The 121,896-nt window shown below is 32.6% G+C and overlaps 2 protein-coding genes across 2 annotated transcripts; one reads left to right on the top strand and one right to left on the bottom strand.

The window, feature by feature from the left end:
- The first annotated feature begins 443 nt into the window (after positions 1–443).
- On the top strand, positions 444–42,948 carry LOC123720265. The gene is made up of 50 exons (XM_045676805.1): positions 444–491; positions 1,173–1,316; positions 1,978–2,112; positions 2,192–2,256; positions 2,817–2,988; positions 5,041–5,229; positions 6,143–6,228; positions 6,961–7,200; positions 7,729–7,834; positions 10,419–10,619; positions 11,590–11,681; positions 12,718–12,799; positions 13,193–13,314; positions 13,818–13,878; positions 14,681–14,810; positions 15,731–15,845; positions 16,520–16,594; positions 17,347–17,519; positions 18,249–18,327; positions 18,472–18,555; positions 19,682–19,808; positions 20,328–20,412; positions 21,706–21,829; positions 22,270–22,326; positions 22,797–22,874; positions 23,545–23,650; positions 27,321–27,456; positions 27,862–27,965; positions 28,466–28,551; positions 28,934–28,988; positions 29,618–29,731; positions 30,059–30,145; positions 30,926–31,027; positions 31,551–31,639; positions 32,025–32,234; positions 32,928–33,027; positions 33,504–33,674; positions 34,178–34,275; positions 34,707–34,794; positions 35,350–35,492; positions 36,376–36,575; positions 36,801–37,002; positions 37,407–37,567; positions 38,387–38,468; positions 38,933–39,028; positions 39,546–39,681; positions 40,297–40,393; positions 40,908–41,019; positions 42,115–42,186; positions 42,512–42,948. Exons 1-50 carry the CDS (start codon positions 488–490, stop codon positions 42,614–42,616), a joined length of 5,778 nt encoding a protein of 1,925 aa, XP_045532761.1. The 5' UTR covers positions 444–487; the 3' UTR covers positions 42,617–42,948.
- Positions 42,949–50,753: 7,805 nt separating this feature from the next.
- LOC123720082 lies at positions 50,754–86,930 on the bottom strand. The gene is made up of 9 exons (XM_045676543.1): positions 86,842–86,930; positions 61,176–61,255; positions 60,509–60,914; positions 59,026–59,134; positions 58,338–58,420; positions 57,620–57,756; positions 53,933–54,113; positions 52,685–52,836; positions 50,754–50,880 (listed from the first exon to the last, which is right to left on the bottom strand). The coding sequence occupies exons 2-9, from the start codon at positions 61,234–61,236 to the stop codon at positions 50,774–50,776; spliced, it is 1,236 nt and encodes a 411-aa protein (XP_045532499.1). The 5' UTR covers positions 61,237–61,255; positions 86,842–86,930; the 3' UTR covers positions 50,754–50,773.
- Positions 86,931–121,896: the final 34,966 nt, after the last annotated feature.

The following is a 121,896-nucleotide window of genomic DNA, read 5'->3' as shown; positions in this document are numbered from 1 at the left end:
GTAAAAATTGAGATAAGTACTAGGTAGGAAGATAGATAAAATGTACACGCATGTAGCACTAAGTTAGACGTTACATATACTAGTTTATCATTTTCTGTCAGCGTTCAAGCTCCTGCGACCCTGGAACACACACTGTGTCTGTATCTATGAAATGTGAAACGAACCTTAAATTTCCTTAAACTGTATATAAAGAAGTTTATTCTCATTAAAAACGTATTCATCACATTAGAAAAAAATATAAAAAGTAAAAATCTTGCCGTACAAGTCCTTACTTACTTATCAAGTCCAACTACCTTCGAAAATCTTTTAGTTTTATTATAATAAAAAAACGATATAAAATTCCTAAATGATGCCATGTCATATTGTACAACAATGTATGAACTAATTATAGAACAATTACTCACGGTCTCAGGAAAACTTGAATATAAATTGATCAGTGTACACTAGTAATTTGGATTAACGTAACATTACATATTATTTTAACAATATGGGTGAGTATATATTAAACACAATTCATCTACTTCCAGAATCAATGTAACACACATTTTTATGGTTATAGCTTTTGTATTTTGTTTTAAATAAACCCTGGTACAAATATTTTTTCTGTTTCTATCATGTTCTTCATACTATTGGGTGCTATATTTTGTAATTAAAGGTCTTTTGTAATTCATTTGTGATCATCTTTATATACTTGTTATATTATAAACATATTTATTGTGCACGCCATTAACAGATACTGTATAACTTTTTTCTTCGTTTTCTTTTTTTTATGTGTGGCCTTGTTAATCTGTGTAAATATAAAAAAAATCTATTAATTGAAATTAGTATTTTTTAAGTGTCTATTCCCAATTTTTTGTGTAATATACCTGAATGTAAAACAGCTAGACTTCACTTTTCTAAAAATTATTCTTTACACGTTGAGACATTTATATTTATAAAATAACGATTATAGGGTTACCATACAAATGGTCCGCCTTATAGAACTAGCATATTAAACAACGATACAATTTTAATACTATTTAATAAATTTGTTAAAGTTCCACACCAAGCTTCTTGTTACCTCTTCACCCAACATTCCGAGCCGCTATATTATTGTCATTAAAAAATTTAAAAAAAAACTAATGAGTTGAGTATCTATGAGGAAGATAATCTTTATGTATTATGATTTTAAGGTTTGTCACTACTTCTGTATTTAATAACGATCAAATATACAAATGCAGCGTACTTTCACGAACAATCAAGGATTTACTTAGAACCTAATGCTAAATCTGCCACGGGATTTGGTTCATCTATAAGTTTTTTTAATGAAACACTTTGTAAGTATTATATTGTGGTACTGCTAGAAGTAGCTAGTAGCCTAGTTTTTGCGCAGGAGTTTAGAGAAACAGTGCTCTTCACTTTAATGTTGTTTAGCTGTCATGGCTATTCTTAATTTTCAATTTGTATCTTTTAAATGTTGAATTAACTCGATAAATGTAGGATTTAAATAGAGAATTTCCACTCACTAATCTAATAAAATGTTTATGTTAGTTGAAGATTTTTTAATCTAATAATGTAACTAGTTACATGGAAACTCTTTCCTGTTTGTAAACTTAAATCTATTTGCATGGAAGCGATTTGTTCTGTCGCTTTTACAAAACAAGTCATGAAATGATAAAATCTACACAATGATTGTCACTTTGAAGAAAACAATGACAGAAATCTTATATGCATATCGATATAGATATAATGTGATTGTCAAACTAATTTGACAAGTCAAATTTGATTAGCGTGTTTTCCTAGAAAGAGAAATATCAATGACAAAATCAATGCAATTGTTTATATACAAAACGTATTAATTGATTAACTAAACATCATTTTCAATTCCCTAAAAATGTTCTTTTTCCGTTTTCATAATTTCAATTTGCAGAACTTAAAGAAGTAATTCTAGAAATTTATATAATTCTTCGTTAATCTTATAGCCTTTCTTTCTTTCAGTGGTCGGCGCACCCTACGCCGATTTAAATGGGGCTGTATTTGTGTGTCCACTAAATATCGTTGCAAGCACGAAGTCTATTGTATGCTCTGATAGTGGTATTAATCTTAACGATTATGCAAACGAATATGACAGGTGTACGTATTTTTCTTCTGTTAATAATATTTAGTATATGAACACGAATGATATGATGATACTTTATTATATAATTTTCAGCCTTATATCCAAACCAACAGTTCTGTCTCGGTAGTTCAATTGCAGCAACAAAATCCTACTTTGTGGTAAGTAAAAAAATGCCATATAAAATATAGTTCCTAGTCCACTACCAACGAAAAACGAGATCCGTCTTATTGTACTGTTTTTTTCTTTACGTCTCTTTCTGTTGATGTGTGTTTATGCTGTGATAAAAAGAGATAGATGAGTACTGAACTATTGGTGAAATTACTAATTTATTGAAATTATACTTAATTTGGCGCGCGCACAAAAAACTGACAGACTGACAAACTGACTGCAGATAGCATAGTCAACATTTTAAAATAAAAAATGTCAATTTCTTTAATTATGTAGAAATATTTTTTTTGTGATATCTAAATAAAATTTATTCAACTAGATAATGCGTTATAATAACACAATAAATATTTAAATAAATAAACAAAAAAGGGGCGGTGGCTTGACAGTTCTTCTTGCCCGCCTTGCCTTCTTGCCTTTGGTTAATTTAATTAAGATTTTAATGTTTTTTTTAGTATTATAGAACGTCAATTACGTTCAAAATAATTGTTACCAATACGAATAAATGAATATTGATTTAACTATATTCCTGATTAATCCTTTCATCTTGCAGACATGTGCTCCACTATGGGCAATGAGTTTGAAATTGCCCAAGAGTAGATATCTAGATGGTGCCTTTGGTACATGCTTTGCTTCAACAGAATACAATTACACAAAAACTAATCGTCTGGTTGAACACTACAAGAAGTCTCTGGAGTCCAATCTTACGGATGCTCCAAACACTCGTTAGTATTGCTTCTAAGTTATTCTGTGCTTTAAAAATTATTGTTATTAGTCACTTATAATAACATTTTACCTCGCTAAAACCATATCTCTCGCATGTTGCATTATAATCAATGTGACAAAATGAATTTTAAATATTATGTATAGTTTATTATTTATTTATTTGCTTATTTGCTGGACAGTATTCCTACAGCTATTTATTATTCAATATCTAAACAATGAAATATACAATGTCGAGGCTATTCAACTCCTTGACACCACGGGCGTAGTCAGAAGACTAAAAGGACAAAACCATTTGGACTTGTGACTTAGTGATAGTGAACGTTATTATTACTAAACAATACTGAAAAAATAGAACATAAGAAACTTCCTTTTTAGCTAATTAGGTTAGACTTAAATTACTTATTAGTCTTAAGTTCGGCTAGAGCGTCATGTTCCATGATGTCTTAGTAAATACACATATAAAAAACACCTTAATTATTTATTAACACTTCGTTGCACATAATATAATGTAGAGCAACTGGCGGCCTTATCACTTGCGAGCGATCTGCCAGGCAACCACTGTGAGAAGAGGAAAAAATCTATTTAATTAGATAAGATAGCAAGAAGTGCAAAAATACATATAACACAAAGTTGTTGAGACAAAACTAAACAGGAAAAAAGAAGAAAAACACTTTTTGAACGGATTAACGTGTGGAATGGAAATTTGTGGTCACGGTCACCACGCACGCGAAACGTCGGAAAAAAATTTAGAATTATGTAAATAACTATAAGTTTTAATAATAATACATAGCTTTAATCCGTTCAGAAAGTGTTTTTCGTAATGTGTAAAAGCTATTTTAACAAAAGACAACACTAGGAAAAAAGAAATAAACAAACTTAAACTAAAACAAGGATACATGAAAAATAAAAAGTAAAAAATGATCATTATACCCAAAAGCATAAAATACTGTTAACAAATATTACCTACTTATACCAAAAAAATACATAGATAATAAAATGTAAGATGCATTGATCATATATTTTATATAAAAGAGGAATAACTTTTAAATTATTTATTAAGATTTTTTATAGATATAGAGTTATATGAATTATATACATCTGCTGGTAATTTGTGTTATAATCTGAACTTATGCGATCAATTACTGAGTTACGTAAATAGTTTGCATTAGAACAAGGAATTTGAAATAGTTGAGTTTGCCTTGTATTGAATGAAGAAGGGGTGTGAAATAGTAAAAGCGACAATAAGTCAGTCAATAAAACCGTTGCAAATAGCGTGTAAAAACATCAGGTCGTACTGTTTTCGTCTACATTCTAGGGATTCAATATCAAAGTATATCTAATATAAAAGTCCAGCCATCTATTAAGAATGAAAATGCTTTAATTAAAAAAGTAATATATTATTATTAAAATTTATACCAACATATTTATTTCAATAAAATCAATGGCGCTACTTGGCAGATTTCTTTATCTGTTCACTTGTTAATCTAATAGGCAAGCAGGTGATCAGCCTTCTCCGTTCGAGCGGATGTTAAATGCGCACATAGAAAGTCCATTAGTGCACAGCCGGAGATCGAACCTACGACCTCACGGATGAGAGTCGAACGCTGAAACCACTCGGCCAATACTGCTTCATATATTTATTAAATTCTCAGCTAAGAAATAAAAAAAACATATATGCAGTACATTGCAATACTTTACATGAATTACAATCTAGCCTATACAATAATTATCGCTCATGAGTAATATTATGGTGAGTTAATTTTCTTCAATACTAGTGAATAGCTGAAACTAAGGTAATGTTCATTAGCAGTCTTAATGTTCTATAATGCTTTGACACTATGTCCGTGTGTCTGAGATACCGCACTTGCACTTATATTCACAACACAAGGTTTAGTTCTCTTTAGGCGTCTTGTTCCTGTGATATCCCGAAGTTGGATTGCCATAGCATTAGACTTTAATGATATGATACGCTTAATAACATACATTTATGTTTTTACAAATAAAACATTTGTCGTGATATAAATAAAAATAATAATAATGTTAAATTGTAGCTGATCTTTATGGGACTTTTGGTTGGTCGACCTTAGTAGACGAAGTTAACAAGATAGTTGTATTTGCGAAACCAGCGAGCAATCAGGGCTTAAGTAGAATAAGTTATCAACCGATTGGAACTTCGAGTGGCTTCCCTAAACTCGTGCAGGATATAGATAAGGGTATATTAATGCTGTACAATTATAAAGGTATTTATTATATTATATTTAAATTATAATTAAATTATAATATATTTTCCGTGATCTTGTTTCTCGTTGAACAAGTAGGTGATTAGCTTTCTAAGCCTGAGACACGTCGTTTGTTGTTATTGTAAGATTTAGAAACCAAAAACGCGAACTATGACTTTCATATGTCAAAACCATTGTCATTTTCGACGTACGGAAGCAAGACATAAGTTACTTATACCGGAAGTATGTCTCGTTTTTGAATTTTAACCTTAGACGTCTTGGGTGTAATTAGTGTACGGCGAGAGACGTAACCCCAAAAATGTATGTAAATACTCACGGATCTAAAAAAAAATGTGTATATGTAGTATCAGTAATAGAATATAAGAAAAAAACTAGAATAGGAGGCAAACGAGCAGTCGGTTTACCTAATGTTAAGTAATACCGTCGCCCATGTACACTAGCATAATAATAATTGCTACGATCTTAAAGGAACCTAAGTCGAATTGGTCCAGAAATAACGATAACGCGTCCTGTTTGTTATTGATCAACTGTATCAAATCAAAATTCGTTTATTTATAAGTATGTATACTCACTCGTATGAACGTGCCATTTATGTGTGTCTTTTGATTTTCATTCTCATTGCCGCGTGATCAAGTCTTAACCAAATCTGGGGGTTAAAGGACTACTTTAAATTCGAGAGTCGCGCAGGCAATGCTAACATCTCTAAAGGTGATTGAGATGACTAACTAGAATCACCTTGTTAGTTGAAAGATTCCTCAGGAAACAAAACAAGTCAAATGTACCTATTATACATTTTTCGTTTAGTTCCAAAATCAATTATTGCAATTCCGAGTTCGGACTTGCGACCTTAGTTTTAACTTCTAGGTTAATATTGCTCCATAAACAGTAAATATACTGGGACTATTTATTCCAGGGCGTGCACTTGCTAATGGTGAATTTTTTAAATATTATAAGTCATTGATTGCATTCAGTATGGAGAATGATAGGCGCATAGGAGCTGTAAGTTTTCTATTAAAACGTATAACTTTTTCTACTTTGGATTTACACGGTATGTATGTGATATTTTTGGAATTAGATACTTGGCTAAAGTTCGTAAGTATATGTTTTGTCCACAAATTTCTCAGGTGTTAACAGCCATTCAAGCTTGAAAAAATTGTGACTAATCTATGTTCCATTGTCACATTTCTTTTGATGTGAAACTTCTTTAGGCGCATGAGGGTAAATTTTATACGGATGAAACGTCCCGAAGATGTGCAGCGCAATCGCTCAGAGAGAGCGATTGAGACCGACTGAGGGAGAGTGAGAAAGGGAGATCGAGAAAAAATACACGCTATTGGATGATGTATTCATTTAGTAGTTACGTATTAGAAACTTGAGATGGCAATTCTGTCACATAACGCCTTGTGCAGTAAACGCAGATTTTTTATTTATTTATATTATCATTAGCATGTATACTGTGTGTAAAGTGTGAATATAGATATACAAATGCATGGTGTGATCATATACTGGTACATGATCATCTATTGGGGTTTTTACCTTAGTAATAATTAATTTACAAAGGTTCTCCTCTCATATGTGTACTTTGTACGCACGCACTTTTTTTTCATTAAATAAATAAACAAATTTAAATCTCATACCAACTCCGAGATTAATAAAAAAAATCAATACATTTCCACGCATTGTAAGTATGTACATTTTGTGAAGTCGTTTCAAGTCTTCTGCTTTTAATAGGTCGGGTTCCTCAGTTACAACACCACAAACGATGTCTTGTCAATAGTGAAAGATCCAAGCACCGAAAAGGCGCTGCATTTCAAAGAAGGTTCAGTGGGTTCGATGTTTGGTGCAGCTTTACACGCTGCAGACATAGATCATGACGCGTTCTCGGATTTGTTCGTTGGAGCGCCTGGATTGGCCTGTTGGGTCGGAAGTTATGAGGTGGGAGCGGTTTACATATATATCGGAGGAGAAAAGGTAACATATATAACTATTTTTTTGCTATTGAGAATGCTATGTTTATAATAAGTCTCTTGCGCGAGTATTGGAGGTACTAAGCAAGTATAAACACGTACTAAAAAAAAAAATTAATACACTCACGAAATATATATAAAAAAACAATTGTGTTTAATGTATATGTAGTACAAGTAAAATAATAAAATGAAGAGGGAAACGGACAGAGGTTCATTTGATATTAAGTGATAGCGCCGCCCATCCTCACAATGCCAGAAGGTTCGCAAGTGCATATCAGGCCTTTTAACAATTGTTAAGGCTCTTATATTAAAGAATCCTTAGTCGAATTGGTTCTGATATCTGTGGGCAACTGGTCCTATTAATGACACACAGTTTAAACATTCGAAAATAATGAATGAAAATAATTTTTATATTATTTTAATAAGTGAGTTGTATGCGCATATTTACATAATTTTAAAATTGCGTTATGTTTTAGTAAAGTTAAAAAAAATTATAAGAGAAAGATTGTTTATTTCGATGTTAATGTTTTAGGCAAGGTCTAGAACCAAAGAAAATCTATATATTTGTGGTAAAGAGGATGGTTCGCGATTCGGTTCAGCTATTGCGTCAGCTGATCTGGATGACGATGACATACCAGGTTAGGATAACTTTATAAAAACTAGTCACTGTTCCATACATGGAACGATAAACACATACCAACAAAATTAGCCGTTTAAGAGTTTAATTACAAATATACGTTCAGAAGATTTATCGACAAACAAAGACAGTATATTTATTGAATAAGTACTTTCTTAATACATAAAATAAAAATAAAACTTTGTTTATTCATTATAACAATGAATTACAATGTCTACGATTTGGAAACTCTTTTAAGTATGAAATACCTGTGTCAGGTTATCTCCTTTCCATAACCAACTTAATTCCATAACGTTAATGTATATTTAAATATGTTTTAATTACAATTTTAAAAAAATGCGTTGTGTAAGAGAATGAGTGGCTGTAATGTGTATGAACGTGTAACTGCATGTTAGGTCTCAGTAGCATCTCTAACTCTGCGTAAGGTGTGTTCATAAGCCAGTCCTTTAGCAGTTGTTTTTAATTGTGGACAGTAAACTAGTAGCTATTAAGCAACCTATTTAAAGTATTGTAGGTGTAATCTGCCTGCATATTGCATCTGGCGAAGGGCCAGTACTCACTGACGACGACAACATCCCCATTTCTTTTTAAAAGCTACTTACCACACACCTTTTGTATTGCAATCAAGGTTTATTATCTACCAAAAACATAAAAAGACCTTCCTACTACTTTTAAAAATCGAATTTATGTACTACTTTTGGAAAAAAGATTGTTCTAGATTACTTGAAAAACTATAATTAATATTAATAATGTATTTAAATACTGTGTTATATAAATATATTGTCAAATAATATAACAATTTATTATAATGATATGACTCAATGTATGTCATTTTTATATAAAATTCCTTTTAAGACAAATTTGCGCGCCATTATGTGTGGCAGAATATGCGAACTTTATGTGTCTGTGAAGTTAGCAGAGCCCTTACCAGCAGAGCACAAAAAAATAGAGTTCTGGCAGCAAACACAATAGTTCTAGAGTTCCTGATAGTTTTTAGAAAGTGTTCTGCACATTTAAGTCCAGATTTTTTTTTAATCGTGAAATGCTCTGCCAGCTTCCCGGGCACAGCAGAGCATTTCTTATCGATTTCGATAAAAAAGGTCTCATTAAAACAACCAATTTAATTGTAATAGTTCCTAATCATTTAAATACAAAAATAAAAAGGTTTGATTTATAAAAAAAATAAAGAAGAGAGAGAAAACGAAATAATTAGCATTTTTCAAACTTTTCACTAAATTAAAAAAAAGCATTTTGTCTAGACATGGGAACTCCGCGGTTTCTATTAAATCCAATAGATTTCTAGGCAAAACATTTAAAGTCTAGGCCAGAACTCTTCGCTTTCTCTCAGCAGAGCATACCTCTATGACGAAAATTGGCAATTTTTTCGATTATTTTAGAAAAATTCATTAAAAAATTAACTTTTGTGTCTAGACTTGGGAACTCCGCGGTTTCTATTAGATCCAATAGATCTCTAGACAAAACAGAGAAAGCGAAGAGTTCTGGCCTAGGCTTTAATTGTGTTGCCTAGACATCTAAAAGGTGTACGGTGAACGAACTTTATATTGTACCACCATAACATTTTTGTACCATAACCTTGGAAATAAATTAGTATTATTATTACTATCAAAGAGGAAAGCTCTTGTCTTCTTAACCGAAAGGAATTTGCTATGGTGGTAGACATTTACAATGGGAATCTGAATGGCCGAAATAGCAGTACCTTTAAAAGAGCCCTATATCCTCGCTCCATTCTTGAATGAATGACCATCAAATCCACATTCAAACATACTTGACTAAACAATAAGGAAAAAAAATAAAAATCATAAATACAAGATATAATTTGAGAAGTGCTAGAATACCTACACAGATTTAATAAAATATATTTCAGAGATTACGTAATAAACGAACACGATGCCATGGTAACACCACGCAATCTTTTTATTTTTATTTTAATTAACGACCCCTACGTACTAGCCTATCGGGCACGCAGTCAGTCAGATATGTGACTGAGTAGCTAGGTAGCAGGGAAGTGTCGAAGTCTCCACTTTTTTAAAAAGGGACATTATTAACTGAGATGGTTGGCATCTCACGCCGGGCCCGGGCGACTACTACTCCGGAAATATCGTCATGATATTTATGGTGAGTCGGAGCCCGCTGACCGGCGCCATTAATTTCAGTGACATGTTTGACAATCTTGCCGCAGAATTTTTCCAGCTGCGATCTGTGCTTAAGCAACATGTCAGATAACATATCCCGGGATATCCTCATGCCAGTCTCGAGCTCCAGATCGCACCTGGCCCTTCCTAATGTTGCACAGTCAACAAGTAAATGAACCACCGTTTGGTCGGTTCTGTCGTCATATTATAAATTGTACAATCGTAGCTACGGAAATACGGTCTTTGAACACCTTTTGAATACTATAAGAAGTTTTATGCGGGTATGAAATAAACAAATCAATATTTGTGCCTTGTAATAGTCAATATAGCCAATATAATAGCTCCATAGAATATGAAAGTTATAGAAAAGATTAGTCTTAATAGAGAGATGGAATGAACTTCTGTAAACAAAACATTTTATTTATTTTTTAGAATTATTTATCAGTGCACCATACGAGGGAACTGGCACGGTCTATGTTATCTCTGGCAGAGAAGTTAAAGAACAAGTGCTACTTAAGAAAGAAAATCTTTTAATTAAAGATTTGAAAAAGCAGGAGATAAAAATTTCAGACTTCCAAACGTTTGGCTTCAGTCTTCATGTTATACCAGCAATTGATCGGACGCAACTAAACGGTGAGTTTATTCAAGAATTACTTGGTACGTGTACCTTCGAAGTTATACATACATTTAAAGGCACACTAACGTTACACTTGTAGAGAACACACGACAAAAATTCAATATATACATGTGTGCAGAACCTTTAAAGGGAAACATTACAATTTAAATTTAAAGAACCGAAAAGAAATAGTACAATAAAACTAAACAGTAATAAACTAGATTAAGAAATTCAATGCGCTATTTAAAAATGTAATGTTATTATTCGTGACGGAGCAGCGGTTTACGCCTGAAGACATAATGAACTGAATTACAATGCAATTAAACTAAGCACACTATGCTGTAAGTACTCCGTACTATTATTCCATTATTCTACTAAAACGCAACATAACTTTTTTTGCAAATTAAAATATTGTATAATCCTTTTAAATATAAATTTACGGCGTTCAAAGCGTAAGCGTAAATAGGCTATAAAATCTCCGACACTTTTAAATCGCCAATAAACTACGAGAACCACGCTTCATCTGACAAGTCACCATAGAGTTGCTATTGACTATGTTCGAAAAACATAATAGTTTCATTATATTGATTAGGATCTAAAATATTTTAACACGGCCGATCGTCACTTTCTTTTTACTTTTCACTCAGATTGTGTTGGACACGTTTTTTTAATAATTTTCTTGCCAATTATATCTATTGTTAGTTACGTCCTCAATTTTATAATTTTGTAGTAAGCGTTTTCTGCGATTTGTGTTAGTGTAACCTCTGTTATTGTTACCAAACTAATATAATTTCTCCATATCCTTCCGACTGACAAGCGTGGGGACTTCTTGTTAAGGATATATCGAAACTAGTATGTACTAGGGACTTATTATTTTAGTACAATCCACCGAACCGTTCTTTGTGGTACACAATTGTTAGAAATAATTTCGACTTTTAGTATTATTTAAATCAGATATGTATATTGAATTGTTTTTGTCGGTTTCAGCTTTAGCGGTTGGCAGTCCAAACAGCCAGCGAGTTACTATATATCGGAGTATACCTACAATTACCGTAACATTAAATGTTGTAGGTGACCAGGTAACATATATGTTTTTTTAACAATTGGTATACCTCTTTGGTTTATGTATGGTTTGTTGAATATGCAAAAAGGCTTTTACTATCAAAAGAAACCGTGACACACGAGTTGCGGTGGCGGTTGTCGATGGAGTATATTAATACTTAGCTTCGAACAAAGTGTTTAATATATTTGATATAAATTAATTATTTATTTAAATAGTTTGTTCTTAGCTACTTACTTTGTTGATATCTGCGATGTGTTAACTGTCTTTAATCATTTAAAATAAGAGCTTATTAAGTTAAGATAATATAAGATATATATTAGTATATAACATTCTCGTGTAACGGTATTTGTAATTAATCTCCTCCGAAATGGCTCCACCTATTTTCATCTCCCTAATGTTAAGGGTGGTCCGGTCACCCCTAATTTTTATTTAAATATTTAAGACAATTTTTTTATTGTACAGCATACAAAAATACATACAACCCTTAATTTTCACGCCTCTACGATCACCACGATTTTTATTTGTTAATGAACCTCAGATAAGGTTTTTATAGACAAAAAATCACAAAAAAACCTAAAAAGTTTTCATTCTGGAAAACTGAATAGTTTCAGGGGTTATTTATTACATACCAAAATTATCCTTGTTGGTATGTACTACAAAGTTAGGCTAAGTAAAATCACTTTAAGAAGTAACAAAGTTTGCGGGGACAGCTCCTAACTAATATAAAATTAGTGGTAAACGTAACGGTAGCGTAACAGTAACTTGACTTATTTATGAATTCTTAAAACTAAGTGACACATCTGTTTCCTAAAAGAATTTTACTGACGTCGACCTTCGATTTATATTATATTATAATTTATCAGTAATTATTGATACATAATAAGGCTTCTTTATTACTATCAAAACTAACCTTTTAAAATGTATTGGTATGCGCTTTCGAATTATAATTTAAATATAATCGTAACTTAACGAGCGTTAGGTTACACAACTCTCGCTTGAAGTTAAGGGTGATTTCTCTGATTTCCTGTTAAAAGTTTATTTCCACTTTACAGGTAGTGCGTGAATCTCACGATAACTTTACGATTCCCATTCAAGTAGGAATAATATATCCCAGAGCTGTCAATGTTACGGCAAGTATGTATAAACTTTATTTTATTTATACTTTCTAACTTTAAATTAGTGTTTATTCGTTGTACGGTCAAAAGTTTCCGATAATGCAGTAATGTATGATAATGTTAGCAAGTTATAGTATCAATTATAATAATCCCAAGTTATCTCCGAGACTGTCCCACTGGAAGACTTCCTATACGTTTAACAGGTACTCCTAGTCTCTCCAAATTGATAAAATCTATATTCTGTTTATGATAATAAGGTAATAATGTAAAAAAAAGAAATCACCAATTACACAAGAAATTGCACAAAATTGTGTGCGGCAGAATGTTCCAGAAAAATCACCTATATATTGTATAGATTCTTTAATAAAGTATTTTTATTATACACGGTTTAGTATATAAGGAACTTTTACAGAACTTACAGTCAAAGTAAGCCTTGCAAGTAACATGTTCGCCGAAATTGACGGAAAGGCCGAATTTGAACAGGATATTACGGAGATGAAACCGTATTACTTAATAAATTTTCTAGTTAAAATGGTGAGTAAGATTCGTGGTTTATGTTGAACGTTTTTTAACGAAGAGTGTCCAAACGAGTTAATATATGAAATGATAATATATGAAGTTTTATTATCGGAAGTCGTGGCAACATACGAAATGCCACCCGTATTACCTCGATGCCCACAGATGTGTTATCGAACCAATTTGACATAGGATCCAAGACTCAAGAAAAGAGCGTACCAATTGTTAAAAGGTCGGCAACGTACTCGCGAGCACTCGGGCAATGTGAGTGTATGTGGGGGACGGTATCACTTAACATGTAAGCCCAGTGTTACATAATAAAAAACATTATGACTCAATGTATGTATTTCGAATCACCAATCACATCTTCCATCAGCTGGAATTGTTTGTGTTCATCTAGTTCATAATTTCTTAATAAAATGTAATTATGAAATTTATCCATTCATATCTATTTATTTTTATTCATATTTTTTTTTTTATACAACTATCATATACGAGCTCGGCAATTTGTGCGTTTTCAGAATGATCACGATCCTCACATTTACAAATTCAAAGCGGAAGTAAAGACGAAAGAAATTAAAGGCAAGTACACATTTGTGAATAAACTTAACGAAACTTAAGAGATCAACTCTTTCTTTTACGACGATGTCTGGCGCCGTGGTAAGATAACATATTAAGTGGACAACCACCTCCATCGCTTTCTGAGAACAATGCATCTTTATGAACGTTTGTGCGATCTTTTACTTTTTGTATTACCAACCAGGATTAGTTTCTCCAAGTTCACATCGGCTCTGCTCTGGCTAAAATATGAGATATTGCTGACATATAACGCTTCATCTCAATATTTTTTAATTTTATTTTATGACGTCCCACAATCATCTCTGGCTTCTGATAGTTGATAGAATCAATAGCTAAGTGAGCCAAGTGCATGGGACAGAGTTCCTTGGTGATTGTTATGTATATCAAACGTCATTAGTGAACACGTTGTATTTTTAGGGTTTACGTAGTATATTATAGAGCCTCCTTTAATAATAAGAGATTCCCCTTATATTTAGTCAATTAAATAAAAGAAATAGTTTGGTTCAAAAAAGGTTTGCAGTCGAAATTCAATAGGCTACTGACATACGACTGACTTTGTACTTTAGATAACGCTGTTCTTTAATATGAGTTAAAGGTGATTTAGTAGTAATTTAAAGGCGAGCTTTCTGGCAATGTGGATGCCCATGGGTGGCGATATCACGTAACATCACGTGAGCCTCCAGCCCGTTTGCATATAAAGAAAAAATGGTATAAATAATTTATCATAATATATATTTATAGTAATTGTATTTTAAGGTAAGTTTTTGATTTTTCTTACAATGATTTATGTTAGTGTTTTTTTTAGATGTTTACGACAGTTCGATTGTAAGACTAAGCTCATACAGCAAAACAGAAATAGTCTACGATGTCACACGCACCTGCGACGACGATGTGTGTAGACCTCGACTATCTGCGACCTTTGATTGGTCAGGAAGGTAGATTATCTGATAACTTCTAATACCTCTGTCACCTACTAAGAATAAACATATATTTCACTTCGCTGGCTTTGTGCCACCTCCCGCCAATTACTGACTTTCAGCGGCAGCAGCCTCCTCCACTCTCTCGGTCCAGTGGTACCTAGGCCGACCTATTGGTCCCCGACCACTAGGCCGGCTCAGGTAAGCTTTGTTGACCGTCCATGCGCCAATACCTTTTTTATATAAGATTTTTTTTGTATAAATATGATCTGCCCGGCCTTTCTGTTTTTCTGTTTTTGTTAAGGCCGTTTTTTTAATTCAAATCTTGGTTTAATAGAGCCCAAATTCTGCCCCACATGGAATACTGTTCTCAATACTGGCGGGAGCTCCCCAGTACCAGCTCCTTCCACTTGACCGTATTCAACGAAGAGCGATTCGAGTCGTCGACGACCAATCACTTTCCGTGCGTCTTGATCCCTTGGCGTTGCGTAGAGATGTTGGGTCTCTCTGCATCTACTACCGCATTTACCATGGGAAGTGTTCAGAACAGTTGTTCGGTCTAATACCCGCAGCTGAGTTTCATTATCGGACGTCAAGGCAAAATACGAAATACCATCCGTATCACCTCGACGTCCATCGTTCCACAACTGAGCGTTTTCTAAGACAGTTTTTGCCAGGCACCACCACTATGTGGAACCAGCTGCCCACTGAAGTATTTCCGAACCAATTGGACTTCAAGAAAAGAGCGCACCAATTCTTGAAAGGCCGGCAACGCCCTTGCTAGCCTTTTGCCAATGTGAGTGTCCATAGGCGGCGGTATCGCTTAAAATCAGGTGAGCCTCTTGCCCATTTGCCTGCTATTACATAAAAAGATAAAAAAATCAGGAATATTTTTTTTCCTATTATTTAATAGTAAAACAATGTTTAAACAATTTAAGGAACGATACATACATATTGGGATCCTCTGAAGAGGAGACGATGATAGTGAACGTGTTAAATGACGGAAATAGCTCGGATGTCTCCTGCGCATATATCAAAGTCACGGGAGCACCTGTAAGTAAACCTTCAGAAAGAGTTGCCTGTCTCATTCATTATCTCGTCTCATTATTTGAGGATAACGGGACAGAAAGTAAATTGTTAGTCCATAAAATCATTTGATGCATGAGTCTCACAAAAATGTTATATGTATAAGGCCTATTTTACAAGACCTTAATACCATTTTAGATTATTTATTTGTGACGATAGAAACTATTTTTTTTCTGTTAAGTTTTGGCTTCAAACACATAGACAAGATGGCGTCGGATCAGTCCCTTCGACTTACCATGCTTGTAAACACGTAAACAAACGTCAAGTTTTTTATGTGTTAATTATCATTATTAATTCACACAAATACACATTATATATCATTCAAAAATAGGCTACGATGAAATTAAACTCCAAGTCTGTAATAGGATAAGCAAAGCGTCGTCATCGATTTGACCAATCTGTGAAGGTTTTTATGTCTAACGTAGATTATGAATATCCCTGAGGTAATGTGTTCAAAAAACGGTAAACACCAAAGGTAATTTTGCGCAATTATTGCCCTTACGGTGCAGGCAAACATAGTAATGACACGTCTTAAACAAAAAATTACGACATGAATTGGCAATAGATGATAATGTTTAGGATAAAAAAAGACTAATCAGAGAAACAGTTACAATCGCAGACTTAATTAATTAATATTGCAGGTCGCCTTACTCGAATGTGATCAACCCGAGGATTCCTGGTACAGGTGTAATTTAAAGATCGAGAGACATGAACTGGTGAGACATTTCTTATATACTAGATCTTCAAATTTCCATGAGTAAACAATAGTAACTGTTATGCAACAGGACATTGAGAACTTTTATTGATTAGAGTTTATATATCAATAACGGCTATATTTATTTTGTTACCGTAGTTATAAATTTTTTTATACTATTAATTTCAATACAACACAAACAGAAAAAAGGCCAGAAAGGGAATCACAATAATTGTTTTAAACCTACCTCAACCTTGAAAAACCTATTATAATTAAATAACTCTATGTTTGTCTATGGGTAACCTAGAGCGTTGTAGAGACACCAATAATCAGCGGGTACAATTACTATAATGTCTTTTTAATTTAATTTCCCTTTTTTTATTGACTGATATCATATTTCGTCTTTTATTATTGTTTAAATTCATGACAGAATGAATATAAACAATAATAAAATACATATTGCTGTGCCAAAATTAATGTAACGCTAGTACCTAGGGAGCCCCTGTAATAATTGTAATCTAGTCACCCACGACATACTAGGGAGCCCCTGTGTTGTACCCCCTGGATTGGCTGTATTGCCGTGGTACATGTTGCATGTTTAAAACAAAAATGGCAAAGAAAAGGTAGTTAAATCTAATCAAACACTAGTCATGTAAGACCTTAAGTATGCACGAGTGTTTAAGTGTGTCAATGTGTGTGTGTGCGTATTATTCACACACATATTTTACACTCTATGATTTAGCAATACGGTAAAAGTGGTGACTATTTTACCAGATACTCATCAAAATAACACTGAATATGAAAAGAACAACGAGTACGGACGAGAAACTGGTGGTGGAGGTCATTTTATACAACGACTCACCAATGTCAAGGGTTAAATCCGAATATGAGCCGAAAACAAAAGTTATACCTTATATATTGAATTCGAACGATATTGTTGTAAGTGGGTAAGTAAATCCAATCATACAAAAAGTCCTTAATGTCGCCCTTAGCAAATTTTTTTAGTTTTTTATTTGTCAATTTTTTTTATTGAAACTACAAAAACCAAGAAACATAAATTATTAGGAATACAATAGGCCGCCTTGTCACTCACAAGCAATAAAAATGTCTGAGTGTACTAGTGTACACACGTAAGAAGTGAAACTTCTTTATGACCTTATTTTTCGAAAAATGATCTACTATATACAACTTTACAGAAATTGGTTAGATCATCATAGACACAGGTAGAGAATACAATTGTTTCATTTTACCTTATTACTACTAAGACTATTACAGAATTTCAGTAATTGTAATAAATTATTACTATCATGGTTATGGTTATTGTATATTTGTGTTATTAATGGCTTCGAATCTCTTTGAATCAGCCGTGGTAGGGACAAGAAAACGATGGCGCGTAACGGAAAAAATGTGAACCGAAAAATCTGACGGTATTTTGTTTTACAACGCCGATACAGAAGTTTCACTTCAAAAATCTAAGCGCCTAAATCTTAATGCTACGATTTAGGGGAATTTTAAAAACAAAACACATTCCAATAATAACCATACATCAAAAATAGTATATATATGGCCTGGAAGGCGAGATACTGGTTGACAAAGAATGTGATCATACATTAACAGTAATGTCATGTGCGAGTCGGTAGATGCAGATTTTTAATTTAAAAATCTATTCGTTCTAGATCGACTCGCGATGAAATTATAACAGAGAGTAAGCTGAACAATGAGAACACGACAATTAATATCCATGCATTGTTTAAGGTAAGTACTACATAGGCTTTAGAGATTTGACTGTGTATACCATTGTCATTTTTAACAGGAGTCACACTTAGCGCTAAGTCACGTCACTTGCCATTAGTCACAACTCTAAATCTATTATGTCAGAAATATTATGATCGTTTATAGGTTACCAATGAGAGATCAGTCTTATGGAAAGGCGTAAAGGCCGAACTTGTAGCTACCGGCCACAGCTTCATAGAACATTTTAAGGTAATGTATGAATTCAATTTACACATAATTTTATCTATAATTCAAAGTCAGCCTTTACTTGCAGCTTCATTTTGCAGGTAAATGTTATCATTAGGTGTCAAGTAGGGCTTTTTAAATAAAAAGGATTTGGAGTTTACTTAAGTTTTTAGAAACACTTTATCGTCCGTCTCATCTCACGCTAACTTTGGGCATACGTTTTACTAGTCACTAGAGCGGCCGGAGTAAGACGCGCGGGTGTAATCATGAATTTTGCTAGCCTAATGTCCGCTCTAAGGCTAAGGACTCACGAAGCGGTTTTCACCCGCAACCGCCGTGGTTGCGGGCCCGCAGTTGTTGTAGAACAGATACATGTAAAGAATTAAAGCACATTTCACGACGCGTTTAACGCCCGCGGCGTGTGCTATTGTTTGCGGGTCCCGCTGCACCTTGTACCGGTCGAGGGTCGCGGTCCCGCAGCTGCGGCGGCATCCGCGTCCTCAACCTTAACAAGCGGTGCCACAACTACTACTAACACTAGTACTTTTGCATCAACATCAGAAGCTTTTTCTACACCTACCACCTCAGATTCTTCTCAAGCAGGTGCTAAAAGAAAAAAAACACGACGCCGATAAAGCAATAAATAGAGATGTTGTCTCAACGTGAAAATAGACATTTGTCAAAAATATATAACGATCTCTTTCCACAATCAGTGGATGCACCCAGAACCTTTTAGGCCTTCTCTTTGTAATTATTCTGTGAAGTAAGTATAACGCAACACCTCGTTTCTGGTGTGTTACCATGGCTGTCTGGAACTTAACGGATCATTTAACCGCCCGTATTGTGATAATCAACCACCAAGTTTGCGATCATCGCAAACGTATCGCATCGTCTACGTAGCCGTACAAATCTCCGGTGTCGTGAGTTTTGAAAGTAGAACTCCATTCCGTCACCGCGGCGGGCACGTGTGGAAACCGCTTCGTGAGTCCTTAGCCTTAATTTATTAACTTAATGTAGATTCGAGAAAAGATCATACAGATTTATGCTACACCATTTAAGGCCAGACAGACAAGGCATAGAAGTTGCAGGTGTCGGCAGTTAATTGTTTGTTACTGAAAAACTGAAAATTCATAAATAATTGTGATTACAGGTGTTTTCATCAGACTTCCAGGAATGTTCTCTATCGGAGAACTTCACATACCACTGCAATTTAGATATAAAACCGAACACAATCGTACAGATAGGGACAACGACTCAGTTATTAAAAAATTACACAGGTACTTACCCCAATATTTGTTAGGTCATGGGTTAATCCAAGGGCCAATCTAGCTATCGTGTCAGAAGATTACACAGTCGTTAGGACTTTTTTTAAACCATTATTAATGATCTTCAAACATATTGTTAAAAACAAAATTGCAAAGGGTATTTAAAAATGAACTTAAAGCTGTCCAGACCCAAGCGCACGACCAGCAAGATCTGCAGGTAGAAATGGCGTTTTTTTTGGGCCTCAGCCGGGGTACAACATCCATACGGGCAAGGCAATTATAAATGTGCTATCTCCTATTCGTTAGTTTAGTTAAACGCGCTAATGTAAGGAATGTATTGTATTTTTATTGAGAATGGCTATTGGCCTCACGCTAGGCTCAAATGTCGGTAAAACGCAGCTAGTAAAATTTATGTTTGACCGATCACTGTCTTTTCACCAAAGTTGAAGTGATTTTTATATTAAAACCATGAAATAAGAAATTTTAGTCTTGGTATCAAAGGACTTTTTCACTTTAATTACACGATTTCAGTGAAACAGTTGAGCATTGACAAACTGAAAACAATGACAACGCTGATACTGACAGTAAGCAATCGATTGGAATCTAAAGAGAAGATGTGAGTAATATAATTTTATTTTTTTTCATCTACAAGTACAGTATATTCTGATAGATATTTTCCGGAAAATTTAGAAAAATTCTGTTACATTAAAAAAATTCATTCTGCGGCTTGCACGTGCAATTACTAAAACAAGATGTATGCTTAAAAGATACAATAAAATATGATGTCACAAATTTTACAAACACATAAATTTTATTAAATCATAAAATGTCAGACTTAAGAAAAAACTAGCATACAATGAAAAACAAAAACTAAATAGAAACTTAAACATAGTTAAGAGCGTAATACTCAAAACTATGGTAAGGAGGAAGATATCAATATTTTCATTAATGTTGATACTTCAGTTATAAGTGAGAGATAGACTGGAACATTAAAAGTAGCAGATAAGTTAGTCGTAGAAGACTTAAATGTAGTATCTCCAGGATTACAAAGAAAGGAATATTTAACAAGGTCAGTATGAGTATTGAAATTGAATATTGTATTGAAACTTATTTATAAGTTCTAAAACAACGTGTGCATAAAGTTATACAACTAAATATAACATTACAAATTTTAAACACATACACATCAATTATATTATAACATAAGCAAGCTAGCAAGGGAAAAAAATAAGCAACCACAAAATAATAACTGAATAAGTAATAATAAATAAAATTAAATGGCAACTTAAACCTCATGATTAACAACATTACGGAAAGTTTGAAGAGTGTTGTAAAATTTATATTTTCATAAATTTTAGTAATACTAAAGTTGTACAAGCGAGAAAGCCTATTCACTAGACCATTAAAAGTAGCAGATAAATAAGACCAATAAAGTCACGTCGGAGTTTTAGAGTATCTAACATGAAATTGTCCAAACGAGCCTCATACGTTTGCAAAGTTTTCTAAGGAAAGGTTTTTGAACTGTTTTAATGCTATTTATGTGAATTTTGTGTTGACCAGATTACATTGTTTAATGCTATAATGGAACACTGCAATAAATCTCTGTGAATGTAAACGAAACGCTTCTGTGATTTGTTTGATTGCATTGGTTAACATCATTTAGTTGAACGGTTGAACACACGACATAACACGTCATAACTTAACGCCCGTTTGCCCAACGAAAACTGAACGCAACGTTTCGTCTAGCTTCTTTTGTTTTATGTTCTTCCCACGAAGATTCTGTTTATAAACCTTTCGTGAATTTTGGTAAGAGCGTAATAATAATAATTAAATCTAAAGAAAACATGTTGTTATTCCTGGGTAAATAATAAAACAGGATATTCTTTATCTGATCTATGTCTTCTTTCAGATTGACAACAACGCTATCATACCGTAAAGATAAAACATTTGCTCAGAATCAAACTTCAATAATAATCGCCGCGTGCGTCGCTGCAGCAATAATTTTAGCACTGTTGATTTATGGATTATACAAGGTCAGTACAAAATTATACCATCAAGTAATCAGAGTAATCTGTTTTGTACTTATAAAACAGATTTCTGTATCTGTTTCATGATCATGTGTCAATTTAATAGGCAAGTAGGAGGTCTCGTGTGCCTGTCACACACTGTCGACTTTTTGGGTCTATGGCATGGCGGTTTCCTCAAGATGTTTTCTTTCACCGTTCGATCGAAAATTAAATTAAATAGAAAAATTCCATAGGTGCACGGCTGGGGTCGAACCTATAACCTTAGGTATGAGAGTCGCACGAAACTGTACAATACTGCTCTATACATACAATAAAATATCATCACATAACTAAAAGAAAGATGATTACGAAAAAACAAAAAAAAAAACAATGAGTCAATAATATGATTTAAATCAATTTGTATTAATAAGTAACATGTTTTTAAGAATATTTTGTACTGATTATAGATGGGTTTCTTCAAGAGAGAGGAAAAGAAGAAACTAGAGCGACTGAGGAGTACAATTGTGAGTCATCTCACTATAATCCTTTTAACTCCAAGAAATACTAAATTTTATTAAAAAAAATTATAATTAACTAGTATTTAGATTAGCTTTGACTTTTGATTTTGCGTGAGACTAAAGTTGACCGTGGTTGCCACCTAGTTATGCACTAGACACTTAAGAGATACAAAGTGTTGATACATAATGCGCCTCAAATGATTTACAATCCTAAATAAATAATGAAGATTGCATTTATTTCTTCGATTATTTTATAGACAAGTATGTGATCAACCATCTGTGTCTTACATACGACAAATTGCGTTAAATTCTGATAATGACTAAAAAATCTATGATGCACATCCAGGATTTGAACACATGATCTTAGGAGTAAAAGCCTTAGCCAATTAAAAATATCTTGGTCAAAAATCAAAAAACATCTTTTAAAATAGGTAACACAATGTATACTTATGAACGTCAAAATACGTTGGTTACAGAGAAGACCTGCTCCCTCAGAACCTGGAATATCAGATCAAAGACGCGAGTCAGCATTTCCGTCAGATAATGAGGATTGTGTGAGTATCACTAAGAGAAAAAGATCATTGATACAATACTGTCTTTAGTTTTTTTATTGAAATAAAACTACATTGACATATAAAGGAATTAAATTTAAGTTTAATTTTAGATTTTTTATTTCAGTTTTGATTGTTTATGCTTATAATATCAGTAGATAATAGAACAATATTATGTTAATTGACGATAATTTTTATATTAAAAAATGTGTGCGTGTACACACGTAAGAAGTGAAACTTCTTTATTACTTTATTTTTCAAAAAACTATCTACTATATGCAACTTTACAGAAATTGATTAAATAAAATAAAATTAGATAAAGTTTAATAAAAAGCTTTTATTATCATAGACATGAATGCAAATAATACAATACAATACAAGGTTATTACAGAATTTCATTAATTGTAATAGAATTTAGAAATTACTATCAATATATCGTTATTATATGTTTTTGTTATTAATGGCTTCGAATCAACCTTGATAGGGACAAGAAAAAGATGGCGCGTAACTGAAAAATGTGACGCGTAACACAAAAATGTGACGGTAATTTTTTTTCCAACGCCGATAAAGTAGTTTCACTTCAAATACTTGAAGGCAAAATTCTCTTAATGATCTGTTGTGTTATTTTTGTATAACTAATTATTTATTAAGAAATTAATGATATAATAATTAGACGGAGCTAGAAGTCATCGACTGTTCGGAGGACGTGGTGCAGAATTTGCAAAGTTCAGAAGCGGAATCACGAGATGAAGTGGTTCTTATTGGAAAAGAAAGAAACAGTAATTAGATTAGATTAGATATTTTTTAGTAGAAATTTTAATTCCAGCATGACACAAAAATTGTATGTAGTAATTTAAACAAATCGCATTACGTTGTAAAATATGAGACAGAATATGATATTACTAACCTCTATCACTTCGATGTCCGCTTTTTTTAAATAGAATCTTGCTGTTGGCCTTAAGGGCCTTTACAGCTCAGCTTGGGCTGTTTTGGCGAGCGTAGCTCGGCCTGAATGGGCATTTCCCGCGACTAACGCAAGGGCGTCCTGTGAGACTCAAACCTCGGCTTGGGCCGTCGCGGCGAGGTCAAACGCCTGAAGGAGGGAATCGATGTCCGTCGTTCAACTAAGCGTTTTTAAGACATTTTAGTGCGCCCACTACTTCTGTGTATAACGAGCGAGGGAGAATCGAGAAAAAAGCGTACAATAATAAGGCAACATACAAGCGCGCGGGCATTGACACTCACATTGCCATATAATAATGAAATCGCGTTTATGATTTTAAATTGAAATTAAATTAATAATAAGTATTATAAAAGTTTGTATTGTTTCGTATAGTTAAGTTTTGTGTTTCTTCTGGCCGTAATTTTAAGTAACAATAACAGTATAAAAAGATATTTTACATTAAATGGAATTGTAAAACAAATGTTTAGTGGTTGTTTTATTACACAAATTTACAATATTCTTAACCTTAATAGTAACATTTAATTTACTACAAATTATTTAATCGCGTACTATAGTTTTTAATATGGGTTGTTTATATATATGAATGATACGCGAATATTGGAAGGAATGTCGCAGCTGTCAAAGTCAAGTAATTTATATAAATTAGGCCTATATAAAAAGCACACATGAAAGTCAAAATTTGGTTGCCCCTTCCAAATGGTAGTTTCATATGGATATACTATACTTACTCTTATAAAAAAGTTTTACAATAATTTGTTTACTGATTTGATAATAAAGTGTGAAGACGAAAGAAATTACTATACTAAAATAAAATAGGCGCATGGTGTTATAAAAAACAATGCAGCAGATAAATAAATGTTTACCTACTTACTTATGTTACCTGTTTTTATATATGTATGTTTTTGTTTTTGTTTGTATAAGGTAACAAAGTGTGAAAAAAATACTATGTATATACATCACATTCACAAATATTGTAACTATATATTTTAAAATATTCTTCATAAAGAAGAAATCATTAACACACAGTCAAACAGCGTGTAATGTGTGTCATCGTCCTATGGAGCAGGACCAGCAACCAAGTACCCTATACGTCAATACAATAGTATGTGGTATGTACTTACAGCTTAAAGTTGTTACGTATACAATTTACTAAATCAATTCTATTTTGACAACTTCTGCATTTAAAATATTCCCAAACACTTGTCAGGAAAAGTCGGGCTATACAGGAACACTACAAAAACAAGAATCTTATCCAATAGTATGTGCCAGCTAATCAGAGTAAACAGTAAATCTATAGAATATGTTGACAACTATGTATATTTAGGAAAACAAGTATCTTTCGACAAAAACAGCAGTAAAGAAATAGATAGAAGAATAAATGCGACTTGGAAGAAGTACTGGACACCAGGAAATTCTGAAAGGAAACTAAAGTCTACAACACAAGAAGATAACAATGGATTCAAATATTCTACATTGTCTGACATGCGGAAGTCAAACGTGGGTTTTCAGTAAGAAATCAACTAGAAAAATCCTGTCTTGCCAGCATGCCACGGAAAGAAGCATCTTAAAGTTGAGAAGAATAAACAAAATAAGAAATGTTGATATTCGTTAAAAAACAAAACTTACAGATGCACTTATACATGCTCTAAGGCTTAAATGGAAATGGGCAGGTCATATTGCCAGAGCGCGAGATAAAAGATGGATACTAGAAATAACATAATGGACTGGACCTACTGGAAAGAGATTTATAGGAAGACAAAAGACAAGAGGCCATACAAAAACTAGACCACTAAAAAAGTAACTTAATTTTTTTAAACGTATACTAACATAACTAATACTAATACTAAGGAATGTAAACTAACCACTTATTATATGAATTTATTAATAAAGCTTTAATAATAATAATAATTAACATCACAAATATGAGGAAGGAAATTTGGCCCCCAAATATTATATCAAAACTCGTGGCTTATCTCATTCTAACTACTTCAGTGAACTTCCACCGTTGCAAGTATTAGGTTAAAAGTATATCTGCTGCAGTCACTCTCCTGTGTATTTCTTACAAATCTTTCATCAATATATCTCACCTCTTAAATATTAAGAAATGAAGTCGCATATGTCAGTATGAACGCGATAAATTCAAAAATTACCTAACTATTATTTATGTAAATTAAATTAAAATAGAAAAATCTATTGTTGCAAACCGAGACGCGCGGTCTCAAGTTCAAGGGTAGCCCACAAAGGCCTACATAGCTAGGCAAGGTCCGTCAAGGACATAATTTCCAATAAGTTGTAGATTCGAAAAAATTAAAACGTGACTATTATACGGCGTTTGATTTAGTATAACAGTGTGAACTAATTATAAACAATGATTCAACCAGGAAAATGATCATAGAAACGAACATTAAATATGTGAAGGACATATTCCGATGTAGTGTTTGTTACATTATTTCTTTAATTTATATCTAACATGTTTTGGGGTAAGTAATTTATTAAAATTATATACTTATATGAACGTATACATTTTGTATAGTTTATTGAAAATAAAATTTATTTCCATCTCAAAGCTTTTAAACAATTATAGGATTGTTTTTGGAAATTGTGTTTCACTCAAAAAGTGATGAGTATGAAAATGATTAAAAGTTATTTTATTTTTCGACGTAGTCTCTCAGGTTTATACACTTTGTATATTTATCTAAGCCTAGGATTCCATTTAAATGCAATCCTGTTCTCGATATCGAATATCGGAACTTTATTTCCTGCGTACAAAGTCATAATAGTAGCTCCATGATTAAGGTATTCGATGATTACCATCCCAAGGGCGTACCGGAAAAAACAGCCTATGTTTTTTTTTGACAATAGATAGCGTTAATAATTATTATTAACGCCTACTTTATGAATCAATAATCTCTCGTCATAACAAATAATAGTTATCTGTGAACTTGATGTGGCAGTCGTGATGGAATCACTAATGCTTGGATCTCGGCCTACACTGGAGTCTGGTCGCAATAACCATTAAAACATTTCATTTCCTGGAAGGAAACTGAATGACCGTGAAACTGAACGTCGGCTAAATTAGCTTTAGAGAGCGTTCATGGGCGGCGGTATCACTTTACAAAAGATTTACCCCTGTTCGAAAAAAACTTAGATTATGGAGGAGCATGAACCCCTAATGTTGGTCTCAAGTTTTGCTATTCCAACACCGTAGTCAAATTTTTCAAGCAGAGATATTTTATGACCGCCCTAACTTAAATTTTATCCATTTTTCAAAACACGTTTCAATGCGACCCAAACAAATGAGTTCTTTTTTTACACATAAAATATTTTTTTAATATAATCATATCTAATATCTGGGCTATGCCTGACGGCTGACATACATATTTATATTTATTTTTGCTTGGAGAATGTAACACATTATCACTATTTTTTTTCCCTCGTCAAAATGAAAATCTTGTTTAGCCGAATTTACTGTTAATTGTTCACAGTTTTATTGCTCATACGAGTTTGGATGGTGGACAGCTTCTTCCATGAAGCATCAATGAAGACTTTTGAAGCACCTATATCTGTATCGAAAAAAGGATTATTTGGTTACAGTATTTCGTACGAGTCATCAAAAAAACGGTAGACAAACAAATGAATGCACATTATATATTTTTTAACTAAGTATGGTAGGAGACTTAACGCGAATTTTGACTCCCGTATATCAAAATTCAATACATTTTTGACGTCCTGTTATAACAGTAGCACCTCTGCTGCAGTGGAAAGTATGTGTGAAGAAAATCCAAAAGGAGATATAAAATAAAAATAAATAACCAACATGCGGCATATTTCGGCATTTGATCACCTAGGATCCTTTTCACTGATGTTTATTTCTGATCGCTTAATCGAAATCGAAATCTTTTCCCTAGACCCTCACTTAGCACATTAAAATTTCAATTTTCAAACTCATTATATCAAATTAAACTTTTACAAAATTTGTTATTTACAAAGCAATGAAAATTATTCATATTTCAAAGTTAATTCTAGACTGATAGCTGGCGCACCAAAGGGAGATATTATAGGACAAGTATTCACAATTGGACTTGGATCGGAAAGGACTGGGTTTCAAAAAATTACCTTTAAAGAATTGAGTAAGTATATTTTTCATGACTAAACCTATCCGTACGTAGATTCATAATCAATTTTCAGATTGAGAACTAATATAAATATCTATTTAGCCTTTTGAATGCTTTTTGAAAGCTTTTCGTTGGATGAATCGTGTGTAAGGTATATTTAAATATAAAATTGAATTTTATAGCATTGACAAACGATGTTCCACAACTGAGCCTTTTAAAAGGCAGTGTCGCTCCACCACTATTTGTTTTTATATAATAGAAATGCAACGAGCCTATGGGAGGCCCATAAAGGGTAGCCATTGCATCCCATGGATACCCATTTTTAGTTGGTATTGCCGGCCTTTGAGGGAGGAGTACACTCTAGCTTTAAACACACACACACTAGATGAGCGTCCTGCCCGTTTGCCACTGTTCTATTAAAAAAGCGAATACTGGCGCCATCTACTAGATATTCGGCCTGATTTTTGTAAATCTCTACACATATATAAACATGTTAGCGTATCTTTATATTTTAGAAACCAAACTCGCTTACACAAATAAAAAAAGAGCGCAAAGCTGGTGGCTCGGCACCTCTGTCGCTGCATCAGATGATTTCTTCGTCGTAAGTATAAGTCTTCTGTCTCATAAGTTATTTTCTTTTTATGAGGTCGCTTAGTAAAGCCGTCAATTACGCAATTTAATTTTTTTAGTGAATTATTATTTTTAATTAGGGATTAATAAGTCTACAACGGGGAACATAGGCTCTGTCTGTTACGTTGCCACACTTGTTATTTTAAAATAATTTCTTGATTTAGATGTAAAATCGTGTCGGATGCGATTTTTAGCTAATATTTTGTAGTAAGGCATCAATTTAATGAGTCAAATTCAAAATCATTTATTCATATAGATAACACAATGTACACGTATGAACGTCAAAAACAGAAATGTATATAAATGTGTATATGGCATGTGCATTTATTCCTTTACTTTTATTTTAATTATAGACTTGTGCTCCACGTTACACTGATGATGAACCTATAAAAAAACGGAACGCATATGGTTAGTGGTTTTTTTTATTAAAAAATTCAAAGACCTACCTTGAAACCCAAGATCTTTGATAGGGTTGCCTGGCTCATCATTTTAAATATTTTTAAAATGTCAACATAACAAAACAGTTACTAGGAGTTATATTAATTAACTAAGATACTTTGATGCCATTAACAAAACGCTAAAACAATTTATTTGATAACGTAACACTTCAAATAAATAAAAAATAAATCAATGGCGCTACAACCTTTTTAGGTTTGGGTCTCATATTTCTGAATCTGTTTCACCGTCATTTGTCAGTCTAAAAGGCAAGTAGGTGATCACCCTCCTGTGTCTAACACACTGTCCACTTTTTTGGTGTAAGGCAAGCCGGGTTCCTCACGATGTATTCCTTCACCGTTCGAGCAAATGCTCGTTGCGCACATAGACAGAAATTTCATTATTGCTCAGCCTATCAACCCTACGACTTCAGGGATGAGAGTCGCACGCTGAAGCCACTAACACTTACCTTAACCAAATTGATAATTTCGAAGCTTATTTACGAAATGATCATGGTAACAATGACGGAAGTATAATTTATATAATCCTTTATTCTATATTTTATATGATAAATAATTTAAGCGATGTCCTGTAATTTTCAGATAAGATGTTTGTTAATTATGGTGTTTGTGGCATAGAAGGTAATAATTCTTCTTTAAGATTCTTAAATCCAATGACGGCTAAAGACAGACAGCGCAATGCAACTGGGATAGTAGGTAGGTGCATACATTTTAATGATAAAGGTAAAAGTTTCAAAATACCTCCAAAATAATAGAACGGCGGAAAATTATGTCTCGAGCCTTATCGTAAGGCCGGCAACACACCCCAAATCCCCTAAGTGACGATACGCGGAGGTAAGCACTCAATTTAAATTTCTCGGTTGTCTACTAACCCATTAAACAAAATAAGAATAATACATTTTGAATTAATCTGTAATTGAAAACTTATGAAATTTGCATTCTGTCCCGACTTTTAGCATGCTCTAGTGCCTGCTCTCGGATTGGTTAAGGGGCACTCTTTTACTGATTTTTTATCAATTACAGAGAATGCTATGGACAACTTTGGGTGGAGTATAAAAATAAAGGAACCTGAAGATATCGTGCTTATAGGAGGACCATCTCAAATTACAGGTAAGACTATAATAATTGTACCGAGGTTACACTGAAAATGTTTAGAAAATGAAAGTGTTTTTTGATGTAATCTCCGTTCCTCTCTACACATCGTCCCATTCGATGGAACCACTGTGAAAAGCAGTGGACCCATTCTTCCTTAGGGGTCCGAATTCATCGAATTTTATCCATAGCACTTGGGAATAAATGAAAGTCGCAGGGTGCCAGGTCAGGACTGTATAGCGGATGACTCATTATCTCGACACCTGCCATAGTCTTTTGGTTTCGGGTTCGTAGTAATATATCCAGCTTACACCACCTGTGTCAATGTCAAATACAGCATTTGAGTCACCACCCTTGAACTTATCTAACATTTGGTGATACCAATCCATGCGAAGGTGTTTCTGGTCGTCGGTTAAAGTATGCACTGATGTTATCTTCAGTAGATGCTGTTAAAGGACGTCCCTCACGCGGATTACAATTGAGGTTGCTACGTCCACGCTTAAACTTATTAAACCAATTGTAAATCATTGACTGAAAATTTTCTCGTGTTAGGTTCATTTTTAAGTGTAACAAGAGTTTTAAATTTTCCGCCAATTCACAAAAACAAATGATAAATGAATGCAATGTACTACATTAGGTTATCAAAGAGTTCTAAAATTGAAATTCAAAAAACGTTTTTATTACCAATGTTTCTAACTGGCCAGTTCTAAATATTTTCAGTGTTACCCACGTATCAACGTCGTGGTTTAAAAATTATAATAAATTCTTATATTATGTACGTTTACAAAACAATTTCAGGACGAGTCATAGTTTATCAACAACCGAAAAAAAACCCGAATAGATATCCTATTTTAATTAACAAGTTTATCCTGCCAAATGACCCTGTTCGTTTTAATTTTGGTAAGTTATTTATTCTAATAGAGATTTTTGTCGAAAGATTGTTGAATATAAACCAATGAGGTATGAAATAATTATTTAATAAGTCTTGTCTACAACACTAGTAAAAATATATTTATTTTAAATATAAGGAACGATTGAGAAAGTGATATGAGAGAGGCTTATGAATTAGCGTTTTGCTAAATATTTTTGTCCCACGAGATTGTATATACATAAAATATATGTGAAGAGACGATATAAATAACCTGGCCGGAAGTTCAGTTCAAAAACATTTAGAAAAATATTCTTAAAATTTGAAAATTCAAATACCTGTGTATTGTAGGATTATTTTTTAAAATCTGTTAGTAGTCTAGGTAACTTCAAATAACTTAAAGCTTTCTTATTTTATTCTTTTATTTATTATTTATTTATTTATTGTTTTATTCTCGGGCTCAATAAAGCCTTGATTATATATTGAAATTAAGTTTTTTAATGTTAAATGCACTTATTATAATCAAATTATAAAAACTTGCCTATATTCTTTTAGGTTACAGCATAACTTATGGAAATTTTTTTGGTGATAAATCGGTGGAATACGCTGTAAGCACTACTTACGGAGACGTGGGATTTCCAAAGGTAAGGTTTAATAACCAAACATTATAACAATCATCGTATCTTACTTTAATATCTTCCAGACTTGAGCAGAGACTTATTTCTTGAACCGTTAAACCGTTTTGTAAATTTTATATAGGAATTCGGTACGGAAGATATAATCCTCCTTTTCTTGGATACCATACATATTACTTATTACAGAAACAGGATTTACGTCTGGTCTTACTAGTCCAGTTTCTCGTCTCAGTATGGTCTTATAAAAATAAATATCAATGAAACAGATGCAGAAGGGCGTCTTATGTCATATTGCGTGGTTATGGGACGCACAAAATTATTTATTAATATATGTTATATTCCAACTGCTATCTATTTAAGACCATTTTATACTAAGCCTTTTTTTTAATTTTAGGTTTATTTTTTTAACTCAAAATTTGCCCACATAAATACCTTAACACACGAAGAAATTGGTACTTTATTTGGAGGTTGCCTATGCACTGTTCGGTTGTCAGCTGATTATGATTCTCTGTTAATTGGTGCTCCGTTGTATGCGAAATCGGCCTATGAAAGTGACACAGGCGCTGTTTATGTATTTCAACCAAATTCTGGCACTTCTCCTACAGTAAGCGATCTTTATTAACCATATCATTATAAAAGAAGTCATAACGGCTATTTTATAAAATTAAATTCGACGATTGATTCAATAATGAACAAAGAGCTAATTTTACGTAGTTTAGTATACAAGAAAAATAGAACGTAACACATATATGCTAAATGATTCCGCGCCCTGGACAATCACACTGCCAAAAGGCTCGCAACTGCGATAGAAGCATCTTAAGAGATGTTACGCTCTGTTCTTAAAGGGCCCTAAGTCGAATCGATTCGGAAATACCTGGACGAACAACTGGTTCAATATAGTACTGGTGCGCGTTACAATGTATCTCAAAAAATCTATATTAATAGGCGTTTTTGGGTTCATACGCGTATGCGCAATAACCACAATTTTTCATTACGTCTTAAATTCATGAACAGTTCATTATTAAAATTGGATTGTTATTACTACATATTTATTTACACTTCATTATACATACATATAAAAAATAGTTTACATAAGTTATAACTTATAAGGCAACGGGCCACAAGCGTTTCTACATATATCATTGTCCTCATACATACATTATATAGTCATCGTTAATGTTAACGCTTCCGTAAGAAAGTTACATTTTTATAAATGCAAAAAATATATATGAAATTTCTATTAATTTTAATTAAAAATTTTGGTTGTTTAAACTTTTAGAAATTTTATAATTTTCAGATGCTTACTCGTAAGAAGATTCTAAAAGGCAAATCTCCGGGTGGGCGTTTTGGTTTAACGATGGTTAATCTTGGTGACATGGACGGTGACGGCAAAGATGGTACCAATTCTTTTATATCAACGATTCATTGAATATATTTTATTGCTTTTTATTAATAACTAGTGCAATCCTGCAAAAGCAGCGACTCTCATCGGTCATAGGTTCGACCACCGGCTGTGCACCTATAGAATATTTAGGCATACATAGATAAAGTATATAGGTGCACAGCAGTGTGTGTATGCATTTAGCATTCGCTCAAACTGTCAAGGAAAACATTGAGAGGAAACTGGTGTGCCTGAGACACAAAAAGTCGACGGCAGGTGTCAGGCACAGGATGATCATGATCACATCATGAATCAGATACAGATATCTTAGGTCCAACCCTAAAAAGGTTGTAGCGCCACTGATTTATTTATTGAATATTTCCGAGATTATTTATTTGGAAATTTTGTCTTAAATTTACATATAAACCTATATTTATTTTATACATATCACATTCTTAGCAAATAATTGATACAAAATATTTGGTCACTTAGAAGTTGCAATAGCAGCACCATATGAAGACAACGGGGCTGTGTACATTTACACCGGCAATGCTTTAGATAGCGAACCGGAAAAATACATGATGAAAATCAAGCCAGAAGGTTTCCAGACTTTTGGGCTAAGTCTAGCCACATTATGGGATTATGATGATAATGGAAGCAATGGTTTGTAGGCTCAGTTGTTTTTCTTATGATTTTTTTATTTCTATGTTTATTTATACTGCACTGGTTTATTTAAAAAATATTTATTACAGGCTCGATAATGTCGATGTATTCATTTTTATGGCTTTTGTTTTTTTCGTATAATTTAATCTCGTATCGTATTTGAATTAGGAACTAAAGGTTTTATAGTGTACTTTACATAGAGAATAACGAAACCATAAACATAACATAGCTGAAACAATGTTCAAATATCAAATTTATTGGTCACGTGAATGTTCGATTTCACGAAGTTATAAGTTGGCGCGAAATCTCTTTAGTCTATGACAAATTAGTATTTGACTTATCTCTGGCCACGTCCGATGTGCGCTGTGCCAAAACCCTTTAAAATAAATTTATATTGTTATGTAATTATTTTTATTATTTCTCGTTATTAGCGATAAAACCTCCTATTAACCTACGTAATTGTTATTTCATATATTTCGTGTTTCATGTATTTCTAATTTCAGGTCTAGCCATTGGTGCACCAGAGAGTGATAAGATAGTCATATTAAGATCCTTTGCATCAGTTACTGTAAATTTAAGAACGGAATTTCCTCTTTTACAGGTAAGTAATTATTTTTCAAGGGACCTTAGTACCCTACGACTTACACGAAAATCAGTATCTGTTGCAACACTTATAGTTTTTGGTTTCTTATTCCACTTGCTATACAGAATAATTAAAACAGAAGTAACTCCGTTCTCCGTCCATAACGGAAACTCATGACATGATTCTTCAGATTTATATAATTTTGATAAAACATCACTACTTAATGCTTAATACTACCTAATTTAAAAACGGCAGTACCTATAGTACTTGACAGATTATCTAAAAAAAATACAATTCCGAACTTCATTTGTTTTGAGATAGAAAAGATGACCTTAACGTCCTTAAAAATGAAGGTTTAAGGTAGTATATTTATCACAACCAAAACTCAACCTAAGCCAGTGGATTATGGGATTTCAATTTGTAACTAAAATGTATACTCGTTATTTTAGTTTGAAAGTAACAAGAGCGATGAGAATATAACCTTTAAAGTGATTTTATCTGTTATTTATCCGAAAAAAGCGAAAAATGTAACAGCTGGTAAGTACGTTTTTAAATGTTCTGTACTATTTATATTCCCATATCTATTTTGTCAGCAATTTAGGTAACTAAAATGACTTTTACCCATGAAATGTATTGTATTGGTATTTTTTATTTATAATGTTCATAAAACACATCTTATTAACATACATTTAACAAAAATAAATATAATTACAATTTTTACTACTCTAAGATCGCTCCCCGTCCGGGAGGCTTCCTTCAACTTTTTCCACCCTAATTTATTTAGTGCATGTGTATTTTGTATTGACTGATAAAAAATTGATCCCTGGATAAGTAAATCAAGCTCGTGTTGGTGGCGATGTTTCACACATTCCATTCTTTCCTCGGATATAGAAAACATCTAAAAAAGAAAATCATGGATTTTTAATATTACTTTTGCTCTCAAATATCACATGGTACAAGGAGGACAATCAGATACTTATGGTAATATGGTATAGAAAGGAATGTCTTAAATAGGAACTTTAAAAGGCGAAGGATAATTCATTAAGCTTAATAATAGCTTAGACGGTGATTAAAAATAAAATAATTTTGTAGATATCAAAGTGACAGCCGAGTTAACGGATGAGCAATCGAAATTTGTAAAAAATCCAGAAAATGGAATATATTCATATACTCAATCGTTAACAGACAAATTGTCGTCATATAATCACACTATTCCCGTGACTGTTGTTATTCCGGTAAAGTATTTTTATTTTCTTTAATCTAACACTACTGCTGCTGCTTTTGCTGCTGTTTTGTTTTTTTATATACCTACATCTGTGCTCTCTAATTATTAATCTTTGTTTCATATATTGTTTCTCAGTAAGCGAATTATGTATGCAATTCTTATGAGAAATAAATTTATTCTTAAACCGTAAATGAATAAGTACCACGAATTAGAAAAGTTAGGATGGAAGGGGAAAGTAGGGAACCAAGATTAACCTGTTGAGTAATTAAATAAAAATACTTAATAAACTGCAAAGGTAGACGAGGACGTCACAAAATCTAGTACATAATTCGATCAGAGGCGTTCCAATATTCAGCTATTGAGGTCTTGATACACAGTCATGTTTGCTTTATTGTATATATAACTATATACTGGTAGACTTTTGGTGTAACAAGTTAATAAATATTATCAATACATATATAAAAAACTATTTTTTACGAGTGGTAAAAGAACTAATTATATAATAAAAAATACCCCGTAAATTGTAAACGCTTAACATACAGCCTCCATTTGGATTGACGCTCAAATGAAAGAAATACACAAAGAACATTTTTCGCGGTAGTAACATAAACAGCCACTGGGGAGTTATGAATTCCAATTCCGCTGATATCAAATCGATTGTGTTCTTTTTTTTAAATATTTTTCATGGTTTAATATCGTATGAAACTACAAATACATAATTGTAACATGCTAGTACATTTTATGTATTGAGTTATATTAAAGCAGATACTGTTACATAGCTAATAAAATGATAACTACTACGTAAGTACATTTATAAATGTACACATAATACATGTTACATGTGCACACTACATGTTATGTATTAAGTTCTTCAATAACTTCCTTGCTTCTAGAGAAAAGATGTTTTTCAAGTGATATCATATAGAATAAAGGTGGAATTAATGGAAGATCCAACGACAATACCTTTTGATCCTAGTCGTGTCCTATTGAGTGAGAGCAGCACGTTATTTGAGCAAGGCACAAAGACGAGTTCCCGTTGTACCGGGGCGAGATGTATGCCTAATCTCGAACCTACATTGACGACATCATTAATGTAAGTAGGGTTTAATTGTCTTAGAGTATGGTAATGCAAGTGATGCATGCAGATGTGCTAGAATTTACAAACATATATGTGCTATAAATACTCTAATAACTTCATCTAACTCTAGTAACTTCGTTGTTAAAAAATCGGAAAAAATTGTTGTTAATTCACTAAATTGTAGGAGCGATGTGAACAAAATCGCAATACTTACGAACTTATAAATATATTATTTCACAGGGACAAATATATAATAGGTTCAACGGATAGAGAATATTTTAATATATCTATATACAACTCTGGTGATCATGCATACGCTCCTTGTATAAAGGTAGAAGTCCGTGGAGTTCGAATTCTGAAGGCATCAAAAGACTGTGTTCTGGGTTTATATGAGGAATTTATTTGCAGTCCTACCATTTCCGTTTTGAAGGAAAATACTTGGGTAAGGTTTTCTGTTCCATTCTATTAACAAAGTACCCGGATAAAATCGCAGCACATTGCGACATCAGTGCCTTGAATGTTGAGGGAAATACTCAGGAAACTTTAATTAATTAATAAGAAATTATAATTATTTCGTCGCGATAATTCTTCAAAGAGCAGTGTTGGCCTACTAATTTCATGGTGTAGATCGCATCCCCGAGGTCGTAGGTTCAATCCTGGGCTATACACCAATGGACTTTCTACGTATATGTAGGTATTTAACACTCGCTCGAACGGTGAAGGAAAACATCGTTCGGCACCGGTCGACGGCGGATGTCAGACTGAATTTAAAATGATCCCGGGTAAAGAAATTTTCTTTCTTTCATTGCTGTATTGTATATTATATAATAACAATTTTTTTTTCAGAATGTTACCTTTATGGAGATGGAAATGAATACTTTAAAAAGTGAGGATGAAAGCATATTAATTAAATACGATATATATTCTCATTGTGATGACACTATAGATAGAAAGACATTTGAAAATCCTATAAAATTGTATCCTGAAACAAAGTTTGAGATAAAAGGGTGTGTATATGTAATATGACAGAAAGCAGTGTTGATCTAGTTATTTGTGCGACTCTCATCCCTGAGGTCATAGGTTCGATGCCCGACTGTGACCTAAGACCAATAAAGACCAATGTACTTTTATTTGTATGTGCGCATTTAACATCCGCTCAAACCGCGAAGAAAAACATCGTGAGGAAACCGTCTTAGACCCAAAAGGTCGATGGCGTGTGTCATGTATTAGACGTGTATTACAGGAAGACTAACAAATCGATGAGCGCTGCCTCTACGCTCGAAAAAGTATGACTCATTGTACCGCAACGCTCATTGTCCCGTTACGCTCATTGTACGGTTGCGTTTCATCTATCTCTATTCCACTCGATTGGCCTATACATCTGAGGATTATCCTTCTTTGTATCAATACAAATATTCAATTTTTTTTATAAACTATCTTCCGATAACCAATTTTACAGGCAACAATTTTTAATGATGTTCTTAACTTGAAAATAATTTTAAATATATAACGAATTAGTTTGACATTGTTGAACAGTATACGTATTTTCGCGATAATTGTCGTCCCAGACCGTTATTACTACGAAACCAACAACAAAGACGAACTCGACATTTTTGTTCGAGCATTGAGTCTGACTTACCAGTAACTTCCATAGCGATTCCGATTTTAATAACTTTCTTGTTTAAATAACTAATTTTAATAACTGTCTTTGTTTAACGCAATTCCCAGATTGTGACTGTCCTAAAGTGTCGAATATAAAACTATTTTATTCTTTAAGTTTATTATTATAGACTTAATATTTTTTCATTTTAATTTAATTTTTACAGACAATCAAATCCCAGTGATATTATAAATACAACGATAAATGAACTCAAAGATTTTCAGAAACAAATTAAACACGTGTATACGGTACGTAAATAAATTTTATTTTATACCTATTCTAAATTTTAATTTCGAACAGTAAGATTATTAAGCTCCGCTTAACTTCTTATACGCGCTTTTAACATACCTACCATTGAAGGAAAACGTGACGTATACCATAGTCCCAATAATCATCGGTACATGTTAAGCTTAGAAGGAGCTATAAAAAACGATCAAGAAAGAATCGAACCAAAGCCAAAGCGTATATTAAAGTTATATTAAAACGCTAGAAATTTCCTTCTAAAACGCCAAACTGTATTTGAATAATACATTTTAATATACTTTTTGATTTTATTAAATTAAATCCAGTTGTCTAAATGGTACTACTTAGTGACGATGAGGCAAATTGCTTTACGCAATTTAAATATCTTTGTATGTTGAGTTTTAATGTCGATTTTCTTGCCTTGCCGTTAGTATAGGCCTGTTACTGATAATTGTTTTTAATTTCATAGATAACCAACGATGGAGTTACCAACTGGGTGGATTTAGAGTTTCAAATCAGTTTCAATAATTCACACCATATCAACGTTTTAAATAGTTCAGCTTTGGTAAGTAACATATCAGATATATATGATAGCTACATGGTTTTGGTTTAATTGATAGTTTTACGGTATATTATTAATACAAACATGAGATTTTATTTTAATGATACGTTTCTGAGTCGATTCTCAAACAATCGTATTTGACATACGGGAGTCACTCTAATCAACTTTGAATGTCAGGGTTAAACTTAAAAAACATAAGGGGACAATCAAATAAAAAGTAGTAAAAATGTGGGAATCTGAAGCCAGTAGCGGGATTGAAATAGAATTTTAGACCCATATATACTATCCTATGTACATATGTATTTAATCAAATAGATTATAAAACCATTGTATGAATTCTGAAATACATTCCTCAAAGATTAGGCGAAAAAAGATTAAAACATAACTATTAAGGTAATAAAATATATTCATTAAACTTATTAAATAAAAAAAGACATTAATACAATTAGAAATAGTACAATTGTAGGCTTCGATGTTCGAAACTCAGTAAACAGTTTGACAAACATTTATTATTTAACAGGTTTATCCGGAGTCAGGTGCAATACAATGTGCAATGAACAATGATTTTCATGTTATTTTTGTCTGCAATTTCCCGTTAAATCGTAAACAAAAAGCACAAATACATGTTTCTATAGAGTTACAAAAGGATTCTTTCGGTAATAATTATACATATAATCATTGTTAAAGATGCAAGGAACGAAGAAGTTACTAGCCACTTCTTCCTTGCATCTTTACTCTTCTGTGTAACATTATTGTTTAGCTTATAAGCTCCAAAATATTAACGCCTCTTAGAATCAATGAAAAAAAATATTATTGTAACTTTCTTTTTCCGTCCGTTAGTTTCATTATTTTTTTATTAAGCAAGACGGTAACACAAAAGTTAACTTTTTAGCTAACTATTTTTAGTGAAATATTACTAATATATTGCGTAGGTTTAATATTTTATTAGTTAAGAGAATTATATGAGTATTAATCATTTGCCTTATATTAACATTTGTAACATTTATAGTAAACTTTGGCTGAACCGATTTTCATGAGTTTTGAGATTTTTTTAAAATGTATTTGGAGCTAAACGGATAGGAGGTTCACCTGATGTTAAGTGATGCCGCCGCCTATGGACACTCACATTGCCAGAAGGCTCGCAAGTGCGTTTCCGGTCTTTTAAAAATTGGTTGATAAAATATAATGAATAAGCAAACTCGTGGGAATCATTTAGCACTTTTGAGCAAAACAGCAAACACACAGTTATTTTCCCGTATTGTTACTTTAAGGCGAGACTGATGAAGACACTACAGCTGTGATTGTATCTGAGTTGTACTTAGTAACGAATCATGTGATGTCCGTACGTTTTTACGATACGTTTTTAAGGTATTATTATTTTTTATTTTTATAATTATAATTTACAGGTGTTTATTTTTAATTAATATACACATCGTAACGCAATATGACCCCAAAAAATAAATTAGATCAAGTTTTCTAACGACATATAAACCTAAGGGCGCTTGCTTATTGCGTGCTTTTTTGTCAGTACGTTACGTTTCTGTATTAAAAATATGAATTGTTAACTAAAAGCCTTAATTCATTAAATAAAGCAGTGTTGACCTAGTGGATTGACATACCTGAAGTCGTAGGTTCGAACCCTCGTTTTTCCCAATGAACTTGTCAATGAACACATTTAAAAATCGCTCGTACAGTGATGGAAAACAAAGCGAGGAAACCGGCATTAGACTCAAAAAGTCAACAAGCATTAAGTATAGAAGACTGATCATCTACTTGCCAATTAAAACAAATACAGAAACCTGAGGCCAAACATCCTACGGATTTTTTATTTTATTATGAGATTGTTGCCATGGCTACCATGCTAGTGTTTTTTTGTTTTCAGTTTAAGTACAAGTCTTCATATAAGTTCAACTCGCGTAGCGCTATGGATAATAATACTATCATCATTACTTGGTCTTCTCCTACTCATAATAATAGCATTTATTATGTATAAGGTAATAACTTAGAATATAGTAAATAGGTTTATCTAAACAAGACTGTTTTGTGCCTTCCATACTGAATAATCCAGGACTGCGTTCGCAATGTTTAACTTCTAATAACGAAGTTTTTGTATGCAAGTTCCTCGTAGTTTCAATATACGAAGATTCTTGTGATCGCGCGGAAAAAACCTCGTTATTGGAATCATGATGATGAGTATTGATGGAAGTTACAGACATAGGTCTTTTGGTCCTATAATTGGACAGACTAACAGCAATTAACAAAGACTATCAATAGACAACAGCAATAGACAAAGATTTTAGGTATCAGTTTTTTAATATATTTCCAGATATCTAATAATTTTAAACCTCAAACAAACAAAGTCACGATTGTTATAGGTTTATTATAAACCCTCTCTAATAACGGCCGCAGGAGCTTTGTTTCTTTAGGATTTTATTTTACCTGGTAAACGACTTATCACCTATATATATTTCTGTAAAAGTTTGACAACGCATCATGTAACACATCTCAGAAAATCTGCTTTCAAAACAGATTAAAGGGATCGAACCTCAAATAATAGTTATGAAATAGACAAATTTCCGAACGAACCTAAATATATTGAATTTTTTTATAAAAAGAAAAATAAAGGATCCCAAATGCTTTGTAGCCAAAACCTAAATTTTCGTATTGGAAAATTAAGTTATTTATGCTTTTGATTTCTTCCACACATATTTCAAAATCAAAATAAATCAGGTCCAACCATCTCAGATTTTAGCGAGACAAACGAATAGTACCTAATTAATTTTTTTTAAATACGTACAGTCCAAAATTCATTTATTTATTTAGTGAAGGAGTTATGCTATTTGTCACTACTAAGTTGACTTCATTTATCTCCGACACAATAGACAACTTTAAACGTTCGTAGAGCGATGTCACATAAGCGATATTGAATCTCCTGTGTATATAAAGTTATATATTTTAACTTAATTTCGACGTTATAGTATTAGCATAGTACGAATAAATAAATACCATTTATAATTTCTTAAACGGAATTAAAATGAGTAATTTTAACTTTTAAATAAATAAATGAAATTTTATATTTCTACTTTCAGTGCGGTTTCTTCCGGAGAAATAATCGAGAAAAGTTAGAAGGCTTGAAGGAAAGCGTTCATCGGCAGAGCGTTGTAAGTAAATTAAATTATTTTACGAAAAAAAAAAAATCTTTTTGTACTTAGGGAGTGTCAAAGATACCGTTATCGTTTTTATATTAATAATTTCTACCAACAATTTTAGTCTAAACGCTTAGAAAAATCCTTAAATTTTTTAGATGAACAAACTAAAATAAATCTTCGATATATCAAAATTGCTACAATAATAAAGTTATATAGTTCATAAATAGTCTTATTCATACATCGCACTCAATATTTTTCTAACAACTCACAAAATGTTTTTTTTAAAACTTTCGCTTTCTGGGAATGTTCAATGTTAAAGAGAATTTCTCTTTTACAGTATCGTAAATCAATGCGCGCAAGTATGCTTGCAGCAGCCAGATCCAACGCGGGACAAGACAATTCCGAACTTCTATTTAATGAAGACGATTTACAAAATGAATAATATTACTGTTTTAATTTATTATTTAATTAAATTAAAATGTAATATTATTAGCTTATCTCATTGTAAAAATCTAGTATTATAATCATCGACGCACATATCTCGCATCGCTTTGTGTATGCCGTGAAAATATAAATACCGCTTTTAATCAAAATTGCTTTTAAAATATACCCAAAACAGAAACGCAATAGATACTTCAATCACACGGACGGACTTAAAACGTAATGAACAAATGTTGTTATATATGAATGTGTATACATAATATTACTACTAAAAAGTGTAAATTTGCAACATTTCTCATCTTAAATGAAAAATCTTAGGAAGTTTTAATAACGCAATAAACTGGATAAATATGTACTATGTAGTTTATTAACTTCAAGAAACCACAAACTACAAAGTTATGAGAAAATAAATTAAAAAGTCAAAGAAAATTAAATTATTTTCTTGGTCGTGAGTACTATTTTCAAAGATTTTGAATTAAACATCGATTTTGATAACAATTTTTTTTTTAATACTCGGGTACCATTGCGCATTCGCCATGACGACTTCCGTCGGGACCTTAATGTAGAGGACGTCACCACAATAATTAAAAAGATTGCTGGAGTCCACGAATTAAGGCTCCACCAACACGTGAATGTCAAGGCTATTTAACTTCTTGACTTCATGGATCTAGTAGGAAGATTGAAAAGGACAAAATCATTCGAATTAGTGAATTGGTGCACGTTAGTCTTAAGTGCTGAACAGCGGTAAGTGAAAAATAATACACAAGAACACGTCTTCCCCTTAATAGAGACTGTGAGTAGTGTTATTGGACATTTTCTTATGGTAAAAATCCTTTAAGGAAATTTGGTTGGGTTTCAATTACTTATTTGTCTTAAGTTAAGCTAGATCGTATCGTTAAATTGTCGTTGTGAAGAAACAAATTATAAAAAAAACAAGAGCGTGCAAGTCTTATCTTATATCTCTCGAAGTTTTTAATTAAGGTAATTAACCAATTATGAAGAAATAGTTTTAAAAATACGTAATTTTCGTGAGTGAATACTTAAGATTTATTTATTTATTTCCTTATTTCCTATTATATACAGTTAGCTCATATAAAAATTAAACTAAAAACAATATAAACAAAACAAATATAAATAAATATTGCGATTTTTGTGAATTCAGCCAGTGTGCTACTATATATATGCGTATCACACACCATAACATTCACGATACTCACGACATGCTTAAATGGCGCTTCTCTGAGTAAATTTGTACGCGGTCGATGCACCGCAAGCGATCGCGACCGCTTACCACGCCGAGTGTGATTCCAACGTAGTCCCAGTCTCTCCATCATTTCCGCTTTATAGATACTACCTTTAGAGGTCCTTAGGGACCTTAAAAATCTTGTTGTATCCTACCATACCCAAGACAAACAACGTTGGATACATAACTGCATACAACCTCATGTAAATGTATCTCGTTAATTTATTTTGAATAAGCTCGATCATTAAAAATATTTTTTCTTGTCCTATATCATAGAGTTACATTCCAAGTGCCATCGTCGATTATAAAATCTACTAATATAATTGTTAGGAGTTTTTGCGCAAAATAAACTTTAACGATAAATTCATATAGTTAATTTAATACGAATATTAGTTTAATAAGTTTAGTTTTTGAGGCACTGTTCTTAATTTATCGTCTTTGTCAAGCTCACCTGATGTCGTCTTGGTCGTTTTTTTAAATAAAATATATTAATTTTCAAAAACTTGTAGAATTATAGCAGTCGCTAAATAATAAACTCGAAAACTTGGATGAAGTTAAAATTAATTTAAGTTGGTCACAAATCATTCGGAGGCCTCCACATGGGGTAAAGAACTGAGCAAACTTATATTTTGATATAAACAATGCAATAACTTTTCTCATAATTATTTTATAAAGGATTTATTACATGAAATACGTTATTTAATGGTTAAAAGAAATTCTAATTATCTATATATTATCTCTTCGGAGTATACACTGGAGCGCCTATGTTCGAGTCCGGGTGGCAATAATTATTTAGGTTTTGTAGACATAAAAGGCCTATGTTACTTATAGGTCGAATGACGATGTTAAAACGATGTTCAATACCTATGTAAACTTGTCTTTATAACAATAGGTGATCATATTAACATATTAGTTAACAAAGTTAAAGGCACGCGGTCGTGCTAATTTTATTGAACCTAGGCGAGTGTTGCGTGGTAGTCTTCTTTCCTAAATAGAGATTTCTCATTCAAAATTGTGCTTATACTGCGCGATCTTAACGTTGCAACTGTGCTATATGTTGAAATAAAACAATTTTTTAATCGGATTAAAGCTATTTGTATTATAAACTTAAATTTTTCCGACATTTCGCGTGCTTTATAGCGTGCGTGGTCACGGTGACTGAAGACAAAAGGTGTTGAATGTCAAAAGTATCACAAAGTTGTGTTATCTGTATTTATTTCCCCGGAGTTGGTATCGACTAAAAGATGCTAGATGAAAATAAAAGATGACGAAAATAGCTTTACTCCGGTTAAAAAATTGTTTTCTTTCAATGTGTAAAAGCTATGTTAACCAATGACAATACTATGTGCTATATGTACTGAAATAACTACAGTCATAACCGTTTACGACGATATCGTTTTGAATAACATACAGGTTATACGTATGTGACCAATATCAAAGATCCCAGCTAGACCGCCTCACAAAAAATACCGCTTTTTACGACATCGCTTATTACAACATATCTCTACCATATTTAACTGATATTTTCGGAGAATTATATCTTTTAGAACGACCAGCCGTATTCTAAACATTTGAATAAGTGGGGGCAGTATCACCTTTCCACATCTGGCACACTAAAGTCATTAAGATCGCAAAAGTAAACAAAAACGACTCGAGTTAAAGTTCTATTGTATTTCTCAGAAACAAAATAGGTACACGTGTATTAAGTATAATCGAAGCCCAAAGTCCGCCTTTTCATTTTTCTTCAATCAGTTTGTTACTTATCTAAACACACGACTCAGCAAAAGATATTGTTGTGTTAATCGTGAAACTTTTAACATGTCGCGAAAAATAAATGAATATATGGAACAGGAAGAGACTGAAGAACAATTTACAGTGCCAACTTTTAATTATGGTCTCAATGCTGTCAAGGTATTACGAAAAATTTTTGTTTTTAATGAACAGTTTCACATGCAGGGAAATTATGACAATACTTTAATTCAAATTCAGCGCGTACTACAGAGTTCGTACGTACTACAGAAGTGTTGCAAACAAACTAAAATTACAGATTTTGTGAAAAATGATAATTATATGTATATAATGTCTTTTTAGTATAATATGCATGTGAAATAAATAAAATGTAGTACGCGATACATGAGTATAATAATCACACGTTCAAACTGTTGAACGTGTAATTATTAAAGTATTCATAAATAAATAAATCTATGGCGCTACAACCGGTTTAGGCCAGGGCCTCAGATTTCTGTGTCGGTTCATGATCATTTGTTACTCTAATACGCACGACGTCAACCTTTTGGGTCTAAGGCAAGCCGGTTTCCTCACGATGTTTTCCTTCACCGTTCGAGCGAATGTTAAATTCGTACATAGAAAGTCCATTGGTGCACAGCCGGGGGATCCTACCTACGACCTCAGGGATGAGATTCGCACGTTGAAGCCACTAGGCCAACACTGCTCTCAATAATTAGTATAAGATAAGGTAATGATAATAACAACAACATTACGACCAAATATATACCTTACCCTTCGATGTCATTATAATAGATTTTGACTGTGTATCAATAATGGCCACTAGCTATTGCTATCACTGGAAGTTATTGGTTGATTGGGTCTTGGATAGCCCGCATACAAAATGCAACCATGCTAGACAGAACGTATTAGAACCAAAAAGCTTTTATGACGGTTAAGAAAAGGAAACTTGAGTATTTTGGACACGTTTTACATAACACCAAAAATACCAGCTCTTTCACCTAATAATACAAGGCAAAAGTAGCAGGTAGAAGGAGACTTTACCACGGACGCACGTCGTGGTTGAAAAACCTAAGACAGTGGTTTGGTCAAAGCATCCAAAATTAAACTAGCCATAATGATCGCCAACCTTCGCAAGGAGATGGCACTATAAGAAGCAGAAAGTTATAACGAACTTTAAGAGATAATTTGTTTATTAATAATGCGAGTAGAATCCGTGGCAAAGTTGTAATAGGGAAGACCAAGGAGAGTCTAACAGAAAAACAACAACTAATTAAAGACTTTATTTATTCGTTAAACATTTAATTGAATTCGCTAGAACGTGGTATCGGCGACCTCAAGTTAAATTAGTTTACATACTACACATACCGCAAGTTGTGGGTCTTTTGACGAATATTTTACTTTAAGTGAAACTTTGAGCACAAGATCGGTTTGCGACCTAATATTTATGTTATATACATTTGGGACAAAACTAGTGATCAACTTTTACGGGGTTATTATTGACATTAAATCGGTTCGTTCATTTCAGTTAATTTTCATATTAATTACTGAACTAAAATTTGGACGCAAAGCATTAAACGGAAACCCATACCAAGCCATCTGTACGCCTAGTAGTAGGGGAGCCCACGATGCTAAATGGGGATTTAATCGAGCGTCATATTGACCTATTGGGTTGCAAAGCTTAGATAATAATAAGAAAAAAATGTTATATAATTTCCTTTTCATCGGTGGATTTTCAAAACGTAGTGGAAGGCTGCCCAATGGTTCGACGACTGGCCTGAAGTCCGAGTGAACTTTTTTTACCCCGTCAGCCATCAGTTCTTCGGTTTGAGTTTCTATACCCACTTGGCATATGCATTTTTGGCTGTATAGCTTTGGTTTTCATACTAAAGCAAGGTTATCTTTTTAGGCTTAGATTTCCTGTGATTTCTGATTACCGCAAATATTTTTTTATTAAGGAAACTATCAGCGTACGCACGAACCTTAAACCAACAATTAGTAGTACCAGTGGTTGAGTAATTAATATCTGAATAATTATTCTTCACGTTAACCAGCTTGCTTAATAATAATTTTTACCAAAATAAGCTAACATTACAGATTACTGCAATGCGGCAACTATTTAAAATGTTATCACATACAAACAATACATACACATAGAAACGACACATTTATTTACAAAAAGAATAACTATTTCTTACAGTATAGGAATTGACATGAAGCAGACTTTTTGTCAGTTCACTCGACTGTCCATTAAAAATGACTTTATTTACGTTAATAATATATGCGTTAATCTGTGAAGTTCATTGTTAATTTCTAAAAATTGTACATTTTTTGAGAGGTTAGTTTTCGCTGAGTCACCTCCTATCGTGTCAGGCAGTCTGCGGCCTAGGCACTGGAGCAATGTCGAATTGTTTTTCTTATCACGTAACAACTTTATAAAATACATACTTCGTTGTAGCCAACAGAACCTATTACGGGTACACACCGTATATTCTACAGTAGTAGAGTACTAGTGTCTAGTAAGTTTGTTACAATAGAATCTGCATAAACTTTCTTTCAAATCGTATATAAAAGAACATTATCAAAACATAAATAAAAATCTGCAACTGAATATACATTTATAGTTTCACACGATTCATAATACATCTGTACATTTTTACCGTCAACATTTGGGCAATGTCTATTTGTATCTCCCATATTTCTCTATGGAATGCGTATCGGATATATTTCGTGAAACGAGTAAAAAATATAGAAGCCTTTTACATTATATTTCTACGGGTAATTCTTTTTGCGATATCAAATATGTGGACGACTTTCTAGAATTTATTAAGGTATCAGTGTTAATTGATTTTGTAGATATTGTTTCCACCAGTACTAACCCAAATCTAGTACATCCATAGATGATCAAGTTGCCACCTGGATACGTGCTCCTTCGGTTGTATCGGACATTCGTTCCTTCACAGCATGACGGTTCCTTGTTACACTTGTGCAGAATAATGTCTGCTGTGATGATTTTAACAATTTCACATTTGGTCGAATGATGGAGGAAGACATCGTGACGAAACCAGCTTATTTTAACCCAAGGCGATGGCGTGTGTCTCGCACAGAAGGTTGATCACCAGGCACAGAAATCTGAGCCCAAATACTAAAAAGGTTGTAGCGTCACTAGTTACAGTAGTAGGTAGTGTAGTTTTACATCATTTTATTAATAAGGGAACTCGTTAAATGCTTTTCCTTAAATTGTAATAAAATCTGTTATAACGTGCAATGTTAAATTTCATACATTTCAGGCTCGTATCGATTTAAGCGTTTTAAAAATTGGCTTCGCTCAACATGAATCGGTATTTCACTAAAATGTTCATACAAAGTTAAACATCGCTTGGGTATTCAAAGGTCGCAGTTTGTTAGAATTGAATGCTCAGATCGTCATCGAGGTGCCTACGTGCTTTGTATATGTCGCTATTTTTACACAATATTCCCAAATTCGCCTTCTTATATTGCAAATGTTTCGCATCAATTTTTAAAGTAAGTATTTGTCTGAGCATGGTCCCTACGCCCTGAGGACGTTCACGAGTTTCACGTGAATTTCGAAGTCTTTGTAATATCGATTAAATAATGAAATTATTTTTTAACATGCAATATTATGTTTCCTTGTCGATGTGTGACATAGTATTTCTTCTCTTTAATTTATATAATCGTTTACTCGTTTACAATTCTTAAGTGCGGGGCCAATTCAAACGATCCTTTCTTCTTATCTTATCACTTATTTTAATTTAATAAGGTTAATAATATTGTTAATATTAGTGCGTTGGAAATAAATATAGATATCAGTTAATTAATTACTATATACCGAATATGGCATTAGAGACCCATTAATGAATAATTAATTTTTTTCATATAACCTTAAGTGTTTAAAAAAACCGGTTTCACTAATATGGATAGTCAAATGGTGTAACGCTGTGATAACAGACCATCTCAAAATATTGATTCAGTATTTTTATTATAATATGTATTTTAAAAAATTAAGGATTTTAAGTGATTCCCTATGTAAACACAACCTCAATAGAACCTTACTCGAAATGTAATTTAATAAACATTGAAGATCCTTGATGAACCTTTAACAATAACGTTTAATACTCCGTTACCTCATAAATATGTAAATGTTCTATTATTCTACCGTCGCTTCAGTAACTTGGGAAAATTTCAACTTTTCGAATGTATTTTTGTTCAGCAAAAAACAGTTGTTACAGAGTTCGAGATTTAATAATGTAGGCATCTTAACAGTTATATTATGAGATATAATATTTTATGGAAATATGAATAGGTCTGTCTAAAGGCAGTTTTATGAGTGCAAGAAAAACAATTCGAGTACAAAATGTTTCGCCAAGCATTCGCGCTTCATCACAAATTCATAATGAATATTACAAAATAACATTAGTAAGCGAAGATTCTTCAGATTAGAAAAATAATTTAAATAAATAAAAGTAGCCTTTATTCGAGTACTACACTACACTAAACTATACTCAGGCCAGGTCATTATATTTCCCACTAGTATTCGACCTCCGACGGAGTAAAGACCTCCTCCAAATTCTTCCACTTATCTCTATTCCTCACAACTCTGACTTCGTGACTAATTCTGCCCCGCAATCCCTTTTATTCCATCTTCCCAAGTTCCGGCTGGGCGTCGACTCTAGCGGCTTCCCACTGGGTCATCCTAAGTAAAGGTTTTCTTGACCCATCTCAAATGTGAGCAATGTGCCCGGCCCATTTCCCTTTAACTCTTCTGTATGTGCTACAACGTCTATTATGTTTGTACGGCCTCGTATCGGTTTTTAACTTTGTATTTAAGTTTCAATCGAAGTAAGAGGGTACTCCAAACCGGTTAAATACAAATGAAAAATATAAATTTGAGCTTTGACTGTGTGTATTGATTTATTTCGTCCAAGTAATATGCAATGTTACAATTTTTGTCCAATTATCATCGATAGTAGGTTCTAAAGGATTTTACAACAGAAACTAGTGACGAAATATTCAAATACGTTTTACAATTAAAGTAACACCATTTGGGATTAGAAAAAAAGTTGTTAACGAATGGATGTGAATTATAAAATCTGCTATAAGTTTAAATGACAATAAATAAAAGTCAGAGTACTTAAGAATATTTTATTTTTAAACGTAGATAGCTTGTAAAATGACGCACAGCGCCAAAGTAACCACCATGATGGAGTTTGAATTGGTTGGATTGACACCTTGATGAAGTTCTGCAAGACTCTCACCTAAAAATTAAAGTATGTTTAAGACTTTTGCGTAAGCTCATAAAATTCTATACATGGACTTTTTCCATAAACATTTTATTAATTGTTTATGTTCAAAGGTCTAGAGAATATTAAAAGTGTGTATATACCGGGGCGGCGGATACAAAGGGCCTCAAGTAAACAATAGAACTGATAACAATCTGGTAGCAATAGCCGAATTAAAAAAAAATATATGAAATTAAAAGAAATCCAAACATAACCAAGATCAATCAAACCATGTGCGATGCGCGTTTTTCGAATAGATCGGGAAATTCCCCGTCCCTTGTTTACGGTTGCTGTATTTTTTCGCGTGTCCGTCTATTACGGGGGAATTCCCGGTAATAGCCGAAATTCCTGATCCACCCATTGAATAAAAAAGAACATCGCTTTAGATAATATTTAATATTGTACCTTTCCCAATATATGTTTTTTTATATTAAAATACATAATAATACCAATAACGTGAATTTAAAACTGTCATCTATTTATCAAAACATATATATAGTATTTCTAGTTTTTCAGAAAGTATGTCGTAACTCGCTATTTTAAACATGCGAAGGAATTATCAATTAACTAATTAATTTAGGATTTTTACTGCTCAGGACCAATTAAAAATAATTAGGTAGATATATAAATACCAGTTTATATTTAATAAACTATCTGGGTGAAGAGTCTTATTTAGACAAGTGTCGATATAATTTGACCTTGTTTTTTAATAACATTAACCAGTAATAAAAATATAAAAATAGATTAAGAGCTTAAACAACAATTTTAGCCCAGAATCAATCGTAAGTCGACCTACACAAGATATTATATTATAAGAATATTATAAGAAAAGTAATCATTCAGTAATCATTGAAGAAGACGTAGAAATGTGTATGTCTCACGTATAGGGTTTTAACCTACTTAATATATCTCAAAAGTTCTTTAAAGGCTCAAATAAAGTATTTGTAACTTCAAAACGTAAGTTAGTTAATATGAAAACTCAGCAGTAAAATCTATAATTAGTAATTGATACACAGCACTAAAATTCTCCACTCGTAAACATATTGTCACACTTGAAAACTTAAGTGGAAAACTAGAGCGTTCAAAGCGAAAACTCGTAACGTAAATTACCGAGTTTCATGAAATAATTGCGTGCTCAAGTACTATCGATTTGTTTTGCCTGCAAACATGGATTTGATTCGTGAAATCAGAGAACATGTATAGGTACTTAATACACTTGCAAAGCGTGTGTACGTTCTCTAATTAACATCCTCTCTTTGGTTTGAATTCAATATCTCTTAATGTTTTTTTACCACAAATAACCATCAAATGTGCTGCAAAGACAGACTCCTGGTATTAACGACTCGTTTTTTGGATAATATTTAAAAGTTTAATCTTATATTGTACTTGTTGTTACATTGTATCTAGTTTTAGATTTTGACTGAATTATTATAGAGAGGGCCGTATTTAGATGAGGGCAACTAGGCCTTCAGCCCCGGCCTTCTCTTGTCTCCACAAAAGAGGGACTCCCACAATAGAGACTTCGGAAAAAAATTGATTTTAATTCCGGCTAGTGAACAACTTTTCTTCTCATATATTTTTATTTGTATTTTGTTAGTTTAATACTAAAAGAATCGACCTGGTTTCACAATAAATAATTGAATGAAAAACTCGAATATAAAAATTGTTCATGTTATTTAGAAAATAATTTAGAGCCAAAGGGCCTCCACTCCTTTGTAGCTCCGAAGCCTCCAGATCTCCAGACCTGCACTATAATTTAAATCCTAAATCAAGAACGTACCCTTTATAACATGTAACATGACATGTGCCGCATCTGGGGCTGGGGGTGGTGCGCGAGCGACACTACAACTGTATCTTCCAGCATCATCGCCACGAACTCTCGCCACGCGGAGTACTGAGTTTGCACCGTTAGCCCCGAATTCCGTGCGTACACTGGAATATATAAAAAACGTAACGGACGCATCGGATAGTATGTTTATTACTACTAAGAAGGAAAGTACTCTAAACAATGGTCATATAAAATTTTACTGTATTTATTTTTAAAAGAAATAACTTTGTTATAAGTTATTTTTTTATATCAAAGTTATCTCTCTACCTGATCTCGAATGAGGTAACGAACTGTGAACGAGAAATGATAATACAGTGTTGAATATTCAGCCGAATTACTAAATATTACAGATACGATAAGATAGATGAGATACATCTACCAATAGTATCGTGGTTACGATTTTCTACGTATACGTAAAATAATATAATTGTTCTATTTTGACTACTAAATCATTTGATCGTGTCTGCCATTATGGCTGATGTTTAGAAACCTTATCAAAATTTAAAAATCAAAAAGGTAGATAAGGTAGAAATCTTGGACTCTGATTTTTCAGTTATGAATTTTTAAAGATTTTTTTATCATCGCATAAATACGATTTGACAGAAACTGACGAAATAGTTCTTTAGTTGCAATTACAGTGATTATATTTTTGTCATAAACAAGCTTAGTCTTAAGTTCCTACACAAAATAAAGTTTTCGTGTTAGTCAAAAAGAAATAAATTTATATTAATACAGAGGAAATATTACAACCTTACATTCAGAGTATAGCCTCATTAGACTAGTGCGTTCATTCAGTTGAGTTGGTAAAAACTATTGGGTTTAAAATACAACTTTTGGTTCTACAAAGCTTGCCCATTTTGTTAAATCATGTTGTAAAAAATTATTATTGATAAAATAAATCAGAGGTGCTACAACCTTTTTAGGTCTGACCTCAGATTTCTGTATGTGTTTCATGGTCGATCTTATAGGCAAGTACATGATCCTGTGCCTGACAGACGGCATCGACTTTTAGGATCTAAGGCTAGCCGGTTTCCTTACAATGTTTTCCTTCACCGTTCGAGCAAATGTTAAAGGCGAACTTAGAAAGAAAATCACAGCCGGGGTTAGAACCTAGGATCCTATTATGATCAACGGGCATCGCATTGTTAATTAACATAGTTGTATGTAGTTAGTTATAAATAAACCATGAAACATACACACCTAATACCACCTCTAGTGGTATCGTCGTTTAATAGGAACTCCCTCCGATGCCAAAGAAGTGAAGGTCCTCCCTCCATCTTAAGGCCTCGAACTTCACACCGGAGAGCCACAGTGCTGCCAACTTCACACACCTGTTCTGATACTACCGCACCAGCGCCATCTACTATACGCACCGATACTTCTGTAAATGTAATCTACACTTATACACTTGTAAATGTATTTTTTGTAGTAATGTCTGGACAAAAATAATAGTTCAGATTTTTTTTATTCTTAATCGTTTTTTTTGTTTTAGTTGTCAGTTACAGTAATTCGTAACATAGTTCTTGTGCAGCCGTATATTGGAGTGATTGAATCTATAGTCCTGTACGCCACGGCTGTGTGGGCGCAAGCAGTAGAAAAAGTGTTTATGAGAAAGGCATTCGCACAAAAAATTGCAAAGACATACAAGACTACAGCACTCATCTTAGCAGCCTTGCTTGCAGGGATACTACCCCTGGACCTTCACCTTAAGGAGGCTGCGGCCGCATACCTTGCGCGGAAGGGGGTGTCACCGCATGTAACATGTGACAAGACAATAGAGACGCGACTGCCATACACTGAGCTCCCACACCCAGCCAAAAGACTTAAAATAACTTACAAAAGACTGGACGAGCCGTCAGAAATCGATAACATTACTATGACAAAATTATATACAGACGGGTGCAAAACATCCGCGGGAGTGGGAGCGGCATGGACTGAGTGGCAAAACGGGACCGAGACTAGAAATAAAACGGTGAGGCTGGCTCCGTACTGTACAGTGTACCAGGTAGAGCTAGCCGCACTGAGGGACGCAGGGACATGTTTGACAAAGGGGAGGCGGAATGCGGCTGTGGTCAGCTCAACCTGGAAAAGTTGAATGGCATTAAAATTGAACTCTTTTGGGTGAAGACGCACGTTGGCACTCCGAGAAACGAGAGGGCAGATGCTCTCCCTGGGCAAGCCGTCGGGGAGACGGGGCTGCGAATAGGATACGATGCGTATCCGCTTTCCTACTTGCGACGACTGACAAGACTCCAGACTTTAGACACCTGGAACGAGCGCTATGGGGGGGGGGGGGGGCGAAACAGCCACAAAAATGTTTTTTAAAGATTCAAAAACAGCATACAAACAAATCAAGACAAAGCGTTTCGCACCTCACATGGCGCAGATCCTGACTGGCCACGGGGCTTTTGGACACTATTTACTACACAGACTCAAACTGAAGACGAGCCCCGTGTGTGTACGATCTGGAGCTCGAGACTGGCATGAGGATTCCCGGGATGGGATATCCGACATGTTGCTTAGGCAGATCGCAGCTGGAAAAATTCTGCGGCAAGATTGTCAAATATGTCACTGACATTAATGGCGCCGGTCAGCGGGCTCCGACTCGACCATAAAAATCATGACGATATTTCCGGAGTAGTTGTCGCCCGGGACCGGCGTGGGATGCCAACCCTATTAGTTAATAATGTCATACCAGCTCGGTCACATATCTGACTGACTGCGTGCCCGATAGGTTAGTACGTAGGGATCCTCAATAATAAAAAATAAAAAAAAATAGTTCTTGAGAACATATAATAAAAACGACTTACTGCTATGAATTTATCACAGAGGCGAAAGCAATAAATATTTTACTTTGAAAGCTATTGATAAAAATTTATACATAAAGATATTTTGATGTAAAATGTCATGATGAAATAACTTAAATTTGATGCTTATTTTTAATTTAAGTTTATTTAAAGCTTTAACATAATTAAAATAACTATTCGTAGTTAGAATTATCTTTAAACTCAAGTTTTTTTACGATTAATTGGTTGATTTAGATTAATATATTTAGCTGATAAATAACTTTATATATGTACACCGTTTCTATATTTACAAGCACTTGTTCCACACTAGTTTTCACAAACTAACTATATCTATTATGTATGTATGTATGGCAAATCAAGTATTGCATGGGATTTTGTTTTGTATGGGACCATTTTAGGTGATAAAATCGTAATTGCTGTATTTTTATCTATAAGTTCTCTATTTCTTGCTGTTGAATTTTTTGTACTATTGTAATACACAATGTAAAACCGTAATATATTATCGCTATATCTGACCTACACCAACTTAGACCCTAGCCCATCATTAGCCTCCTCTTGAAAATCTATTTTTATGTGATATATGTAATTTGATAAGGATTTTGTCATGATGTAATGTTTTTTTATTATTTAGTTTATTAAGTACTAGTTTATGGAAAGCCCTAGTTTGATCCCTTGGAAGATGGGCCGGACTTAGGTATAGGATGCTACTTGTGTGAACAAGTTAGCCTCGACTCACCTCCTTCAGACAAGCACAGAAGCTGGGGCGGAAAGTGTCTTTCCTCCAACTTCGATTTTGTGCCCTTTGGAGTAGTCTTTTGGCCCGTGAGCTTCAAGTCCTCAAGTGCTAATTAAAGATTTAAGTTTACGCCTGGTAGATAGTAGCGGTGACCCCAGACCTGGTGCTTTCCTCGCTCAACGAATAAGTATTGTAATACAGCGAGAAAATGGCTGCCAGATTTAAAGATACACTGCCACAGGAAGTAATCTTATAATTTATTTTAATTTTATTTTTATTAATTCTTATTTATTTTTTGAGGGATATTAACATAATGTTAAAGAAAATTATTTATCGTAACTCATATGTAATAAAACCATTCCTAGCTAATTATTTACAATAATTCTTGTTTATGTAATTTTTTTAATAATTGTGTTTTCTCTTGTATCCTAGTTTAGTAGTCTAGCTGTTGTGTGGCATCTATCACCTACCTACAATAAGAAATATTATTAAATCAGTCGGTCTTCCGAGCCCGCCTATATATCAGTATATTATCCATATCACAGGTTTATACCTAGTTTGGAAACCAGTCTCCCAATACCTTCTAAACTGTAATCTCATTTATTGTTGTAAATGTTTTATGGGAGAAAATAAATAATTATTGTTTCTTATATAAGTGAATGTTGTAATTAATGAGAAATAAATATCTTAGCCTGTAAAGTAAACAAAGATGAAAGAAACTAATTACACGACTGTAAATTACGAGAAAAGTACTTTATTCAACTGCTCTCTATTGAGTAAACTTTGTATGGTAGAAGAAAAAATTTAAATGTCGCGCTTCGGAAAACACTGACGTCTACATTTTAAGACCAGTGTTTTAGTTTTAAAGTGTTTTCGCTTTCACAGTTTCTATGTTAGAAATTCACCAGGTATGAAAAGTTAAAACTTATTTCCAATTTTAAGTTTATTGGCTTACCATTTACTTGGCTGAACATTTTTTTAACAAACACTTAAATATTACACATATAAAATGGCAGCAGTCTAGTCAGGAGCGCGACAAATGCACTAGATTTTTTTTAACTTACACTTTATAACTGTCCATTTATAGTAAATACTTCAACGTTCTCACACCGAAGAAGTTAACGAATTACAGCGACGAACTTGTATTACAGCTCGTGTTGTTCGTCATATTTTACTCATTAATGTCATCCAAAAATGTATCTACTACAATTATCACGAAACTATATACGATAATCGTGAGCGTGAGAGAGCCTCTCGCTCACTGTGGCTGCTCTAAAGCATAAATGCCTTCTAGATTAATTCTATAATTTTGATTTAAGTATTGTATTCGTGTCAAAGAATTACCAGGAACTCTCAATGTGACTCTAGCAGTGCGGGGCGGATGGGCAGACAATTGACAATCGTAAAACGCCGCGTCTGTCGGCCGAACTGATTTCACTTCGAGTCGCCAGATGTCAGGAGGTATGAAGCGTGCGGAATACCTAATACAGAATGATGTTATATGCTTAAGTGAAAAATTTCATCAAAAAAATACAAAAATGCGGTTATTGCGATATGCAGTCTACTTATTAAATAATTAATTATCTGTTTACCTTATATGAATGGGATTATACAGAACAATTAATCAGTGGTGCTACAACCTTTTTAGGTTTGGGTCTCAGATTTATATATCTGTTTCATGATTATTTGTCAACCTAATAGGCAAGTAGGTGATCGGACTCCTGAAACTGGTTTCCTCACGATGTTTTCCTTCACTTTAATGTTAAATTCACACATAGAAAGAAAGATAGTATTATACCATTGGTACATAGCCGGGGATTGATCTACGACCTCAGGGATGAAAGTCGCACGCTGAACCCACTAGGCCAACACTGCCCTTAATTATGGACTAAAGATCTTTTCAAATTCTATTTTAAACAAATAAACTGTTTTTTCGACGAACTCATGAAACTAAGAAACTACACAAAAGTCTTAAACCGAAACTAAACAGTTATATTGAAAGACTTTGTAACCATGAAACGACTTTTAAATAATAATAAAAATAGTTGAAAAGTTAACTGACCTGCTATCCGCTGTATAAAGTTGTGTTCCAGTTGTAAGAAGCTCCATGGGCGCCTCATCGCTTTTCCGACGAACCCACGAAACCTTATGAATCAAATTATCAAGTTATCTTTAGTTGTAGCGGGCAATAAAACTAATTTAACATCTTATTAATTATAAATCACCTATTATAGTTGGATATAGATAATATGTATACGTACAAAAGTAGAATTATATTCGGTTTTCTTTAAAACATACATTAAAATTATGATCAAAATTCATATTTTATTTGAGTTTAAAGGATTATTTAATTATTAATTTATAATCATTGTAATGAAGTAGATCTTACGAGGATAAATTATGGATTTCTATGCCAAGCAACAAGTACATTCATAAAAAAACACATCGGATCTACGAACTGCTGAAATTCATGTGGACAATATAACATACACGTCGAATTTCAAACCTACACCTTTGGGAATTTTGAGGTTAAAAATAGCTAGCGCCAAATTGTGTCAAACCTAGCGAAGTAATGACACTTCAACTTCATACGAGTCACTTGGCATGCGGGACTGTAAACTTAAAATGTAACATTACATTTTCCACCAACCTTTTATTATTACCGGCTATACATTGCAAGGTAATTTTGTATAAAGGTAAAATCATACGATAAATCAGGTACAAATTAAAAGTATAGACATACTTATTACCAGTTTATCATGTAAGGCGTCCACTTTGCAGTCCATGTATGCGGTTGAACCCACAAGGGCTTCGATTTCAGGGGCGGCTGCTACGTAAATACTATTGCCGTGGCCAGTCCTGAATTAAAATGACCTCTTTTATTAAGCACTATGTAAACGGGTGAATATGGCTTGGATTTTCTTATAAATCGGTAAATACATTTAATATTTTTATATATAGTGGTTGACTAAGTCGAAAACCACCTACTTATCGTAAATAATTGAAAACTGATATAAAACAACGTATATAGTAAAAATTAGACGCATTGAATTAACAACTATACTTAATAAATAGTTACATGATTTTAATATATCTTCATTAAACAAAAAATAATAAAAACAGTTACGCTACAACCTTTTAGGTCTGAGCCCCAGATATCTATTTCGTGATTTGTTTTCTCTTATAGTACAGTAGCCTTCTGTGCCTGACACACGCCGTCGAGTTTTTGTTTCTTCACAATGTTTTTCTACACCGTACGAGCTAGGTACCGTGTGTTGTAACTATGTAGTGTACGCGCACATAGAAACCTGGGGATCGAACCTACGACCTCAGGGATGAGAGTCACACACAACTACATTAAACAACTTTTTATCTGCTTTTTAGTAAGCACACGAACATATACAATTTGTTTTGAACCTGTTTACTTAAGTACGTTCATTCTATTAATCAAACGAAAATTCGGTAACTAAGCTACAATTATTCAATTTGAAGGTAAGGCCAGACAATTACAAGTTAAAGTAAATACTGGTTTACCGAAACAATTAACGTCATTAGATTACAGGGAATACTTGTAACTACCAACTACTTCTAGTTTAATTTATTTTATGTTCCGACATACTTTTAACAGAGAAATAATTAGGTCGTTAAGTTAGAACGTTTTACGCCATTTATATTTAGAAATATGTATGTAATTAAAATTAGATTATTTTTTTTAATTATTGAGTCGTCTAATACATTAATGTTTAATATTTTAGTAGCTGTGTAAATGAGCTGTGGTGCTTTGATTGTGCCGACTTATATCTGAGGTTAGGCTGTTGAACAGCCAACAGATTTGATTTCTTAGTACACATTTCTCGATTAATAGAAGTCTTATGTTTGCTTAGTTTTTTTTATAGAAAACAGGAGGCAGGAGGTAGGATCCTCGACTGATACTAAGTGATACCGCAGCCCATTGCCAGAAGGCTCGCAAGTGAGATGCCTTTTAAGATCGACACGCTCTTTTCTTCACTATGTGGCGTTCGCCGAACGACGGACTTCGAGGTGATACAGGTGATTTTTCATATTCTGCCTTGACGTCCGATGAATAACTAGTTCGTTAAACTATTTATTTATATTTATTGAGTTTATTACACTTATTGAGACTAACATAGTATATGGCACCAATTGTGTGCACGAAAATATGAAAACAATTTATGTAATTGTTTTGTGGCGTTATATTAAATATTTACTTACCTATCATTCCTATGCTGATGCGTATTTGTATACGTATCAAAGATATAATTGAGCAATGGGGCGCTGGAGCCAGTTTCCCCTGGCTTTCGTCTCCTTTCCAGCGCAGCAGGGAGTGGCAAAACTATAGTTGTCACTTCAAACGTTGCATTCTCATTATCTACCTTTCTCTTTCTATGTTTTCTACCCTTATCTATAGCACCAATAAAACTTTTTGTTTCATTAAAAACTTCTGAAGTACAGCATTCTTGGAATTTAATAGGAAATAAATTAGCTAGAAAGTTATGCATAGAGTTACTGGAGTTAGATTTTGGTTCCAATGTGCCGTGGAGCATTTGGTAGAATTTATTGACCGTTGGTAATGTTTCGTGTATTTTAGATGGTATCGTTGATAAGTCAGCGTCGGTACCTGAAATATTTTCATAAAAGTCAACTTAATTATTTTAAAATCTCAAAATATCATTACCTTTCCTCTACATCAGAATAAATATTGTTTCCCTGACAATTCAAAGCTGCCGACGTTAGTGTAAACGTCATGACAATGTGTTGATATGAAATAACCAACAATTGACACGACATCAAATAGCAGAATTACTTTTTAAAAACATCTCAAGGAAGAAAACCTCAAAAGATCTTATATGCAGCGATAAAGAACTAAGAATACACTTACCACGGCAAGGTAGAGCAGAAAGCGCGGCTAAGAGGAGTGCCGCAGTGGCTGGCGCACACATCGCTACATCCTCATCACATCTGTGAACAATTTTACTATAAAACATATATGGAATATATTCTATATATTTTCACTTATGATCCAATGCAACAAGTCCATTTGCACACGCACAAATTACAGATTTAAGTTGGCACCTGGTAGATGACCCCAGATCTGGTGTTTTCCTCGCTTAACGGTATGGCAATACAGCGACGAAATTATGCAGCATTACGAACTAGGTTAAAATATTGTTAATACTGTATATTAGTCTATAAACGAAAGTAAATTCCAGATATATTTGATCACAATACGTCACTAATGCTGTATGATGTTCATAATTTTCTTATTCGCTCTGAAAATCTAGAGATAACTTTCATCGCAAAAATTACTTTATATTAAAATAGACTAAAATTATTTTACTAATGGAAGCCACGATAGAAGAACCGTGCTCTTCAATGAGGTCTGGAATTACAACGTTATATAGCACAAGTGATCAATTAACTTAAAAGGTCCAAAAACGCCATTAACCGAATGTTGTGGATATTTCAATTCGATTCAAACGTCTTATATCTCTAATATATAAATATAACCAGCAAAAATTAAAATCGACTTGAAATGAGACACAGCATTTTAATTATGGAAATTGACAGATGGGAGTGTAAGTCAAACGGAAATTAATTCAATCCTCAAAAGTCAATACCCAACAATACCTTGATTTAATTTGCGAATATTAATTAAAAATTATATGAAAAGGGTAAATTCTGACATCTTTATGAGAATTATGGTAATGCTCGGTTATTTCATTACTGTATAATGAGTCGATAATTGTTTTCAATGTTGAAAATTGATTGGGATCTTTTTTCATTGAAATATTTGCGCCAATTTGCTACGGGATTTACGATTAAATTCATGCTTTAAATTTTATACATTATTAATCATAAAGTATTTTTTATCCCGTGTTTAATTGCAAACATAAAAATCATTTTTTTTTAAATAAAGCATATCGAATGTCTTTGTTAAAACTTGGTTAAACATTCCATAAACAATTTAATTTGCTAAACTTTTACTTTCTATGACGCTTAAGGTAAGAACATTTCTGTATCATTTTTAATAGAGACAAGAGTAGGATCTCCATCTATTGGCCTTCTGTATTTTCTGTGAAAGACAGAACCCGAGCCGTCCGTATTACACGCTATGACTACCAACTAACCTACAGAAAAATATCGCATATGAATTATTTCATCTAGAATGTCTAAAGTACCCATTATTCATTAAAATGTCGATGGCAGTTTGACCATTAACTCCGGTATAACGACGTTTTGGGATATTACCATATATCGCCACTCTTAGGTAATATAAAACCAGTGGCGTTGCAAGCGTTGGTGACCTCACGTTGTCCGTTTTATCATCTTTATATGCAACTAGGTGATTATTTTTTGGGTATGCGATGTACAGGTTTACTCACAATGTATTCCTTTAGTATATGGCCATATTTAATTACTCATATATATATATATATATATATATATATATATATATATATAATAGATTCATATACACATGGCTTCAGGTTCCGTGTATTTGTTACCTATTAGCAATAGATCACCAAATACTAGTAAAATGTTTACATCAATTAATTTAATAAATTCGGACAGAATAACGAAACTTTCTAAAGTATTTTTTATACAACTTAATGGCTTTATCCGTCTTTGCTATTTACGATTACGATTGCAAATAAATATCCCGAATTTTTACACCTTAGTGGCTAAATTTTATTCTCAAGATGTATACTTTTAGTAAAGATTAACGGTCTTATTTGGTCAGCCACTAATAGTGATACTAATAGTGTTTAATGTATTTTGTTATATCCCTCTTATTATTCCTAATTACTAATTTATTAAGAAAATACCACAAAATTGATAGTAAGAGGTAGTTTTATGTAACAGCAAGTCCTCGCCGCGTCGCCAAATTTTTAAATCAAAACATTCATTTTCTAAATTGTTGGTATGGAGACATGCGATGTGAATTCATGGCATGCATTACATTAAAACTTTACGTATTGTATTGTAAATGAGCGCATTGTTATTTACACAAGTCTGAACTAAATTGTCAAAATAATAAAGAATTAATTCTTTCATCGTCCTGGTGGACAGAAAAACTGTGTACAGTATGTGTTTCCACCACACCAACTTCCTTTATGTTAAGATCATTTATACAATAAATAAATTAATAATAAAAGAAGATATAATACAAATTGCTTTGAAACATTTAATCTAAGCCTCTAAGATCTAAAGAACTTTTATATGTGTCTTCTAATAATTACAACTTTCAACAATTTATGGCATATAAATCTTTTGATACAAAACGTGAAAGCAGGTGATTCATGCCAAGGATCAAGAAAGGATATATAGATGCTTTTAACAAAGAATGGGTTAAGAGTCATGGATGAAATGTTAAATAAGAACAAAAATCCGAATTTAACCCTCTGCGACGGCTGGTCGCTTTGACCTTAATAGCCATTCAATTTCAGGCCATTTTTCGTTTGATATATGTTCGCTTTTTGCAGACCTTTAGGAAATATAGTTTTAGTACGTACTCTGCATCTCTCAATAACGAAGTTAATAATTGGAAGACTCAAAAACAAATGGCAATTTCCCACACTTGGGTTTTTACAGTGATTGAAAGGTGACGCAGATATGTTTTATATTCTGCTACTTCACTCTCATATACTCTAACCTGCTACTTCACTCACATATACTTTATCTATATGTACTTTCTTTCTATGTGCGAATTTAACATTGGCTCGAAGGGTGACTCTACTATCGTAATGATTGCTTTGTTAAATATTAAGTTAATAAACGTAAGTGACTAGAATAAATTATTCAAAATTTGGTTAAGGTAAGTTTTACATTAAGAGCAGTGTTGGCCTAGTGGCTTCAGCGTGCGACTCTCGTCCCTGAAGTCGTAGGGTTGAGCAATAATGGAATTTCTGTCTATGTACGCATCTAGCATTTGCTCGAACGGTGAAGGAATACATCTTAAGAAAACCGGCTTGCCTTAGACCCAAAAATCCGACGTGTGTGAGGCAAAGAAGGCTGATCACCTACTTGCCTATTAGATTAACAAATGATCATGAAACAGATGCCCAGGCCGAAAAAAGTTGTAGTACCATTGATTTAATTGATTTATGTTAATTTCTAAGACAAACTGGCATCTGTCTATATGTAGTAGTATAACATTTTCGTCAAGTTGATAACTATTTTTAAAACGTGTTCGGTCCCTTTTATTATGTCCCTGGATTCGTTGACTTGTTGGAACAAAAATCGGATAATGTAATATATTTACTTCTTTTTTTTCTCTCTTAATAAAATCAATATAGAGATCAAAGATGCATAAAATTGACAAATAAATGGTAGTTTTTTTTAAAAACCACAGTTTAATTCATGTTTAGCATTACGGCGTTTATGTCGATTAGCAACATGTGTATGGAGAAAAAGTCTGAGATCGAACGCTGTGTGACCCTCGTATTTCTTTACTTAGTAGGGTTTAGCGAATATTTGCGGACAAAAAATAAAAGATACATTTGTTTGAGATAAATATTTTTGTCGGATTTTCGTGTTCGAATATTTTCTTCGTTAGGTGATGTTACAAGAGTTTTTGCGCTAAAGCCGTGTCCTAGATTTTTTCATATATTATATTTTAAAGTAACAGAACACAGCATCGCCAAAAAACTATTCGTATTGGCTAATATTGGTGCCTGAATAATAATTAAACATACAGGTTATTTGAGAAAGACCCAAAACCAGTTTTCCTTCAAATCCATTTTCAATGACTGACAATTATCATTTCACCGTTATCCATTGACATTCCGTGCCCAAAATGTTAACCGATACCACCCGTGAACACTCTCAATATCAGGCTCACTAGTGCATTGCCGGCTTTTTAAGAATTGGTATGCTCTTTTCATCATTTAAGTCGAATTGCCATAAACGCACAGTTGTGTACTATTATCGGAGTTAGTATTGGAATGACGTTATAGGCTTACACTTCATAATACACATAAATATGATTCTCGAATACTTAAGACTTCACTATCGTATTTGCCAATGATAGCTTAGTGGTTTTGCATTTATTAATGTTTGAACTTTGTGCAATAGATTTTTTATCGTACGATGATGTAAACATCATGAGTAATCGATTGTGTGTCCGACTGAAGTCTCAAAATTGGTATAAATACAAATTATCAATTAAATCGAAATGCGTATGTCCGACACATGTATTTACATTGTATTGGATGCTTGGTGGACCCATGCCAGTTTTTCCATACAAAATTCGCCTCGGGAGTTGTTTTCTGCTATATTGCGGGCTTTTCAGGCTTTAAGAAATTAAGTTCTCATGAATTTTCACACTTGTATATAATTTATATAACATATTATCATAAGTGTTTGATTATTCTTAAGTTAATGATGTTTGAGAGCGTAAATAAAATAACATAAATACCCTTACTTGGACTTACATTTTCGTTTTCTTTTGCATGTAGTACATAATTGTCCTTAATTAGAGCTATTATATTGAACCATAAATTGAACCATATCATACATTTTAAAGCTACATAACTCCATTATAAAACAATTAAATAGGAATTGGATTTCAGATTGAACGAACTCTATTTTGCGTTAAAATATTATTCATATTCGCGAACAAAGCAACAATGTAAATCGTAAAATATGGCGAACATTTTTCTATTGATTTTTTACAAAACCATTAATCACTCATATTTTACATCACTGTATATAACGAGTATAGCATAGTTTTAGTTTAGTATATATTTAGTATGTGGTACTTCATGTATACATACATCTGTTTTATGGTTATATTGTAATTATTATGTAATTTAATACCTTTTTTTCTTTACTCACAGTGGTGGTCTGGAAGAGATCGCCCGAAAGCGATAAGGCCTCCTAAGTTGCCCTCCTTTTCGTTTAATTATGTTCAATTGTTATATTGTAATGTAACGAAGTGTTAATAAATAAAATAAATAATAAATGTATTGTGTAACATCGCAATACAGCGCGAAAATGTTGGCAGCGTTAAGGCCCAGGGACCAAACTTTATAAATTAGTTTAAATTTTTTATCATTATTATTGCTGTTGGAAATAAATATATATTTTGTCTTTGTTTTACGCAAGCTAAATGAAACTTCTTAAATGGGTATTTATGCAGTCGTGTTAAACGAGAACTACTTCAAAACTACCCAATGAACTGAAACTTGAATGCTTTTAAGACTTCAAAATAAGTGGTATATAAGGTTTATAATATGTGTATGATGGGCAGTTTTTAGTAGTTTAGTTTGTAGTAATTTATTAGAAACAAAAGCATAACGCTTTGAAGTTAGAATAGCAACTGTTACCATCTAATGTCGCTGTTTTCAATGACGCCTGTGGGAAATAGACATCGACATGACCGGAAGCTTTTGCAGATAGGAATACCTATTTTATGAAAATAGGATAATCGGGTTCTATTTTCGAAATAGCCGTAAGGTCTTAATATATTTGTATATTTCATTTCGCATTGAGCAATAAAATACGCAAAAATGCATAACGAATTATTGAGAGAACTTAGCTACAGAGCAGAGATGCCTCTTAACATATTATAATAAAGTTAATATATAAAAAAATCGCCATATTATTAGGTTGTTGATTTATCGGAGAATATGAATTAAATAATTATAAAAGTTTTTTTTCTCATCACTCTATCCTAAGCGTATCTCAGGGCATTTGTTGAGAGCCATAATTGTCTTAATTTGGTCATACCAACAGGTAGGCGACCCCGACTTTACAATAATAAATTACTAATGTTGTTAAAATTCGTGAGTCGTATATCAGTATACCAAAGTATATAAAATTAAATTCAAAAGTTGGACTTGGAAACTGCATCGATAACACAAGTAACAAGTACGTGGTGAAATATGTGAAAACTTATACGCGAGGACATATGAAAGTATACACAATAATTCCCCGCTTTTAATGCAAATGTGATTTCAGGGTTGCCAATCTTGAATAAATATTTATTTGAGGAACAAGATTCTTATCAAAATTTCCACTTTTACAGAATTAATTTACATTTTTTTAAACTATGTTTACAACACCTAGAGCAGTGATTGTCAAGTGGCTTCAGCGACCAAGCCAAGAATCAAACCTTCGACCTAATCCCTGAGGTCGTAGGTTTGATTCTTGGCTATGCTCCAATGGACTTTCTGTCTATGCGCAATTAACATTCGTTCGAATGAAAACGGTGAAGGAAAACGCGAGGAAACCGGCTTGCCTTAGGCCTAAACAGTCTACGCGAACGTCAGGCACAGGAGGCTGATTACCTACATGGATATTAGATTGAAAGCTCTCCATGAAACAGATATTGATACGTGATATGATAAAAGGATATTTTATTTTTTCAACACCTAACATTTGAAATGTTACAAATATATGTATATAATCCAGGATATAAGTCAAGACTTACCGCAAACTATCACTCCCGTATGTCAAAATTACACTTCGCTAAGTCGGTACCCTGAATTATACATAAAAAAACATTGCCATAAATATAGAAAAAAACGTGTACCAGCAAAGTTCTGTTGGCAACCCTGTCGCAGAACTCTCTTTCCATATTCTAAGGGACATGCTCGTATGGACTGATAAAGCCTAGCTTTATAACTGCATTTGAAAGGACTGAAACTCTGCCAAGAGATTACGATCATTTATCTGTAGCTCAACTGTACTGTAGGTACAAATAAGTGGCAAGCGATTTACTAGCTCGAGTGTACGGCTTTTTAAAATACATTTTGAATAATATTGCACTTTTTTATCATTACTAAAATGTTATCGTGAGCAGTGTTGGCCTAGTGGCTTCAGCGTGCGATGCCAGGTTATAGCGCCATTGGTTTATTTTTTTTAAGTTATCGTACTATGTTGATTCACTACTCATAATCAGTTAAACTTGTTACGTTTAAATATTATTATTATTTATTTCAAATTATATTTCACGAATGCGCTCAAAGATTTAAATATATCACGATAATAATGTTATCTTATATATATATATATATACCTTCATCCAACAAAAAGATTTTAGCTTCATTGGTAGGCACCAAATAATCCGTATGAAAAGGGCACACGTGACACAATGCATGGAAATAATTAACGAACCTCATAGATTAACAGGCTTTTTACTGACGTTGTGTTGGTATTCGTTGAACGAAATGACAACGTCTGAACAGAACGTTTGCTTTAGTTTCAATAATGTTAGAAGTTGTGTTGCATTTTGTAAATATTTTAATAATTAACTGTTAAATGTCGTGTTCTTTTTTTGCATCTAATAAAAATGTAAAAATTAATTTAATCATGCCATATACGTAAAATTTGTATTTACACTTTTTTAACCTGCAAAGTTATAATAAAAATTATTAAAAATTATTGAAAAGAAAGTTAAAACAAATTTACATTTTTGTTCCCTGTCGCAATGTACCTTTAACACTGGCAGCATTTCCTACACCTAGAAAAATATAAATGTAAAGAGTTGCCGCGTTAGGGTTACCCGTAATGGTCCCTTATTTTGTCAAAAATGTGCACTTTTCTTTATTGTTTTATGTAATCTATAACATGCTGTAATCTATAATTTACTGATATTAAGAACTGAAATGTATAACCAATGGCCAAACTCCATCCACCAGTCCTGTCATGGGGAGATAAGCATTTCGAATGCTAACACCTCGTCACTCCTCTATGTTTAAAATTTCAATCAACTCTGTACACTGCAATTTAGTCTTCGAAATAGACGTACTATTGCAAACAATTTGAAAAAAGATCGCGCCTAAGAAAAAGCACCTACTTTAAAAAAAAAATAAGTTTTATTAACAACATATTAAGAAATAAAGGTCATAAAATTCCAAATTTAAAATAGTAGACTATTGCAAGTCAGACTTGCCCATGAAGACTGTTGTAGCAAGTATAGTTTAGATATATGTGTTGCTACATTACCTACTCGTTTATTCGATCAAAAATATCAACTTAAGCAATTTGCTTTTGTACTTGTCTTTATACAATTAAAACAACTATATACAAGTTAGTATCTTCTTAAAATTTTATTTTAAAAGTTTAATACCTTATTAAAATATATAAAATAGACGTGCCCAATTGTATTTATTTAATTGACATATTTTGGTATATTTTGACAAAAACATTATCGTCCGAGCTTTGGAGCCCGCGCCAAACGTTGCGAACAATAAATTCGGACCTAATCCCTGAGGTCGTAGGTTTGATTCTTGGCTATGCTCCAATGGACTTTCTGTCTATGCGCAATTAACATTCGTTCGAATGAAAACGGTGAAGGAAAACGCGAGGAAACCGGCTTGCCTTAGGCCTAAACAGTCTACGCGAACGTCAGGCACAGGAGGCTGATTACCTACATGGATATTAGATTGAAAGCTCTCCATGAAACAGATATTGATACGTGATATGATAAAAGGATATTTTATTTTTTCAACACCTAACATTTGAAATGTTACAAATATATGTATATAATCCAGGATATAAGTCAAGACTTACCGCAAACTATCACTCCCGTATGTCAAAATTACACTTCGCTAAGTCGGTACCCTGAATTATACATAAAAAAACATTGCCATAAATATAGAAAAAAACGTGTACCAGCAAAGTTCTGTTGGCAACCCTGTCGCAGAACTCTCTTTCCATATTCTAAGGGACATGCTCGTATGGACTGATAAAGCCTAGCTTTATAACTGCATTTGAAAGGACTGAAACTCTGCCAAGAGATTACGATCATTTATCTGTAGCTCAACTGTACTGTAGGTACAAATAAGTGGCAAGCGATTTACTAGCTCGAGTGTACGGCTTTTTAAAATACATTTTGAATAATATTGCACTTTTTTATCATTACTAAAATGTTATCGTGAGCAGTGTTGGCCTAGTGGCTTCAGCGTGCGATGCCAGGTTATAGCGCCATTGGTTTATTTTTTTTAAGTTATCGTACTATGTTGATTCACTACTCATAATCAGTTAAACTTGTTACGTTTAAATATTATTATTATTTATTTCAAATTATATTTCACGAATGCGCTCAAAGATTTAAATATATCACGATAATAATGTTATCTTATATATATATATATATACCTTCATCCAACAAAAAGATTTTAGCTTCATTGGTAGGCACCAAATAATCCGTATGAAAAGGGCACACGTGACACAATGCATGGAAATAATTAACGAACCTCATAGATTAACAGGCTTTTTACTGACGTTGTGTTGGTATTCGTTGAACGAAATGACAACGTCTGAACAGAACGTTTGCTTTAGTTTCAATAATGTTAGAAGTTGTGTTGCATTTTGTAAATATTTTAATAATTAACTGTTAAATGTCGTGTTCTTTTTTTGCATCTAATAAAAATGTAAAAATTAATTTAATCATGCCATATACGTAAAATTTGTATTTACACTTTTTTAACCTGCAAAGTTATAATAAAAATTATTAAAAATTATTGAAAAGAAAGTTAAAACAAATTTACATTTTTGTTCCCTGTCGCAATGTACCTTTAACACTGGCAGCATTTCCTACACCTAGAAAAATATAAATGTAAAGAGTTGCCGCGTTAGGGTTACCCGTAATGGTCCCTTATTTTGTCAAAAATGTGCACTTTTCTTTATTGTTTTATGTAATCTATAACATGCTGTAATCTATAATTTACTGATATTAAGAACTGAAATGTATAACCAATGGCCAAACTCCATCCACCAGTCCTGTCATGGGGAGATAAGCATTTCGAATGCTAACACCTCGTCACTCCTCTATGTTTAAAATTTCAATCAACTCTGTACACTGCAATTTAGTCTTCGAAATAGACGTACTATTGCAAACAATTTGAAAAAAGATCGCGCCTAAGAAAAAGCACCTACTTTAAAAAAAAAATAAGTTTTATTAACAACATATTAAGAAATAAAGGTCATAAAATTCCAAATTTAAAATAGTAGACTATTGCAAGTCAGACTTGCCCATGAAGACTGTTGTAGCAAGTATAGTTTAGATATATGTGTTGCTACATTACCTACTCGTTTATTCGATCAAAAATATCAACTTAAGCAATTTGCTTTTGTACTTGTCTTTATACAATTAAAACAACTATATACAAGTTAGTATCTTCTTAAAATTTTATTTTAAAAGTTTAATACCTTATTAAAATATATAAAATAGACGTGCCCAATTGTATTTATTTAATTGACATATTTTGGTATATTTTGACAAAAACATTATCGTCCGAGCTTTGGAGCCCGCGCCAAACGTTGCGAACAATAAATTCGGACGGGTTAGATACCTGTGACTAACGCTGGCCGTGTTCCCGTCAAGAGGCGTCGTTTATAACTTTTCGCCCTATACGGCTTGACATCGATTCAGATCTTTTTTAACTGAAGCAGAAGGAGTGTGGTACTAGTGAAGGAAGCCAGCGCCTTTCAACCCTGAGGTCGTTTGAAAATGTGTGAACAATTGTTATATTTTTGGATTGCATTGGTGAATTTTTCATACGCGCATTAAACACTCTCAAGTTGATATGGCATCGTGATGAAACCAGCATTTGTCTTAATAATCAGGCTCAGAAGGCTGATGGCCTACTTGTCTATTACGAAAAAATGCTCAGGAAAAAGGGACAAAACCGGAAATATAACGAATACGATCTTATTAATTTTCATTTGCATGGCGTTTTTAAATGTATAAACATAGTAAAAATATAAATTTCGACCTATAAATCCGAGACGAAGAGATTTTTACCCTCTGTCTTCTATACCGATGAGTAGGGATGTTTGCGTTACAAATTTAATATCGTGGAATAACTGATACCTGTATCTCATATTCCATAATAAACATATATTTAAACTCTTATATTTACGAAGAAACGTGGAGTGAGTGACCATAGTTAAGACTAAGCTGTAGAAATAAGTAGTGCCACATTTAAAATAATAATCCCTGTTGAAAGCTGTAAGAACTATTTGAATCGTTTCGACCCCAACACAATCACTCACAGGAAAAAAACTAGACCATCGATCTAAAGCCGAGAAACAATAGCAAACCACAATTGCATTTTCCAATATGTACGAACAACCACAATGAAAACGGGAGTTTTTCACATTTACCTTCGCTATTATTCAGAGTTTGAAATAATGAGTTTCACTGTGTCACGCTGGATGTCAAGGAATATAGGTTTACAATTCTAACTACGAAAACTGTAATACGAATTATGTTGATACATGAATCATAATAAAGTTTAGCTTCACCAGAACTCCTGTGAACTTCTGTCATTTTTAATGTAATAGGCCTTAAGTCGAAATGGTTCGGAAATACTTCAGTGGGCTGGTTCCAGGTGGTGGTGGTCCGTGGCAAAAACTGCCTTAAGAAACGCTTAGTTATGGAACGACGGGCGTCGACGTGATACGGATGGTATGGTGATGAAACTCAGTTGCAGGTATTTCTCTGAACACTCTCCATGGTAAATGCGGTAGAAGATGCAAAGAGATCCCACATCTCTACGCAACGCGAAGGCAGTGGCAGTGTACTTTTAACGCCGACAGAAGCAGTGCACGCGCCAAGGCCGAAGAGCCATAATAAAACTTTAATCATGACAGAAAATGGTTGTGATAAAATTGAACCAACGCTAGTCCCCACACTAAGGAGTGTGTTGTGGATGAAAAGATTACAATTATTAAAAATCAAAACAATTTTATTTAACGAAAAAGTTGTTAAATCTAATCAAACAAAAGTTGTATAAGACTTTAAGTATGCGTGAGTGAGTGAGTATGTGATTAGGTATGTGCGTATACACACTGTATACTGTAATTATTTGGAATCTAAGTACTGCCAAGATATGTAGTAAGGCCTCTGCACAATTGAATTCCAAATCGAGCAGCAATTTATGAGTTTATTGTAAATCCTATATTTTTAAGTTACCGTCACATTTTTCCGTTACGCGCCATCTTTTTGTTTTCCCTATCACGGTTGATTCGAATCCATTTATAATGAAAATATATAATAACGATAGCAATGATACTAATAATTCTATAACAATTAATGAAATTCTGTAATAATCTTAGTAGTAATAAGGTAATATGAAATAAACTTTTTTCTAATTTAACTTTATTTAACCAATTTCTGTAAAGTTGCATACAGTTGATCATTTTTCGAAAAATAAGTTCATAAATAAGTTTCACTTCTTACGTGTGTACACTAGTACAGGCACGCATTTTTTATTGTATAGTTTTATAGTATAAATAACAAAATTAATTGCCATTATATTATATAGTAAATCCTACCTTTGATTATGAAGGACAGTGAATTATGCTTGACAATCATAGTATTATTGTTATGAATATGGCTTTATGTAAAACAACCGATGTAAGCAAGTAAGTAGAAAATGTATATTCGTCTAACCTAAAAGAATGAACGAATTCGAGCGTCCTTTTTTCTAACCAATTTCATGTATAACTTATTCACTAACTTTTCTAGATTCCTACCGCAGTATTGCTAAATATTTTATCGTGGGTAAAACTAAAATGCTCTAGTGTCTGTATTTTACGAAAGACACTCTAACATACGGTAATAGCTATTTTATTGAAATGTATAGTGAGTATGGTTTTCTGCCCTAATTATATGATTTCATTAATAAGACTTTGGAGCAGATAAAATCAAAATATTCATATAGGTAAATAACCTCAACACTTATTAACATTAGTAAAATGTGGAATGCTTCTGCATTTACATTTACCACCTCTTAATTAAGAGCGAATGAAGAAAGGAGAAGAACTGGCGATAAACAATCAGGCACTCTTTCAAATCGCTTTTCTATTGTTGAGAGGATGTGAACAGCATACTTCATTAGATTAAGCGTGTGGCTATCGACCGAGGACGTGAATTTAAATCTTGGCTGTGATAAATCGATTCATATTTCTATCTGGTGAATTTACATACTGAAATTATATAATACGAAGTGTGTCGGACACCGAAGGCTGTTCCTATCCTATCAGTAATGTTAATCAATTTAACAAAAAAATATTTTTTACTTTATTGAGGGTTTACCTACATATTATAATTTAATACTATAAATAACAAACTAGATACTCAAAACTCAAATCTTTATTGCATTCCTTATGTCCATATTTTACACGTGACACCTTATAATTTATTATTCTTATACATTTTTATTCTTATATATATTTATATCTTATACATTAGGTATATTTTTGCTTTGGTTTGACGTTGCGAAAAGAGAATGTACTTAACATTATTAATAAACTTAACTTTTATAAAGAAATTAAAGTCTATCAGTCAGATACTTTGTAACAGTGTAATAAAATTTCTTATATATTAAGGAATTATTCCTTTAAATTTGGTAAACTTCAAGTTATTTTATGATAACTCCCAAGCCTAGACAAACAATCCGCGAAAATAGAGGACACCGTGAGTCATTTCTGCAAACCCGTCCGTCATCCGTCATCTTTTAGTCAATATCAACTCCGGGGAAATAAATACAGATAACACAACTTTCTCTACAGCTGTGATACTTTTGACATTCAACACCTTTTGTCTTCAGTCACCGTGACCACGCACGCTGTAAAGCCTGCCAAACGTCGGAAAATTTAAAATTTAAAATTATGTAAATAATTATAAGTTTATAATAATAATACATGGCTTCAATCCGTTTAAAAAGTGTTTTCTTACTATTGATATGCTTAGAAACGTATAATTCTTTGATAATATCATTTTTTTACTACATTATGAAGTGTACAATTAACATATATATCTGTTGTCCTCGACTTCATTGTCTTAGTCATAAAGATAATAAGTACTATAATGTTATATATGTCAATCAAAAGAAAAAAAATCAGGTACAAAGAGCTTTTGATTTCATACCTATGTAAACTTTCGACAGCCATTAGACAGTAGCTTATCACATAACCAACACTATGTGGAACCAGCGGCCCACTAAAGTATTTTCGAAGCAATTCGACTTAGGGTCCTTTGGGAAAAGAGCGTGCTAATTCTTCTACCAATTCTCTAAACAGGCCAGCAACGCACTTGCGAGCTTTCTGGCATTGTGAGTGTTCATAGGCGGCGTTACCACTTAACATCAGGTGAGCCTTCCGCCCGTTTACCTCTTATTACATAAAAAACAAATAAAAAAAACTCTTTCTTAGCTTATGACATTATTCCAGAATGCTCTTTAATATAGCCCTGTTGTCATGATTTAATTTCTTGGTTTGATTTTTAGCGTATCTTAATAAACCCCCTGCCAAATTTTATCTATAATGATAAATAAAACTATTAATGACAAACTATATTCTTACAGTAATTATTACTCCGCTAAAATCATATATTTCAAATAAAAACATCACTTGTTCAATATTATTTCGAAGCGATTCCGTTATCAACTGTAATAACAGAGTTATAGCCTATTTTTATACCTCGTAAAGTGTGCTCATGTAATGTCGTAGGATTCTTAGTTTTATTTCTTAAGATAAAATTACGATAATATATCGATTAGATTCTAAAGCGCAATTCGTAAATGTTTTTTTTTTCTCTTTTTGTAATAAAAATTGAAGTTTTATATTAATTTACGGTGACGACCTGTGCCGTCGGCAGAGGAATTAGTGAAAAAAGAGAAAGCGAAACAGGTTGATAAGTTGGTGCACTTAGGCTGTTTGTTTACTGAGTATGAAAAGTATGATGATGATATAAAATATGAGTGAATGCTGGAATAGAATTAGAAATATATGAATTCCTGAGTGAATATAGGGATTGAGGGATTCTTGTCTCAACGTTAACGTACGGCAGTGAATATGAAACGTGTGGCAGAGAATAATGGCATAGAATAAATGCTGTTGGAATGAGAGCGTAAAGAAGTATGCGTGGAGTAACATTACGTGATAAGATAAGCAATAGTGAGTTGTGAGCAGTGAGTATAAAATAATATATAGTGACAAGAATACGAAAGGCAATCCTTAGGTGGTCGTGTAGAAACGATGAATGAGAAGAGGCTTTCGAGTTGGAGGACAAGACAACCGTGCATGGTGAACTCAAGTCGAAATAGGCCTTGTCGTACATACCGAGACCAAATCTAGGACGTACCACAGAAGGGACAGGGCAAAAGTACCCAAAAATACATAGGAAGTTTTATATATACAATTTGTTAATTGTATAATTTTAGGGTAGCTCTAGCTATATTCATCTCGGAGGTCATTCGTTCTTGCCCCGACTGTGCCCTTAATTTTCTCTATATGTTCCCATTTACCCAATTTGTCGTCAGTAATCGAAATGTCTTATATCTAAAATCAATCACGTGTGTCAGGCATTGACTGATGACTGAAACAGATACAGAAATCTTAAGACAAAGGCTTCTAGCTAATGCTTTATTACCTTATTGTTACAAAACAAGATCTTCCAGTTTGACGCAACGCCAGTCCGAATTATAAGTTACGTTTCAAAAAGTTGCAATACTTTTCTTGGCAACCGTCCATGCCAATTTGCATGGGTTTTGATTAAAATTTCACAAGTTTCGCGAAGAAATGGAAGTTAAATTGTTAAATAATCGTACGAAACAGTATTATTTAAATTTGTAATTTGAATTTTGTTTCAATTGGATCTCTTTAAAGAATCGTGTCCGATGTCATTGTTTGAAATTGTCAATTAAAATGAGAAATCATAAAGTGTCATCATAATTACTATAAAACTTCAAAAATCTTAAGGTTCCATTATGGCGTGTCTATCATGTATATTTCACCATCTATTAGTATAATGAATCCAAAAGAGTGATACATGATTTTTTCGTATATTAATTATTGAAATAATACGATTAATATACGATAAGACGAAATATTTTCTTTTTCTTCGACCCGTAACTTCTTAATGGAGCAAAACGTACAGTGAACTTTTGTTATAAGACAACAAGATGATCAACCCTTTAAGTCTAAAAACCTGAAATCGAACCAAGGACTATATGCTAGCAATAGCAGCTAGCTTTGCAACAACGCGGTATAATACATATATTTTTATATTTATAGTTTATAATAAATCCTGATAGAAAAAGCTTTGCCGCGAATAAAGCTTTGTGTAAAGTGTTTATATGAATTTTAATTATATAGAATAGTTGATGTGGAATTCCTTCGTTAAATATTTGACGGCTTTGAATATTTTTCGTTTTGTGACCCAAAACCGCATCGCTCGGCAAACTTTCATAAAACTTTTGACTGTTAACTGAGCTTCTAGTTTGAATTTAAATTAATCGTATGTTATATTTGGAATTGGAAATTGTGAGGCTCCACTTATGTTACTACAAATTATCGAGCCTTGAATTGTAATTCACGAATTTGATATCATTTAATGTATCGTACTTCCGCTAGATTATAAATATAGATTGTTTGAATAAAGTTCTGTTAGAGGACTTTTTTCTAGAATATATTAAATACGAGTTGACCAAAAAGAAACCTAAGTTCTACCACATCTTTGAACGTTACGAGATAAAATCGTCTACATCGAACATCGACGTCAAAGTCTTTTAAATGGAGTACCGGGAACTCAGTCATTAATTAGTTTCAATGAAATTAACATTTTCTAATGCATTTCTTGGGGTTCTTGCAAGACGTTAGTATACGCCACTGGTTGTGTGGTTTTCAAATGTAACTATTTTTGTTGTACATTATGGGGTATAAGTAATTGTACAAAGATATAGATTGAAGATAGAAAAGCATTTTTCTATAGACTATTGTCTAACAAACACGGTCACATCAGGGTCACCAATGTGGAAAGATCGTTTCCTGGACGATTAATATACGTCATCCTAATTATTACCTGTAGATTTAATTTTTTTTTGTCTTTACGTCAATTTTGTATAGCTCATTCTCTATACGATTTCTTTTGCACACACTTTAAACAATTTCGCTCTTCTTTTTACTTCTAAATAAGCTGACAGATACAGAACTTTGCTGTTGTATGTTATTCCACTACTACTACTACTACTCTTCCTTGACTGATGTATAACCGATATGAAAACCTCTCGAGATTGTTTACCTTGATTGCTTGATTACCTATGTGTTTATTAAACCTAGTTAATGATAAAACAAAACGATCATAAGTGAGACTGAACTGATATTAATACGGGTCATAATGGAGTGGAAAATTAACAAAACACTATGTAAATTCACGGGTCATATTAGCTAAACAATCGCGTATTATAAAATATATACAAAGGTTTTCATAGTCTTCCGTTTCCAAAACTATTAATTAGTCAAATAAAATCGTCTCACGTCATATATTCCTAGTACAAATAATATTATATTAAAATGTGTTACACAGCTAGACGAAACTAAACCTATCAGATCATCAATATTATGATATACGCATATACATTATAAAGAATCTAAAAAATTAACAACGTTACGACTAGTTATTTTCATATATGCTTGTCAAAGCTCAGTACACTAATACATTGGTACAAGAAAAATAAAATATTTTTTTTCATGTGAAAAGCACTTATAGGCAAACAGAATATACACGAAGAGATAAAAATATTAAACCAAAAATTTAATTATAAAAACTAAAGAAAAATCGATTTCGAAGTGTGAGGGGCGTAACTATGGATATCCACACCTAGATCGTTTATCAGAATGCTCAATCTGGATATCAGTGAGCTTCTATGGGACAAATGGGATGTTTGGATCCCTGGAGTATCTAGGATTTTGAATTTAGTTAAAAGGTTAAATATCCCAAACGCAAACGACATATCAATTAATGCGATTCCCCAATGACAACATCCTAAAGTGCTCTAGCCTGGTCTCAAAAGCGCAGATTGGCTGTATTATCTTGGCTTTATACATCTGTTACTATATAAGTCATATAGCTAAATACTCTCAAAATGGACAACACCACAGCCATTGAACGATTCGAATACTTACTTTGTCTATTTATAATCTATGGTCACTACGAAATAGCTGTCAAATATTACATAAAGTTTAAATAAAATCACCATAGTTGTGAGCTTTGTTAGCAAAAGCAAAGGGATAAAGGGAAAGGTTTGGGGACGTCGCGTTCCTATCAAATTAAACTTACTTATAAAACGTGAGAGCAGTGTTAGCCTAGTGGCTTCAGCATACGACTGTCATCCCTCAGATCGAAGGTTCAATTCCCAGCTGGGTACCATATTTTCTATGTGTGCATTTAACATTCGCTCGAACGATGAAGGAAAACATTGTGAGGAAACCGGTCGGCTTTAGACACAAGATACGACGGCGTGTGTCAGACTGGATCATTACTTCATCATTACACTACTTGCCTATTATGATTATGAAACATATACAGACTTCTGAGGTCAAACCTCAAAAGATTATTTTTATAAAACATAAATTTAATATTTATTAGAAACTTTAGTAACTTACACAATTTAATACCTTTAAATATAATGTAAAAACACCTTTGTAGTGTCTCCCTTGCTGGAAGCTTTCACTTGACTTGAGATTAAGTATTGCATATACATACGTAGATCTAGTACAGGTACCCTAGATCACTCTTTGGTTATTTAAGCTTTTGTGTTTCAACGTCAAGTTGCAATATCCACTTCCGATGAGTAGCTTTTGTTGGAAATGTCACGTAGGAAAAAAATCACTTCCGCGGAAAACGGATTTACACGAAAATGCAAAGAACATATAGCCGATAAAAACTATGTTGCCTGTATGTTGTATGTAGTTTTATAACACAAAATGTGACAGAATAGTGTCCTATATATATATATAAAGAGAAGTAAAGAAAGGCAACATTTTAAACATGGCTCCTGTATTTCTAATTCTCATTGATAACTTTACAAGGTACATACGGCTAGCCTGAACATAATTATTATTAAAGAAAATTTTTTTTAACCGGATTAAAGCTATTTGTATTATTATAAACTTATAATTATTTTACATAATTATTATTTCTTATTAATTCACCGGAAATGAATATTGTATCACCTTTAATAACTAAGCCACAACGACAGTTTCTAGTTGAAAATTAGAATATTTTACCTAAATTTCAGACACTTGTGAAAACAGTTGAAATAAGGCATTTAATTTTCTATCTCCAACCTCGACTATTTTCATCAAGAGAACATCTTATAATTGGAGGTTGTAGACTTAAGTTATGATTTCCGAGAACAGTTTTTAATTTATCAACACCTCGTTGTCACCTCAGCCGGGATTCTTAAGAAAACCGATAAAATTTATCAAAGTCCCAACGTAACAAGCTATAAAATTTTTCACCTTCTATTAATTCCTTTGAAATTTTCCACCCATTGAAAATGTTTACCCTCAATTGACATTTTCGTCGTAAATAATTTTCATTTGTGAATTCGTTTTCGTGAGTTTGAAAGAAGAATCGGTTTACAATTCCTCCTGTCTATTCATGTAAATTCTTAAGATGTTTTTCCAAGCATTAAAGTAATATCAAGAGACAAAAGTGCTTGCATAGTACTCAAATATCAATATTGGTCGTCTAATAAACTTAAAGTTTCTTTTGTAATAATATAAATTATAATTTATAGATTATATATTGTATTGTATAAAATATATTTGTTGTATAGAATAAATATTCGTATATAAAATAATAGTCTTGTAAATACAAAGCAAAATATTATTCACTATATTATTACTGGAAAATATTAAGAACGCTACGGTTTATGATTATTACATACAGCGCGTAGCGCGCGCAGGATATTCTCATTTCCAAAATACAAAAGAAAATGTTTACGTTACGCACAAAACTAAATAATAATAACTAGAATGGTTTCAATTTAAAATCCTAAACTTTAGTAACTTAACAAAAAGCCCAATTGCTAGACAATCTTCGAATCAATATTTAAATCGCATATTGGCTTATGATACAAATTAATTCCCCTTCCACATGTCTTACACTAGTTACGCTCGGCTGTTGGAAAAGCGGAAACTCCAATTAACATAAAGTACCATAAGGGCAGGCTGTAATAGCACAGGCTGTTTTGACAGTAACAATTTGTACCAGAAATTACATCACGGGTAAGCTTACCATAGGTGCCTTGACAATAAGTTTGATAAAGTATGTCTATGTCTATGTCTTGTATGACATCGCACAGCGCGTGAGTGTATGTGTATATTAAAAGATGTAGACAAAAACACAGAAAAGTTTTTGTGCCGCGCTGTTTAATATATAATAACTATGCACTGTAAAGTGAATTCCTTATAATGATTATTATGTATTTATTTCAGATTATAAACATATTAGTTTTATTTATTGTTAGTAACAATTCAGTCTTAGGTTCTACCAATCAAAATCATAATACATGTTTTCAGTTGAGACGCGTCTTAGCGCATGCTTATGAATGTTAAAAATGTTAACAAAATTCGTTAGTATTGGTCATGGACAGCATACCAATATGTTTAAAAGTGCGTGGTCCTAAAAAAACTGTAATAAATGAAACATAATTATCTTCTAGCAGGGCAGCAGGAACCATACAAAGATGCGACCTTCTGCAATGAAGAATACGACTAAGAAATTATCTTCATACTACAAGCTCAATTATCAGAGTCAGCGAAAAGCTTTATTAATGTAAAAAAATATTAAAATATAGGTTAAAAACCTCATCGTTACAGCAGGCTTTTCTAGAACTTTCTTTAAATATTAAGGTTCTTTGTAGTGGAAGAGAATAATGACTATACAACTATAGTAAAACTGTTTTGATGAAAAAAATATTCTCACTAGTAAAATCATTTTCAATATCTTCTTTAGATTATAAAGCAACATTCTTCTTAGGAATTCCTCTCGGAATTAAGATTTTCTTTGTGTAATGAATTGAAATAAACAAAATATTAAATTAATATTATGTTATTTACTACGTGAACTTGAAATAGTAAAGATATTATTTTTATAGTTTAAAACTAAATTGGCACTTATGGAGTGTACACAAAAATTATTTCGTATAGAGGTAATCCTATTTTATTTATTGATTGATTTTATTCAAAAATACGTATTCAGCTAAAAGGCATTTATAAGTTTCTAATATATTATTGATATCTGATATATTTTTATATATTTGAATTGCGCTAAAATTCACTACTGAGCCAATACTGTTGAGGCTTTAGAGGATTTAATGTGCAACGCATTGTTGATATCTAATTATAGATTAAAATTTGTCCTAAAACTTTTTTTCTGAGGCCATCTTTCATTCTCTTAATATATCTACGTAAGACTGAACCCGACAAGCGACAAATAATCCTGTCACAGGCACGTCATGTCGCGTAATACTCGAATAGGCGAAATTACAGCCACTTGATAGATTGTGGGCGAAATGGTGCTGATGTGCGAGAATAATAATATTTAGGAGCCGTGTAGGCCAAGTACGTCACTGGGATATTCATTTCTCTTAAAAATAATACTCAATATTAGAAACAGGTATGTTGCTTTAAAAGAATTCCTATTTCATTGTTTTCTTTACTGTAAAAGTATCGTATTATAGCGAGAAAATGCTGTTCTACCACAAGGACCAAACTATTTTTGACTATATCCATGTAGTTTTAAAATGAATAAATATATCGTTATCGCAAATTGTCCCAAATCTACAAACACTTATCTATAAATATTGATTTTATACTTGCGATTAGGTTGGTTGTATTGATATAACTTTATATTATAAAAAAATAATAAATAGATGGCGCTACAACCTGTTTAGGTCTGGGTCTCATATTTCTGTACCTGTTTCATGATCATTTGTTAATCTAATAGGCAAGTAGGTGATCAGACTTTTCCTGGCGCACGCTTTTTACTTAGACCCACTAAGGCAGGCCGGTTTCCTCACGGTGTTTTCCTTCACCGTTCGAGCGAATGATAAGATGTGCACATAGAAAGAAAGTCCATTGATACACAGCCAGGGATCGAACCTACGACGTCAGGGATGAGAGTCGCACGCTGAAGCCACTAGGCCAACACTCAAACTTTATATTATATTACACGAAACATTATAAAACAAGGTTCCATGTATTTGCATAGAATCTTTTTATCGTACGAAAAACTTGGTACGAAATATTTTAAGATGTTTTGTTGCTCTTACGAAAAGTTAGAAGGTCTCCCTTGTGGGTAATAGCCACCATGCTCTGGTTTCACAGAACATTGTATTTTGTATAAATGGGAAAATTTTATTTCAATTCAAACCGGAATATCCTTCACACGTTTCGTTCTTGTATATATTACAATAAGCTTTCCTGATTGGAAAACCCTTTTAAAATTAAACACATTTTCTCTATAGACTAATCTACGGTAATAGTTTTCGAAACTAATTTAGTATGATTTACCAACTAAATGTGTTATAAATTACCTACGACCAAAAAGATATGGTTTAATTAATTATAATGATTGGAATTATCTAGTTAAGCACAAACTAACGTCTCGTTATTGTATGTATCCACAAAACTAAGATTAATACGAAACTAAGATTGAATCGGTACAAGTCCTTATTAGACATGCGATTTCCGAATCAATTTAATAGATGAAAGTAGTTTGTGTTATTTGGCTCCAAAGTTAATATTCAGTCGAAAATTATCGCAAACTATGATGTTGTATGTATGCATGTAGTGTGTTCGTACTTAGACGCCCATTTGATCGGTTGTGCGTAAATTCCTGGCTTTAAGAAGCTCAGAAGTTTTCTATGCACTTCGCAGGCTTTTCGGAGCGACCTCACTACTCCGAGGATTTCGTTGTTGTTGTTCGTTGGGAAGCCACAGCATTCTACGACTATATGGTTAACTGATTCCTCGGCGCTGAAGCATCTGCATCTGCTCAAGGAACTGTCTGTGGCACCAAGAACAAAGAGATGTTTATTTTGAGATCATTTCTATTGAGGCTTAGAAGTCGCTTTGACACTTTGATGCACGTACATGGCGCTAACTCTCGTCTCTGAATGTTACTTTAATGTTATTTTTCAATATAATTCTTCCATGTAGGAAGGTTGTTTTAAGAAAAGTTTTTTTGCTGTCTCGTCCTCAGATTCGCACGTTAACCATACATAAGCTATGCCAAAATAAACCAATTTGATTCAAATTTTGTGAGCAAATATAGAAAATTTACCCTCGGGATCAAAATTAACTTAAACAAGTGTTAACAAAACGGCTATGTGGAAACCCGATATAAAAAATAATAGGCCCGTGAGGGATAATGGGCAGATTTTCACGAGCAAGGCGTAATATTTTGATCCCCATCGGGCTGTTTCATACAAGTTGTTAATATAACCTTTTGTTGTGTTTTGTTTTAAAAGCCATGGCAAATATATACACTGGTTTATTCCCTTGCAAAGGTAAAATATAGACTCTTTCTATGTCTCTTTCTATCCAGTAATGTTTACAATGCAATGAAAAAAGAGGATAAAAGTTTTTAAAATTACCTAATTAGAATGCTTTTAGAACGCATTAGAGAATATCGTACTTTCGTGTGTCACATTGAAACGCACTACATATTGCTAAGTAAGAGAAAGAATCCAAAGCCAAGGAAATATTCGAGAAAAATTGTGACTAGATGTACAATAATGTTGCTATTGAAACCATATGATTTTAGTACAGTATATAAAAAATGAAAAACTTTAAAAAGCAACATAGAAGCTACGACGGTCCTCAGTGCCTAAACCACATTTAAAATAAAAAGTAACGATAAAATTAAATAATTCTGATCCATTAAACCAAGAAACCCCATCACATTAATTCTTCTGAGGCTGAATTCAGTAGTTTATTAACTTAGATGCGTTATCACAGATGAGATTTTGAAATAAACTGTTTTTCATTTACTGTAATATAAATTTGTTTAATGTTTTATAGTGTTAATAAAACATTGTATAAAACTAAATTATCATAGTTTAGCTGGTTCAGTGTGTATACATTGAAGTGTTTGTTTAAATTCATAATATTTCCTACATCTTCAATTTTGTTCCCTTTCGTGTAGAAACTCTTTGGCAGTGTGGTTTAAGTCATGATGCCTGGTCGATAGCACCGGTGACCACAGAGCTGGTGCTTTCCTCGCTCAACGAATAAGTATCATTGCATAACATTGCCACATTGATACATTTTTAAATTTATTTTAGATTCCTATTTATCCATTTTTAAATATTACTATTATTATATATGTTCAGAATAGTGTATTACTCTACATTTTACCAATTATTAATTAACTAATTGTACTTAGAGTCACATAAGCCGATCATAATTAAAAGCACGTAATAATCCTATGAAATTAAAATTGCATTTCAATGACGAGGCATGATATTTCATTCAAGATAATACGCGGTAAATCCAAAGCCGTCATTATGACACCCTCATAGAAGCTTAAGCCATCACATCGTTATTCGTGTATTAAAATCGCGATGAAATCGTAGCTATTTCACCGTTGATTCAAAATTGTAATCTCGTCTCTTTCTTCAATCGGTAGCTCATGTCTAAGCGCCTGTTACCACGGGTTCCTGACCAGTGCCTCTCTTTGTTGAGGTACAATTTTCAGGACCATAATTCTTTCACTTAATCGGTCTATCTGGTTGGTAGACGGACACAAGATCGTATTCCTTCTATGTTACAAACCACGTTCACCACGTGTTAATTCTAACATGTCCATTATTAATTAGTTTGAAGGTTCAGATCTGTTTGTAAGGCACCTTTCGTATCGATTTTCACAAATTCTGAAGTGTCAAGGATAAATCCAAATTAAGGCATAATTTATTAACACCCTTAATCAATATTGATTAATTACTAAGTGTATATTATTTTAATTAAATAAAAAATAGTGTTTTATTTATTTATGATTCATTTTAATTTCCTATATAAGTCATATGTCAATTTCACCGTTGGACGTGAATTTTCCATAATAAATTTAATAAATAAAGTTATTCAAATTGCAAATGTTCAAATCAATAGGATTTTAACTTGCGGCGTAACGAAACAGTTATATTTGCAAAAATCTCAAAAAAATATTTCTTTTTACTAAGTGAAAAATTAATATTAGTTTAAGTATACAGACTTCTTAGTATGAAACGTTTTGAAATAACGTGAATAAGACCTATAAAGCTTAATAATTTATATTGACACAATTTGTGTTCCATTTATTAAAGTCATACTTGCTAAATTAAAAATAGCTGCTGAATCATAAAGATTGAATACAAAAATGAAAAGGAAATAGATTCTATCTAAATTAAATTTGATATTACCCTTGAGTGTATTATACGCTTTTTTATGAAAGGTATTATAAAATATTTTGTATAATTAAATACATATTTTATTTAAAATTATTAATTTTATCATCACTGTGGGGGATGAGCCCCATTTAAAAAGTTTCTTATATTATATATATGCGTTTTAATAACTTAATTAATGTATATTTTTTAATCTCAGCACAACCGAATATATGTAATTAATTATGCTATACATCATTAAAAAGTATTTTTTACGGAATAACCGAGCAAGACCATAATCATATATATTATTATCAATTTTTACTTGAAATTACTGTGTATATCTTGAAATATTAATTATGATAAACTTACCACTTATAAAATAATTACACTTCACTTTAACGTCACTACGTAATCGTCAACTTCGCTTAGAAACAAAGACTGCGTGCACACTGCCCCACGTCTCAAACGATACTGCCGCACAGGACCCAACTTAATTCAGTCTTTTAGTATCATATACCAATAGACAAAATATAGATAACTTTTCTTTGCCCATTTAACGAATATGTTTGGGTCTAGCTTGGGACGGTAAAATGTAAGATACTAATAATATGATATATCGAAAATGGAGCGCTATAGCTACATGCCAGTCGTTTAAAGATTAAATTGGAATTCGATTTTTAAATTCACCTTTTAGTTATTTAACTAACACCCGGGTAGTGTAATGTGGAAAAGTGGAGAAATTGCCTTATCCTATATAAGACATATGTTATTTTACCTATATCTTAAAGATATAATATATTTGTGTATAAATCAAAGATATCCTCTTAATTGTGACTGACGTTTCCTGCTTCAATTAAAATTTGTTATGTTATTCTAACTAGTCCTGTTTAATTAATTTTTACTTTCCATTTTATGTTTTTATTTATAAGTTCTAAAACAACGTGTATGCATAAAATGATACAATAAAATATGACAACAAATTTTACACATATACACATTAATGATATTAGAACATAAGCTAGCAAAGGAAACAATGAAACAAAAAACCACAACATAAAAAGTAATAACTAAAATAAGTAATATATATAATGAAATATATAGTAACAGCATGATGAATAATGTTACGGTAGATTGGAATATTGTTGCAAAATATATCAATATTTTCATCAATGTTAGTAATTAAGTTGTAAGAGCGAGTTAACATAATAACACGACCATTAAAGGTAGCAGATAAGCCGGCCGTAAGTATGTTTTGAGTCCTTAATCTACGACGAATCAATGTTAAGTACGAATGTAAGTTCTATTATTTACACTGTAAATTTTGCTAAGACATGCTCAATTTGAATTGCAAATAACAATATCGATGTACTACATGACAACTACGAGTTCTCGGTAATTAATTCAACCCAAACTTGGATCGTACTAACCTTATGGCATACCCATCGATTTGCTCCCTTAGTTTATTTTCTGTCTGAACTGACTACAAAACATAGTACATGTAAAAGTAATAAAATATCTATGTAATATATATTAATAAAAATGAAATATATTGCGAATCTATCTCGAAGATGGCTGGACCAATTCGAAAAACGAACATCTCTATAAGTAAGCAAATTGTTCCATATATTGAAATGTAGCTACCATAAAGGTAGGCTACGTAATAAGAGAATATTAAACAGCGCAGCTAGTTTTATAATATATTTATTTCAACAACTATCTAAATGGTCAACACACGAAATGATACAGATTGTATCCCCTGGGATAATCCAATCCCCCCTAAACCCTGGAATAGTCCAACTATAGAGATACTCAAGAATTATGCTATAACGATTGAATTTTGATTCTACGGAAGCATTACAACAATGCTTTGTAAAACTCTTTGTGGGACTCTCAGTCATGTACATTTTCTCGCAACACACATTCACAAACTCTCGTCTAAAGGTCTTACTCAATTTGCTTATTATATTAGATTTAACTTTTATACATTTTTTCTTGAAAATTAATTTAAAATTAGTATCCATTTTCTTTTGCGATAAAGATATCTAACATAAACTATACTATACACCAAGGAAGAGCAGTTATACTCTAGATATTCTGGTAGACTAGCGTCTGGTCAATTTATACTAAACAAATATTATTATTAATCTCATAATTTTTTTCCTGATTTCTCGCTTAATGCATTAAAGATACACAGACACGGGGATCAATTTTTTTTTTAAATTTGTTTCATTTTCTATTTCTCAATGTTTAATTATTATTACTGTATATATGTGGACTGTGACAATATATCATTTATAGAAAAAATATACTTTGGAAATACAAAAAAAAATTTTTTTTCCAATATGAGTATAATTTTTATGACGGCGAACAATGGTGAAAAAGTTGGGAAAATTCGTTAAAAAATTCCAACATTAAGGCTCTTACAGTGTGAGAGGCGGCATGATTTATGCATGGGATGTGTTCAACACATTAGCACGTTTTGCTGTCGGTTTTATTTTAAAACTTCACGCGACGATCAATTTTTAGTATAACGAAGAATATTTTAGAAAAAGAAGAAAGAAAACGACTATTCAAAGTCCATCTTACTCATGTTAAAAGAAAAAAATATATAAAAATAAGCGTGATGGCAAAACTAAATAAGTTTTGTCATTTAAATAGAAGAAGTATTGAAATGAATTGAAGCCAATATCGCATTTATTGTATGTTGATTTAATAACTACATCTACCTACGATTTAATAACTACCTAACTACAATTGGCTGTGGCCCGTAAATACTCTAAGATCCCCATTGGCAATGAAATGGAAATGGTAAAACCGAATAAATAATAGTACGAAATTTATAAAGGAAACATAAATCCATATAATTAGCATTAGAAACTTAAGAAATATTTAGTATGAACGCAAAGCTGATTCTAGCGTAACTCAACTAAATGCACTTTCTACCAATCTTCGCACGGGCGCTACGTAAACCTTTTCTCCAAAGACTATTGTCTTTTCGAACCGTTTAATATTTTAAACGGGTTGAAAATATTCAAAAATCATTCACACAACACCCTGCTTAGTACAGGGTTCAGGAAATTTTAAATAATCTCACTGTACGATCATAGATCCCTAACCGGTGCTTTGTTCTTATACAAACTGTTAAATGGTCAAATACATCCAAGGCCAAGGTTCAAAATCAACAATATCTACCAAATTCCTTTTGTTAAAATCAAACTTTAATTCGCCTCTCATTCGAATTCTTCGCGAATACAACGGAACAAACGTTATATATTCAGAGCTTGATTCGGTAGTGAACTGGTAACCTATAATGTATATAATCCGCATAAGTAATTACTAAGTAAAAACTATAATTTGTAGTTACATTTTATAGAACTGCAATTTTTTTTTTAAATTTTATTGTCATGAAAATCGCCATATATTTTAGATATATTTAGCGTGCAATTTATACTGTAGATCATATATATGGTGTGGTTTTTTTAATTATGTGGCAAGTAGAGTAAACTGTAGTAGAAAGATGTAAACTTCTTAATTTCTTACTTACGCTACGAGCGTTGCAGGGCTACGAATTTAGTATTGCATTTTTGGACTTCATATTTAAAGTGGAGCGACACAATATTAATACGATCTTAAAACTAAACCAATTAATTTAGGAATAATATCAATGTCAGATGACATATTGTCAATAGTTTCAGTGTGAATATGGTGGAGTATGTAATGTTTATGCACTGTTGGCCTAGTGGCTTCAGCGTGCGACTCTCATCCCTGAGGTCGTAGGTTTGATCCCCGGCTGTGCACCAATAGATTTTCTTTCTATGTGCGCATTTATCATTAGCTCGAACGGTGAAGGAAAACATCGTGAGGAAACCGGCTTGCCTTAGACCCAAAAAGTCGACGGTGTGTGTCAGGCACAGAAGGCTGATCACCTACTTGCCTATTCAATTCACAAAGGATCATGAAACAGATACAGAAATGGCCCAGACCTAAAAGGTTGTAGCGCCATTGATTTATTTATTTTTATGTGATGTTTATATGACGAGAATATAGCGAATACCATGGACTGCAAAAAGAACCAATAAGTTCATTCTCTAACCAAAAATTACCTCAAGACTATAATTTACAAACGGATGCTCAGCTACTTTGGCCATATTATCAAGAGAGAACCAAATAGTCTCGACGAGTTGGCAATGAAAGGGAGGAGTGATGGCAGGAGAAGTCAGGGTCGATCGCCTACACGTTGGTCTAACCAAATAAACCCGTGGCCTCTGCCCAGGCGGTTGAGGGAAAGGAATTGTATCTAAACTAACCTTCAACTACACCGAAGTGGGTTACTTCCAATGTATATATTCTTTTTTGACCTAATAAAAATAACGACATGCTACTTTATTTTAGCTTAACTTCCTCGACCCCGGGACGTAAGTCGCCGAGGAGGTAGAGACAATAGCAATTAAAAAGAATACCAAATACACCCAATAATGGGGCTCAACGTCCCTAATGCACTAAGAAAGTTGGGGATACAGAGGTATGAAAGCAGCATGTTGACGTATCGCTTAGGTATTTTCAAGACAGTCACGACCTTCAGTAATGAAGATTAGAGAAGAGTCTTTGATTAAATATTTTTACATCGATCGTCTTTTATTCCTCGCATTAGATTATCGTGATTCATGTGCACTTTTTACTTTTTGGATTTCATGTATCCAGTATCAGTTTAGTTTATTTTTTGTTCCTGTTTAGTTTCTTCTTTATAACTATCATTAATTTTATACATTTTTTTCTTTACTCACAGTGGTTGCTTGGAATAGATCGCTCGAAAGCGATAAGCCCGCCAGTTGACGTCCTTTTCATTTAATTATGTTCAATTTTCATATTGTAATGTAACGAAGTGTTAATAAATAAAAATAAAGGCGAAACCATAAATAGTTGACGTACGTACCTAAGCTGTAGGTGATCAGCTGGTACAATGATTAGTGAAACTCCTTCCTATATTTAATAATATAAACTAAAAACTTATATAATACTTGTGTGGATACGTTAACTTCGCCTCACCTCCCTCGGACAAGCACAAGCCGGACAGCAGGCAGAAAATAATAAACTTTTGCGCTTGGGTTCAAGTGCACAGGCGCTAATTAAAGATTTGAGAATTAAAGTTGGCGCCTGGTTGTTAGTACCAGTGACCCCAGAGCTGGTGCTTTCCTCGCTATATTGCGATACTGGCACAGGTAACAAACTTTTAAAATTTATTTTAATTCTATATTTATCCATTATTAATTATTATTACTAGTAGGTTAAGAATTATAAATATTGCATATTTATGTGTTGGAAATAAATATTTGAAGATATTACCTTTAAATATTGTGATGTTCGGTAAATAAATGAAGTTATTTCTCCTTTTAAGTAAACCGTGAACGTATCGAACTTCCCTACATAGATTTAAAATAGTCATTGCCTCTCAAAAACTGTATGACTCGAAGTACAATATTGCACTTAAAATGTTTAATAAGAGGAATATTGGTATTTCGCTATCTCTTTGTGGCTGAACTGAAATATCAGAGTAATATCCCTGTCAGAGTACCCTTTGGATCGTGGCGTAATGGCAAGATACTTCTAACCCATTAACTCGGGAGTGGCCACATTTCGTCGCATTTTTATTTTCTACTTTGTATTTGCTCTTGTAAATATGTTAGACTAACGCCTGACTTCTATATTCATTTATCAACTAAACATTTGTAACAAGGGTCTTGACAACGCAGAGCGTAAATCTAGTTTAAAAAGAAAATATTACAGTTACAAAAATTAACAACAGTCATAAATTAAACAGTTAAAATAAGAGGAACTGTTTACGAAACCCTTTTTTGGTTGGATTGGATGGACATTTTAACGTGTATCTTTTGTGATAGTAAAACAGCTCTGTGTTTCCATTTATCTAATGACTTTACAGTACAACTTAATTAAGTGTTCTATAGGAACTGGGAAGAGATTTTAAAATTAGTCCACTCGTATTGTGTACACAGTATATTTTATTCCGACATTGCTTAATTATGAACAAAGCTTTCTCTTGGCCATTTTGACAAATCTGTTAAAAATGTCCTAGTCAAAAATATGTCTGATTAATAATTTCTCAATCTGTTTCAGCAATATATCTTTCAAACAGGACTAAACTAACCAGGAGTTAAGAAATAAACTGTCAAGACCGATTCGGCCACGATAGCGATCTCTATTCAAGGTCGTATCTCTCACGAGAGAATCCCCGTCCGCCGCCATCTATGTAGAAGACTGTGGAACACTTCCATCCTATGACCTTAGTCATTAAAAATTTGGATTGATATGGCTCGTACGGTGTTGAAACGAGGCAGGAAGCGAGGTGGGAACCCAAACAATAAGGCACAGGTGGAACCATTCCACAGCTTGTGTAGTTTCTGTAAATGTTCTAATCAACTGACATAGCTGTTAAACATGAATGTCAAATCAATTCAAATAGCCAAAAAGTTAGAAGATTAGAAGTTACAAAATTTTTGGTGAGGTTTTAAAAGTTTGATTAACCGTTTGATTTATTCAGAAAATTTAATTTAATAACTCAAAGTAAAATTAGTTCCGAACTGTTAATATTAGTGGTTGATTTAATTCATAAATGTTGCTAAATCTATAAATTAACGACTATTTGTAGTCAATTCTAATGGTAATTTGATAGTCATTATTATTAATGTCGAAGCGATAACGTTAGTATCAACTACCATTTTCATTATAATTTAATAACATCAAAGTCAAATTGGTTTAAAACCGTTCCTACAGTTGTTTATTTGATATGACAATGTTGATAGATCTATATCTAACTAACCAATGATCGATAATTATAGACTCCATTGTATTTATTATCATTAAAAGTAATTTAACATAACTTTAAATCTTATACAATTAAAAGCAATACAAATAAATAGCGGAAAAAATAAGTTTTGACGTCAGTAATGCTGCATTTTCTTCAATAATTTATCTGCAGGTTTGTTTTTGTCAAAATTCCGATCGTACTTGGTCGGCATTGGGACTAGTTCGAATTCATCGTCTACTTTGTGGCCGCTTTGATACAGGTCTACCATTGCATTTGATCGAGCTCATCGAGATCATCAATATAAAGAAAAAATATACTTGCAAAAGCAGAAATTCGATTAGTGTTCACTGTAAACCAGAAATAAAGAATTATGCACTGATGTTTTTTATTCCCTACTGTGCCACGAACTAACTTCGCTGTATTGTGGAAATCTAGTATTTACATTAATTGCCTTTGCTCTGTTAAATATAAGCTTATTTAAGTTGGTTTATATAATACCTATACTTTGCGATAAAAGCTTTTTTCATAGATTTTCAAGTCATGATTTTGTTTCATCGATTAACTTTGATAACAAGTAATTAAAAATTTCTTAGTGACTCCCATCGCATTGTAACTTTTTTAGACTATTGTTTATATTCTAGATATTATTCTTTTTTATTAAGGTTTACAATAATTTTCCAAAATAATTAAAAGTTCTTCCGACTTTCCGTCTTTAAAAATCGACTTTTGGAAAAAATTTATTATTAAATAAATTATTATTTGCGTGAGACACTGTTGTTGATATATATAATATGATATGTACGATAAAAATAATATAAGAATTGACCATTTCATATAATATTAAATATGTTAATAATGTTAAATGTAAAACTCCTTTAAAGACTGAATTGCGCTCGATTGTGTGTGGCAGAATATGCGAACTTACTATTGTAGAACCTTACACATTTTTCTACCATATTCTTGCTATACATTAGTATTATTCATTTTACCTATAAGTGTCTGGTACTTTAGACATGCAAATTAATAAAGCTAAATTTATTGAATTTCAATATTTTTGTCCTTTTAATTATTAATACCTTAAAATAAATACTGTCATATTAATTTAATATCCAAACAATAATAACAACAGCGAGTATAATAATGAATTTTTATTCAAACGTTTGGATGGGTTAAGAATATTTGTGTTAGTGTTAGTTCAATTTTCTTGGCGTGCAAACAAATTGTACTGACTACACTTTCATTGTGTAATGTGTGAGTTCACGACTGTGTCCTTACTTTTCAAGAGAATGAGTTTAGTGGTTTATATAAAGTGTGATTATCCTAACTATTTATATAATTACACTTGTGAAACACCCTTTACTGTTTTAAAAGGGGTTTTTGTTGACTTCGTGGCCTGAGCGTGTGACTATTAAACCGATCCTGCGTTCGAATATCAGATGAGCAACAATAATTTTTAATTATAATTGCCCAAAAAAATATGTTTTAAGGCACAGATATAGGGTAATTTTTATTTGATTAAAGAAACAAATACAGTCTTTATATGTAACATTGTACTGACTCTGCATTATTATTATTTGAGATATGACATATCTATCAAAAAATCATTCTAGAGAGATGGCGCCAGTTGGAGAACACTATAGGTCCTTGAAAAAAAAATGTGTGCGTGTACTAGTGTACACACGTAAGAAGTGAAACTTCTTTATAACCTTATTTTTCGACAAAATATATACTATTTATAATTTTACAGAAATTGGTTTAATAAAGTTCAATTATAAGACAAAAAATATGGCGCGCAACGGAAAAATGTGACGCGTAACCGAAAAATGTGACGGTATATTTTTTTACGATGCCGATAAAGAAGATTCACTTCAAAAAAAATGTTGTACCAAATGTTAGGTGTGTGAAACTTTTGTAAATGTGGATGAATGTTATAAGTAATAAATGAGTCTTAATTCTTATAATAATATATGTTACAAAACACGCAAAACGTTTATAGTTTTTAATACGAAACAAATGTAAAATCTTGATATTCAAACGGGTCTCCGTCAAAGACCTTTACAGAGACTTAAAATTACTTAGTCTCAAACAAGTCATGAAGCTCCACTAATAGATTGACAAGTCTACTGTTTGTAACTATTAGTATGAAAAAGCGAAACTTTTTAACTATAGAACTTACTTAATCTTATCTAATGAATAAAAAACGGATAAAGGTTTCCTTGGGTCAATTATTTATTGACCTGTTAAAAACGTGGGTAACGGTTAATTAACTAGGAAACCGCTAACAGTTTAATAATTATAAGGGCTCACCGAACTAAAAGGGTTATCAAGGCTTGTATTCTTCGATACAAATAGGTTTTGTTGAAGAGTTCTATCTCCACGTAAATGATAAATGCTGATTAACGTAAGCACTTCAAGCGTGCTACAAATAATTATTATATATATAAATAAACACTAAATTCATATATCGTATTTAAATTTCTCATGCACAAGACTTAAAAATCTTTATAGAAGTTCACACTTAATACGGTCTACCCATTACAACAACTTAAATAGATTCTACCCTCATTTAGTTTAATAAACAATTAAACAATTAATTTAACAATTAAATTAATAAACAACTTAACCAATTTCTTATTGACACTGGAAGGAACTAGCGTTTAAGATCCAGGGGCCAATACTAGGCCTAGTTTAGACGCTAGTGCGCATAGAAGTATATTATGTATAAGGTTAACCAAAATGAATATTGTATGTTAAGGTTTCGTTGCCTATTGTATGTTTACAACCTTTAGAATGTAAGTACAAAATGTAATTTTTTTTAAGTAAAATAAAATAAATTTTTATTTATTTTATTTTTTATTTATATAAACAATGTTTTATGTGTAAATAAAATGTAGATGTTACAAAATTGTTCGGACACTACTTTCCCCCTACGAGAACCGTAGTACAGTAAGTATAAATTATTAAATGAGCAGTGTTGGCCTTGTGGCTTCAGCGTGCGACTCTCATCCCTTTAGTCGTAGGTTTGATACCCGGCTGTGGCAATTGATTTTCTTTCTATCTGCGCAATGTTAACATTCGAGAATGGTAAAGAAAACCATCGTGAGGAAATCGATATGCTTTAGACCCAAAAAAATCGACGGCGTGTGTCAGGAGGCTGATCACCTACTTGCCTATTAGATTGACAAATGATCATGAAATAGTTACAGAAATCTGAGGCCAGACCTAAAAGGTTGTAGCGTCATTGTTTGTTTGTTTTTTTTAAATGTTAAAACAAAAGAATATTGAGCAGAAGTGGTTTCCTGGAAGACATCGCTCGAAAGCGATAAGGCCTGTTAACTTGTACTGCATTTCTAAAATAAAGTGTAAATAAATAAAATATTAGATTTATATCAAAACAAATAAAAGTAATACATATAGTATTTTAACTTTATGCGTAATAAAGTATGAATTTAGACTTGAAATGTCTAGGAGGCCGCGTTATCAGTCATATTTTATAGGTTTTCTATGTTTGCAAAATGAACGTGGGAGTCAAAGTAGTAATGCTGGGTCGAGTTCCAATTTTAAAAATCCAATTTCATTCTAATAAACTTTCGGAGTGGGTGGGAAATCTTAAAACTTGCTTTTAAGAGACTTTCTCGGTAAATACTCCTGCTCTGTTGTATGGAACTGCTCGGGTTAGTTTAAAAAATACGAATAAATTAAATAATTCACCTATAAAGATTTAAAAATGAAGGTCGATGATATTGCTGTGAATAATTTAGGATGGCTAGGGCATTGTCATCCTTAACCTTACCTAATACTTAATGTTATAACTGTTTTTTTATGACTAAAAAGTGTATTTTATTTGGGAGCAGTGTTAGCCTAGTGGCTTCAGCATGTGACTCTCATTACTGAGGTCGGAGGTTCGAGCCCCGGCTGTGCACCAACGGACTTACTTTCGATGTGCGATTTTAACATTCGCTCGAACGGTGAAGGAAAACATCGTGAGGAAACCGGCTTGCTTTAGACCCAAAAAGTCGACGGCGTGCATCAGGCATAGAAGGCTGATCACCTACTTGCATTTCAGATTTACAAATGATCATGAAATAGTTACAGAAATCTGAGGCACTAACCTAAAAAGTTTGGTAACAGGTCGCCAGTCCTCCCATTTTACCCACCGAAATTGTAATCCTATGCTGAAACTTTTGTGATAAACTAGGATATTTGTATAAAGCTATGACTATGTTATCGATAAAGCTAAAAGTAAAGGAACTGCGTATGTTAATTAGGCTGTTACGGGAACCTGTCAGCTTGCCAATACTTATTGTGTTTCGAGATTTAGTAGCCATTTATCATTCGTACAAAGGTCCCAACTACAATCGCCTTTACAAGTTCCACACTCAGTTATTTTGAATTTATAGTAACTATTTCGATTCTCAATTAACGTGCCATAGGTCAAGTTAATTCTACTAAAGGCTATGTCACTTTTGTTGAAACACCTTTTGTATTAAAATTCTCAGACTCACACTTTATTTATTTATTTACATTGAGGTTGATGACTTCAAAAGTATGAAATATTTTTCAATTTAAATCTATCATAATTTTTGTTCTTTAAGAAGATTAAAAATATAATATACACCAAGTCGATCCACGCCTTAATATATTTTTTTAATTGGAACACCGACATTACTAATCGCTAGATACGCTGTTATTTAATGCATATTCCTTAATTAAAATCATACTTATTTAGTTTTACAATTTATACTTGTCAGAAAAAGTTCTAGTCGTACGTCGTTTGTAAAGTCTCGAGAACTCCTCAGACTACAGTACAATGCTGTAAAGTTTCTTTTTACGTTCTTATTTATTGTGTTAAATGTATTTTCTTTTATAGCACGTAGAATAATGACCTCTGAGTTCCAAAAATTTATACACAGCCGAAATTGCTTTAAAAATCTTATTCAATGAACAAGCATTAATTTTTATAATGTTTTGTTCTTTAACCAAATGACTTCAGAGTCATTTTTTGTAGAACGTACGGCATCATGGACACTCGAAATGCCAGAGAGCTTGTGAGTACGTTTCCGGCCTAATAAACTCAATAGTGCTCAATATTGGTGTCTTACGTCTTACGTCCATTTTCTATATGTTAAATGTTCTAAATGTTATTATGATTTAAGGGAATTATTTAAAAGAATCAAACTTAAGGTGCCAAGCTATCGTGATGTGCCTAATAACTAAACCATTGTACAGAAAAGACAAAAAGTTGTACAGCTAACATAAAAAAATATAAAAAGTATTTTACGTTTTATTAACGAGATTAATTAAGTATTGAAAGTAAAAATACTTAAGAAGGGACTATGCCTAAGGGACGTCTAATCTAGCTGCCTAAGGCCTGAGCCTTAATCATTGTCCTTAAGTACTAATAAATATAAAACGAGAAAATTTTGCCTTAAGTGAACTTTAAAGAGAATAAACATTTATAGTTAATAAATCCTTAGTAATCTTTTAAGCTAAAGAGTTTGCGTATAACTACTACTCCCAATTGATCAATTATATATCTGTTATAAAGTTAATTTATAGAAGAAATCTATTCTAGATTAGGCTTCGAATTTTGAAACACTTCAAATGTATACCTTCAAAACTAAATACGCGAAAAAGCGCAAAGAAACAAAACAAAACATACAATTCTTTTAATTCTATTCATCACGTGCATAGCCCAAAATCGAATAATTTTGGGTTCAACAAATTGCTGATTATCTAAGGATAATCTAGGATATAATATAAATTAAAAAAGAAATAAATACAGGCGAATTTACAATTTTGTTATATAAAATTTTAGAGACAGCGCCCTGATCGTAATATCAGAGTGATTCATATTCCACGGAGGGCAGTAATTTAAAAACACTTTGGCGCGTCTTTTTATGAATATAGATTGTCTTTTTGTACTCTATTTGAACTACTTTTTCATGAATTTTTGATATTTCAATTCTGATTTATATTAAAATTTTGATAAAAAATTCAAATACGACTAGATTTGATAGGTGCCGATTTCTAACGAAAACAAGACGAGAAGTTAGACAGTATGCTATGCTAGGTTTGATTTCTAGCAAAATTACGGGTCAGATATTGTGACCAAGCTTCTACCAAAACTGTTGTGTGTTGTGGAAGATTTTGTAAGGTTTTTACTTATATAAATACGATATATAAGAAAATACAAATTATGGAAATAATGCGTCTTTACAACTGTATAAAGTACATAAACAGCTCGCAAAAGCTTGACCGAATGTTGCAATATACAAAATTGTATGCCGTGCCGCGCATCTTTCTTGTAATTCTACTTTATAGCGCCTATTTAGAATTCTATTGCGGGTAAAATTGAAGTGAAAAGGCAAGTTTGAAACTCCACAGTACATACATAATTTCATTAATTTTTTTCTATCTACACGAGTTTATAAGCTGTACTCTCATTCATATATTATCTCATCTACGATTGATCGTTATATATATGATAATTTAATACATAATGGCATTTAAATGAAAATATACAGCAATTAAATGCTTGAATCTACGGCATATGAAATACAACTATGTTGCACAGATTGCAAAAGTACAAAATGTGTGAAGGTTAAGAAAATGAATTTTGTTTTACGTAACACTTAAAAATACGCTCCGTCAACTAATCATTCAAGACAAAGTGATGAAGATAGAAGGATACCTGGCGGTAGACGTGGTGGAAGAATCTACATGGTTTGTTCAAAATTTTTCAGAAGCGCGGCAACCAAAATCATCATCAGGGAGGTGGCATTCTAAGAAAAAGTAACGAAATAAGTTTATAGCTTATAAAACTTGCAATTAATTAATTTCACCAGATTAATTTAATGATCTACATTTATAGAGTTAATAATTTCGTCTAAACTTCCGGCACGTTTTGCAGGAGTTGACATGGTTTGCTTGTCGCGTAGATTAGCCAAATTTCAGTAATGATAAAATTTTAACTTTAAAGAATTAGCGGGTAATATATTTATACATACAGTTTTTATTACTGTGACCTTTTCATTGCCTACTAAGCCAAAATCAAAACCTTTTTTTATAAATAAATTTGTATATAAGGTTAACAACAAAATACACAAAGTGTATACCAATTAACACTAAACCATAACAAATATGCTTTAAGCTTCCTCGTAGTAGAAGCAGTAGTTTTTGGGTTTAATAGGAATAGAAAAATAGTAGTAGTGATTCGGCTGAAAGTATCTCACTTTTAAGTAAACGAGGATCTTGTGTGAAAACCCGATAGCATCTTGATACCGATCATCTGGTAGCAAGATGTTTCGGTATTTTTTTATTCTAAATAAATAAAGAAGTATAATGAATATAATTTTTAAATAGTCAATATAAAAAAAACTTGAGAGGTGTCAAGGGACACTCGGATGGAACGAAGTTCCTTTCGATAAAATAACACGGTCAGGATTAATTATTGTTACTATTTTTTATTAGTTATTTTGTGCAAAATACCTGTAATAATCGTTGCTACACCACACTGTTCAATGGGAATGTTCAGAATAGGAAGAGGAAACGGAAATAACTGGCTTGCTATGAGAGAGACAGACACCTATACCAAAAGTGTCGTTACAACTTTTGGTCTTAATTTTTTCCGTCTTTCGCAACGCGTGATAAGGAACTTCGTTCCAATACATGTAAAGTTAGTTTTATTATGACTTATTTTAAGTTTGAATATAATGTGTGGCTGACATACTCCGTCGACCTTTTTCAGTGTAAAGCATGCCGTACGTCTCACGATGTTTTCCCTCACCGTACGAGCGATTTCGCGCATAGACTGTTTCCAACCCAATCCATTTAATGTCGAAAAATCAAACAGTAAGCAAACAATCATAATCTATCTATCATAGTTATATAGTACAATAGTCTTAAAATGTTAAAAGAATATTTAATTGGTAGAATTAAACATTACATTTAGATATTTTATTTATCATAACAATACAACTTATAATTCACATGAAAACCTTGAGTTGAGTTTTACTAACCTGAACTACTTAGTAAAACTTAGTATAAAAACTTATTAATCAAAATATGAAGAAAATCAATAACGCTTCAAATGTCTTAGGACATGTGGGCTGATTAATCCTCGGATCCTTCATCAATCATGAATGCCTGTCTTCTCTGCGGGCTTCAATTGTTCAAAGCGTTTAATAGGAGTAGGGGAACTAATGACTATGCTGTACGTAATTGATACATTTCATATCTATAATTAATATAAGTCAAAAAAATTAAAATTGAGTATGGTTCGGTTAGTTATGTGTTCTCGAGAAAGGCTCTACTGAATGAACTGTACTGTACAGCAACAAAAATCTTCACTTCTTAACTAACTTCGAATTTCGAATATTTGATATTATTCATGATCTATTTCGGTGTTTGAGTACGTGTGCTAAATTTCGTGTTTGTTTCGATTTTATCTACAAATTTCTTGAGAAGTTAAAACGAGATAATCCTTAATGTATTTAAGCCAGGTATATCTAGGTGCCACCCAGTTAGGTCAATTTGATGAAACTGTCACTGGTTTCAATAGTTTTTTAGTCCACGCCTTAGTTGACAGACATATTAAGTCAGATTAATTATTTTAAATTGCTTTTTCTATAAACACAAAATCAATGTATGTTTATCCTAACACAAACTGCGTTTAAATGCAAGTTTAAAATATTATAAACTTATTTAATAACTACGCGTTTCGGTATTTATGACGAGACTATCTCCTCCGATCTCAAGAACACGAGTTTTTTTCTTCATCTATTCTTCACTTTTTTAAGACGTATCAAATTACTCATTAGTCTACGAGGCTAGATTATGATTGTGTGATTTTCTCTTCGAAATTTGAATTTGTTAGTATAACTTCGTAATATTTCATCGTGTAGCGGTAAGCACTTTCTAATTAATACGGTTTACCAAGGATGGCCATACTCTCATTTAATATTCCCGCGATTACGCTATAAATTCTAGAATAGCGCCTTATTTATTCAAATAAACTGATTAACATCTTAATTAGGACCAACCCGTTTCTAATTCAATTGTTTGAAATTAAATATCGTCAGAATAGTTCAATAAAGTTTTAATTAAACAAGGATTTTGTCCCTGTCTCTGAAGATTGTAAACTGATTTTTATTTTAAGCTTTACATTACGGAAGGCTTCGAGTTTTATTACCTTCAAAATAATATTGTTTTTGTATGGCCCAGGCGCAGAAAAGTATGTAACCGTCGACACTTCAATTAGTTTGAGTGCCTGTGTGTACATAACAATGGCAACCTTTGTGGTCTTTGTCATAATTTTTATTGTAAAGTCAAAATAAAGAAACAAATTCTGTGATCAGAGATACAGGAAATGTCACCTAAACATGCATTGAAATACAAATTACAAATTACGAAAGGACCTTTTAAAAGGCAATAACAATTCACTGATTTGACCACTCTAAAGCAAATTGCCCTTCTGTATCCAGATTAAAACACGAAGCTCCCGAATTTCTTACTTACTAATTAATACTGTGCCTTTGCAATTCAATTTAGCGCTTTTGATCGCGTCCTTCAATTACGCCCATACCCCATTCAATTTCAATTCAATTATTTAGAATATTTCGTTTTAATTGAGAGAAACAAAGTGTTTTAATTTTTTTACGATACCTTGAAATTTGCTATTTTAGTAGCGCTGACACCGAGTGATGGTCATGAAATATACTTGTATTAATCTTTTGTTCGCTTTTCAAAATATAAGGTGGATTTTTGATTACTTGTTATATACTCTTCATATTATGTTTTGCTGTAGTTTTAAACGTATAAAACGTAGTAGTAACTAACTATCTACCCTTTCCTATCAAAGGCCTAAGTAAAGTACTAGTCTTTAATAAATCGATCACACATACATTTTAGAAAATAAACTAATATTAGGGCCTTACATATGATATTGGCGTTTTGTATGGGAGGAACAAAAAGTCGAATATTTTTAAATATAATATATTAAATTGATCAAAGTATGAACCATTGTTTTCTATGCACTTTTGCCACCTCATAGGTAGTTCATTGATCCCTTTGCTTAAAAAAATCAGTCGGACGGGAATCAATAAAATCTGTGAGGGCGATTTGGACTGCCCCATCAGAGTTAAATTTTTTCCCTTTCAAGAAGTTGTCCAAATTTCGAAAAAAATGGTAATCTGTTGGAGCAAGGTCCGGGGAGTACGGAGGATGCCTTAGACATTCCAATTGAAGCTCTTCTAATTTGGTAGCCGTCCGTTGTGCAGTGTGTGGTCTAGCATTGTCGTGAAGTAGCAGTGGCGTGGAGCGATTGACCAGCCTAGGTTATTTAGCCGCTAGCTTTTCCATCATGGTTTGCAATTGCTGACACTAGACATCAGCCGTAATAGTCTGGCCAGATTTGAGAAAACTGCAATGAACAATACCGGCACTAGTCCACCAAACGCTTACAAGTAACTTTTTTGGGGTAAGGCAGCAGTCGACGCGCCTTTGCCGGTTTGCTTCAATCAATTCGTGAGGTACCCACCTTTCAAGCTTTTTAATCTTCCCAATTTGCTTCAAGTGAATTAAAACAGTTTTATCACTAACACCGCAGCCTGCAGCTAACTCGGACGTGGTTTGCGATGGATCCGCTTCCACAATAGCCTTCAATACTTCATTATCAACTTGGGTCTCAGGCCGGCCACGGGGCTTGTTCTGCAGCTCGAAATTTCCAGAACGAAAACGTTAGAACCAAAAACGAACTGTGTTCTCTTTTGCAACATGACCGCAATACACATCATTCACCCTTCGAGTCGTTTCCGCAGCACTAGTGCCACGGCGGAACTCGTACTCGTAAATAATGCGATACTTTAAGTTTTCCATTTTGTAAAATGAGTGATGCAAACAGAAAAAAAACAAATGAATGACGGTCATCGAAGCACAAATTTGAATTTGGAATTCCTTACCAAAGAGAAGAACATCGTGATTAAAGTGGCCAGTACGAAATACGCCAATTTCATATGTAAGGACCTAATATAAAAAAGGTTTACTAAATTTATATCAGACTAAATTTATTGAAAATATTAAGCGTAGATGACAAACAATACATTATTTCGTAAATGCAATTCTAATTTTAAATTGACGACGGCTATTTTATTTTTTAAACATCGAAAATTCGAAATAACAATATCACTGGCCATTTTCACTTGACGTAGGCCTGACAAATGGATGCCATTTGATATTGCGCGCCATTGCATTTCCAATGCAGTTTTAGCCGAGATTACAACCGATTTGACTTGAACTGAATAATAAACTTACATTAGATTACTTTTGTTAAGATTACTACTGTTGTATAAAACACTGTATAAAATTATGATTTGAATTCGTACATAAACTCTGAAATTTAATTGATTTTAGTTTGGACAAAACAAAAGCTTGTTATATTTAAATTGTTATAACTTTAATTGTTAGTAACACTTTAATTAAGATATAACTATTTAAAATAATCATGATAAAACAGAATGCCTGACAAACATAGTAAATTAAAAACTATCAGGCTAAACCGTTATTTAACTTACATATAAAATAACATTAGTACGGATTAATAATATACAAATATATTATTCCTAATTAATTAAAAACAGTAATAAAACTTTTTATACAACTTCATCAGTTCTTTGTTTCTTGAACAAAGCTCTATCGGGCTTATCAGGAAACTTTTATCAGCTCCAAGCTAAGCCAGCCATTGTATTACCATATTTTATAGAAAATATTGCTATACGTAAACACATTTCTAATGGACGAAGGCTGTCATCGCAATTTTTACTATCATAACACACTTTATATCAAGAAGCATATTGCCAAGCTTTTATGAATATTGCAACACCGGCGCGGGAAAAATGACATAATTCCACAGAGCACTCTTTTCAATTTACTAAACATGATTGATGTTTTATTTTAAAAGTATTATTAACACTTGAAGGACATATGTACCAAAAATTTAGGGATTAAGACAAAGAAAAAACATCAAAGCTATATATTCGTATAAGCGTATTTATTCGTGTAAGTTTTTCCTTGTAGATCTAAAACACATATGATGTCGTGGAGTTTTCTGTAAATAAGGGCGTAAAAATTTCTTCATGCCTTGTTTCGTTACAAGATTTACCGCATTTATTTATAATAACTGAAACTTAATTTGTCTTAGCGACTGGAACATTTAATTTTGTACTTTATAATTCTTAGGATAACCTTTGTAACTAATCTTAGGGTGGCGTTTCAACGAGTCACCAATTTATTTATAATTATTTATTCCGATATATTGTTTATCTTTCAACATGACAGCGTGTTTTTATACAGTTAGATATAACACTTCTATAAATACTTAGTTCGGCTCAATCCTAATATTTGAAATGTAATTTCTAACTAAATTAATAAAAGTATCAATTCTTCAACGTACTTCAGTGAAATAAAAGTGTCTGAGATCGATTTTTGACATGCAATAATGATGGTTACCCTAAGATGTTTGTCATCGACTTTTCTTAGACAGAAAAATCCACTCGTCCACAGCTGAGGCTGAAACACACGACCTTTGGGTTGAGAAGGTACCCAATGGAATATAACTAGTTACATCTATAGAAATCTAATTCATGTTTTAATTCGTGTATTCAATTAACGTAATTGCCGTTCGTGCCTTTAAATCAAAGGTAGGTCATCCCTTTCTGTCAAATTGTGTTCACGCTATTATGAAAAGAGATAGAGTACTTTAATTAAAATGGTGCAATAAGCCCTATTCAGTAACAGTAAATAATAAATGTATTTTATATGTATTGTTTCCTTAAAATTAATTAATGAAATTAATGTTATATGTTTGACTGTAACTGTTTATTACCTACATATTATAGTAGAATTAAAGTTAAACATAATTCAATTAACGTAATGAGTCTTGAATTTAATGTGCTTACAAAAACAAGGGCTGAAGGACGCTTGACCCCACTGAAGCTCTTCACATGATTACGTTAGCTCAAATGGGTGAAACAAACGATTCCATCTCTGAAGGAAATGTAACAAACTAATTTCCGGCCCAGTTTCGTTTCTTATAAAGGGTTATTTTTGTTACGCTTTAGTGGATAACATACTCAGAGGTTTTTTTTTAAATATATACCATCTCATTCCTTATCTAAAAGTAACGAATAAGAATAGGTATACATAGGTGTAAACTCAGTTAAATTTACTCGCATTTCATAGACGGGAAAGTAACACGTATTTATTAATGACTATTATTATAAAACATAACACAGTCATACACACACATGCAAGCATAGTCAATTCACACAAAAAAGTCTTTATATGGTTATAAGTTACAGAAGAGCAGACCTGGGCAATAATTTGTATTTAATAGCATTCGTCCGAATATAGATTCTTTTGGAAAATGTGGCTTATAAAAAAGTAATAATAGTAAAAGTGTACCAATTCTTAAAAGGCCCGCTACGCATTCGCGAGCCCTCTGGCGTTGAGAGTGTCCATGGGTATCACTTAACATAGGTGAGCCTCCCGCCCGTTTGTTCAGTGTTCTATAAAAAAAACTCAATGTTTTACACCTTCAATTTCACTTAGCTCGCAAAAGTTATTCATCATACCGACGAGCTTAAAAGGGGTTTATAATACTTTCTGCATATTTCAACAAAGACTTTATGACGTGAAAGTATGGTAGTTATGGCAATTTTCTAGACAAACGTGTACCTAGAGGTTTAAATTTGTGACATACAAATGCACTAAAGTTTATGTACTTTTATGCAACTATAAAATGAATGCTAACCGAATTTTACCACGTGACATACGAGATACGAGGCACTTATTGCACCCACATGCACAATTTGAAGTCCTCTCCATTTCGTAATTCGAAATTCAAAATATGGTTTTTAATTTTATGAAAAAGTATTTAAAATTTAAAGAGGTTTTATATTCTGTATTTTTTTATTTACGGCCTATTGTAAATTCTAGTGTACACTGTGACAAAGTGGCTATGGTACGGAATATTAATGGATACTTTATTTCAAGTGAATAATTAATATTGGTATGTTACGAAAAATGTTTATGCTTACTTTTTCTTTAAGGAAAATTCCAGTACTAAAAATTTCAAGCACTTGACTGATATGAATATAAGAAAAAAAATACTTAATTTATATTAAAAAGACTCTTACTCCTGTTATGTCTTAACCAGCTTCGGTATAAACGCACTATTAGCTTCAGATACGTTTAATTAAAACATTTAACAACACTGCTCGGACAATGGTGACACACCAATCCATCTTTACCAATTACAAAAAATTATATATATATATCCTCATTAAAAATCAATAAACAGTAAAGGACGTATTCAAACCTCACTTGGTTTGTTAGTTATTTAATTTATGAATAAATTAAAATTCAACTGAAAAACAAGAAACTTCCTGTCAAACAACCCCGGAGCGTAGTACCAATAAATCCGTTGTCAACTGCACTGCGCAACCTGAAACTTGTTTAGAAAAATCCAAATATCCCAGCTCGCCGTCTGTCCAAGGAATATCCTTTAAATTTAAGACGTCCGGATTATTTGGAAAATGTTTATTCCTTCGGGATTTTAGGCTTTTATTGTTTATCATATTAAAGGAATTTCTATTGATTTACTACGATTCTCTTATAACGAATACAATGCTTACAGAAGAGCACAATCTAGAAATAGCTAGTAAGTGGCTCGAATTGTTTTCCCTATCAAATGAAATGTTAAAATTGATTTACTTTCTAACAACAGGTATGTTTTTAAATCTAACTATAGTGGTGGAACACATATAGGTAATTTTTTTTCCTTTTACCGAAGCCTCGACATTCATAACAATAATTAGTATACAAAGTGAAGGTGATAGGTCCAACATGGGTCAGTAGGAACCTGTTATTGACGCCCGTGATAAGTGTCATTGTACATACTGATGACTACTTTATCGCTTTCATAATGTTTTAATATTGTCTTAATGAAGTTTGAGCTTTTATTTAAATTTAGTCTTAATTCTCCATACTCTCTTCATATTCTACGGTCTTAATGTTTATGGTTATATCAATATTGATATGAACGTGTATAAAATATGATGTGTTATTATTATGAACGGCTGATTTTTTTTTTCGCCTTATATAAATGCAAACATGTGTTAAATGTAAAATTAATTCAATTTATTATTATTTGTTGTTATTTATTTGTATTTATCTTGTTTTCTTTTCTTCGGGTGGTTGTAAAATTGCGTATATTGCATTAGTATTTCTAATGTAAGTGTACCTTGTAATGTACCTATTGGAAAATAAACCGTAATCTTAAATGTAAGAATTGAAATTGGCCCTGTAGTTTTGAGTTTCTTACATACAAATATTTTCTCCTTCTAATAATAGTATAGATTTATTTTAAAGACACGAAAACTGGTTGGACGTACGACTACATATATTAATACTACATAATAATTCTTACCATTATAAAGAGACCTTTATATATATTCATAGGAAACCTTTTCGTTACTCAACCTCAACATTTGCTAAATGAAACAAAACTTTTAACGGTTAGACTTAATAGCAATATATAGAATTTTTTGGAAACAAACTTAAATATGAGCAACGCTTTTTATCCTTCGGAGGCCTTTTCATCCATAACCACGGTCTTAAAAATAAAATTTACTAACATTTCAAAACATACATTTACTAAAAATCTTAAACAACATCTTGTCCACCTGCTCTGATACAGAAAAATATTCTTAGCTGGCAAAAATAGTTTAAATATATACTGTGTTATGTAGGAATTATTGTCAAGCACAGTGAACGCGTCAAATGGAATTGACTAGCTTTCCACGACACAAGGAATCCAAGTGTGGGGGCTCGTGCATATTATTTTACCTAAATATCCTGTTATTGTGTATAATAAATTTTTTCTTTCTTTAGGTTAAGAATCAAGTTTTAGTGTAGCTAACACATATTTTTGCTCATGAAGAGTCGCTTGAACGGTGAAGGAAAAAATCGTGAGGAAACGGGCTTGCCTTAGACCTAAAAGTCGACGGCGTGCGTCAGGCACAGAAGGCTGATCACCTACTTGCCTATTAACAAATGATCACGAGACCTAAAGAGGTTGTAATTGTTTGCGGGAATCGAAGTATCATCACCAGAGCTTAAAGAAAGCGTACATGACAAGTATAAAAGGCTAAAAGTATTAGTAGCAAAAAGTTGAATTACTATTATAAGAAAAAAATTACTACCCAATAAATATACATATTCTCGACAAGCAAAATTCAGACACGTCACTGATATGAGTCATAAATAATGAACATTAAACTTTTATGTGTATCTTAAGGTTGTGTTCTTATTCAATACATGATTTTCATATGAAGTCATCTTAAATCTATAACATTATATTTTAGGGACAGCACCACCTGAAAAAGACATATACTCTCTGCATCTTCTACCGCAATTACCATGCAGTTGATGTTCGTTATAATACAGCTGAGTTTCATCATCGGACGTCGAGGCAGAATACGAAATTCCACCCGTGTCACATCGACGTCCGTCGTTCCACAACTGAGCGTTTTTGCAGCGAACCACCATTATGGTGAACCATCACTAGCTGCCCAAGCAGCGAACCAATTCGACTTAGAATCCTTCAAGAAAAGAGCGTACCAATTCTTAAAAGGCGAGGCAGCAACGCACTCGCGAGCCCTCTGGCATTGAGAATGTCCACGGGCGACGGCATCACATCAGATGAGCCTCCTGTCTGTTTGCTCCCTATTCCTTGAAAAAAGGATGATTTCTCGTCTGCTCCTGTATTTATTCCGGCTGCTAAGGTTACATACAACTTCTCAAACTTAACCACTGGGACCTTCGGGCCGGCCAGTCATCTACTGACTGGTTGAGGATCCTCCCGTCAGGTTGGAGGAACTGATCACCTTCCTTTCTCCACACTCCAATGATCATCACGCCCAATCACTATCTCCCTCCAATCGAATATTGTTTCAACGGAAATCAACGCCCGAGATGATCCAAGTCAGCGCGCCACTACTCCTAGTACGTCATTATCATACCAAATAAATGATTAATACGTTATTTCTATCAATGATTTTGTATAGCTGTTAAAAAGCAAAACTCATAAAAAAGTATTTACTTTTAAAAACATCTTAAATTTATATTAAGTAAATATATCGCCTTAGATGTAAATAAATTGAAATAAAAGGTCTTTGAAAGTAATGTATGACAGTTTACACAAAATATAAGGGTATTATGGTAAAGAATTGGCCTCTTAAGAAATAAAATAAACCAATAAATCAAGCATTCAGACCATAATAGGCTCCAAAATTGAAGCCTTCAATAAAATAAGTTAGAAAATTCATCTCACAATATTTACTATAAAAATAAGATTATATTTCATATAAATAGACTTAGGGTAATGTACGGAAACATATACATTTATAGCTATTTACTTAAGAAATCTACTACGTAGTAGATGCAGACAAGTGATTTGACTGCCCTTTTTTCCTATACTGATGGGGAAGATGGAGAAAGGCGTCCACAATGCTTTGCCAACGCGTTCTTTTTTGAGCCACAGACATCAGACCACTTCAAACCAATGGCTCGTGCTTCAACCACCACTGAGCGTCACCGGGATTATTTAGGGCAGCCACGTTTCCTTTATCCTTGGAGACTCCAGTCTAGTGCTTGTTTGGGGACATGTTTGGAACAGTTTCCGATCTATTTTCACTAGGGGTGACATAGGATCTGCCGATCGGCGTTTCCGAATGAAAGGAAATTTATAGGAACAAAAGTTTGTTTAAAATCTTGTAGTATAAATGTGCCTGCTTTGTTCGCCGATACACTGTTACTCCCAGTAGATTGCGATCCCGACTTTAATGGCATGAAAGTTGTGGTATCAAAGTTACGGATATTGAGGGGAAAAAATTGCATCAAAAAAACCGCTATTGGAAGGTAATTGCGGCATTAAACAGAAATTAACGGATCACTTAGAAGCGAATGAATGTGTTATGACGAATGAAACTCAAATGCGTTGCTGAAATCTATATAAGAAACAACATTAAGAGTGTGTATTTAACTTGAAAACAATCACTTTCAACCTATTTCTTTTATAATTCAACATAATCTAACAAAAAAATTAGTTAAAATTTAAAAGACAGACAAAACAAGTCTATTCCACAGACTAACAAAGAAATTAATAAAACATCAGTTCACACATAATAGATAACTACTAAGAAATACAGCGTCCATACACTGTTCATGATAATCATCCAAATAAATTTTAAAAAATACCTCGTACAATGTATTTAATTCTAAAGAATTTTAATTATTCGTATTTCTCTTGAGCCTATTATTTATAGCCGTAGAATTAATGAACTAAACCTATATATCTTACTAAATCTGATTAGTCCGTACTTAAGCCAAAAGTATTGCTATTCAGAACACGCAATTTGCAAACCACTATTCTTGGTCCGGTAATATAAAATCTTTATAGATTTTTATAATAAGCTGTTTTAATACTAAGAAATTGAAGTTTATAATTTTTGATTTTATTATTTGAAGCAATCTATTGAATTGGCAGTGTTTATGGTTCAAAGGTCTTTACGGTTCTTTAACATCCATAACGTAGTAGTATTATTCGTTTTAAGACAAATTTGCACGCCATTATGTGTAGCAGAATATGCAAAGTTTAGATAATACCACCATAACATTTTTGTACCATATAAAATGTAAATAAATTGTTATTATTATTAAAGATTTCTCACTTTCAAATCCAAACTGAGTACTAATTGATACTTTTAACTGGCTTCAAAGCTACCGAAGGAATCAATCCCATGTGTATTTCATATGTACGTTTTTGACTTCCTCTTAAGGTAAATAAGTGAGGAAACCGACATGTCTTAGAACAAAAATACGGCCGGCAACGCATTTGCGAATTTTCTGGTAGATAGTGTCCATGGTTGGCAGTATCACTTAACATCACGTGAGCCTCCTACCCGATTTCCTCCGCTCTATAAAAAAAAGGACCAAAACATCACCTATATGCCAAAATGAAATCCACGCAATGGATTGGAACAGCATTACTATTATTAACCTTTTATTGTGGCATTCGTTATTTTCTAGATTTTATTATTTATTGCAATAATCAGTTCATATAGTATTGACATAATAAGGATGGTCTTATCGCTTTCAAGCAATCTCTTCCAGTCAACCATTATGCTGTATGTAACTAGAAATAATTAACAATTCTACCCATTTAACGTTGCGTTAAATATGAACAAAACAATATTCTAACCGCTAAAAAGGAATTTTTGAGCGTAATATTCTGACAGTGAAAACCACTAACAACTATTTGTTTGAAACTATTGAAAACCACAGTATTTAAAAACAGTACGTAACCTCAGGGTATATATTCATGTGATTTAACCAGTTGTAATATTCGGAAAATGTTTAAAATGTCAGTAATACCGATGTTTGAATTGTGGTTTTGGTATTGTTTCAAAATATATTTTGGTTTCGCTTTTAAAAGTAAACTTTTGCAGAGTGGAGAGTGTGGCCTTTAGGTATTTTTTTCAATATGCAAGACCAAAAAATATATTAAGATCAATAATATATTGTTTATTAATCATAGCAATCAAATATACAGCAATTTAAAATTCTTAACCTACATAGTAATGATAAGAATAAAATTTAAACAAATTTAAATAGTTTGGTACCTGTGGCAGTGTATCTTTAATGCTTGCATTTCCCCGCTGTATTGCGAAACTTATTCGTTGGGCCAAGAACGCATCAGCTCTCGGGTCACAGATACTATCTACCAGGCGCCAACTCAAATCTTTAATTAACGCCTGTACACTTTAACCCCACAGCCCAAGAGTCTCTACTCCAAAAGGAACAAAATCAAAGTTGGAGGAAAGACTCTTATATTTGAGCCGTTTATTATTTTCCGCCTGCTCTGCGGCTGCCCCAGCATTTTTGGTAGTCCGACCGAAATTTGGTGTAAATTTTGAGACAGGGTTTAATTTACTTATAATAACTTGCCAATGCTCGGCACACTGATAACGCTTGGTACAGTAGAAATAAAATACAATATTCAATGTTGTCACATTGTTTGTTACTGACAGGTACAAACATAACAAACACGAAGAGATAAAGAAAAATGTGTGTGTATTTATTTATGTACACGCGTTAGAAGTTATACTTCTTTGTCGTAACAAGATACAAATCTTTTGAAAGATTTAATATTTTGCCTTATTCTAGTTTTGTAGAAAACACGACACTAACAAAAGAAAAAAAGTATTTAATACATTGAGTGTTTTACTATAACGCATTATCTAGTTAAAAAAAGTTTATTTAAATATCACAAAAAAGTATTTTTGCATAATTAAAGAAATGGACATTTCTTATTTTAAAATATTGGCTATGCTAACTTCAGGGTGTTAGTTTTGCGAGTGAAAATTTTTTGTGACGGTTTGCGCGCGGATCATAAAAATTTACTCTCATCATGTTTCTCTAACGCGCCAAAAGAAGTATAACTTCAAAAATATTAAACCAAAAGTTGAATTATAAAAGCTAAACAATAATCGATTTCAAAGTGTGATGGCTGTCCAGAATGCTTAATCTGGATATCGTTAATTTTTGGCCAAAACGCGTTCTTCCGAAAGGAAGGAAGAATTTGATAAGGTTGTTTTAAGTATGTGTCTTATTTAGGATATAAATTTGTATTTGATTAAAAATCTGAACATCTTGATTACTACATCAACCCAATAGATAGCAAGTCTCAATTTACCTTTATTTACGTAATTTTAACAAACGACCAAACTTTTATTTTATGGAACTTAAACAAAATAAATAATATTTTTGTCTTAGTAAATCCGTGCATTTTAAAACATTATTCTTAAAATCCTTCAAAGACTTGTTTTTCTACGTAGCAATACACTTGAAATTGATTTTTTTCTAGTAAACAAGGTTGTTACTTATCTTAATCTATAGATTATTATCATTAGCACATCGCTGAGTTGACGGTTACAAAATGAAATAAGATTTTGTTTGAAAATAACAAACATTTCTTAATACAAAGCTAAACTTTATGAAATATTTGTTTTCGAATTTTAAACACAAGTAAATTGTTTTCTTTGAACTCTTTTAACCTCGACATTGGACAGGCATATCTTACTATACGTCAATAAAATTGATTATTTCTAGTAATGTCTCGGCAATGAAACCCCGAGCAATACCAACGAATTTTAATAGGCGATAATAAAAATAAAAATAGGTAAATATATTCAATAAATCATTATTTATTACATTATTTATTAATATGGACAAATCTAATAAACAATGTAACTAATTAGACTTTGATGTTATTAAATAATGAAAATGGCAGCCAATACTTGCGCCATTGCTCCGACATATACATTCAACGAAGATATAAGTTATATTTATTTATTCACACTTTTATTGCACAAAAATTAAATTATATTAATAGATTCTTAAATTTAATTATTATTAAACTTTTAAAACGCAACGTAACGTATGCGATCTTTCAGGCAATCCCAATAAAGAAAACTTAAAAAAAATATATTTGTGAAAGGATCATGTGATGTTAAGTTATACCGCCTCCCATGAACACATTGCCAGAAGGCTCGCAAGTGCGTTGCCGGCCTTTTAGGAATCGGTACGCTCTTTTCTTGAAGGATCCTAATTCGAATCATTGATAAACATTTTTTTATTGGTACAACGATTATAGCAAGAATTTTACATGTACTTTTGTGTATGTCTGAATACCAAAAATACCGTACTATCCTCGTACTCTCGAAATATGTTTAAACTACACTTGTTATTTTATAAGTAATATTGGCCTTATTAGGTACAATACCTTCAAAAAAGTGTGCTCTAGCGCAAATGAAATATATTAAATTTTTAATTAATTAATTAATTAATGCATTAACCGCTAGAAATTAAATGTATATTATCCACGTAAATAAACAATTAATCTTTGTTATGGTCGCTTCTCATGAATGATGTTGCGGCGTTGTTCACTTAATGTTGCAACATACAACCTTGTAAGACCAAATTGTATCACTTAACATGCACGGCAAAATTGGCTTGTGAATTTTTAATTCAACTGAAATTTAAATTTTAGAAAACATCGTATGCTTTCAATAGCTGAAAGAAGTTTTTTAACTTAATTTATTAGTTAAATTGTTCTGATGAGTATTCCGTATCCCATGGCTTACACTACGAGAAGGTTTGCAAATGATGTCGTCAAATTACGCGATGCAATGACTCTAATTGCAAAGAATCTTGAAACATATCAATTACTTGCTGATAGACTACCGGTAAAATATTAACATAAGATAACATAAACATGTTTGCGTTTGTAATGTTGAGTGTTTGAAAGGCGATACTTATTCTGTCCAGTAAATCGAAACAATAATTTGCCGAGCAACGAACAGCATCTCCGTATTACATGTGCTGTTATTGGCTAATACATGGCAAGTAGTAGTATAATTTATTAAAATAGTTATAACTAGAGCGTTGTTCCTTTATAGTTGCTAATAGATTAGCTTCACACGAACCCACAGGGAGTATTAGTTTGATATAGTTCCAATCGAATTTAATTAACGATAGTTAACATTTCCCAACACAATTATCCTTAAAACTTAAGTTGGCATTCTCTCGGGCCCTTTCAGATAGCTTCGACGCTTGTTTATATAAGCAGAGCAATCGATTCTATATAATGACATCGTACAGCGTTTTCGTTTTGTTTCTGTTTCTGATAAAGAAAATGTCTATTTGAATTAAACATTATTATTAAAAACTCAGTTTTGTATAGCTTAGCCCGGACATACAACGACCAATATTTATGCCTTGACTCGTTTAAGCTATCGCGGAATATGGTTAAAAGGAGTATTAAGAATATACATAGCGCAAAATCACTTATACAGTATCACACAACACAACAGAATTAGGCCTCTCTTAGTTAAATGTATTGAATAATTTGTATTGTTTTGTTCCCTTTTGTAAATTTTTGAACCTTTTTGTAGATAAATATTATAGTATCTCTCGCTATATTTGTTGTGTAATTGTTTGTTATCATATATAAATTTTGTTCGAAATAAATAAATTATATTTACAAGATAGATTATATACCTACTCTATCTCCCTCTTCCGTCACGAGCTCATGTCTCAGGGCCGTGGTCAGCAAGGAAACATCTGGACCGTACTATCTATTTCCACCGCTTTTTGCCCATCCTTTCTCATTACAGTTCTACTTACACCTACCACGTAGCAGTTAATATAATGACAGGTGTGTCTACAAATTATTATTATTGGTGTATTGGTAGTTTTGATATGGATTTCTTTAAAAGCTAAAAGTTTTCAAAGGGTTTTTTCATTTGTTGGGTTCCAACCGTTCTTAATATTATTCGAAAAAGATAGAACGCTTTATATCTAACAATCGACATTTTATATCTTAGGATAAAACAGTTTGTTTGACAGTCTAAAAATGAGTACCTATCAGTTTTTCGAGTATTCAGAAGCGCCAGTACTATGTAAGTTTTGCGAGTGCGATTCTGGTTTTATATACAATATCGATATTATTCGATTCCTATGCGCAGATGTGAGAATTGATGACCTTGAGTTCATACTGTACCAAAACAGAAGATTGAAGTCAAGATCTTAAAGTACGTGTGATGACGAATTCGTCTTGACCATACAGATGCAATTTGCACCAACTATACGAAAACAGTCAAACGTTCCAACTTTTGAACATTTAGAAACAAAGTGGCCTCAAGGGTACACTAGAGATATGACTATTCTAGTTATGGTAGTTCTAGCACTCTTAGCATTAAAACTTGTGCAATTGTACATAAAAAATATACGATTAACAACACGAACATTTATTTTATATTTCACCAGACTGTGAACTTATTATAATTTGATATTACCCATTTGGAATGAGTCGCGCTAGATTTGATATGAATTATTATTTGTGATGGCAATAAATAAATTTAAAGTCAAAATCAAATCTTTATTGCATTCCTTATGTTCATATTTTAGACGTGACACGTTATAATTTATTACAATAAGGACCTTAGTTAGGCACGGCAATGTTGTTTTATTATAGTTAATTCTATTCTTATACATTTTTATTCCTATAAGTAGATACACTATTATATATATTTATACATTTTCTTTAGCTTTACATTGCGAAAAGAAGAGTACTTAACATTATTAATAAACTTAACTTTTAGAAAGAAATCTATCTAGAAATAATAGAAATAATTAGAAAGTCTATCAGACATATCAATTAGATTACATTACAGAGTGTAAGGGAGCTATACCATTTCTTATATAATAATTTTCTTTAACAATTTGGTAAACCTCAAGTTATCTAACTAATGTATAATTTGGTATGAATAAATAAACTACACAAATCCTTGGCTTAACATTCTTAAAATCGTTTTCTCATTGTTTTAGGACTCATCTGTTTCTGTCCAACAGTAAGATATAGCAAGAGACGAAATACTTTGGTGGAAATTATTGCTACTAAATATGTAAATGGTTTTTTACATACGTTTCCTAGGGATTTGTGTGCCGCGATATCGCGGGCTACTCGATTGCGATGAAGTTGCATGGATCTGGTTAGCGCTGCGCCTGAACCTTTAGGATTCTTACGTATTTCATAATTTGATTGTCTTCGTTATTTTAGAGTATAAATAAAATAAACAAAAACGTTCTTACTTTTTAATCCAACCTATTTTTATTACTTAACACTAATCAGGAATATCTTCTATAGATATAAATAATCAAATCAATTACATATAAATCCCCTGAATGAAATACTAATAAGGCGCTCAGTATCATTAAACACATGAAAAAGGATCCCAAGAGACACTATAATCATACTAATTACTTTAGTTTCAAAGACTTCTGAACATATTATAGTCTTAACGTCCTTTGACAGTTGCTTTGTAGGAATAAAAATCAAGGTTATTTTTGTAATCTTACATTATTATTTACGTATGAATACATCATTACGTTTTTTTAAGTTTGGGTTTAGAATAATACTGATATGTATTTTTCATCAGAAGAGTGTTGTCTTTTGTTTTTGTTGTCTTATGTAAATGGGCTATTTCATTAAAAAAATTATTTTTATTAAGGATTTCAAGCAATAAAAAATTGAAAGCAAACACCACATTGTACCGACGAACCCAGAGCTCGGTATATAGGACCTGCATATCATACAAATAATGTAATCTAAAAAGCATAGAATTATTTATTCCACCATTACCCTTAAGATAAATTGAGTCGGTGGCATTTTAATACAATGAAAAGTCCCCACAAGCCTGCAGGCTTATACAGATCAGATATGGAAATGTTAGCGGCTTTAATTATCTAAGAGCTTTAGTATTTCTCCATGTGAATATTTTCTTATAGTTTTTTAATGCTCTGTATTGCGAAACATTTATCCTTTCTAAGCATAATTAATTAAATTATTTTACTAAATTTTTTAATAAAATTTCGTCTTTGATTACAATAATGAAAGCTATTGATGCCTTTATGTTCACTTACACAAGCACACTTTTAGAATTATTTGAATATAAATATAATTATTAATAATGTAATTCCTACTAGCATACAATGATTATTATTATGATATAAACCCACCTAAATAAATCTATATTAAACTCCATAGATGAAGTCAAACATCGTGAGGAACCGGGTTGCCTTAGACCCAAAAATATGACCTACTTACCTGTAAGACTATAAATGATCATGAAGTACATACAGAAATGTGAGACTCAGACCTAAAAAAAGCTTAATAGATTTATTTAATTTTTTACTTTTAAAAAACATTTACTGTATATGTGAACAGTCACCGTGTTAAAATAGAGAGATTCTGGGTTTGACGTTTTTAAATATTTTTTATATTAAACGGCTAATAATACTCCCATAACGTCTTCCAACTTGTGCCACTAAGGATGTATCGGGAAGTGCAATAACCTTGGAATAGAGAAACGCAACGGGCAGAAAGATATAAGGTATGTCTCCTATGATCCGCCGTACGTTAAAGCTGTACTTTTAGTAGTAGTAGAAAGGTGACCTTTGAAACCGGAATCAATTATCACAAGAATCGAAATTCGAAATGTGTATTAACCACTAAGACACGAAAGCTGTGTGAATAATTATGGGGATCACTTTCGGTCACACAATAGAATTTACCTCGTTATATCCCAGCATTGTGGGCCTAAGCCACTTGATCCAATTTTGCCTTTGATATGGTGACAAAGAGAATCCTTATTCAATAATCTCAAAATATTCCTTGATGTTGACCAGCATAAATATATTTTCTATTTTTGTAGTCTTTGATTTGGGTGTACAAATATAAAAATGAAAAGAGCGAATTCGTTTATCTATAGTAATTTTAATGCTATAAATAGTTTTACAACTTTTTTTAATGCACTTTCTACTGCGGGCCATCTCTTGTGCTCTGCCTATAGAGGTATTTCCGAAACAATACCAATTAGGGACCTTTAACAAAAGAGCGTACCATTCCCTGAAAGGTCCGCCACACACACCCCTAGCCCCAATGTTGCATGGCCGGCGGGCATCACTTCACTGAAAGTACACGTTTGCCTCCTTTTAAAAATATACAAATCTTACTTTTTAGACTGATAATTCGCCATGAATTATAATATGAAACTATGAAGTATAAACACACAAACACATTCACAAGTGTCACATATTGAGAAGAGAATGAATGATTATAAATATATTATTTACATTTTACGTAATGCCTTGACTGTAATATATTCTTAGAAAACATTTGCCATTATTTTCCATTCGGTGCTTGGACGCGACGGACGTTTAAGATGCTCTATTTATGTGTTTTCTAAATACCTTATATTAATCGTCAAAAATATTGATATAATTGCAAAGTGTAGGTAATTTATTACATATTAATAATGTACCACTTTGCACTAATATGCATTTTATGAACAAATAAGAACATTACTCAAAGTTAAATGTAATTTCAAACTGCCAAATGTTTTTTACATACAAATGACGTTCATACAAAATTTTCGACTAGAACAGTCAATGGAATTTAGTTTATGATCTGAATGGAGAGTACTAATTACGTTTTAGTGCGGAGTTCCGTTATCTTGTAATAGTTAAAGCAATCTGTGATAGTGCAATTTAGCGATACAATTCCTATTTGATTCGAACCTATGTTTAGCAATTCAGATGAGTTATGAACCATTTTGAAACTATACTGTTACTATAAAATTTTCGGAATAACTAAAACTGTTTTTAGTGTATTGTATGAGACTATTATGTTAAAAGTAATACTTTAAATTGTCACAATAATGAATCGTAGCATGGACATGTGGTGAACAATTAATGCCACTCCTCTTTTCCACCATGTCGGTGATCTTACCGCTATGACGACACGGGCACGGTGAGTGGAACCTGCAGGCAGTGGCAGCGCGACCAGCGGGCACTGGACAGTGCTATTAGAACTATCGATCGAGAAACCTGTGTGCGCGAAAAACTAATTCTCCCTTTGTATCCTATAATTATGTCATTCATATCTTTACGCTTTCTTTTCTCTTATTTTGTTTTCGACTCTCTTCGTTTATTAACGTTGTTTCTTCGGTGTTAAATAGACATATTTAAGACCTGAACAAGTTTATTTTATCTTCCTACTGCCTAGCCTAGAAACTTTTATTATATGGTGCTTGCCTCACGCACAACCATAGACATAATACCCATCAATGTCAGACGTTGTCCTGCACATCCGATGCAAAAAAACATCTAATTGTAAATCTAAACCATTCTCCACTTGAAGAAAAATATCTGCAAAAGCAATCCAGCCGTTTGTTTAACAAACGCACAGAATAATTTACTGGCTAATTTTCCTGCTAGCCCAAAAGAAATGACGATCCCTTATTCATTTTTCCCCCCAGTAGTCCAACTAAGTATACTACTATACTGCCTCTATGACGCATTGGTGTCGTAAGTTTAAAATGAAAACATCGTGTGGTTAGACAAAGTACATCAATCACGCCGCCCAATATCGCGTGACGTTGACTGATGTTGTGCCGTTATTAAATCACGCTATTTTAATTACTTGATTGGCCAATATGCTTTGCCTTTAGCCTTTATATTTAATTAAATATTCAAATGCATTAAGCTAACAGATGTATACCGAACATACAAAACACAGTAGTACGATTAAACAACAATCGTGTGTAGATTCTTTAAAATTATATTATTTATTTATTTAAGCAGCTGATAACTCTATAAGGTTATTATTGTGTTAGTCACAATATTTCCTAAATATTATATTAAAAAAAGGTTAGCTTTAAGGATTTGAGGAAGTATTATGAAATTACCCATTATTATTACCAAATAAAATCAAACATTAATTTTTTTAGCAAATGTGCAATTCAGCCTTAATTGCGCCAGAATACTGTTAGGACATGCTGTCGGGATTATTATATGGTGATTTAGAAGAAACAATTCATTTGAATGGAACGCACGACCGGACAACAATAGTATACCAA

This window comes from Pieris brassicae, chromosome 2, assembly GCF_905147105.1.
Source record: "Pieris brassicae chromosome 2, ilPieBrab1.1, whole genome shotgun sequence".
Classification (NCBI taxonomy): Eukaryota; Metazoa; Arthropoda; class Insecta; order Lepidoptera; family Pieridae; genus Pieris; species Pieris brassicae.
Note: the sequence above shows the minus strand (reverse complement) of the source record. Positions and strands in the feature narration are given on the sequence as shown.

Coding starts and splice junctions, on each gene's coding strand:
- LOC123720265 (XM_045676805.1), top strand. Junction 33,028..33,503: donor GGACGGTGACGGCAAAGATG/GTACCAATTCTT, acceptor TTGGTCACTTAG/AAGTTGCAATAGCAGCACCA. Junction 39,682..40,296: donor GTTACAAAAGGATTCTTTCG/GTAATAATTATA, acceptor TGTTACTTTAAG/GCGAGACTGATGAAGACACT.
- LOC123720082 (XM_045676543.1), bottom strand. CDS start 61,236: ATGTGTGCGCCAGCCACTGCGGCACTCCTCTTAGCCGCGCTTTCTGCT. Junction 57,757..58,337: donor CTTTATACAGCGGATAGCAG/GTCAGTTAACTT, acceptor ATTCTGTATTAG/GTATTCCGCACGCTTCATAC. Junction 54,114..57,619: donor AGTCACATTGAGAGTTCCTG/GTAATTCTTTGA, acceptor TTACATTTACAG/AAGTATCGGTGCGTATAGTA.